Source organism: Mesoplodon bidens (assembly GCF_964165515.1).
Source record: "Mesoplodon bidens genome assembly, chromosome: 7".
Taxonomy (NCBI): Eukaryota; Metazoa; Chordata; class Mammalia; order Artiodactyla; family Ziphiidae; genus Mesoplodon; species Mesoplodon bidens.
In genome coordinates, this window is record NC_138164.1 from 61,902,236 (window position 1) to 62,042,647 (window position 140,412).

A 140,412-nucleotide genomic window follows, 5' to 3' on the forward strand; every position below is an offset into this window, starting at 1 on the left:
ATACAAAATTTTACTAAAACTAAAACAAAAGCAAAAGTCAACTCAGAGGAAGCCTAGAAGGCATTGCACCAAATATTAATGGTAGTTATCCTTAGGTGGTGAGATTATGGATGATTTTTTTTCTATTTCTCTGTTTTCTATGTTTTTGTTTTGGTTTTTTTTTTTGGCCACACCACGTGGCATGTGGGATCTCAGTTCCCTGACCAGGGATCAAACCCATGCCCCCTGCAGTGGAAGTGCAGAGTCTTAACCACTGGACTGCCAGGGAAGTCCCAAGTGTATTGTATTTTGGAATGGAGGAAAAGCATTTTAACTAGTCCCACCCTTGCCCTCACTTAATTTTTAAAATCTCTGAAACCCATATGGCACCAGCCCAAACATTTGGGTCCAGGCCTACTGTGTGACCTTTGGGTCATCTCTCTGAATTCATTTCCTTGCCTGAAACATGGGGATGACTCCTCAGTGCCTGGACGAGGACATGAAAGACCCAGCTCTGCGCCAGGCACACAGCAGGCCTCCACCGCCCACTCCCAGCCCACCTTGTTGGTGCTGACGCCGTCCCGCCCGGCGCCCCCCATCACGTAGAGCCGGCCGGCGCAGGGTGCCACGGCAGCTGAGCTCACTGCCTCTGGGAGCGGGGCCGCAGCAGCCCAGGTGTTGGAGAAGGGGTCATAGCGCTCCACGCTGCACAGGCGCCGCAGGCCGTCGAAGCCGCCCACCACGAACAGCTGTGGATGAGGGGGTCGCCAAGAGTCAGGGCTGCCTGCGTCTCGGCCCCACAGCCTCGGGCTGTGTGTGTAGAAACTATCCCACCAGGGGCGCATCCCAGCTCCTGGCTCCACGTCCTGACTCCCCATTACTGAACCTTCCTTAGCAGATTTTCCTGTACTAACGGGATGGTACTGGTTTGTAGGATGGGTGCTGAATACAGATTAGATCTGTAAAATAACTGGCACCAAGTTGATGCTTAATAAAAATACCTACTAATTTCTTAAAGGTTTACCACCTTACTTAAGTGATCCTAAGAAGCACTTTTATTTGCATTTCTGAATTAGGTATGTAGCTTGCAAAGATAATTGGCAGATTTTTTTTTCCTTTTTCTTTTTGGTCTTAAGTGGCAGAGTCAAGATTCAAACCGAGGCTCTTTGGCCCCAGAGCACACACCCCTGACCACCTGACTACTAGGCTGTACTATTACAGTAATTACTGTCATTATTAGCATTAGCATCATTATGCAACTTTGGGCAAGTCCTTTTTCTTTTGGGGGCCTCAGATCCCATCCCTTCTTACAGAGAGCGGATTGTAAAGGGCCTTCCCCCAGTCAGTCCACAGATCTCTACCTTGAGCCCAAGGCAGCAGCTGCCAGGTGTCCCTACCTGCCCCTGCACGACCACCATCTTGTGCCTCCACCTGCCCTTGTGCAGCGAGGCCACCTTGATCCAGGTGTGCAGATGGGAGCTAAACATCCACACATCACGGCTGTTGATGTGGCCTCCTAGGGAGAGAGAAGCAGCTGTTGTTCCCAGGCCCTCTTGCTATCCCCAGGGCACTCCAGGGGAGCAGGGACTGTGTTTTATTCTCTGAGTCTCTAGGGCTCGAATCTCAGGGAGGGCACCGTCCATTGGTATCAAACAGATCTTTGCCACTGTCAAGACAACGGGAAATTCTTCATTTCCCTATGAAATTGGGTTGTAATGGGAATTAAATAACTAATGTAAGCTGCTTAGCATAATGTACAGCACATGCTAGGCTACTTAAACAGAAGTGATCAATACTAATCTGAGTTGAAGTCAGCATTGCAAGGGTGGAGTCACACCAGTGATTGGCTCTGCAGAACCATCTCAGCCAGTAACTAGGTTATCAGGACCGATCTGCTCCTATAGCCTGGTTGGAGGGAAGAACAGAGGGCGGCGCACGGGAAGTGGTGAGCCAATCCTGTGAGACTCCTGCTATGGCTCCGCCCTCACCAGAGACGTAGATGTCATTGCGGAGAGTGCAGGTCGCGAACTCTGAGCGCGCGAAGCCGGGCACGCTGGGCAGTGGGGTCCAGCGCCGGCTGTCGGGATGGTAGGCGTCGGCGAACGGCAGCTTCAGGAGCCCCTTGCGATCGCAACCGCCGATGACCACGATCACTTCAGCTAGGTCCATGAATCTGGCGTGGGGACAAGGCCAATGCCGGTTAACCCACACACGTGTTTCAGCCCTCTTCACCCGCTCATGGACTGCACTGTATGGTCCTGCTGCCCTTCCGCGCGCTTCTGCTCCCCACCCTCCGCATGCTGGACTCTGCCACTTTCAGCCTCCCCTCTGGCTACTGAGGGGAAGAGGGGCACTACTCCTTACCCCATTCTACTGACCTCTAAGTTACAGGAAAAGAATCTTTACAGAGTCCTTACCCTTACCTAGAAAAATCACCTTGTTTAATCCTGACTTTGGCTTGCAAAAGTCATGTAGCTGTAGGAGACAGAGGTGGAATTCAAGCCCAAGTTGGTATGCCACTAACTCGTTCTCTTCACCCTTTTCTGACCTCCATCGTGGACTAATTTTGCTGTGTCCCTCCTCCTATAACCATCTCCTAAACTCATCCCCTAATCACTAAATCCATTGAACCAGGCTACACACCCTTTCAGCAAAGCATTCTCCCCTCCCACTGACCCCTCAGACTTCTGGCCCCACCAGAATTTCCAAACCCTTTAGCCAATTCCTACCTAATTCCTTTCACAAATATTGAACATCTTGTACCAGGCCCTGAGCTTACTGTTGGAGATACAGTGATGAATAAGACAGGGTCTCTCCCTTACTCCTGTGAGGGTGACAGGCCATCTTGACTACTCCACCCGAAGTCTTCTGGTCTGGTGTTCCAGGGGTGGGAATAAGCCTTTCTTTTTTCCCCCCAGGTCCTGCCTATTTATACCCCTTACTAGACTGTGCTCCCTGAGGGTAAAGGATGTTTCCAAATCACTCCTGAGTCCACACTGAGGCAGAATGTGCACGAGATGTGAGATCCTAAATCACTCCTGAGTCCACACTGAGGCAGAATGTGCATGAGATGTGAGATCCCTGCATTTCCCCCATTGGACTGTGTACTCTTTAAGGACCCAGCACCAAGCCTATGAAATGTCTGTTGTATGTCTGACTGAATCTCATTCAAGAGGCATGATCAAGTGATAGGATTAAAGGATGATGGCGGATTGAGCGAGCGGTTGAACAGGGGAATAACGTAGGAAATAACGCAGGGCAGGAGGCAAGGGGCGGCTGGGAGGGAGGGGACGGGGCGTACCTCCGCGGCCGAGCCCGCAGTGTGCCGGTCTCGCGGCCCAGGATGAAGCAGGCACGGGCCTCTAGCAGCAGCGGGCGGCACTCGCCACAGGCCTGCAACAACTCGTCAGCCTCTACCTTCTCCAGGAAATAGGCGGGCGCCAGCAAGGGCAGGCGCACGTGTTCCAGCAAGCGCCGCAGCTGTCCGCGGCGGGCTGGCGGGTCGTGACGCACCCAGCGCATGGCCGCTTCGAACACGGCCTCCTCGTGCGCCACGCCCAGCGCTGGGTCGGCCAGAAGCGCTGCCACCTCGTCGGGCGTCAGCTCCAAGAAGTCAGCGTGGCGCGCCACCTCGGCGAAGGCCTGGCGCAGCACGCGGCCGCAACGCTCGGCCAGAGAGGCGAGGGAGAAGGCAGCGGCCACGCGACGCAGCGCCAGGCTGTTAGCGGCGCGCAGGCGACCCTCGAGGAAGCGCGCGCAGGCCTCGCGCAGGCCTGCCACGCCCAGCCGCTCGGCCAGCGCCAGCACCGCAGCGGCCTCGTCCTCCGCGCGCAGCCGCACGCCCGCTCCATACACGTAGTCGAGCACCACGGCCAGCGCTGTCGCCACCGCTGTCCCGGCCGGGCCCGGCGCCTCGGGTACCACGGGCACCATGGCCAGGCCACGCTCTGGGTGCCCAGCCGCGAACAGGCTGCGGAAGTAGGTGCTGCCCGCGCTAAGCGCGGCGCGGTGGCATGGGAAGTCGCGGCCACCGGCACGCAGCACCACGTCGGTGAGGGTGCCGCTCCGCCGATACGCATTCAGGGTCTGCAGGATACGCTGTGCATGGCAGGACCCCGCGCACGGCGCCTCGGAGCCCCAATCCAGCTCTGGCTCCTCCGGCACCGGGCCTTCCAGCGTCCTGCCGGACAGAGAACACAGACCGTATCGTCGGCAAATCCACCTGGCTGGGGCCCGGTTAGAGGGCAGGAGGCCTCTCACCCACCATTCCTTACGTTGGTTCACTGGTTTACTCAGGCAGGCGCGCATTATCTTAACTAGTGTGCTTTCATTCACGCAACCACTCTTCCTTCCATCCACCCGTCGAGATTCCTAATGGCCTCAATGAGCTAGTCCCTGCCTACCTGAAGGTCTAGACCCTGTCTTAGCTGTACCACCTCCTCCTCCACTTACCCAGTCAGCCATACTGCTCTTTCTGTTCTTCAGACGTGCTAAGCTTTTTCCTGTCAGTATTGGCAGGAGACAGATGGCATGCTCTCAGATGGGGTAACTTAAGGAGATTCTAATAAAGGAAGGACTTACAAAAGCATAGACAGTGTTTGGGGACTCCCACAAGGGATAGAGCAGTGCCACATGGCTACCAACAGCAGGGAGACTTTACCTCCCCAGGGTCTAAAGGTGGAGGGCTGGGAGGTTATTGGAACCTGCGCAAAATATCTGTATACGGAGGGCCCTCTGACAGGAGCTGTAGCCTTTGGTCAAGGAATTCAGTCGACCCCACAGAGATCCAGTATGTGTGGGGGGTATAATTCTACCCCCATCTCCTCACCCTGTCCACTCTCCTTGGGATCTCCGGCAGGTGCTCCCTATTGACCACACCCTGATTATTCTATTTAATATCTGCCCCTCCCCAAGAGTACAGGATCTGGCCCATAGTAGGTGCTCAGTTAGTGCCTGTTCAAGGTCGAGTGAATACATTAAGTTAGTATTTATTGAGAGCTTTTTCTGTGCCAGTCAGTGAACAAGACATAGTCCCTGTCTTCCTGGAGCTCGCAGTGTGGCAGGGTCCCATGGGGAAGTACAGAGCATTAGGGGATCTCAGAAGGGGCACTGAACCCAGTTGGAAGGGAGCCAGGGAAGGCATCCCTGAGTGGAGACTGAGAATGATAAGTAGAATTAGCCAGGTGAAGGGAAGGGAGTGGAGGGAGGAAGTCTCCAGCTGAGAGAACAGCCTGTGCAGAGGCCCAGAGGGAAAGAGGACATGAAGTTAGAGCCCAGGCTGAGAGGGAAGTTGACCTTTTTCATAAGTTTTCTGTTCTCAGGGAAGCCCTATGGGGGAGTGGAAAGAGCTGGCTCTAAGGACTGATCCGGGTGCTAATCCTGCCTCTGCCCCTGACTCGCGGTGTGACCTGCTCAAGTTACTCCCCTTCAGGTTCCTCATCTAAAATGCGGTCATAATGCCTCTCTCACATGGTTGTTGTGACTTGGTGACTGTTAAATGGAATGTATGAAAAGTGCTAGGTATACAGTACAAACTCAACAAATGTTTCCTTACATGTTTTTTACCCAAGAGGAGGGGAGCACACCACATGTGTTAGTTGCTTTTATGTACATAATTTCATTTGATCCTCACAAACCTGAAGAGTTTTTTAGACTTCTTCCCCTCTTCTTTTTTAAGTTTGTCATGAGGAAACAATCACATAGATGGAACCTGCCCTTCAGAGGTTGCTGTGAGGATCAAAGGAGGGGTGTTTGTGAAAGCATTCTATAGCCTGAAGGGCTGTAACGGATTGGTTATGATGTGGCCATTATGAACATACAGCTTCTGCTTGCATAATTCCAGGGACACGGAGCACACACCTTTACGTAGCAACTTACTCTAGGGGAGCAGACCTCTGCTCTCTGCTCCTTGCTCCTCCCTCCATTCTCCTGAGCCCAGCTGCTCTGCCTCTCCTCAGACTGCTTTGCCCTGGAGGTCAGATCTTGTCCAGTAGTCAGTCTGGCTTTCACTGTTTATGCCTGGGCCATCCAGTGTGGTGGATCCCCTGTCTTAGCATCAAAGGAAATGAGCTTCCTGATGGGCAGGGCCCCAGGAAGTTAACTACTTTGCCCAAGTAGAGGGGCTGGGCCCTGAACCCACCTGGCTGTAGACTCTGCATGCCTAGCGGCTCAGCCACACTTGCCAAGGTTGGGGTGTATCCCAAGGAGCAGCGCAGGACCACTGGAAGGAGTTGATAGGGGTCATGGGAGCATGCTGCCTTCATTCTATTTTCCACTGGCTGAGAAGGCAGCCCACTCTGAGCTGAGATCCAAGAGGGCAGGTCTCATTAGCGTCAGGTGGGACTTCTCTCTGCAGAGATGTCCCGGCACAAGGGGCTGCCAGGGGAGAGGGAGGGAGTCCCCTCCTGGGAAGTGCACCAGTACTTTTTCACTCATTCTCCTGCTGTCTACTGCACTGGGCACTGTGGACACACTGGGACATCAGACCCAGTTTCCACCCTAGGGATTTCCAGTCTGGGGGCCGAAGGACCACCCATTGGAACATGAAAGGTAGGGATTTCCAGGCAGGGCTTGATCTAGTTTTCTCTTATCCCAGCTAAGAGTCTAGGCCCCTCAAGCCATGGGTGTTGACACAAACTGAGGTACCCAGCCCCTAGAAGTTGACATGCCACCCTGTTTCTTTTTCACAGTCACACCCACACCCACAAACACATACTCAGACTTGTAGACATGACACAGCCAGGGGAGTCCTGCATCCTAAGTCCCCAGATGTACCTGGAACTTACCTGGCCATGACCTCTCCCAGGCTCTCTGCAGCTGCTGCTCCTGCACTGACCACTCCTGTTTGTCCTGCCGCCCTGCACCCCTGGCAGCCTGGGCGCAATGTCCCTGCCGCTCTGCCTGGACTCCCTCTCAGGCTCAACTGCAGGAGGACAAAGGGGATGGACGCTGGCGGGGGGGGGGCGGGGGAGGAGAGTTAAGGGGGAAGGGGAGGAGGGGACACAGGGCTTTTGTTCTACTCTTGGATCAGCCCTGGGAGGGGGAGAAGGGAGGACCCGGGAGTAGGCATGGGATTGACTGTGTGTGCAACTCTGGGATCCGTGTGGCTGGATTGGGGGTGACCTGGTGCTGGTTGTGCCCCTGAGTGATACATGGATGTGAGGGGGTGTGTGTGCGTATGCAGGTGTTCCAGGGTACCTGTACGTGAGTGTGGGAGTGCATGGGGACGTGGTGACTGTGGCACTGGGGTGGGTGTGATTGAGTAGCTGTAGGTGTGCCTAAGAATGTAACTGCACAGCTTAGAGGTCTAGGTATCCCTCCTGCCTCTGACTCTGTGCTCTATCTGTGTTCCTGCTTGACAGCCGACATGTCATTGTGCGACTTGGTGTATCTGCTTATATGCATTGTGTTTCCCTGTCTTTGTGTCAGCATTTCTCTATAATCATTTCTGTGTCTGACAGGGGTCTGTCTGCGCACACTGTGGGGCTGTGTCGTGTGGCCTGTGTGTGTGGACAGCGTGTGGTCCTGGGTCTGTGGTATAGTATGGCTGAGGTGTTTTTCCCTCGACAGTGTACCCACCGTGGAGGGGGCACAGTGAAGTGGGCGTGGTGGTGCTGGGCCAGCCTGGTAGGCGTGGGGAGAGAATGAGGCAGCTCTGGGCTGGCCTGGAGCCAGAGGGAGGCAGCTCCATAGGCTGGTGTCTGTTCACTTGCTGCCTCTATGAAGGGCCATAGGGCCTGGTGTCTGTGGGACAGGTGAGGAAATTTGCTTTCACGGAAGAGGGCAGCAGTTTGGGAGGAGGGTGCCTTGATGAGAGCCCGGATGGGCACAGGGCACCTGGGAGGTGGTACTGGCACTGCTGGGATTCTCTGTGCCGCTCCAGGCAGATCACTAAGCACCCCTTAGCCCCAGCTCTTCATCTTGGCAGGAGCAATAGTCGAGTCATGGTTCCTGCTCTGCCTGTCTTACTGAGGTGCTGTGAACCCAAGAGGGGTTTGTAAGTGAAAGCCATCTGCCAGGTGGACTCGGTGAGGCTGGGATCCTGCAGGAACCGCCCCGTCCCCGCCCCCGGCAAGGCTTAGGCAGGCCGAGTTTGTGGAAGAAGTGATGGGAGGGGTCACTGTGATGACCGCCAAGCATGTGTCCTGAGGCCTGGGGGAGGGTCTGCTCTGGGGACTGTGTTCCAGGGAATGGTGTATCCTGCTTCTCCCTAAAAAGGGATTGTATATATTGCTGTATGTTAAAGGATGTGAGAGATTTGGGCACCTAAATACCTGGAACAGAGGGGCTGAGGGTTCAGGGAGGGCCCTGGCGAAGGTGGAGGGTGGGCTCAGCCTGGAGAGGTCTCACCCGCTAAGGTCCAAGGGAGGAAGCAAGGAGTGGGTCTGTGGAGATGGCAGTAAGGGAGAGGCCCTGTCTCCGGTTTCCCTGTTAAGGGCAGTCAGGCTGTCCTCAGTAGACAGGGAGAGGTCACGAGGAGGGCATTGGGAAGGTGGCCTTCTCAGTAACCCCTCAGGTCAAAGGACAGGAACCAGGCTTGACCACAGGCTGTGGGCTCAGCTGAGGGTGAAAGGCTCAGCTATCGACGTAGCTGGGGGATGGCCTCCATTCTCCTTCCATTGTTTGGGGTGAGGGGAGACCGCTGGACTGCCTCTGCACTGGGGAGTGGAGGGGTACAGTGTAGGGCCCTAGTGAGAGTGGGATGCCGACAGGCTGTTCCACTCAGAACTCCCAGCCCCTTCTCCCTGCTTCTGAAAGACCCTAGGATGACTCAAGTTGCCCAAGTGTGGCCAGCCAGGAGCCTGGGACATGCTAGCCAGTGGACCCAGGGGCACTGACTGGACAGGGAGGGGCTAACATGAAAGATTGGTTCTGTTTTCTTGGGCAGGCCTTGCAGACACTGGAGAGGTTACTGGGGCATTTGGGTAGGGCAGTGTGCCCCACTGCTGGCCCAGACAGTCCAGGTTTCACATATATTTCCTCATGCCCAGGCAGAGCCGGGAGCTGACCTCTGCCCCAGGAAGGGAGCACTTGGCAAATGTTTGAAAGGGGGAAAGGAGGGTGAGTCCCCTGATAGTTCCCAGAGGGGCAGTCCTAGAGGTTAATGTGGGGGGCCCAGTCTGGGTTCCAGCATTAGGAGGGGTTTCTTTTCCTTTCCTCCCTGAAGGCTCCAGACCCCAAGAATTCTATCCAGAAGGCCCGTTTGGAGAAGAGACACATCCCTTGGCTCCCAGGAAGCACCATGTTTATTTAATGTAGGATGAAACTGGGGTTTAGCCCCCTTCTTTCCCTTAGGACACACGCAAGACCATGCAGGCTTTTATGACAAAGATGGGATTTACAGACCCCTTCTCATGGAGGGCAGTGGGCAGAGGTCCAAGGACTGAAAGACAGGGGCATCTGTGGTCCCAGGGGCTGTATTTTGGCTTTCAGCCCAGGTGCCCCACTGTGCCAGGAATGGGAATGGGCGTCTTCAAAGCTGAACCTCCGCCATGGGGGAGAGGCATCTCCTGGCTGAGGGCCTGTCCCTCCATAGCAGGGATCTCAGCCTCCATGTGGCCACGAAGGGACCTGCTCGTCCCACTGCCCAGTCCTACGTCGGACCAGGGAGCCCTCCCCGTCTGCCTTACCATTCCCAGCTGGTTACGGAAGGCACACAGAGCCTGAGTGGGATTCTGGCTCTGCCACTTCTAAGCTGTGTGGCTCCGGATGGTCACTTTACCTCTCCAAGACTGTCTCCTCCACCACAATATGGGGACGCTTGCCCCCAAGCCCAGTGCTGTTAAGGAAGCCCCAGTGCCATGCGATGCAGGGGAGGGGCTCCACCACCCTGCCACTCTCCCATTCATCTCTGAGAATGGTTCTTCCTCAGTCATGGGACCCGAATCCCAAACCCAGCAAGCTCTGTCCCCACCCTCCCACTGACAATTCAGAGATGACACGTGTCAAGATGGCAGCTTTAATCATCTTGGCCAAGGCCCCTCAGGCTCCCTCCGCTGAAGGCCTCCTTGGCCATATACCCACCCCTGACCATGCCTGAACACTTTTCACAGGTGGCCCCTGCCCTTGGCCACTGATGTGGGAACCTGAGGTCATGTCAGTCTCTGGATCTCCTGGGTGTGGATCCAGCAGCCCCGAGCCTGCTCTTGCCACCTCCAGCTGCTCCTAGGGAATATGGCTTGGACCCTCTCCTGGGGCAGGGCCAGCGGCAGCAGGAGGTTGGCAGGGGAGGAATGTCTCCACCACTGTAGCAGGCGTTGCTCCTGGGCCAAGGTTCCTTGTGCTTTGAGACTGATGGAACGGCAGAGGCCTAGTGCAGGCCCTTGAGGCAGGAGAAACACAGAGAAGGTGGTTTCCTCACAGCACAGACAGGAGGACAGACACACGTGGGCGCACGCAGGCTCCACATCCTCCACTGCCGCAGGGGGCATGGCATAGCCCAGTGACCCTTCAAAGCTTCCAGGTCAGGATGCAAGGGAGGGCCTCAGGGAGTGGACCAGGCCCCGAGCCCCAAACTTCCCAGAAAAAGGAGCCCCAGGCCCGCAGGGGCATCTGAGAGGCTGGCGAGGGGAGCCCCCTCCAAGAGAGGCCATGGCTGACAAGGGGCTGGAGCCAACAAGGAGACTGTGGAGCCAGCTCCCAGAGCACGCTTCTGCCAGCTCTGTGGGCTTCGCCTGTCTCCACATGAGGTACAGGCTGGACAGACGGGTCTTCAGCTAACGCCCACTCCGGTCTGTGAGGGTCGTGGCGCGGCTGCCGCTCCCTTGGGGGCCCATAGGGCAGGTGGTGCTGTTGGCATATGTGTCATAACTGTTGTCTGAACATACAGAGAGCTCATCGGAGACCTCCATGCCATCGCTGATCTCTGTTGGGCCAGAGGGAGGCAGAATGTGAGTGCAGGAAGGAGAGGAGTGGACAGATGGCTGGCAGACGCGGTGGGAAGGGGTGGCCTGGAGCCACTCCTGGTCAGCCACTAGGAGGAATAAAACCTCGGGCTTCAGGTATGCTATCGAGCTTGACATTCAAGGCCCTTCTCAGTCTCTGCAAACACTCTGGTCGCACTTTAGTCTCCTCTCCCTGGAACTCCACCTTCCAGCCACAGAAAACTATCTGCACCCCCTTAAGCTTGGCACGCATGTGTTTACTCTCCTCAGTGCTTTGCACATATTGGCCTGTCTCCTGGGCATGACCTCCCGATAACACTTCCTTTTCTTAAAATCTGGCTAAATTCTTCTCATTTCTGTTTTTGCTCCCAGGCTGGGATGGGGCCTCCTCATGACCACCCTGTTCCCCCCTGTCCCACCTGTATTTTCACCATCTATGGCCCCCATCGGCTGCAGTACTTCAAGGACAGGGATGAGGTCTGGGCATCAGTGTCCCCAGTGGCTGGTACAGTCCTGGACACACAGCAGAGGCTTAGAAAAGGTCTGCTGAGGGGAGCTAAGCACACCCAAAGGGGACTCAGAGCACCTTGGTGGGGCTGAGGGTCCCTGGAGAAGACCTCTCAACCAGGAGTGGGCAGGGGGTGAGGCCTGCGGTGACTCTTCAGGGCCAGCGATGAGAAGGTGCTAGGTGAATGAATGGCCTTTGGCACTACAGAGAGGGCACGGGTCGGGGAGGTGCAGAACCTGACAGGCCGAAGTGCTGGCCTCCTGACTTCCCTGGGCCAGGCACAGTGCAGGAGCCTGGGGACTCCAGGTGCCCTGGACGGGCTCCTCCTTCCAGGAGCTCCCCAGTGTCACCAGAGGCAGTGGGAGGCCGGGGGAGGCCCTCCAACCCCGCTTTGGTGCTCAGGGAAGGCTCCCAGGAGGAGGGTTTTTGAGCGAGGGTAGGAAGAATTAAGTACCCCAAAGACAAGAATCTGTGTATCCTCAGCACCTAAAACAGGGCCTGGCATGTGTCTGTTGAAGGAAGGGATAAATAAAAGAGTGAATAAATGAGTGGATGTTCACACAGTCGCTGGAGCCAGCCCCACTAAACACATAGGCACCCCCCACTGGGCTCTGGTTCACTCGGGCAGCATTTACCAAGCACCCGTCTGGGCCAGGCGTGGCACTAACCCTCACAAGTACTCTGTGAGGGGGAGCTAGCCCATTTTACAGAGGAGGAGTCTGATGGTGAGGGAGGTTAGGTAATATGCTCTTGTTCACACAGCTCGGGGGATAAGCTGGGATTTGGATCCAGGTCCATCCGGCTTCTAAATATCTCTCAAATCTCTCCTCTCCTGTTTCCATGCCCACAATTCCCATCTGAATTATTGGTTTCCTTGCCTCTGGCTTCCCCTTCTAGCCCACCCTCCACACTCGTTAGAGAGACTGAATTATGGGGAATTCCCTGGCAGTTCAGTGGTTAGGACTCTGCACTTCCACTGCAGGGGGGCACGGGTTCGATCCCTGGTCAGGGAACTAAGATCCCACAAGCGTTATGGCGCCGACAAAAAAAGAAAAAAAAAAAAGAGAGATTGAATTGTGTTCCCTCCAAATTCGTATATTGATGTCCTAAACCCCAGCACTTCAGAATGTGACCCTCTTTGGAAATAAGGTCACTGCAGATGTAATTAGTTAATATGAGGTCATTAGAGTGGGCCCTAATCCAGAATGACTGGTGTCCTTGTAAAGAGGGGAACTTCGGACACAGAGGTGCGTCTACAGGGAAACGCGAGAGGCCAGGACCAGATCTTTCCCTCACAGCCCTGCTGACACCTCGATGATGGACTCTTAGTTTTCAGAGCTGTGAGACAATACATTTCTGTTTTTAAGCCACCCAGTTTGTGGTACTTTGTTACAGCCCCACTGAAACAAAGACAAATCTGTCTGTGACCCTCTTCTTTCAGAACAAAGCCCAAGCTCCTGACCACACACTTGAGGCTGAAGTGCCTCCCCAGTGCCATCTTGGGCTGAGTCAGCCAGAGGCTCTCCCTTCAAGCCACGTGGCATGATGTTTAGTTCTTGGTGCCCGACAAGGAGTGCTCCCTCACTACCTCTGAACACATGCTCTTCCTGCCTTGAATGCCCTTCCTTCCCTCTGCTCGCCCAGCCCTCACCTCAAACCCATCACCCTCCTACCCTTCCTTCCCATTTCAACTGCATCACCTCCTCACAGAGTGGGCCCCAAAACCTTCCTCACCGCCCCAGGGAACTCTGAACCCCTCTCTCCTCCTTGTACCCCACTCTGGCTCAGTATCCCCATCTATTAGAGCTCAGTGACACCTAATTTTCCATGTATTTGTTTATACAGCTGCCTCCTCCATCAATCTGGGAATGTCAACAGGCAGCAAGCAGGGGTGAAATCAACGTTTGTGGGGTCTGTGTATGAACCAGCATGGCAGGATGGGCCTCCAGCCCTCCCCCCACCCCTGCATGTCACCCTTGCCCACTACCCATGTGGCTGACACTGAGCCACAGGACCTGGAGTTGATGGCTGCATGTGGACGGGTGTGCATTTCTGTGTGTGTGTGTGTACGTGTGCCCCTGTACCAGTGTGAGCGTGAAGCTAGGTGGGTATATTTATGTCTGTACCGTGTCCCTAGCTATATGTGCTGTGTGTGAAATGTGTGCACACACACCCGTGTGCATGTGTGGGGTGCAGAGGACAGAGCCCAGAGCCTGACTCAACCTGTCTGCGGAGCTGCACACCTGAAAAGATGAGCTTCTCCTTCATGATGCTGACGTCCCGGCTGGTCCGGTGCACCGCGGCACTCAGCATGATCTGCTCGGGGTTGTAGCTCCGTATACCACCCAGGCGCCACCTGCAGAGATGGCCCCGTGGGCATCAGGTCCTTCCCCACCTTTCCTTGGAGAAGGGATCCTGCCCACTTCCACAGACTCTCTGGATTTGGCCTGAGAGACCAGCAGGACTCTTGTCCGACTGTACAGATGGGGAAACTGAGGCCCAGAGTAGGGCAGAGCTGGGGCCTGAATCAGAGTCTGCTGACTGTCAGCCAGGGCTCTCCAGCCCTCTTACCTCCAGACCCCTAGATCCGCTCCCCTTGCCCAGGAGGATGGTTAGGGGTTGGTTAGTTATGTGTCAGGTGCCCCCAGTTATACACCTGGACAAATTTGGGGGTGGGGGCTTAGCAGGCATGACTGATGACCCACCCTGGGGTACAAACCAATCTCAGGGGGTCCCAGCTGACGTCGCCTACAGCTCCACCATCAGGACCAGGCTGAGTGAAGCCAGTGAGGAACCCCAGAGAGGAAGTGAAGGAAAGCAGGGAGGGGAAGGGAGACAGCGGGGAGCTTGTCTTCATGGGGTCACAAGGCAAGGGTGCTGGAGTGACTTGGGGTGGGGCCTGCTGCTGCTCTGTTCCAACAGCCCTGGAAGAGTGGGGTGCATATTCCCTAGTGGAGAGGGACAGGCCAGAGCGTTACCCCTTTAATGGCTGGGGCAAGGTGGGAGCAAAACTGAATGGGCTGAGAGGTGGGGCAGCATAGGGCGTGCAGGGACCAGGCAGAGCAGGGAGGGCTTGGGTTCCTTCGTCCGGCCCAGGGCACAGTTTTTGCTGTTACAGTTCCTCTGAACTAGCCCCAAATCCCTGGCCTCTGAACTTAGATTCTTCCAACCCCACGCAGGGAAGTGGGGATCAGCTCGGAAACAAAAACCCAACCCCCCAGGGCCCAACGCCCTGCTGGAATGGGTGGAGGGAGCCCAGACTCCACGGGAAATCAGTTGTTTCCAGATGGGATCAGCACAGCAGAAATGGACAGACAGATGGACAGGCAGACAGGTAGATGAACAGAGCAGACAAGGGGAAAGCAGGAGGCAAAGGGGAAGGCAACCTCTGGCTGGGCTGGCCGCCCTACGCATCCTTGAGAACAGCAATAGGGTCTCTTATTTATCGTTGCGTGCCTGGCACCAACCCCAATGCCTGCTGTGTGGTGGGTGCTGTAAGTATTGTTGAGTGAATGAGTGGAAAAATGAGGACCACAGGGAAATGAACTTCTCCCCCAGGGTCCTCTCCTCCATCAGGCCTTGCCTGAGCCCCCAGGAAGACGATGATGCCGCCCTGGCTGTATCTTGAGTGGCCCAGCGTGTCGGTGGAGCACCCTGGGGAAGAAGGCCCAGCACAGCACCAGCCAGCACACGTGGACATCTGCCGACTGAGAGGATGGTGGAGGGACCAGGCAAATGGCCCTTTGCTGGGCTCAGTGCCACAGAGTTCTTCCTCCTAGAAGCTGGTCAGTGAAGGTGACTGACCTAGGAGGGCCCAAGGCACCTGACCAAAGGGAACCTGCACCCCCAAGACAAAGGTCTCATCTTGGAAATTAACGTTAAACCCAGGAGGAAAGCGTCAGGCCCGTGTCTCTGCAGCGAGGTACATCTGGGACAGGAAGCTCAACCACTGGGGGTATTTCCCAGGGGAAAGTGCGGGAGGCTGTGCTCATGGGGGGAGAGCAGTGGGGTGGGAGTCAGAGACAGAAACTGAAAGAGAGAAGGGAGGTGGAGAGAAAGATAAACAGTGAGCGAGGGGAAAGGCAAATGGAGTGGGAGGGCCACAGGTGGCAGGGAGAAACAGAACTTGGTAGGCTGTGCGCTGGGCACTGGGGAAGGCCTTGCCCAAAGTGCCAGGCTGTGGGGGATGGCCCAGGCAGAGCCCCTCTCCAGAGGGAGATGCTCTGGTGCTGAGAGAGGCCAGGTCAGCAACCTGCAAGGAAATGCTGGTTCCCTGTCTGCGGGAGGGAGAGAGAGCAGAGGGACACACACGGCAAGGTGGAGAGAGAGAAGGGAGGACTGCAGGGGAGAGGACGGGAGCAAGGATGAGAAGGAGGCTTCAGGCAGGGGAGGTGTCTGGGAGGGTGACCTGGGCCTAGGGCTCCTCAGGAGGCAGCCTTTCAGAGGGAAGTGGAGAGGGGGCGGCGAGGAGGAGGGAGAAAGAGGAACAGGAGGAGGACCACACCAGAATTACCTGATCAAGTGATAGCTGTGAGATGCCAGAGTGCAGCAGAGAGTGGGGAGGGGGGAGAGAGAGGAGGGACATGCGCCGGATCAGAGCAGTATGGGACAGAGAGAGAACGTCAGTCAAGAGTAAAACCGCAGCCTGCTGCTTCACGGCTGGGTTGGGGCCCCGCCTGGCCCTAAAACCTCCCCAGGACCAACCCACTCCCACTGCAACCACCCCCCCACAAGCTGTCGTCCTGAAGGGTGGGTGGGGAGGTCTGAGCCCGGCACAAGTGCTGTGGAAACCTGTGCCCTGGGTGACAGGCAGGGAGACAAGCCTAGAGAGGAGCCCCCCTGGAGCTAAAACTCACCAAAGAGTCTACACAGCAAATCCTGGCCCAGCTTGGCTCTGGGCTCCCGGTTGGGTGCTCATTCCAGAAGCCACTGGGCTCTGGCTGAGGGGGACGGGCTGGGGGCCATAGGGCGGCCTCCTTCTCCCCTGAACAGGGTGGTCTGGTCAGGACACCTCCCGGCCGAGGGCTCAGGAGGGCGTTCACCTGGCTGGGGGTGGGAGCTGGCCCATCTCGGGCAGGGAGGGCCGCGGAAGGTGGTCAGGGCCTACTCACTTCTGGAGCACGAAGATGCCAACGATCAGGATGAAGGAGATCAGGTCGGCGGTGACCCACATGAGACAGTACTCGTCCGGGGGCTGTGGACAGATGGCCCACCACCAGCTTCCAGTCACGGCTGGTCCAGACCAGGGCTCCAGACCAAGGGCCCATGGGCAGGAGCATTGCACGTCACCATCGGGGAGGGGCAGAGGAGGACCTGGAGGGGGCTTGGGGGCTTGGGATTATATTTCTCGCGCGCGCGCGCGTGTGTGTGTGTGTGTGTGTGTGTGTGTGTGTGTGTGTGTGTGTGTGAGAGAGAGAGAGAGAGAGAGAGAGAGAGAGAGAGAGAGAAAAGAGATCCATGCACTGTAGAGGTGGTGTGTTTTAAACCTAGAGGATTTATGTGCTTAAAGGGGCTTAATGCAAGAACCAAAATATGAAAGACAGATAGATGAATGAGAGGGTGTGACATGACAAGCAGGTGCGCAGGTGGGTACGTGAAGAGGTATGTGGCATCCATGTGCATGTAAGAGTACATGTCATTGTAGGGTGTGGAGCGTGCGAGCTTCCCCTCCAGGGGGCCATAGAGAAGGGCCCAGCAGGGCAAAGCCTGCCAGAGCAGCCAGGCCTCACACCCCCTTGATCTCAGGTAAACTGTGGAGGAGGGGCAGGGGTGGGCCAGAGGCACTTTTTGCTGTTGGTCAGTTCCTGTGGCCTGAAAATCAGAGTGTGCTCATAGCTACTGCTGCCGCAGTTATTTCATCTCATTCCGAGCTGGGCCTTCAGTGGTTTTAAAGGACAATGGGTGGGTGGATGGAGATAACTACCCCAAACCTAGATCTGATTCACTGACATGGCATCATCTTAGCCATAATGAGACCCTCCATCTGCCTTTCATGACCTCACGGAAGTGGCAGTGGGAGCACAGGAGGGAGGTCAAGGGCTCCCCAAGTCCCCTGGTTGGCAGAGCTGGGACTGGAACGCAGGCCTGTCTTCAGGTGCTCAGTCGGTCAACCAACTGAAAACTGGTTTTATTGGCTGTAATCTCTGAGAAGATTTTAATGTTCCCTATTTTTGCCCCGTTGCCCTCTTTTCCCAATGACTTCCCTTCCTTTAAAACAAAATATAATAATCTCCAAACCCCCCAAAACCCAACTAGTTGTTTATTTGTCTAGAGCCTTTGGTGTTTTTCCCCATGTGGCTAAGGCCAAGGTTCCTCCTACCCCCCAGACCTTGCTGCAGGCCCCAGAGGTCAGGAGAATCTTCTTCATGCCTCAAGCCTGTCCCCTCAGGTGCTCCCCCCACCCCGAGACCTCACCAGACAGAGCCTGGGTGTGGAGCCTGCCCCCCAGCCCTGGAAGCCATAGGCAGCTCTCTGGACCCCCAACAATCCCCAACTCACCATGATCCAGAGGGGGGAGGGCACCTGGGATAAGGTGTGGGAGTTGTCAGAGGTGACAGACGGGACCCCTGCACACCACAGCAGGGAGAAGAGCCACGGGGCATTGACTGTGTAGAGATTCACGCTCAGGTTCCAGGATGCATAGTCCCTGTGGGGCAGGGACAGAGGCTGGTCGGCCCTTTGGCCAGTGTGGGAAGCCTGTAAAGCATGGCCCTTCACAACCTCACGCCGTCCTCAAAACTGTCCCTGGAGGAAGGAAACTCCGCTCTCAGAGGGCCAAGCTCACATACAAACCCACGTCTGCCTGATGTTCTCAACCTCTCCTCTTTGAACCCTGAGCCTCTGTGTCCAGTCCTCTGGGTGAGCCTGGGCAGGATGGGGTGGGCACCTGAGCTCCTGGCGGGACACCTGAGTGTAGCGCAGGTTCAGCCGCTGGATGTGGCCTCTCCGCAGGCTGGCAGCTGCCTCCTTGGAGCCCGATGTCTGCTGGAAGCCAGGAGCCACCTTCTGCACGAAGGGCCTCTGCCTGTTAGGCAGCCACAGGACCTGCAGGCAGGAGAGGAGAAGCCTCTGATTTCCCTTCTGTACAGTGGGGTTAGGGTGTCTATCCCTCGTGGACCACCTGAAGGGGTTAAAAGAGGCGGGACCTGGCACCCAGTGAAAGCTTTCAGGTAGTAATCACCTCCGGGGGATGACTTGGTCCCAGCCATGGCTGGGAATTGCTTTGGCAACACCTCAGAAGTTCCCCCTCCAGACCCTAGTCAGGACAAGGCCGATAACGCCCCAAATGTCAACTACTGTGCACGTGGCCACCAGCGTCTAGTGTGCTGTCATAGTTGGTATCGTATTTTTCTGATCCGTAGGTAACACTTCATGGAAGTACCATGTTCCGAAGAATCTGGCCCTGCTCCTGCCCTTTTTACATTTTATTTATTTATTTATTTTTTGCGGTACGCGGGCCTCTCACTGTTGTGGCCTCTCCCGTTGCGGAGCACAGGCTCCGGACGCGCAGGCTCAGTGGCCATGGCTCACGGGCCTAGCTGCTCCGCGGCATGTGGGATCTTCCCGGACCGGGGCACGAACCCGTGTCCCCTGTATCGGCAGGCGGACTCTCAACCACTGCGCCACCAGGGAAGCCCTCCTTTGTACATTTTAAACGACTTTCTTATTTCCCTCTTGGCCCCATGATGACCCTGTCAGGGAGGCGTGCGTCATGCTACCCTCATTTTACAAATGTGGAACCCTGAGGTCTGGAGAGGGGACACGGTGAGTTTACTGCTTGAGCGGGACTCCAGGCAGGCCTGGTCTCCCTGCGGGTGGGGCAGGGCTGGGCGGAGCTCAGCTCCTTGGGTACAGAGCTGGGTGGGGCTGGGCTTCAGGGCCTCACCTGGTGCTGGGGGAAGCCCGAGTGCAGCAGAGCCTCCAACGTGACGTTGAGGAAGCTGCTGCGGTAGGGGTGCTCCCGCGGCGGGTCACGCAGGTTCAGCAGCAGCGTGGCATTGCCCTTGGCCAGCTCCAAGAGTTCCATTAGGCTGCAGATGGACTGGTTTTGGGCCTCCTTGTGGTCGGACGGTGACAGGGAACTGGCCGTCCAGAAGGGGTCCATCTGGCAGAGACAGGGACACACATGGTTGTCTCACCAGTCCTATGGGGCCTCCACATGCCTTCCTGGCTATGGAACTTGGAGACGACTGAGCTGCCAGTGTCGGCTGGTGTGTGCAAGTCAGGCACATTGAAGGCTGGGGCCCTGTGGGACCTCTAGGAGAACCCAACCATAACCTCTCTATCCCAGTCTGCTTGCCAAAAGAATGATTTGCTTGGAACATATCCTACACCCCAGTCCGTTTTTCTCTCAGTAGCACTTCAGACCAGAGAACCAACTTCCTCTAGAGTTTTACAGTGTTAACAATTTTAGCTATTAACTATTATATTCAAAACCAACTTTTTCTGGTAGGGGAGGCAGAACCAGAACAAGTAGTGACAACCATGATATCTGGGCTGCAGTGGCAGGAGCCTGAGGAGGCCGCCAACCAGCCTGGCTGTGAGTCAAGGAAGCTCGGCGTGTGAAGGTCACCTGAGCTGAGGGCTGCCCCTGGCCCTCTCCATGGAGTCCCTGACCATGCTTTCCATGCCTAGGACTGGGACAGGTGCTGCCAGACCTTCAGGAACCACTGGCCAGCATTGAGCCTCTGCAGCAGGGTCCAGTTGAACATGGAGGCGGGCCTGCGGGTGAGCTCCGGGAATTCCTCCTCCACGTTGGTGGTGCGGCGCAGGGTGGTGTCGTGCATGAGGAAGGGCACGCCGTCCAGGCTGTGGGAGGGTGGGGCCGCAGAGTCACTGCCCACCCAGGTCCCTCGCCCGCTCCTCCCCACCCACTTACGCCAGCCCACCTAGGGACCCAGGCCCGCTCTGCCCCTCTTTGGACCTCAGGTTCCCCGTCTGCACAGGGAAGTCAGTGGGCGGTAGGCGAATCCCTCGGCTCTCTCTGAGGGTCAGATGGGGGTGGGCACTGCTGAGGAGGGAGGGCTGAGCATATTCTCTCAGCAACCCTGGGAGGTAGAGGCTATCTCATTTGATAATGGGGAAACTGAGGCTGGAGACAGAAGTATCAAACACAAGGCCTACTAGCCAGTAAGTGGTGGAACCTGGCTTAGAACCCAGTCCATGTGATGCCATAATGAGAAGAGTGCAAATGCAGGCCCCTTTGACAAGTTCCACCCCGCTATCATCCCGGTCTACCCCACTGCTGGGGCTGCCAGTAGCCCCATAAGTTGCCTTAGCGTGAAACAGTAAAAGACACCTGTGCTCCCCCTCCTCAAGGCATTTTTTTACCATCTGCTAGGAAGTTTTGATAAATACACAATTCTATAGTGTCTACAATGGGAATGGTATCCTCACACCGTGGCACCCCTGTTCAGTACCCTGCCCCCCTCCCCTTCTCAGACATGATGTTATCAGATCGGTATGGACACTTCTTGCCCTTTATACAAACACATACTTATATATCTACGTGTAGAGATCTATACAGATCACTTTTATGTGGTCTTTAAAAGTATAATTGACATCGCCGTGAACGTATCACTCTGCACCTTGCTGATTTCACTCATCAGAGTGTATGTGCTCCATCTTGCTGAGCCGTATAGATCTAGTCTTTCCATTAAGTGGATCTGTGGCAGGACTCCAAGTCCCTACCTCCACCCTGCTTGAATCACGTGTCTGTTTTTTTCTCTATTTTATATCCTGGAGTATGGCACAAAATCTATTTGCATAAACATGGGGCCTGCCCTGCAGTGGATAATCCAAGCCTCCGCTCTCCCATCTCTAAGACTCTGGGACCAGACGTGTCTCCAGCAGAAACCCGGCTGTGGCTGCATCGAGGAGGAGAAGAGGTGCTGTCCTCCCAAGCCCCACGCTTACCTGATGGTGACGTCAGCCTGGAGTCCGTACAGCTTCTGCTCTAGGGCCTTCCTGAAGGACATCAGCGTGTGCTCTGGGGCCAGCTGGGGAGGAAGGTGGTGGTGAGGGAGAGCCAAGCTTTAGCTCAAGCACCGCTCCCCAACCCACAGAAAATCTTCCACGTTGGGAGGCTGGGGTAGACCTGGTTCTAATCCCACTCCTCTAAGCAGTAGCTGTGGAGCCCTGGGCATCCATGCAGCTTCTCTGAAGCTCAGTTTCCTCATCTGTTAAATCATGCCTACCTCATAGATTTTTTTGGTGGTGGGGAGAGGGAAGCAGGGATGGTTAGTGTTGATGTATATAAATGTCGGGGGTGGAGGGCTTTTTTACAGTCTTCTGCCTCTATGCAGTCTTGGGCTGGGCTGAATGCCAAGTTTCTTCCTGGTTATACCTTGAGTCCAGGTGGAGATCCCCAAGGGAGAGGACAGGGTAGACAGCATGGCAGAGTTTCAGTGGGGTGACTGGTTTCTTCATCTATACAGACATGACAAGACCATCTCCTAGACTGTTATAAGGATTAAAAGCCCCTAGCACGTTGCCTGATACACAGTAGGTGCTTAATAAATGACAACTGTTACCCTATAGCATATACATCAGAAAATCCTAGTTCTAGTCCTGACTCTGCCATTAACTAGGTTTGTGACTTTTGGTGCATCTCTTTATCCTATGGGCCTCAGTTTCCCCATCTGGTCTTTGGCGGTATATGTACACTGTTCTCTGAGTGTCCTTCCAGTTGGGGGAGTTGGGGTTCCGAGTCTCCCTAGTTGTTTGGTCTGATGATCCTGTCATACCCTTTGCTGCCACTAGGGGTCAACACCATACCAAGCATTGGGCTAGGACCATGTGCAGTGCAGGATGCAAGACAGGGAAGGCTTCTGGCAGTGAGGGATGGGTGGAAAGGGCTCCCATGGCTCATCCGATTCTCACCAAGACATGCTCATTCCCATCTTCTCTTCCTCCGGCCATGCCGTTCCCCAGCATGTAACACACTCCCCTCCTCTGGGAAGTGGCCTGGCATGGCAAGGGCTTTGAAGCTGAGAAGGAGCAATTCCCCTTCCCAGTCACCAACCTGGGCCATCACACCTCACCTTCTGGACCTCGGTTTCTTTAGCTATAAAATGGACTAATATTACCAAGCTCATAGCTGAGGTAACAGACGTCAGCAGTCTCTGAAATGTGAGTTCCTTTCTTCCCCTTTCTGCAGGGCAGAGCAGCCTTGGGGGATATGCTGCCTTGTCTCCCGGTCAAGTGGGCTGGGTGAGACCCCACAGAGGCATCCAGGTGTGGACTCGGTGGGGTTCCTGCTCAATCACCTCTAAATACCCTGTGGCCAGGCGTCCCACAAGTGACCACCAGAGAGGTACCAACACTCCCTCCCACGTGGCAGAGGGTAGACTGCGGGTAGACACAAAGAGCGTAGCAGGGGCTATGAAGACCCTTGGGGGAAGGAGGAAGTGCTTGGGAGGGGCAAAATCTCTTTTCTGGAGCCTTTTTAAACTCGGATCTCCTTGCGCTAGGTGCTGGCCTCCTTGAGAAAGAGGGTTGCCACTGCCTCAGGCCTAAAGGCAGATGGGGCTGTATTGTCAGAAGTGTGCACGTGTGGGCGTGGTTGTCACAGACTCGTGGTGGTGGACCACTGTGGTTAAGAGGCCCAACTTTGGAGTCAGTCTGACCAAATATTAAAGTATGCACACAGGCCACCCACATAGGAAGGACACCCCCGTCCAGGGCACACAGATACCGTCTCCAAGACAGGGATGAGCACTTGGGCTTACCACACACAGATGTGTGGACCCAGAGTCAAAACCTCCCACAGGCAGACATATACAGGTGTAGACACTGGTACTCATTCATTCACAGTGACACAGGGAGGACTTGTGTCAGACACCCACATCAGCCCCTCAAGGACCATCACCAGGATGCAATCAGCCAGATGCACAATGGGAGAAATTCTACAGGACAAATGACTCAGTTTCTTCAACAAATAAACAGCATATGGGGAAAAAAAGGGAGGGAGATTATTATAGAGTAAAAGATACTTAGAAGACATCCCAGCCAGCTGTACCACATGGACCCTGTTTGGATTCTGATTTTTCACAACTCAATTATAAAAAGATATTTTTGAGACAAAGTAAAGCTGAACACTGACTCAGTGTTAGATAGCAGTAAGGAATGATTATTAATTTGGTTAGGTGTAATAGTGGCAGTGTGGCGTGGTTCTGTTTTTAAGGTCTTTATGCATTAGAGATACATCCTGAAGTAAGCATGGATAAAATGATACAATACCTGGGATTTGCTTTCAAATATTAAAGCAGGGGGAAAGACAAAGCAGGGCGATAGATGAAACAAGAATGGCAAAATGTTGATAAATGGTGAAGGTGGTATCGGATTCATTATACTATTCATTCCCCTTCTGTGAATGTTTGAAATCTTTCTGCTAAAACAACAATCCACATGGGGCCACCCCACTCCTTCCCTTTGCCCCCGCTTCCTGCTTCAGCACACCCCACCCTCTTGTCCTGTGGCCTCCAGAGCAGGTGGGATGGGTAATACCGGTCATGGAAAGAAAAGCAGCTATAATCTGGGGCCCTGCCTCCTGGAAGGCTTCCTCCTAATTTATCCTCACAAAAGCCAGCAGCAGGGAGGCCTGGAGGGGACTAGCAACCCCCCAAACACACAGGCAGCATGTGGCAAAACTGGACCCCAAATCCAGATCCTCTGACTCCAAAACCATGGCCTTTCTAGCTGGCTGCCTCCAGGAGGTGGCGGGAACAGCATGGGGTGTGATGGGAGGGCACCAGGGTCCAGCTCAGGGGCGCAGGTCTCTGAGCCTTATCTAGGAAATGGGCACAATAATGGTGATTTGCAGCCCTGTCCGACGTGACGCCTCCTTTAAATGCTTACCTCGTGAGGCCCCCTAGACTACCCTGAAATTCAACGATACCATGGAACTCCCAATTACTGCCACAACCAAGAAAAAGCTCTCATAGAGCCCTCAAGTGCTCCCTGGTGGTGATGAGTGGTACTGCATCTGTTAAGAACCAAAGTTGAAGGCTTTCGTAGGTCAGGAAACCCAGTCTAGAGAAGCAGGAGGGCTTGCCCGAGGTAACAGGAAAGCATAACTCTTACTTTCTGTGAGCCAGACTCATATTTGGGCACATCACACATGCTAACTCTTGCTTCCTGTGGCCATACGGTGCAGACACTCCCATCATCCCAGGGGACAAGATGAGGAAACTAGGCACAGAGGAGACCGAATAGGCCCTGACTCCCACAGCTGCCACGGGGCCTGGAAGCCTGGCTCTGGAGCATACTCCCTCAAGGGGAGGGCCTACTGCGGGGTCACAGGGGTGGCAGAGAAGGAGCAGGTGCTGACTCTGACTCCTTCCACTCTCCGTCCCACCCGGTGCAAATGTTTTCCTTTAGCAGTGGGCTCGGAGCTGCACCCAGCTCTCTTGCCTGCACAGCCTGGAAGGTTTTTCTGCTGCTCTGTCCCAGGCCCCGGGCCCTGCTCCCCTCCCCACACCCAGCATCTCTCTCTTTCCTGGGCCTTCCTAACCTACAACCTGGCAGTATTTGGCCCTGGCCTAAAACCCTCCTGCATCTTTCCAGGGCCCTCAGGATGAAAGTGAAATCTTCAAGCAAGATGCCTTCAGGCTCTTCACGACTTAATCCCATTGAAACTCTCCAGCCTTTTCACCAACCCTTTCCATTAAACCCCTCCCATGCCCACCCCCCAGCACCACCACCACCAAAAAGGGCTAAAAATTGTGGCTATTATTACATTACATGTATTATATACATTCCCCTGCAAGCTCCTCCCTACAAGGAGATAGGTTTTAGGTTTTTTGCCTGTCTCCCCTCTGCAATGGCAGCTCCACCCCCCCACTCACCCCAGTCTTTAGGGCCCACAAGTGGCACTCACCATGGGGGCCCCGCGGTGGCCGATGAGGGCAGGTTTGGGGCCCAGGTCCTTTTTCTCCATGATGCAGGGAGAGGAGATGGTGAGAGGGGCCAGGTAGAGGGCAAACACCACGGTGAAGAAGGTACCGAGAATGGCCATCTGGGAGGCTGCAGACATGAGCCCAACCATGAGCCCCAGGCAGCTTGGCAGGGCGTGCTGGATCCCTCCTCCCTCCACTTGTCAGGACCCAGATGCTTTGAGGGGGACCCTGCACCAAGAGGATCCTCCATTCTTGCTAGGAAGGTGAACCTGGCCTCTAACTCACACACACATGTAGAGACACAGAGGAAGAAACACGCAAGGCCAAGGCTGCAACCTCTGTGGAACCTGCAGGCCACTCTGAACTGGGACTCCCCACACTGAGAACAAGGGCCGCACCATATCTCCAGGCTACCTAGGTAACGTCCAGGCGGGGGCAGGACAAGCTGGCCTTGGTACTTGGAGCGCACGGAGGGTAGGTCCTGCCCAGTCATACTTACAGGATCGCTCTGCGCGGGCAAACTGTCCTGCCACGATCCAGGAGAGCGCAGTGACGGCGACCAGGGCCCCCATGTGCAGGAACGGCGCTGTGCCCTTGTGTGCAGGAAGGGGCAAGAGAGACTGCTGGCTCCCAGCTGTGCCCAGACCCTCTGGTTACCAACGTCCTTACGGCCTGTCTCTATCCATGGGGCAGGCAAGTGTCTCCATTTTTCAGTGGAGGAAACTGGGAGTCCAGGTACCCCGGATTGTAGCACCCTCCCTGCCTCTGAGTTGCTATGTGATGTGGACCCCTCCCTACATCCTCTGGACCTTGATCTAGAGAAACGGGAGTGACCATAAGGCACTGTCTTGTTTTGAGGGTCCTGGGGAAGCAGCCACCCCGTCCCCACCCCCACTCACCTGCAGGGAGATCAGCAACACCTCCCACTCGTCCTCCCACAGCTGGGCCACAGCTGACATGGCCACCACCGTAGCCACCAGGATGACCACCAGCCCTATCTGGAAGGGGAAGAGCCACCAGAGGGTCAGGGCAGCGTCAGAGCCGCATCAGCCCAAGGGTCCCCAGTGTGTCTGAGAGGGAGAGCAGAGGGAGAGAGGCTGAGAGGCGGAAAGGGAGAGTAGAGAGTACAAGAGAGGCCGACAGAGCAGGGCAGAGGCAGGCACTGGAGGAAAGCCAGAGGCAGCCGTGCAGAGGACAGTGAGAAGAGCGGAGGCAGGAGAAGGCAGGTGGACCCAGTGAAGAAGGGACCACAGGAGAAATAGAAGGGAGGGTGGAGAGAAGACAGGTGGGCTGGAGCTGGGGTAAGGTGGGGCATGACCCCAGGGCTCAGGGGGTGAGGAGGGAACACACTCGGCAAATGGGGGGCCTCCCTGAGCCCAGCAGGTCCCGTCCCAGGCCTTGCCCAGCCACCTTTCATCCAGCGTGACAGGTGAGGAAACCAAGGCTCTCCAGAAGATGGGGCACAGGGGGACCTGCCCAGGTTGCAGGGCAGCAGGCTGAGGAGCCAGGCCCTCTGCAGGAGGCTGACACCCAGCGCGGCCTTCAGGCTGCAGCGAGCAGAGGTGAGGCAGGGGTCTGCCCCACACGCCCCGTTGCCAGGGCCTGCTCTCAGCCCTCCCAGAGGAAGTGAGGAGTACAGCTCTGACGGAACACCAGATGGAACCTTCATGGGACAGAAAGCTCTGGGGACAGATGGGATCTGAAATATGTCATGTAACACAAGACGCTCCCCCAAACTAAGTAATGCCTGGTTTCTGGTTACTCAGCCCCCCAGGGTCCCTGCCTTGGGCCCTGGATCTCACCCTGCCCAACCTCTCCACACCGCCAGGCCTGCCTCATAAAACTCAGCTCACACCTCTACCCCGAAGCCTTCCGCAGCCCCTCTCTCCATAGGCGCCTGCCAAGACCGCCACATCCGGCCCTCCTGACTTCCTACTGCCTGCCCCCAGCTGCTCTCTTTGCCAGCAGGGCTCTCGCCCTCTTTTTCTTCTGACAGTGCCTTTCCTGGAGGCAGCAGCATTGTGAGAGCTCTAACGACCCAACAAGCTCTAAATTGAGTTTCTAGCTCGTCAGGGCAGAGACAGAGGCTGATCCATCTTCGTTCCCTGCCAGGCAGGGAAGATTCATCCCCGTCTGGGATTAAGTTTGCCTTTGGAGGTTTGTCGTTCCAGCCCATCAGCCTGGAAACAAATGTTCCAATAAGAAGCAGTAACAAGGCTGAGATGGATAAGAGCCCTTACGGACTGTGACATGCCGGTCGAGAGGACACGGGAATGAGAGACATGAAGGTGTACGGAGGGCTCGAGTGTGCCTGGCTCTGCGGGAGGCACTCCGCTTGCTCATGTTTATCCTCATAAAATCCCAGCTGAGATGTTACCATCTTCATTTTACATGTAGGAAAATGGGGCTCAGAGAGCCTAAGGGTTTGCTTGGTCACGTAGCTTTGAAGGGGGGCAGATTCAGAAGCAAACCCCATTCTGCCCGTCTCGGAGGTCGTGCTCTTTCTGGGATGTCACACTGCAGTAGAGGGAGCCCACAAGTGTCCTAACCATCCCTGAGCATCCTCCCAACACCCCCACCCCAACACGCAGGCTCCCTGCCCCCTGCTGCCCTCCAGGCCATAGCAAGCATCTCTGAAGGGTCACCTCTGAGCATCTTATTACAGTATTTAACTGCTAGTGGAAATACTTGTAATAAAACTGATTTCCAAGAATCCTAATGCAATGAAAAATTTTATCCTCTGGTTCTGTAGCGGCTGTAGTGGCAACCTTATGCGCCACAGCGTTACTGCAGTGGTCAAGTTCTGCGGGATTTCCCCACACACGCCGTGTCCTTAAGCCACGATAACAGCGCTGACTCCCAACAACTCTACCACCCTTCCTCAGGTCTGACTGGAAAGGATACATCCCACCCAGAAGGCCCAGGGGAAGCCTCTGAGAAAGCGGTCTCTGGTTTTCTGTGCTGGAGGCACCGTGGTTTGTGACGACAGCGGGAGGGGTGGAGGACACAGGAGCTACGTCCGTTCACTCAGTGAGCCTCGCCTGGGTGCTGGGACACGGAGGAGTTGTAAACCAGCTCTGCCAACAGGTTGGCCTCTTGCGGGGGTAGCTGGAATCTGGGTTCTGTGGTCTAAGTGGCAGATTGGCCCAGGGTTCAGGGACCCACTTATGTCACATCCCTCGGTGACTGTGCCTAATGGGGGTGGTTAACTTCTCAAAGCATGTTTCCTGAGCTGTGAAATGGGGAGAGTGAGCGCCTACCTGAAAGGGATTTGGAAAGATAAATGAGAAAATGCAAGAGAAATGCTCAACACCATGGCTGGCACCAAAATAATAAGTGCTTACTAAATGTTAGTGGCATAATTTTTAAGTTTTAAAAGTGGACATAATATCAAATAAACAGGATTATTTCAAGGAGTAAATGAAATACAGTGTGGAAAGCGCCTCACATGTAACCCAATAAATGATGGCTGTGGCACCGTACCTGACACGCAGGATGAATGTGCCTTCCTAAACTGCAACTAGAGGGATAGAGGCTAGACACCAGGAAGAACTGTGGAGCCTGAGCCGGTTGTTTGGAAGGAAGTCTGGATTCACTGGGTGTGCTGATGGGGACGGCCTAGGGAGGTGGGAGCTGTGATCAAAGACCCTCACAGTGGTGGCACCTGAACTGATGCTGGGGTGGTAGGTGGGGTAGGAGGGGGGGTATCTCAGGGAGACCACCTCCTATTTACTTCAAAGCCCCCAAGTACCCTTCCACCTTCTTCTTCACGTCCTGGGCCCCTGGACTTTTCCTGGAGGCTCACCTGGGAGGGGTTTCTGGGAAATAGGAGCTTTGGGAGGACCGGGGAGGAGGGGGAAGGGCCCCAAGTGGACATCCAGATCCACTCACAGTACCCAGCCTGCCGCAAATAGCTCCCTCCCCGCACTGCCCAGAGGCCCTCTGTCCTCCATCCCTCCCCTCCTCAGGATTCGGGGGGAACTGGAGACTCTCAGAATAAAGATTGTGATGAAAACATAGCATAAAACTATATAGCATTAAGTATGGTACTGGTATAGGACCAGAGAGACAAATGAAAGTAAATAAAAAGCTTAGAAACAGATCTAAATACATAAAAATATTTAGTATATGATAAAAGTGGCATCTCAAATTAGAGTGGAAAGGATGGATTACTCAACAGAGAGCTGGGAACACTGAGAAGCCATCTAAAAAGCACAAAGTAAGATCACATTGCACCCTAAAATAACATCCAAAAGGACAACAAAGGTAATGTTAAAAAAAAGTAGAAACATAATTACCAAATGATACCACAGAGAAATTTTTTATAATCTTGGAGTGGGAAAGACTTTTCTGACACAACACCCAGGAGCCATAAAAGAGATGACCGAATCCCTAAGCATAGAAAAATCCTTAAGGATAAAAAAATTCCTGTGGCAAAAATATAACAAGCAAAGTCAAAAGATGAATGACAACTAGGAAGGATGATTTGCAGTTCATCAGCCAAAGGCCTCATTTTCCAAATCTATAAAGAGCTCCTGCAAATTAATAAGTGAAAAGCAAATCTCACAGCAAAAAGGGCAAATGATATGAGGAGACAGTTTATAGAAAAGGAAATGTCAATGACTTAATAAGCAGATGAAAGATGCTGAACTTAACTCATCATAGGGAAATGCAAATTAAAACTACACAGTATGGGCTTCCCTGGTGGCGCAGTGGTTGAGAGTCCGCCTGCCGATGCAGGGGATGCGGGTTCGTGCCCTGGTTCGGGAGGATCCCACGTGCCACGGAGCGGCTGGGCCCGTGGGCCATGGCCGCTGGGCCTGCGCGTCCGGAGCCTGTGCTCCGCAACGGGAGAGGCCACAGCAGTGAGAGGCCCGCGTAACACAAAAAACAAAACAAAACAAAACAAAACTACACAGTATGGAGGGACTTCCCTGGTGGTCCGGTGGTTAAGACTCTGCGCTCCCAATGCAGGGGGCCCAGATTTGATCCCTGGTCAGGGGACTAGATCCTGCATGCTGCAACTAAGACCTGGCGCAGCCAGATGAATGAATGAATGAATGAATGTTTGGGACTTCCCTGGTGGCGCAATGGTTAGGAATCTGCCTGCTGGTGCAGGGGACATGGGTTCGATCCCTGGTCCGGGAAGATCCCACATGCTGCAGAGCAACTAAGCCCGTGCACTACAACTACTGAGCCTGCACTCTAGAGCCTGTGAGCTACAACTACTGAGCCTGTGTGCTGCAACTACTGAAGCCCGTGTGCCTAGAGCCCATGTTCTGCAACAAGAGAAGCTACTGCAATGAGAAGCCCACACACCGCAACAGAGTAGCCCCTGCTCGCCACAACTAGAGAAAGCCTGTGTGCAGCAACAGAGACCCAACGCCAAAAAAAAAAAAAAAAAAACTACACAGTATGGACATCTCTTAAAAAACTAAAAATAGAGTCACCATATGATCCAGCAATCCCACTCCTGGGCATATATCCAGAGAAAACCATAATTTGAAAAGATACATGCACCCCAATGTTCATTGCAGCACTATTTACAATAGCCAAGACATGGAAGCAACCTAAATGCCCATTTATGGATTAATGGATAAAGAAGATGTGGTACATATATACAATGGAATATTACTCAGCCATTAAAAAGAATGAAATAATGCCATTTGCAGCGACATGGATGGACCTGGAGATTGTCACTCTGAGTGAAGTAAGTCAGAAAGAGAAAGCCAGACATATGATACCACTTATATGTGGAATCTAAAAAAATGGTGCAGATGAACTTATTTACAAAACAAAAATAGCATCACAGATGTAGAAAACAAACTTTGGTTACCAAGGGGGGAAGGCAGGGAGGGATAAATTGGGAGATTGGGATTGGCATATACACACTACCATATATGAAATAGATAACTAATAAGAACATACTGTACAGTACAGGGAACTCTACTCAATACTCTGTAATGGCCTATATGGGAGAAGAATCTAAAAGCGTGGGTATATGTATATGTATGACCGAATCACTCTGCTGTACGGCAGAAACTAACACAACACTGTAAATCAACTATACTCCAATAAAAATTAATTAAAAGAAAACACTACACTGAGGTACCACTTTCACCTATTGGGACTGGCAAAGTCAGGAAATCCCTGAACACTTTATGTGCAAGGGTGATTTTATAGGCACAATCATACATTACTGAGGGAGCATGCATTGGTGGCACCTGGCAAGGAGGCAGTTTGGCAGGAACTATCCAAATTACAAAAGTACACACTCTTTACCCAGCAATTCCCCACACAGGTCACTGCTACATTGTGCCGCCCGTGAACTGAAAGTTAACTGGGATGTTGATCAGGCCCATCACCAGGGGACTGGCTAGATACCTCGGGAACTAGGGATTAGATGGTGGGACAGGAGCAAGGGATGGACACCGATGGGAATGCTCTTATTGTACTGAAGGGGAGGGAGCTCCAAGAATTTTCTGTGGGGAGAGAGAGCAGGGAGGGGCATGATGAGGGTAGAGGATTAACTGTTATGTATAAAACTGTTATGTATAAAATAAGCTACGATGATATATTGTACAACACAGGGAATGTACCCAATATTTTATAGTAACTATAAATGGAGTATAACCTTCAAAAATTGTGAATCAGGGGCTTCCCTGGTGGCGCAGTGGTGAAGAATCCGCCTGCCAATGCAGGGGACACGTGTTCAAGCCCTGGTCCGGGAAGATCCCACATGCCGCGGGGCAACTAAGCCCGTGCGCCACAACTACTGAGCCTGCGCTCTACAGCCCGTGCTCCGCAACAAGTGAAGACACTGCAATGAGAAGCCCGCGCACTGCAACAAAGAGTAGCCCCCGCTCCCGGAAACTAGAGAAAGCCCGCACACAGCAATGAAGACCCAATGCAGCCAAAAATAAATATAAAAATAAAATAAATTAATTAAAAAAAATTGTGAATCACTATATTGTATACCTGTAACTTCTATAATATTGTACCTCAACTATACTTCAATAAAAAAAATACTACCCCAAATTTGTTTTCTTAAGGTGCAAATAGAGGGTATAATAGGCTACTACTTGTGTTTAAAGAAAAAGGAAATGTGTGTGTGTATATATATATATATATGTATATATATATATATATGCACACATACACACACATTTGTATGTACTTAAAATATCTCTGGAAAGATAATAGGGAGATTTACATTTTGTACTTCTTTGTACCTTTGTAATTTTGAACCATGTCAATGTATTAATGGTCAAAAGTTGGTTAAAACAAAACCAAAAAGAATAAGAATTCCTTAAGATCTTAGAATCGGGCTTCCCTGGTGGCGCAGTGGTTGGGAGTCCGCCTGCCGATGCAGGGGACACAGGTTCGTGCCCCGGTCCGGGAAGATCCCACATGCCGCAGAGCAGCTGGGCCCGTGAGCCATGGCCGCTGAGCCTGCGCATCCGGAGCCTGCGCTCCACAACGGGAGAGGCCACAACAGTGAGAGGCCCACGTACCACAAAAAAAAAAAAAAAAAATCTTAGAATCAAATGATAGAATCTTAGAAACAGAAGGGTAGAATTTCCAGCCCCTGTTTCAATCTGAGCCCCAGGGAACTCCTTCCCTCCAGGTACAGTGGGTCCAGCTATGGATCAGCTCCGCCAGGAAGGACCTTCCTCGTGCTGACATCTCTTGGGAGGGATCAGAGGGGAGAGGGAGGCAGGACTGGCACCCTGGGAGCTGGCACCAGTGCAGATGAAGCGACCTGAGCCCCCTTCCCCCAGGAGAAGATTCCCTGCACTGATCTGCTGCCCTGGCTAGCTCGGGCCTCCAGACGCCTCTCCACTAGGATCAAGCAGGTGCGCCCTGGCCTGCTGAGAGCCAGGCGTGCCTCAGAGGAGGTGGCTGCGGTGTGCGCCAGCCCCACCTGGGGTGCCAGCGGGTGCAGTTCTTTCAAAGTGTCAGCTTTGTAGCTGGGAGAAGAAAGTCCCTCACAGAGGGGACTTCAGAAGCCCAGAGGAGACATTAGGAAAGAGTGACAAGCAGGAGGAAGGTGGGAGGGGACCAGAGACGGCTCACTGCTTTTTTTTTTTTTGGCTGCATTGGGTCTTTGTTGCTGCGTGTGGGCTTTCTCTGGCGAGTGGGGGGCTACTCTTCGTTGCGGTGCGTGGGCTCTAGGCGCGTGGGCTTCAGTAGTTGTGGCTCGCGGGCTCAGGAGTTGTGGCTCACGGGCTCTAGAGCGCAGGCTCAGTAGCTGTGGCGCACGGGCTTAGTTGCTCCGTGGCATGTGGGATCTTCCCGGACCAGGGATCGAACATGTGTCGCCTGCGTTGGCAGGCGGATTCTTACCCACTGAGCCACCAGGGAAGTCCCGTGGCTCACTCCTTTTCATCCCTCCAAGATTTCAGTCCCCCGGGTCTAACTCCTCAGTTCCAGATCTCAGAGGCCCCCCTGGAGGCCCACAGGCACCTCCCGCTCCACGAAGCCCAACTGGAGCTCACCACGTCCCTCTTCCGGTTCCTGCTTCGTATCTTTCTAGCTGGAAGTGAGCGCCTCCCCTCAGAGTCACTCTGGACCCATCTCATGGGCTCGTGGTTATTTCTGGACATTTCTGCCCCTTCCTAAATGGCATGCTCACTCTGAGTCAGGCTCTAGGGAAAGAGGTGGCCCGTCCTTTCCTCCAGGGCCCAGGTGTTCCTGGGAGGGAGAGGCTCTCTCTTGGTCAGCTCTGTGCCACCCCTGCACCCGCTAGGCCCTCAGAAGGAGCAGGTATCAGCCACATGTATTCAGCACCATGCATGCCACGAAAAGTAAGCAAGAGAGTCAAGGCTCTGGAATGTATGAAGCCTCTTTGCTTTGGGCCCGGTCCTGCATGGGCACCAGGGACACGGAGATGGAAAGTCAGTTCTGGCCTGCATGGAGCTCCCAGACCAGGCAGGGCTGGGGTCAGGGAGCCAGACAGAAATGGACGATGAGATGTCAGGACTGTGGCAGGGGAGCCTGAGGGTGCTGGGGGAGCCTGAGAAGTCTTGTGTAGATGGGGAGGAGAACCAAGGAAGGGTCCAAAGGAGTCCAAAAGAGAGAGAAAGGGAGGAATGAAGGGGTAAAGCAGAGAAGAGGCAGACGTGCTGGGAGGGCCTGAGATGTCTCATGTGGCAGAAGCTGAGGGTGACAGTCCCATGAGAGCAGTTGGGAGACCTCAGCTGGGGCCAAGTCACGCAGAGCCTTAATGCCGGGTGGGGGAGTTTGGATCACCCTGGGAGCAATGGAAGTGGTGGGAAGGGCTTTAAATTGGGAGAAATATCACTGGATCAGAGTTTTAAAATGAGCTCACTGAAGAGGAGGAGAGGGTGAGACTGAAGGCAGAGCCAGCCAGAGGGCCGGAGCTGTGACCTGTGCTGGTTAAGCGCACGGCTACAGAGCTAAGATCCTGGACCCTCCACTTATTAAGTGGGAGACCTTGGGTGAGTTACTTAACCTCTTTGTACCTCAGTTTTCCCAACTGCAAAATGGGATCATAACAGTACCTAACGTCACAGGGCTGCTGTGAGGGTTAAATGAGTTAATAGTCTAGACCGCGAGAACAGTGCTGGGCACACAGTGAGTTCTCAGTGTTAGCTACTAGAACAATTATAATCACGATGCAGGAGAGGGAAGATGTGTCCGGGTTCTTCCTCTGCTGCTGCGGCCTCCGGCCTCCCCGCTCCTCCCTAAGCCCCCACGGAGGCAGCCCTTACCTTGTGCAGCCAGTGCAGGTTCATCTGCTGCCCCACGGCAATGTGACATAGTGCCAGGACCTGAACAGGGGGCCCACAGGGCTAGAGTCAGGCACAGGTGTGACCTGGAGGTTTCTGCCAGGTCCCCAGACACCCTGCTCCCCACTGCTCTCTGGGCCTGGCTCAGCCAGTCAGCAAACCTCCCTGAAGGCGATGGGAATGCCCAGCCCTGCCCAGCCCAGCCCAAGCCTGGCCTCCTCCCAGATTATTCCAGGCCTCCAGCCTCCTCCTCCTCTAGGATTTTTCCCTCAAGAGGTCACTGGGCCCTGCTTCACTTGGACTGCCTAATTAATGTTTTGGGAGCTCCAGGCTCCAGGATTCTGAAGCAGACTTCAGCCTTGTCCCCCAGGATGCCCCAGTCCAGCCTGGGGACTAACCTGAGTCTGAGGGAGTATTATATTGGGAGCAGGAACCAAAGCAGAAGTTCCTGGAAGAGGAAGTCTGCAGTGGGGCCTAACAGTGGGATGCTCCACGGGGTCGGGGGAAAACATGCCAGGATGGGGAAAAGCAAGAGGACCTCCCTCCTTGAGGGAACCAAGCCCCAGCAGCCAGGAGAAAAGCCAGCTGCCCTCCTCAGACCAGGGTGGGCCCCTCCGTCAGCCCAGCACAGGCCAGGTCTCCCTTCCCCTGGGCACAGGGCCACCTGCCCTCTGAGACAGCCCCACATACCTGGAGGCCTGCGACATAAGTGAAGGCGGCCGCTGTGGTCATGAGGATGGGCACGGACCAGTCGCTCCAGTAGCCCGTGCGGTTGTAGAGGTACCTGCCAGGAGGAGAAGGGGCAAGGGTCACACCTCCACCAGGGAGCCAGGACGCTCCCTCGGGCCGGCCAGCTCTCAGCTCTCACGTGGCCCGCTCAGTGACCTGGCCCTGCCCACTCAGTGAGGAGGTCATTGTCTCCCTGGTCATAGGTCAGCCTCTGGATGGCTCATGGGGGACACCTGGGCATGCCAAGAAGCATAAACAAGAAGACAATTCCCCTTAATTCTACTGCACAGAAGTAACCATCACCAAAACTTTGCTGACTCCTTCTGGTGGGTTCCCCCCTCTGCATATATATATATATTTTTTTTAAGAAGGCTGCTATTTTATAAATTTATTGTTTGTTTATTTATTATTTATTTATGGCCGCATTGGGTCTTCGTTGCTGCACGCAGGCTGTCTCTGGTTGTGGCGAGCAGGGGCTACTCTTCGTTGCGGTGTGCAGCTTCTCATTGAGGTGGCTTCTCTTGTTGCAGAGCATGGGCTCTAGGCACACGGGCTTCAGTAGCTGTGGCACGCGGGCTCAGTAGTTGTGCCTTGCGTGCTCTAGAGTGCAGGCTCAGTAGTTGTGGCGCACAGGCTTAGTTGCTCCGCGGCATGTGGGATCTTCCCGGACCAGGGCTTGAACCCGTGTCCCCTGCACTGGCAGGCGGATTCTTAACCACTGCGCCACCAGGGAACCCCTCCCCAACCCTGCTTATATATCTGTGTAAACAGCAAAGCCGGGACCCCGCTGCGTACAGCACAGCAGTCAGAGTTTAGGCGTTGGAGGGAGGCACACGCAGATTCAAATCCCCTGGCTTGCAGGACTCTGTGGAGGTGACAGGCTCCCCTGAATCTAAGATGCCACTGATTGTGACTTTCATCTGAATTTCAATGTTAACATGTGAAAAGATTAGGTCTTAGGATTGATAAAATGTAATACCTGAATTCCCTGAGCCTTAGTTTCCTAACCTACAGGATGGGGATAACAAAGTGCCCTTCATAGTGTTTCCTGAGGATGAAGTGAGGTGAGGAACATGGTAAGTACTCATTTCTCTGCTTTTTTTTTTTTTTTTTTGCGGTACGCGGGCCTCTCACTGTTGTGGCCTCTCCCGCTGCGGAGCACAGGCTCCGGACGCGCAGGCTCAGCGGCCATGGCTCACGGGCCCAGCCGCTCCGCGGCATGTGGGATCTTCCTGGACCGGGGCACGAACCCGTGTCCCCTGCATCGGCAGGCGGACTCTCAACCACTGCACCACCAGGGAAGCCCTCTGCTTCTTATTAACACAAGCATTTACTGAAGTCACTAAAATCCTGAGGAAATGTGATTTTTTTAATAGTCACGCGGTCTTCTATTGAATTAATGTACCATATGAAGCCAACATCCTCCTAACGACAATTAATAGTTTCCAATTAGGAGGGTGGGAAGGAGGGAGATGCATGAGGGAAGGGATGTGGGAACAGATGTATATGTATGACAGATTCACTTTGTTATAAAGCAGAAACTAATTTTAAAAAAATAGTTTCCAATTATTCACTATCATAAATTAACAGTTTTGGTTTTTTTGCACATACCTTTCTGTATTATTAATTATTTCCTCAGGATAGACTCCTACAAATAGGATTACAGGGCCAAAGGGAATGAACTTTTTAAGGCTCCTGATAGATGCTGCTTAGTTGCTCTCCAGGAAGACTGAACCACCCATATCCTCCCTGTACAATTGGGGAAACTGAGGCTCAGAGAAGGCAGCAACTTGCACACGTCGTCAGAGAAACTGAGCCGGCGCCAGGCAGCTTCAGGCCTGCTGCCATCTTGGGCCTGGGCAGGGGGCTGGGAGGGGACACCAGGAGGACACTATGGGGCATCAGCCCTCCCCTGGCCCTCACCCTCAGATCCCAGTGGAAAATCTGTTGGGGAAACTGAGGCCCAAAGAAGGGCAGGCCCCGGCCCTGGAGACTACTCCTGCAAAGTGTTCTGGCTCCACTTGTTGCTCCCTTTTGGCAGGGAGCCCCCGCTGGACGGCAACAGCCCGGATGGTCCCTTCCTGGCTTTCCCTGTCTAGCCCTGACCACTTCAGTCTCACTCACCTTCTCTTGCTTCATGCGCTATCCCCGGAGACTCTCTAGACCCTGAGGACCAGGCCAGGGGCTCCTGAATCCCAGCACCGACTCCAAGAAACTCAGGTGACAGGGTGAGGGAGCTGCAGGTCCTCAGGCCATCCCTAAGCCCCAGGCAGCCCTTCCCTCTGCAGCCTCTTCGACAGGGCAGGCATCCATCCTCTGCTTGAGCTGCCCAGTGACAGGGAGCTCACTCTCTGGGCAGAGTGGGGTAGCTCCGTGGACAGCATGATACAGTCAGGAAGGTTCAAGTCTCTGTCCCAGATCTGACTGCATCTTGCTGTGTGACTTTGGAAAGGCTATTTAACCTCTCTGAGCCTCAGTCTCCTCGACTGTCCCCAGTATGTGCATTTGGCACCAAATGGTTGTGTGGCCCTGGGTGAGTCCTACCCCTCTCTGGGCCTTAGCTTCTCCTTCTGTACATGTTGGGGGTAGACCATCACCTGGGCAGCAGACCTGCAGGTCAGCAGAAGTGTCCAGGGTCTATAGGCAAGGGCCAGCAGAGAATGTTCCCATTTGCCCACAGCAGTGCCTGTGCTTTGGATACCTGAAGGATGAATAATTGATTTATGGCATTTAATAAAGGCCAGGGGCCACCTCTGGGACTCGGCTGGGGCTCCGGCTCATCTTGCTGGGCTGCGGCGGGACGGCAGCCGGTCCTTTATTGAGCTCATTAATAACAGAAGCACAGCCTAGTGCCATGCAGAGGGGAGTGGATGCTCAGGCTCCATGAACCGAATCTTAGGGTCATCACAAAATCCTAGAACCACAGCCCATCAGAAGCCCAGAGTCCAGAAATCCTAAATTCTAACATAATGGCCACCAGTTGGAGATTCGGCCTCCCAGGAAGCAGCCCTCGGGTTTAGGTGAGCTTGGAGCCCTCTCACGTCCATCATCTTATTTCATCCTCAGGAAGACCTGATGAGGTCAGTTATTGAGGACTCACACTTATGTGCCCATGGTCACACTGAGCTGAACTTCTTCTTTTTTAATTAATTAATTTTAAATTTATTTATTTATTTATTTTTGGCTGCATTGGGTCTTCGTTGCTGCACGCGGGCTTTCTCTAGTTGTGGTAAGCGGGGGCTGTGCTTCATTGTGGTGCGCAGGCTTCTCATTGTGGTGGCTTCTCTTATTGCGGAGCACGGGCTCTAGGCGTGTGGGCTTCAGTAGTTGTGGGACGTGGGCTCAGTAGTCATGGCTCGCAGGTTCTAGAGCACAGGCTCAGTAGTGGTGGTGCACAGGCTTAGTTGCTCCGCGGCATGTGGGATCTTCCCGGACCAGGGCTCGAACCCGTGTCCCCTGCATTGGCAGGCGGATTCTTAACCACAGCTCCACCAGGGAAGTCCCTGAACTTCTAACCAAAAGGAAAAGGCAGCACTGGTTGGACAGGGAGCACTGGCTGCCAAGCCCCAACTCTGCCCCCCAACTGGTTGTGTGAACTTGGGCCTCAGTTTCCACACCTGTCAATGGGGGAGTTCCCACTAGAACCGAGGGAACGTCCACTCCTCTGTGCCTTTCACTGTTTAACAAAGGCAGACAATGGGGGAGCGGGGGTGGGGGTGAGGAAGAAACAGGTGCCTTTGTGCACCCGGGTACCAGCCTCACCTCTGCCCTTGGACCCGAGGCTGCTGTCCACAAAGGACCCTGAGCTTTCCTAGAACCACCTACCAGCCCTGCCCAAGGCCCTGCTCAGGGAGTTAGGAGGCCTGGGGTCTGGGGCCACCTTCTCTGCTGAGGCCTTGGTCTCTTTGGGCCTTGGAGTCCTTGTTTCCAAAGGGGTCCAGAGGTCCCAGCCCCCAGCTGAGCCCTGCCCCCATCTTACGTTCTGATTTTCATGAGAGCAGCGCGAGGAAGGAGTTCCCTGTTCTCCCCAGCTGGTCTCAGCTCCTTGCTAAGCCTCTGTTCTCTCCAGAGGACTGTGTCCCCCAAGGCTACACAGAGATTTGGTGGCCAGTGGTGGCAGAGCCCTGAGGACCAGCCTGGGAGAGAGACTCAAACCGAAGCCCCCACCCCCACCCCCATCTCAGCCGCCGGATGACCAGGCCCCAGGCCCCCGCCCCCTGATACCCACTCACCAGTTGAATTCATCGTAGTCGTTGTGGACTTCCCACCAGAAGTACAGCCAGGTGAGCGTGAGGCCGAAGGTCAAGGTGAGGAGCAGGAACCAGAGGCGCTCCCACTGGAGGGGCCAAATGAGGAAAGGGGTCAAGTGGGGGCAGGGATGGCCCCTCAGGCCACCTCCACCCAGAATGTTCCCACCCCTCCCCCTTTGTAGCCCCACTGCCAGGCAGGGATTACTGCCCTCTTCACACGGGTGGGGACCTGAGGCTCAGAGAGGGAAGTGACCTATCCAACATCACTGAGCCCGAAGTCACAAAACAGTGGGGAGCCAGAGCTGGGCCCTTTGTGCTGCAGCCCGAGGCCCTTCCAGTGGGCACCAGTCTCCAGGAGCAAAGGCCACACCTGCCTAAGCCTTCACACTGGGAGGGTGATCCGCAGTCTGAGGGGTCACATTCCTCACCTTCCCTCCTCACACACGCCTGCAAAGTAGGTGTTCTTCCTCACCTCTGCCCCCTGCTACACTGAGGCCCAGAGAGGTGAAGTGACTTGCCCCAGTCACACAGCAAGTTAGAAGAGGATTAAAGAGCAGTGCCCCAGCCTCTAGAGTTGAAGGAATGCGGTGTTCTACAACCCCCAGCAGGGGTGGCCTCTCTCTCCTGGCGGGGGGGTGGGGGGGGCGGTGCTGACGCCACCTCTGATGCTTCCCGAGAGGTCTGCAGGCACTTCCGCTGGGCCCTTGGGCTCATCCCTGCTTTCATCCGTCCCCTTATCTCAGAAGCACAACAAGCTTGGAACATCCTGCTCTCTGGGAAACTGCTGAGATCATCAGTACAAACAACAGCCCTTGAGGGGAAGTCAGTGCAGGAGACAACCAAGACCACCCTCCACCTTGAGGGCTGGAGGGCTTGGAGGAGCTCAGCATCTCTCACCCAGCCACTTCCCGGGCCCCTTGCCGGGCTCCCTGCAGCTTTCCAGGCTTCTTTGATCCTTCCTGCACCGGACAGCCAGCTTGGAGCTACGGTTCTAATCCCAGTTTAATCTCTTGATGGCTCCATCTAGAAAGCAACCCCACTCTGGTCCATAGGGCAACCCTCCCCCTCCCTGAGGCCTGCCCTGTCCCAGCAGGGTGAATCCCACCTCCTCAGAGCTTCCATAACTGTTGCACCCATGTCGGTTAAGGCACAGACCCTGCAGTTCTAGAACTGTCCTTCTATATGTCGGTCCCCCCTGCTACACTGTAAGCACCTTGAAGATCTGGGTGGTCTTCATATTCCCAGGGTAGGTGGCAACTTAGGAAAGATTCGATAGTGAGATGGCAGGTGAGTAAAGGTCCTCTCTCCTACTCTGGCATGAGTATGCCCACCCAGGAGAGATTTCACCAGGGGCTTACCACCCTACCCCCACAGAGGAGCCCTTGGTCTTTTGTGAACCCCGAGCCAGCAGCGGTGAGTGGCCATCTGTCCACAGAGATCGCTCTGCCTAAGCAGGTGCAAGGCCTCTGGCCAGAGGACAAGGTCCTAAGAAGGGCCCGGGTGAGGGGTAAGCCTCCGCCTATGATGGGTCCTGTCCCAGGCCAGCAGCATGGAGTCCCATGGGACCAGGGAAATAGCTGCAGGGACAGTGGCAGGTAGAGAACCCGCCACAGGTGCCGGGGGGTGGGGAATGTCCTATGGTGATGTGTGATGCAGGACTCGGGTAATTCTGACAGGTGGCCAGAAAGACCGCAGGTGTCAGGAGGGGGTCCTGTACACAGGGGTCCTGTGCACTAAGGGCCACGGTCCTCACTTGGCTGGATCCTGAGAGAGGGGCAGGGAGGACAGGGCAAGAATGAGGGGCTGCCGCCCCTCCCTACCCCTGGGAACCGCAACAAAGAACTAGGACCCCCATTATTGGAACCAGGCATGAATCGGGGCTGGGGGCCACCCAGGGATGAAAGTCCTGGGAGCTGAAAGCCAGAGGTCCCAAGGACACAGGGAGCCTGTACATGGGGATGAAGAGGCCCCATCCACAGTAGGGATGGAGGGGGCAGGTCACTCTAAGAACAATCAGAGGAAAAAACTGAATGGCAGGGGCTGGAAGAAAGGGGAGGGAAGGCCAGGAACTGGGGGAGGAAGTGGCCTGGGGAGCAGCAGCTCTACTGACAAAGAGCCTCCAAATGGCACTAATGGTCCTTGTCAGGGCGTGTTACAGGAGAGGGGCCTGAGCCAGCTCCGCCCCCCAACAAGCCAGCCTGGCCCTGCTCCAGAGATGCAGGCTGTGAGGCCACGGCCATGCTGGCAGGGATGGGGGAGCCACTGGCCCTCCATCACCTCCCACAGTCTGTACAATGCCTGGGTATTTATCCCCAACTCAGAGCAAACAAAGACACCAAGACTCAGAGAAGGGCCACCACATATGGCTGAGCACGCAGTGCCAACTCTAAGAAGTGCCACTCACATCATGGTCACCATTGATGTCCTTATTTGTCATGACAGTTTTCGAGCAGATAACAGTCAAGATCCCTGGGGAAGGGGCACTCTTTGCTAATTTGCACAGAGGCTCAATATGGATGAGTGGAGGTGAGTCAGAGATTGAGCAACGTATACAAGGTGACCAAGTCGGGGAGAAGTGGAGGTGGGGTTGAACGCAGGTGCCCCGGCAGGAGGCAATCCTCTGCCGCCCCCTTGAGAACCAGCCCTGCACAGCTCTCGCAATACCTGCCCTTGCCCTCTGGGACCCAGGCATGTTAATCCCAGACCCAGCTTGGCCCCCTGAGAGTCCTTTATCCTCTCTTGCTGGAGTCCACACCCTAGGCCAAGCCTTCTTCTCCTTCAGGAACCTCTCCCATCCCTCCTGCTCCCAAGACCTCCTTTTCTTTTTTCTTTTCTTTCTTTCTTTCTTTTTTTTTTTTTTGGCCATGCCGCGTGGAATGTGGGATCTCAGTTCCCCTACGAGGGATCAAACCCATGCCCCCTGCAGTGGAAGTACGGCGGGGAAGTGGAAGTCTTAACCACTGGACCACCAGGGAAGTCCCAGGACCTCCCTCTCTTAACTGCTTCTGTGCAGACTCTTGGTACCCATCAACTTGACTGTCAATCACATTCTGAATTGTGGAGGTGGAAAGAGCCCAGGCTCAAGAGGGAGACAGACCTGGCTCTGCCACTTGGGTGAGTTACTTAACCCCTCTGAGCCTCAGTTTCCTCACCTATAAAATGGGAATAACACCCCCTACTTGTGGAGGGTTGATGTTCAATGAGGTGATATACGTCAAGCGGCACACAGTAGGTGCACACAAAGGGACAGTTCACTGGGCTATGGACTCCTTCAGGGCAGGGATGGCTGAGGTGTCTCTGTGCACCCTGGGCCCACATCCCTCGGATCACAAGGCGGTGCTCAGACATGGTGTGAGGAACAGAAGAAGGTGTGGACGTGGCGGGGATGCAGGGAGGTCTCAGGGCCACCAGTGGACAAGGACATCATCCAACCCCAGATTTATCCTCAGGCGAAGCCTGGGGTCCTCAGGGAACCAAGGGAAGGAGCTCCCATTGTGACACCACAGCCCCTTCCTTCCAGTCTTGCAGCTGCCTGGGAGCAGGATGACGGTCAAGGCGCAAGGAAGAAGGGCTGAGAGCAGCTGGGGAAGGGGACGGGCCCTGGCTGTGGGTAGGGCAGGGGGCTCCATCCCTGTTACAGGGGTGACTGTGGCGGAGAATCCCAGAGGCCCGGCCCCATCCCGTCTCCTCCCACTCTCGCCCCCATCCTCCAGGAAGACGAGACCCTCCACCCCACACGGGCAACCGTATGCCAGTTTCTCCTGCTCACTTCCTGTTGGCTGTCACGTCTTCTCCTCACCCCTCTTGTCTCTGTCCCACCCCCAGCCTTCTGCATTTAGAGGAGAATGTGTGTGTGGAGAGAGAGCCTACTAGCAGCTGGGGCTCACGGGGTCACAGAGCGCTGCAGCCACAAAGCCCAGCCCCGCACAGGACGTGTGCTGCCCGCTGTGGGCCCCTGCCCACCCCAGACCGTGGCCCTGGGCCAGAACACACACAGACACTGCTCACACTGCTGGGGTCCCCCCGGGGTCTGGAGCACCTCCCCTGCGTCCCTCGAATTGACCCTGGAGACTGAAATCTGCGTCAGGACGGCCCCTGAGCGCGAGCCGCCTCCCTGCCCTTGGTGCCACCGTGACCTCAGGTTTACTGGCGGAGGCAGAGCTGTCTCGCTGGACCCCTGTTCCCTGCCTGTCCTCCGGGGCGGAGACCGCCTCTGCGGCCTCCAGGACAGGAGCTCGCCCTGCTTCTGCTCCCACAGCTCCAGAGATGGGCACTCTCCCTGTGGGTGCTGCTGGGCCCTCCTCTGGGCTGAAAATTCTTCCCTCTGAGACAGCAACCGGATAGAGGCAGGCTGTGTTTGGGAGTCCAGGAACGCTGGGTGTGACTGGCCACCTACTAAATGGGTGACCTTGGAGAAGACATTGCTTTATCCTCCCTGAGCGCCGGCTTCCTGCTCTGTAAAATGGGGACGGCAGTGTTGGACAGAAGTATCTGGCAGTGGCAGGGTGTCAGAAGTTGTTGTCCTTGCCTCCATCGCTGCCTGAGGTGCAGCTGATTTCTGCCTCCTCGGCTGCCACCCTGCAGCTGGTTCTCTGACACCACAGAGAACAAGTCCGGCAAAAGGGCAAGAACACTGGGGTCAAATGACCAGGGTGTGGGGGAACACAATCAAGAGCTGGATTTTCATTCCCCGCCCTCTACCACTAGCCGCATGGCTGTGGGCCAATCACTCAGGACCTCAAGCCTCAGCTTCCTCCTCTGTTCGTGAGGATGACATCACCTCTACCTCACAGGAGGACTGCCAGGCTCAAACGGGATTACAGATGTAAGCTGTTCGTTGCCAAATCCACGATCGTTCCTATAATTATCATTTCGTGTTTGACAGTCCTTTAATTATGTGAAGACAGTGATCAAGTCTTCCCCGCCCCCTGCTCTACATCACAGTTCCCCAACTGATGAAGACAGCCAAGCAGATCACCCCCTTCCAGCCCAGGGTCGGTGCCATGGTCAGGGGGATGCAGAGGTCAGGCCCAGCTCTGCAGGCTGCAGTCCTAGGAGCCAGCATGGCTGAAGGAAGAAGATCCCACATCGCTGGCCACGGAGGACAGAGCCCTATGTGAGCACTTCGCAGAGTTGGGGGTGGGGCAGTCCTAAGGGCCCTCTACCTGCTCCTTCGCATGTCGCCCTCTCCACAGCTCTGCAAGGCAGACGGAATAGTCGGAGGAACCAGGGCTCAGAGAGGGGAAGTGAGCTGCCCAAGGTCACAAAGGGCAAACATAATGATGGAGCCAGAATTCACACCCAGCTCTGGGTGCCTCCAGCTTCTTCAACTATCCCAAAGAAACAAGAAGCAGGACATGTAATTATCCTTGTCTGACCAAGGAGGAAACTGGCTCAGAGAGGCAAGGCCTTGCCCAAGGTCACACAGCAAGTCACAGGCAGTGCCAGGGTGGGCCCACTGGAATTTCAGAGTTAGAAAAGATTTCAGAGATCATCTTGCCTCATCCTCTAAAGGTCCAATTAAGATCTGGAGAAACTGAGACCCAAAGACAGGGAATGGCCTGGAAGGATGGACACAGGATTAATACCAGGTAAATTAGTACAGAAAGGATGGAGAATTCAACAGATGGTACTGGGACATCTGGACATCCATTTGGTAAAAAAATATATAATTAGACCCCTACTTCATACCCCACACCAAACTAAATTCCAGCATCTCCCCTCCACACCCGCGCCACCACTCTCTTCCAGTCGTTCTACACACGTGCTGAGCCCTGGACACTGGGAGACAGATCAGGCTTGGACTCTCCTCTGAGCAACCTGCACAGAAGACTGACCAGCCAGCAGGCAACGCCAGTCCTAGAAACGAGTGTGGCGAATGGGGCAAGCAAGGGCTGCCAAGGAGCACACTGCCAGTTATGGGGGAAGGGATGGTCTGGAGGGCTCTCTGGAGGAGGAGATGCTTGCAGTGAAGCTGAAAGGAATGGGCTTGCTGGAACGGGCTTACCTGACAAGGTAAGGGCAGAGGGAGGGAGTGGACGGTGCGAAGGCACAGAGCCTGGCCGCTTTTGTTTGGGACAACTGGCTTCTTAGGCGTTTATAAAAGCTTTCTCTATGTAAGAGTAGTAACTTTCATATAGATTGTCTATTTTTTCTTATTTTATCAGTTGACTTTAATTTTGTTTTTCATGCTTTTTGTTTAAAAAATTTAAATTTTTACACAGTCAAATCTACCCCTCTTTTCCTTTATGGGTTTTTGCCTTTGGTATCGTGTTTAAGGAAGGTGGCCCACGATTATATATTCAACTCATATTTTACACTGATAATTTCTCTTTGTTTACACTTGAATCTGTAATCCACCTATCTATCTATAGCTCCATATGTGTGTATACGTGTATGGAGAGAGGTTTTAAGGCCTTTCCTCTAAAGCATGAAGATTAGAATTTCTTTTACTTTACATCTTTCCGAGTTGTTTGAATTTTCTCAACAAATGTGTGCTTCCTAAACAGAAAAAAAGGAGCTTAAAAAAAGAAAAAAATACATTTTATCCATCTGGAATTTCTTTTGATTTGAGGTAAGAGAAGGGATCTAATTTTACTTTTACCAGATGGATACTTCAGCTGTCCCTGTACGGTTTGTGATATTTGCAATGATTTCCATGATTGTCTACCACACAGCACACTCTCAGATGTGTGTGGGTTGTTTCTAGGTTTTCTAGTCTGTCCCAAGGCAGCCCTTCCCCACGTGCTGGCTCCGCCTGGCACAGCTCCTTCCACGTGGCTGAGCTCAGCTCCCTGTGCCACTCCTGGGGTCCTGGCTCTGCTTTGAGGCCCCAGAGTCCAGCTGTGCCCTCAGCACCACACAGCCTTGCAGAGACTGGAGAGCGATTGAGGGGTGCCTCCTCGCCTAGACTGTCCACCTGCAGGCTGCACCTTGGGCGCACTGGCTCCTCTAATCATCCGCCTGTTTCATCCTCACCAAGTTCCTAACGGGGAGACTGGTGAATGTCAGCTGGGAACGCTGTGTGGAGCTCCCAGAAGAGAGAGCTGGGCAGCTCTGGCAGGATTACTCTGGCTCTGACCCAGGAGATTTGGGGGAGGGGGCAGCCTAGGGAGGTTTGAGATGGATCTCAGCATTAGGGCCGAGCAGGGAAAAGGATTAAAATCCCCAGCCCCCAGCCAGCTCCTGACAGCCTAAGAGGCTGGATTTATTTTTCTGGGCTACAGGGAGCTGGGCAATTAGACCTCTGTCTGCCCTTGCTTCTGCCAGGGTGCACTCAGAGTGGCTCATTAGGCAGGAGAATGAAGCCAGGCTCAGCCTGGAGCACCCCGTCCTTCCCCGACCATCCTGTGGCTTGCATCAGCCCTTGGGGAGACATGAGCAGAAGAGCTGGGGGCCCTTAGGAGGGATTATCCCAGCGCCCTGCAGGGGGCCCGGCCAAAGCCACAGGGCGGTGAGTGGCCACAGCCTCTTGCTGACGCCCATCACCTCCTGCCCCATACATGCTCCCTAAGCCGACACGCAAGGTGGTCACAGAGATCATGAACAAGAGTTTATTCATCTTCCCTGGAGCATGGCCTGACCACGCCCGGCCCCCTCAGTGCCGTTCAGAGAGGAGGAGGTGGGGTGCAGGGGTTCCCGAAAGCCAGCGACGGCCTGGCTTTATTACAGCAATAAATCCTTAGCTCCCTGTGCTGCAACAACTTTTGCCAGCCTCTCCTCTCTCTCATGGATGCAATAATATTATCTCCCATTTTCTTATCCTCATGGCAAACCTGCAAGGTTTATAGGATTAAATGGCTCTTATCATTGCCAGTCTAGAAGTGGGAGAATTGAAGCTCAGAGGGCTCCTCTCTGACCTGCTGGGTCCCTTTCCCCCAAAGCACCAGAGAAGGGAACAGCCATCCCTTTGAAAGTGTGTAGGGAGGACACCTTTTCCCCAAGTGGGAACAGTGGTCTGTCCTGTTCAGGATGTGAGACACGTTGGTATCTGTTATCTAACTGGACCCTTGGGGCGTGGGTTTGTACCTCCACCTCACCCACAGCAAGCTGAGGCCCAGAAAGGGTCTGGCCTTGTCTAAGGCCACACACTAAGTCACTGGAGGAGGCAGGGTAGAGTTCAGGCCGCAGCTCCCTTAGCCAGGAATGGCCAGGTGCATCTGGCTGACTCCAGTCACACCCTGGAGCCCATTCCAAAGGCTGCTTCCTCCAGGGAGCCCACCTTGATTCCTGAGTGAGATCCACTCTTCCCTGCCCCATAACCCTGCCACAGGCCCACGTGGTGTTGATAGGACAAGAACGTGGGGAGCCAGCTGGGAAACTCACCCCCCCTCCTCCCACAGGCAGAGCCTGACCCCACCTCCAAGGGTGGCCTGGGAGGTCCCTCGGCTGAGTCAGCACCCCTCCCTGTCAGCCACAGCCAGGGGCACTGGAATGCAGCATGCGCTCCTACTCTCCAGACCACCCAATGCTCCTTGGGGTGCTCACCTGGGAGCTCATCAGGGGTCCAGCCTCCCCACCCTCACTGGCTTCCTCACTTGCTCTTCAAGTCACCCGCTCAGTCATCCTCCCACTCCTTGCCTGAGGTCCTCCTCTGAGTCAGGCCCTGCCTTCGGCACGCTCACGGTCCAACGGGAGAAACAGGAAGTCACGACCCACATGGGCAGCCCAGGCCCGAGATGTTGCGGGAGCCCAGGGGAAGGCGAGAGGCAGGGAAGGAGGCCTGACTCTTGTTTGAAGGGGACACTTCTTAGAGGAATAGAGACCTGCGATGAGCCTTGAGAGGCAGAGACCAGAGAGAAGGCATTCCAGGCAGAGGGGACAGCGGAGCGAAGGGCAGTGCTGTGAGCGGGTGAGGTAGGTTCTCCCGGGATGGCTGTGTGGAGGGTGGAGGATGACGGAGTGCTGATGGATTTCCCAGCAGCAGGTGTCTTCCTGCCATGGGGGGAGGGGCTTCCATCGAAAGACGTAGGCAATCGTGGGGTGGAGGGGGCGGTATTTTGTCTGTGTTCCACCCGCCCCCACTGCGCTATTCCTGAACACTCCTGAGACGGCGCGGTCTCTCACACACCCCCTGGGCACAGCATGGTTTCCCGACTCCAGGAATGGCCTCATCCAGCCAGGTGGAAATCATGGGATGACGGGAGGCATCATCAAAATTCTCTTCCGCAGCCAGTCTGCTGAATGCACCATCTAGGTGTCTCTAGAATCCCTCCCTTTGCTACTTCTTGGCAGACCCCTCCCCCTAGTTGAGGCCTCAGCCTTTCTTGTCTAGCTCCCTGCCGTCCCCGCCTCCACTCAAGGCCCCTCAGCGCATTCTCCGTGATTGAACCAGAGCGGTCCTTGCACAGACCGAGTCCGACTGGGCTCCCACCTCCCAGGATGGAGTGCAGGCTCCCCAGCACAGCCTCTGGCTCAGGTCCCCTTGGCCACACGCTCTCCCTCCTAACACCAGAGCTGCACTGGGCCAAATCGCTTTCAGTTCCCAAACACAAGACACTCTTGTAACATGCAGCTCCCCTGCCTTCCCCACTCTGGCATGACATGATGGGCTAACTCTCTCTGACACCAGCTCAGGCAAGCTTTCCTGCCTGCGGTGTCCCTGGGCCCCGGGCAGTGATCACCCTGGGTGGTCTGGATGTCTGTTCTGATCTGCTCCCCACCCACTCAGGAGCCCCTCAAGGGAGGGAGGAACCAGGTTTGATATACCCTGGACTCAGGGCAGGTATCAGGACAGGTTTGTTGATTGAGTAAGTAACCAACGCATCCCAGACAAGACTGTTTGGTATGGAACGGGGGAGAGGGCACGGGACTGGGGGTGCAAGCAGGCGCAGTGCAAGCCGTGCCTTCAACTCCTCGGCTTGAATAAATCACTTCCTCTTCCTGGAGCCGCATCCATAAGACAGAGGGGGGTCAAAAGAAGCTTAAAACTCCCTTCAAAAGGCAAACATACTATAGAAGTGCAAGAGAGTTGACTGTCTCCTTCAACGTCTCGGGCTGGAAGTTCCTCCAGGCATCTGACCTATATTCCTCTTGCTAAAAAGAAGCTGGTTTTGATACTGTGCTGCGTCCCACAGATGCAGAGTCTTCAGGGGCCCCTGTGGGGCTGGCCTGAGAGCTGCCTTCTGTCCTACCCCATCCTTAATTGGCAATATTAGAGTAATGAGTCACAGACAACAACCCATTAATTACCCCCAGTTATAAAAAGCTTTTGCTTCCCCTTCCTGGCTGTCAAGTGAGCCAGCCTTCTGCTGCCAGGCTCCTCCACTCCCTCGGTGTTGCGGGGCAGGAGAGGACGTCATTTCATCTCTCTGGTCCTCAGTTTCCTGTTTCCTTATTTGTCAAGTGTGTGTCCTGGGGGGAGGGGACAGTGTGAGCAGAGGGTTGGAGGAGATGGGAATGTGAGGGGCGGCGAGGGGCAGGAAGGAAGGAGGCCAGCCTGGATGGAGAGTAGCGGGGCGGGGGCTCCTTCCCAGGCTCCCTGCACCCCCTTGCCTCCCCAGGATCCCCGTCCAGTACCGCGGGGCCAGCTCTTAACCAGGGAAGCACTGAGGGCACCTAGCCTGGCATTCAAGCCATTCCCCAACTTGTCCCAAATGCTCCTGGTCCCTGCTCTTTCTCTCTTTCAGGCAACTTCCCAAGTCCTCCTCCCCGTCCTGCCTTTCTTCTCCTTGTAAGCTCTCCTTTAAACACGCCCAGACTTGGGGCTTCCCTGGTGGTTCAGTGGTTAAGAATCCACCTGCCAATGCTGGGGACATGGGTTCGATACCTGGTCCAGGAAGATCTCACATGCCGCGGAGCAACTAAGCCCATGAGCCACAACTACTGAGCCCACGTGCCACAACTACGGAAGCCCGCACACCTAGAGCCCATGTTCCGCAACAAGAGAAGCCACCGCAACGAGAAGCCCGTGCACCGCAGCAATGACCCAATGCTGCCCCAAAAATTAATTAATTAATTCAAAATAAATAAATAAATAAATAAATAAATACACCCAGACTTAAAACCCACCTGTCTTCCCGGCAGCCTCCACCTCCAACTTCCTGACGCTCTTGCTGCAAATCTATCACGGATGGGGCTTCAAGCCTTGATTTCCCCATCCATAAACAGGGCATAACAATTAAATATGCCCCAACAGGGTGTCAGAACAATCAACAGGGCAATGCCTATAAGCCATAAGCTCCCTGCATACAATAGGTGCTCAATAAACATTAACTGTTACTCTCACACTTCATTCCCAGCCTGAGGATGAGTGCTTCTGTGACTCACCACCTGTGTGTCACCTCACTGCACAGAAGAGGCCCAGAGAGGTTCAGCTTCACTGAACAACTTGACCCTAGGCTCCCCTGAGTTGGGAGACACAAGAGGCTCACCCAAGAGGTCCTGAGGGGACGCAGTGCCTGGTGGGGGCATGGGGGGTGGTGGAGGGGTAAGGGGATGCCCAAAGGAGGAGGGGAAGGTGGGGATGAGGAAAGGCACAGGCCCAAAGCTGGGCCCGCTCCCCCTGGGCGAGGCCTCTCCTCCACCCTCCAGGCCCGAGGGGCTCTCCTTTCACTCCCCAACCTGCGCTCCCAGAGCTCACTCTGGGCCTCTATTAGTTCAGCAAAATTTACAGAGCAGCTTCTCTGCACCAGCCCTGACTTTGAGACACCAGATTGCTGTTGCCTTCACTGTGTCAGGCCAGGAGCCCAGCCCAACCCCCAGCATGGTTCTGGCCCAGCTGTCTGGGGAGGGACTGGGGAGAGAAAAGAGAAGAGAGGAGAGCCAGGGAGAGAAGCGTGAGCTCGAGGAGGCTGGAACCCAGGAAGTGGGAGGGGAAGCAGGAGGGGAGCTGAGTTAAGGGCCGGGGTGGGCCGCCCGCTCATCCTCAGCTGGGAGGTGCGGGTTGCCTGAGGTGAGCTCAGCCCTTTCTGCAGAGGCCCTGCCACCCAGAGTTGCTGCAGAACCCTCTCCCCCCTCCCAGCCTCTCCCAGGCTTGTGGCCTGCAGCCTCCGGCCACTGCCCCATACCTGGCACCTCAGGCCTTGGCATTTGCAGAGCCTATGCCGCTTGGGCCCCCAGTCAACTCAAAACTGGCCTCAGCCCACCACTTCCTCCAGCCTGGGCCCTGGGCGGGCCACAGCCAAGACCCATCACTTCCTGACTCCACAGCCTGGAACTGGCTGGCCCTGGGCCCACCAGGAGGTGTGAGGTGCCCTGGGAGAGAGCTGCCTTCCTCCAGTGTCTCTTCCGACGGCCAAGGGCTTCCTGCTTGGGAGCTCAGTCATCCTTCTCCTCCCTTCCTCAGCCTCAGCTGTCTTCCCATCCCACCCCCACCAAGAGCACTGGACACCATGCAGGGCCAGATCCGAGCTCTGCCCCTCTCTAGCTGCGTGACCTTGTCCTGGTCATGGATGTCCTTGGCTTCTGTTTCCGCACGTGAAGCGGTGGCGATGACATCTAGCTCAAGGGCTTGGGAGAAACAGGGGTGGCCGCGTGTCAGTGCTCAGCTCAGCGCCCAGCACACAGACAGACACCTGGGTGCCAGCGGACTGCGAGCTCCTGCCCTCCTGACACATGGAGGCCCTGCTGACTTCCTTCCACTGTCTCAGGGGAGAATGGAGCTCGGAGCACAGCACATAGGACGGACAGGCTGCCCTGGGCAGGCCCCTCCTCTCCCTTGCCTCAGTTGGGCATGTTGCCTCCTGTGTGCTAGAATGGGTACATGGCAATGAATCAGGCCAGGTACCCACAGGTGGTACCTGCTTCTTACCATTTGGGGGTCATGAGAACAGGCTCCCGACTCAGTCGAGTGCCCTGTCCCTCTGTCCCTACCAGCACAGGCAGAGAAGGAGGGCAGGGAGGTGGGCAAGCTTCCCCAACCTCCACATCCAGATAGTCTGGTGATGCTTGGCCTCTGACCTCCTCCACTGGCCACTCCAGCCTGTTTTGGGGCTGCCTGAATTTGGAGGCTGGCCTCTTTGTTCAGACAAGCAGGAGGGAGGAGAAAGTTGTTTTCCAGGCAGCAAAGCTTTTAGATAAATACTATTTGTCTCTCTCTCCATTCCCTCCTGAAGGAATTGGGTTCCTTCAGAGAAGAAACTAGATCCATTGGCTGATGGTGCCCCAGGGACGGAAGTGTGGCGTGGGGTTTGGCTTGGGGAGCCGGACACTAACGGAGGCTTTCTTTATCCAGCTGAACACCTGCTGCCAGCCCTGGCAGGCTTGTGGCTCAGGTGACTGGGCCCTGGTGCCAGGCCATGGCCCTGCCAGCTCCCAGGCTCCAGGATGGCCTGACCCAGCTCTTCACCTTCTCCTTGAAGAGCCACCTGTCTGCTTACCTGCCCGTCAGGATCTGCCAGGAAGCTGAGAACTTCTGCTCACCTTGGGGGACCCCACCCTCTTGGAATAGCCCTCCCTGCCCAGACCTCAAGAGCAGCCCACACCCCACACTGTCAGAGGGGAGTCAACAACTGGCTACACCCATGTTCCTTGCCCACCTAGTCAGGTAGATTCGGGAATTTCCATGGGCCCATTTTACAGAAGGGGAAACTGAAACCCAGAAAGGGCATTGGCCTGTCCAGAGCCACACAGCAGGGTGTCAGAGCTGAGACCCCTCCCCCAGGCCCTGGGGCTCCCTGGGTCCTTTGGCCCCATCCCAGCACAGCTCACCGGTGTGGTGTCATCGTGAGAGCGCTGGTAGCGCTTCCAGCGGCAGCCGTAGATGCCCGTGAGGCAGGAGAGGCAGAGCTGCGGCTCGTAGTACTGCAGGGGCTGGTGTCTCACCATGCTCGCGCCCGCGGCCCTGGCGCCCTGCCCTCAGGCGCCCATGGAGGCCCCCGGCTGGTCCTGGGGGAGGAAACAAAGTACTGTGAGGCAGGGGAGGGGTGGGAACTTGGCCCCAGCACAGCAGGTGCCACTGTAGTCTAGGTCAGGGAGGGTCAGCCTCTGCTCAGAGCCCTGCCGTGGGTCCTTGTCTCTCTCGGAGTCAGAGGCCCATCCTTGCAAGTCCCCTAGGACAGTCCCCTGCCACCCACCCATGACCTAATCATCCAACAAAAATCCCCATACCTATAAGCAGTCACTCCCCCACTCCCACCCCCCAGCCCCAAGCAACCTAATAATCTACTTTCTGTCTCCACGGATTTGCCCATTCTGGATATTTCACATAAATGGAATCATATGATATATGGTCTTGTGCGTCTTGCTTTTTTCACTCAATGTTTTCAAGGTTCATCCATGTTATAGCATGAATCAGTACTGCATTTCTTCTTATGACTGAATATTATTTGATTGCATAGATATACCATTTTATCCACTCATCAGTTGGTAGACACTTGGGTTGTTACCACTTTTTGGTTGTTATGAATAACTCTGCTATGAACAAGTTTTTGTGTGAATGTATATTTTCATTTCTCCTGAGTACATACTTTGGGATGGGATTGCTGGGTCATATGGTGACTCTATGTTTAACTTTTTGAAGAACTGCCAAAAGCTGTTTTCCAAAGCTGTTGTACAATTTTACTTTCTCCAAGTGTTATCATTATCGTCCCCATTTTACAGATGAGAATTCTGAAGCACAGAAATGTTTAGCCATTTGTCAAAGGTCACACAGCAGAGCCTGGCAGCCTGGCTCCTTGTTCTAACCCAGGGGTTGGCAAACTATAACTCATAGCCAAATCCAACCAGCCACATATTTTGTGTGTGTGTGTGTGCGTGTGTGTGTGTGTACACATTTAGTTTTATTGTAACAAAGCAACTTGTATAATTTTAAGGTTTAAAACTGAGCAACATCTTCCCTTTCCAGTGAAACAAAAAGAAAAATTTAAAAATAAACAGGAACAAAATTACAATAGAGAATGTCAATTGCAAATAAGATCCTACAGGTTCTGCTGTTTCTCCCATCGAGTGGCAGGGCTCAAGTCATCATTAGGAGAGAATTTTATTTTAAAAGTGTCATCTTAAACTGCAAGGATGTCCGTTAAACATCACAATTAAACATGCCAAAGGAGAAGCCATGTTGTCAAAATGCCCACTTAACCCACCCAAACGTCTCAAACCCACCCTCTGCTGACCTTCTATAACCTCATTTTTTTAAGTTTTTTTTTTCTTTTTTTAAACAAGAGAAAGTAAACAGATACATGTTGGTAAATGCTAACTGTCCATATTCACATAGAGACACAGTGTAATCTCTGAGCCCAATATACAGAGAAAGGAGGAAAAAAGCTAGAATTCTATGCACTACTACACAGGGGCCTAGCACCCTCCGGCTTGCAGCAGAGCTAAGGGAGCAGAAGGGTTTTCTCTCTTCCCCACAGAGCATGGTGGTGTTGATTCCGTAAAGTTTTTCTGAGACAGGAAGGGATAAAAATGAATTTGGAACAGAAAGGGGTAGAGCTTCTTTTCCCACTGAATTCTGCTCAAGGTATTTCTCCCCAAAATAAGTTGTGAGCCATGGTATAAAGGAGAAAAGAGACCTCAAAAACAGGGCGACTGAGCACAAGAGGAGGAGAAAAAAGAAAAAAAAAAAAAGGCTGCAACTTGCTCCCAGGGACTGGAGAAAATTAACAAAGGAAGGTTGGAATCCACCAGTGTTCCATTAGTCATCTCCCCCTTCATCTTCCTCTCCTTCCTCCCCCTCATCATCTTCATCTTCTTCACCTTCATCTTCATCCCCTTCTTCATCAATATCTTCCAATCCTTCTTCCTCTCATCATCATCGTCATCTTCTTCTCCTTCCCCTTCCTCATCATCCATGTCCGGAACCAAGTAGTACTGTAATGGATTCGGCCAAATCTCATCTTTGATGACCTCTCCTAACTCATCTGCACAGGCATCAGAATGATCAGTAAACCAGGTGGAGAAGCTTTCTGGTTCCTCAGACTGTCTCCTCCTGCTGGCTTTAGTCTACGTTTGACTTGAACGTTTTGTCAAATCCTTTCCGGATTTCCTTTTGATTTCAGTGGACTTTGAAGATGGACCACCACTCTCATTCAGATGAAATTCTTTGGAGAGAACTTTATTTTCGAAGGGTTTTCATCAAAATAAAAATCTATTCTGTAACCTGATTTAATATCTTCAAATTCTGTCACTTCGACTCTTGTCAAATAATGCAGCACCTCTTCATTCTCCTCCCCAAGGAGTACAGACACTCATGGATGGTTAACAAATGCCGTTACCCCAAAATTTGGGATTTTGGCAGTCAGTTCCGACCTCTACTGAAAAAATGGTTGGCGGAGTTTGTTATATTTCTGTTCTACTTTCAAAATCTCCTCACTGGCTTATTCGTTAAGTCTGTCTGTTTCCTTTTGTGCTTCATCAATATATTCAATTGCTTCTTGCTGTTCTTTTTCTTCCTTCGGCAAGTTCGGAGAAGCAGACGTTTCCTCTGGCCTGGAGGCAGGAGTCAGTCTCGGTTTCTTCGGTTTCTTTGCTTGGGGTGGAAGTGAAGACTGGTGTTTGGGGGCCATGCTGGGAGAAAAGCCAAGAATCCACCCAAGGGAAGAAGCTTGTACCAGGAGCTCTGAGAACTCCAGCCACGTGTTTTTATATAGCCCACAAGCTAAGAATGGTTTTTACATTTTTTAAGTAGTTGGGGGGAAAAACCAAAACAAAAATATGTTTTGATCCATGAAAATTATACGAGAGTCAAATTTCAGAGTCTGTAAATAAAGGTTTATTGGACGCAGGCCCACTCACTCATTTATGTATTGTCTATGGGCTGCTTTAAGTATAACTGCAGAGTTATGACAGAGACCATATGGCTCACAAAGCCTAAAATACTTACTGCCCAGCCCTTTATAGGGAAAGTCTGCTGACCCTGCAACCACGGGGCCACCATGGCTCCTGAACCGGTATTGTAAGTGCAGCATGTGGTTGAGAAGGGAAAGGGTGCTGTGGGCACTTAACAGGTACGGGGAGGGTCAGGGCATGCTTCCCAGAGGCTGTGCTGAGCTGAGGCCTGTAGGATGAGCTCCCGTCTCTAACGCCGCAGAGGCCACACCATAGGGGCACCGGGCTTCAGGCCCACCAACTACTTCCACGTCTGGGCCTTGCTCAGGGCCTCTGCCTAACACCCCCTATCTCCCCCCACTCTCCAAGTGCTAACCTCAGCACAGGGATTACAGACTCCTGTCCGAGTGCGGAGGCGCATTAGGAGCTTGCTGGGCACACTGACCAACCTGGAGCCTCCTAATTGCTGGGAATCGTCTGGTGCAGCCTCTGTGCCCGTGGCTCCCTGCGGAGGCATGTGGACATGGTGCAGCTGCTGGGGGCTCTCGGAGCCAAGCCGAGCCCAGGGCTTAGGGGGCGGTATAGGATGGGGATGCTGCTGCAGTCAGCTTAGCACCCATGGGGTTGGGGAGGTCGGGGGTGGGTTCAGCACGTAGGGGATCCTCTCAGCTTCACTCCTCTCTAGGAGGAGCGTGTGGGGAATTCCCTGGTGGTCCAGTGGTTAGGACTTGGCGCTTTCATGGCCAAGGGCCTGGGTTCGATCACTAAGCTGAGAACTAAGATCCCACAAGCTGAACAGTGTGGCCAAAAAAAAAAAAATTAAAATTAAAAAAAAGAAAACAATGGAAGGCGTGTGTGCTCACATATGTACTCCCACATTCACAGCCTTCCAGAGGAGGTAGAAGGCCAGAGTACACAGCCAGGGACCACGTCTCACCCTGTGCACCCCCGGATGAGGGTCTCTGCTGTCAGGTGGGCCACAACACCTGCCCCTACTACCCCCGGAAGGGAGGAAGCAGCTAATATGTAGAAAGGGCCCTCGATTCACCCTGCCTTGGCCAATGACTTGCCCTGTAGCCAGAGCCACTCAGGGCTCTTCCCTGAGCCTTGGTTTCAGCTTTTGTCTTGACTTCCAAAAAAGGTCAGATGACTGGGGGTTGGGGGAGGGGCAGCGGTGCCAGGAGGGCACATGGCTGCAGTGACTGAGGCACGGCAGGTGGGCATTCTGCAGGCAGGGGCCCTGCCCTCCCATTCCTTTCCCAGGACCCCCCGACCCTGGGGCTGATTCCCATGTGTCCTCTGCTCCCCCACCCCCCATGAATGAGCATTACAACCCACCCAGGAATGGAATTTCCATTTCAAATCTGGAAAAGAGGGAAGTAGAGCTGCCTGCACCAGGCCTCCGGCTGGGGACTCAGCTGACTGTGGCTCTTGGAACTATTCCCTTCCCCCCACATCCCCACCATGAATTTTCACACTATTCAGAACTGCAGGGGCATCTTTGAGAGCCAAACCTCTTTTCTTTCCTCTGCATGTTCTCCTGGGGCCATCAAGATAGCCAGCGGCTCCTCGCTGTCTCCAGGGGGGTCACCCAGACCCCGCATGGGCACAGTGACCTCCTCATCACCCCCAACCTGCCTCTAACATCCCTCAAGACCCTTTCCTCAGCACCTCCTTGGCCACTGCCAGGGCAGTGGCCCAGTCTCACCTCTCCCCTGGATGGGGAGTCCCTGCGGCGGGCCTTGCCCTGCCAATCCAAGGTCTCACCTGCAGTCAGAGTGAGTTTTCAGCAGACAAATGACCAGGCTCTGGCTCCTCTAGCCTCAGCACTCCAGAACCTGCTGTCCCTTCATCTGGCTAACACCTCCTGAGCCTTCGAGTCTCCGCTCAGATGTTACCTCCTCCAGGGAGCCTCCCCTGAGCCCCAGGTTTGGTTAGAGGGCTCCTGGCATCCCTCCTTCTTCCTGGGCAGCCTGTGGGAGCACCGCAGACATGGCTACTACCCCAGGGGACAGCCTGAGTTATTCCCACTTCCCCAGTGGCCAGAACCGGGTAGCAAGGGGAGGCAGCCCTGGGGGCATCCTGGACCACACTTCCGAGAAGGCCCAGAAGTTCCTGCTGCCCAGACCCTGAGCGGTCAGGACAAGCCCCCAGAGACCAGATTCTCCCCAGCCGCCCCCCTCTTGCCAGGGCTAATGGCATCACTTAGCATCAGTTGACTTCTCCAAGCCACCTCCCAGAGCTGCTGATATCAGCCAAGTTCCAAAGAAATCCCCAGCCTGAAGCCCCTGCTGGCTCTGGGACAAGAGAAAGCCCTCACCTCTTAGCCCGATGTTTGTGGGCCCTCCTCAGCCCAAAGTCTCATTTTCTGTCTGAAGTCCTGGTCCCCTCCCCGAACTTCCACAGCCTCCTGTTTGCACAGGGAATGGGCTTCAGGAGGGAGTCAGGAGGGAGACGGAGTGAGGGTCCGCTATGGAGTGGGCGAAGGATGCTGGGGGTGGGCATACACCTCCAGGGGCCTCGCCCATCCTTACATCCTGGGAACGCACCTCACCCACTTCCCGGCTCCTCGTCCCTCCCCTGACTGGCAGGTTGCCCGGCCCTCACTGCCCCCAGACCCCACTGCCTCAGGCTCCAGGCCTGCTCTCTTTCCTGAGAGTGGAAAGAGTCTCAGGCCAGGTGTCAGTGCCTGGATTGCATCCTGGTCTCCTTCAACTGACTTGCTGTGTGTGACCTTGGAGACTTATTTTACCTCTCTGAGGAATGGGCACTAGATGGAACGACACAAAAAGGACCCAAGGCTGCAATCAAAAGGAATAAAACACTGACACATGCTACAACGTGAATGACTCTTGAAAACATTATGCTAAGTGAAGGAAGCTAGTTACAGAAGGTGGTGTGGGAGCTTGTGGGGCAGCACGCTGAGCACTGCACCTGTGTCATCTCCTGATGACAGCTGTCCAAAGCAGAGTTTGACAGTCTTCTTTTACAGGTTAGAAATATGGGCCCCAGGTGGATGGAGGAACAAACTGGGGTCCATCCAGACAATGGAATATTACTCAGCAATAAGAAGAAATGAGCTATCAAGCCATAAAAGTACATGAAGGGACCTCAAAAGCATATTGCTAAGTGACAGAAGCCAATGGGAAAAGGCTGCATACTGTATGATTTCACCATATGACATTCTGGAAAAGGTAAAACCAAGAAGTGGTAAAAAGATCAGTGGTGGCCAGGGGTTGGAGGTGGGGAGCACAGGGGATTTTTAGGGCAGTGAAACTATTCTGTATGATACTGTAATGATGGATACATGTCATTATACATTTGTCAAACCCCACAGAATATATAACACAAAGAGTGAACCCTAATGTAGACTATGGACTTCAGCTAATAATACTGTAGCAACACTGGCTCATCAATTATAGCAAGCGTGGCCCCCTAAGATAAGACGTTAATAATAAGCAAAACCATGGGGTAGGGGAGGGAGAGTATGTAGAAACTCTGTATTTTCCGATCAATTTTTCTAAAACTGTCACCAAAAAAAATCATCTATTAATTAAATACATATGTATTTAATTTAAACAGCTATATCAATTGATCAATAGATAGCGGGATCAATAGATCTAGGCCTGAGAGATTACATGATTCACCCGAGGCCAGACAGCTAACCATGGAGAAGAGAGGATTTGAAACCAGGGCTGCCTCTAAAGCCTAGTCTTTCCATGGCACCAGCCCTAGATGGAGGGTCTGTCTGCCCACGTTTCTACCACCTTCCGTGTCCATGACAGCTTAGCATGTGCAACTGAAAACTGCACCTCAAAGGGCCAAGTTCAATATTTTGGCTGGCACCAGGGCAGCAGGGGCATGGAGTGCGACCGAGAACTCTGGGCAGGAAAAAGGACGGCCCCACATACAGTGGGTGCAGGGCTGGGGGAGACGGAGACCTAACCTCCTCCAGCAGCCTTCCCGGAGGGCAGGGCGCACATGTGGAGGTGGAACAACGCCCTCCCCCTTCCTCCCGCCCCGCCCTCCCACCCCCGGGCCCGCCCCGTCTCCTTGGCCATGGCCGCCCTCACTGGGCCTCAACCCCAGCCCAGACCCGGGGCTGGTGGGCTGAGGCTGAGCTCAGCCACCAGCAGGCTGGGTGACCTCCACAAGCCTCTGGTCTCAGCTTTCCCATCTGTATCATGGGACGGTGTGAACAACATCGGATGATCTCCAAGGGCCTTTTCGGCACTCAGCTTCTAAAAACCCTTTATCCACCTGCTCTCTCCCCACCCTCAGGAGATAAGCAGAGGTGGGGTAGCTCAAGGAGGATGGAAGGACAAATCCCACAGTCCTTTGCCTGGTCTGGCGGGGAAGAGCCCCCTCCATTCCCAGGACCAATGGCTGGAAGTCAGGAGCCCGCCGCCAACTGGAGCAGTCAAGACGAGGTTGAAAGCTGCAGGAAGGCCTGCAACGAGGTTAGAGGCCTGGTCATCCTGAACCCCAGGCCAGGGCTCCGCCCCTGTCCAGGTATCACTACCATCTTTGACAGGGACCAAGGTATAGGTAGTCACGGCCTGGATAACTCACAGTGATGACCCCAACCTTGACTTAGAGTGAAACCCAAGGAGTAAAAGGCACAGGGCTGTGGGGACTCCTTCCCACAGTGCTCAGGGAACATGGCCTTGGAGCAAGACCAGGGCCTCCCTGTGGTCCTTCCTCACTGCACGCCCATCCCCTGTTCCCAGTGCAGGTGTGCCTGTGAAACCACCTTAGCTCTGGGCTCCTCTGACCGCCTTGAGGCCTGGAAAACTCCTGCTCATCTCAGCGCAGCAGCTCCTCCTCGAGGAACTCAGCCCTGCCTGGGTCAGGGTCTCTTCTGGACCCATAACTCCTGTGCTTCCTCTAGCCGCACTGCAGGGCGGCTTCCTGGAGAGGGTGGATGTCAACAGAACTCAGAAATAAGGGAGGATTTGTAACACAAGGGGGAGAAAGAAGGGGGCTCTAGGTAAGGGGACAGCACAGGGAAAGTGAGGTGGCAGGGAGGGTGAGCAGGGCCTCTCCCACCGCTGAGGGCTCCAGCAGCAAGTTAAGCCCCGTGTGGCTTCCACCTGGTTGTGACGGGGGTGTCTACTCCAACAGTAGCCTCCCAGCCCTCTGGGGACCCAGGGGCAGCAGGGCACCCCCGGGGCAGCTTGCCAGCTGGGCTGTTTCTCCAAATAATTGACCAAACCCAAATCCACAAAACAAATCCCTGGCCCCAGAGCTGGGGCTGGAGATGCGGGGACAGAGCTGATTCTGGGACCTCCCACTCCCAGACCATCCGATCCCAGGCCCCACCCTACTGCTCTCCAGCACAGCCTCCTGTGCTTAGCTTTTGAGGAACGCTCAAAGAGTCACTACATTCCCCGCTCATCAGATGGCTTAAACTGAGAGATGTGGGCTGCTACATCTCACTGTGTGGCCCTGAGCAAGTCACTCCACTTCTCTGGGCCTCAGAGAAAGCTCTAGATTCTAATGAAATCAGCAGAGAAGACAGGCAGATGTAGGGAGGAAGGAAGTCTGTCACTGAGGCAGCTGCCGGTGGGGAGAGGCTGGGGGAGGAGGTGCCGGGAAGGAGGCCTGGTGGGCCAGTGGCCCCATCATGGCCGCTCATTCTTTGGGGGAAAAGCTACTCAGTGGCTTAGGCTGGGGCTTAACAGGAGCTGCCAAAGAATCAATCATGCCATAATTAGGGTCATTGTTAATCTCTTTCCACTGTGGTGCCAGGGCCTCCTGTTTACCCAACACTTCTGTCCCAGAAGACTTCTGATTGCTCTTCCTCTGGGGAAATTCCCAGCAGGCTTGCTTCACCCCAGTCGTGGGTCCCCTTCTGTCCCTCCGGGCTGCCCTCCTGTAGGGAGCACTTCCTGCTTCTCCTCCGGGAAGGGCTGGCTTCCTCGGAACCGTGGCCTCTGGTATTATCTGTTCCATACCCAATTTACTCACTCAGAGTATGTTTAAGAAGCCTCTGCTATGTGCCAGGCACTGCTGGGACCTGAGAGAGATTCACCGAGAATCCGATGTGGCCCTTCCTTTCAAGGAGACAGTCTCATCGCAGCAACAGCAGCTACAGTTATAACCACACTCACAGCGCTTTGCAGTGTACAGGAGCCTCCACACACATCGTCTCATTGAAGCATGACCCCAACTCCACGGGTAAGTACCGGATCCCCATTTTATGGATGAGGAGGTTGAGGCTGGTGGAGGGCAGGGCAGGTTTGCTGAGCTGCACCCTTGGTTAAGGCCCTTGGGGGACAGACCTGCATGTTTGGGGCCATAGGCTGAACGGGGATCAGGCTCAGGACCCTGCCCAGGGCCCTTGGGTCCTCTTGGCACAGAGAGGACCTCTCTTTGGATCTCTCTTTCCCCAGGTCAGGGCTATGAGCTTGGGCTGAGCATTCACCAGGAACAGCCTGCACACTCTCTAAACCAGAGTCTTAGAATCACCTCCCCCAGGGCTCTTACGATCATGGAATCCTGGCACAATCCAACAGGCATCTTAGAACTAACCCTGGATTTCAGAATATGAAAGTCATCGAGTGTCAGCACCAGTAAAGACCTGGAGCTATTCCATCCAGCCTCCCCTCCCTGCAGAAATCCTCTGCACAGCCTCTAGTGGTGGTTCCCCGGCAGAGTGGCCTGCATGGGCTTGCCTACGCCTCTTGACAGGCCCCTCCCTCCCTGGAGGGCCGAGTGGTTCCCTCTTTAAACAGGGACGGAAGGAAGGCCCTCCTAAGAGGAGTGGCCTGCCCCCAGCACCCCCTCCGCCCACCAGCACTGACAGGTTCTCCCTGGAGTGAGCAAAGGGCCAGGCCAGGGGCCTGGTCAGGGGAGAGACTTTCACCATCCTCTCACCCCTGGTGGACGCCCCAGCCCCTCCCAGGCACCCAGTGATTCAGTCACAGGAACCAGGCTGGCTTTTTCCGATGCCTCTCCCTGGGTCTCTGGAAGGAGGGGCCCCTGAAGAGGAGGAGGAGAGGAGGAAGCTGAGTCCGGCAGAGACATGCACTGAGCAAACTCCTCTCTGCCCAGTTTTTAGCCCCTGAGGGAACGGAGAGCAATGATTTATGTTATTTATTTATGTAAAATAGCAGAGTTATTATACAAACAGGCTTCCCAGGCAGGCCCTGGGGATGGGAGGAGAAGCAGGTCCTGCCATTTTAGGAATCTCTCTCTGCTTCCTTCCCCTCACACCTACCTGTCTAGCCTCACCTGCCCCTGTCCCTCCTCATGCGGCTGTGCTCCCAGCACACGGCACCTCCCAGCCTCCCCCCTCCCCCGTACCTTTGCTCATGCTGGGCCCTCTGCCACAAGGCCCTCTGCCACGACAACCCTCCCCCCACCCCCCTAATCCAAATCCCAACCATCTTAACAAATGCACCCTGGACAGAGCTTGGTCTGATCCCCCCGCAGAAGCCCACTGCTTCTTCCCTTTGTGCTCGAATCACCAGGCAGAGCTCTTGAGATATGATCATAGGCCTCTGTGCACAGTAATTATCTGCTTCCGTGGCTGCCTTGCCCACCAGGCTGAGAGCTTCCCCAGGCGGAGACTTCTGATCCATTTGGCCCAGCTTTTCTGAAGAGCCACAGTATCTGCGACCCTGCAGGTGATAGGGACACGCGATACCCCAGGCCCTGTCCCTGCTACAGGAATCACTGGACAGGGGACCTGTGTTCCTGCACTGGGCCAGCACCAAGGAGGCGCCCATTTATATGTCAGTCAGAAAAGCTGGTTAAATGTGCAAAGGAAGGAAAGAAAGAACAATCAGAGCCTCTTAAACCACCCAATTGCAGGGCCACGTCAGAGCCTGTTCCCAATTCTGCCTCTGAATAATTATTAGGCTTTTCCCTATTTACAGGAAAAATTAAGTTACTAAAAAAGCTCAAGTATTTTCTCCCACAATTTTTTGAAACCTCTGTTATCTGTTCCAGGTCTAGTACAAGATGACCTCAGATTTAGCACAGAATACTGACTTTCTCACTGCCACTTGCATCTCTCTTCATCACAGTGCTCTGTGATGAGCAACAGCCCTGCCACTCGGGCAAGTCTGAGAACCTGGGGCCTCTTTCAGATTTCCAGGTTTCCTTTCTAAAACCCGACCTTGCCTGAATGCTGAGGAAGAAAGTCCCAGGGGTTGGCTGGTCCAGTAAACCTTGAAGGTTCATGCTCACTCCATGATTCAAGGCCTCTAATTCCACCATTTACCATTCATTCCTTTGGCTGAAGCATCACTCACTCTGGGATTCTCTCTTAAAATACAAATCTCCCCTGGAAATGGGAGCCCATTAAACCTCCAAACTGAAGTTCAAGGAAACTTAGTTTAATGCCTGGCTCTAGAGAGGCAGTAAGTCACAGGGGTTAGGACTGTGCACCCAGAGCCAGCCTGCCAAGTTTGAAACCTAGTTCTACCACTTACTAACTGAGCAGGTTCCTTAGTGCCTCTAGACCTCAGTCTCCTTATCTATAAAGTGGGGATAATAATAGCACCAACCTCATGGGCTGTTGTGAGGATTGAATGAGCTAATTTGTGTGAGGTGCTTTAGATAAGTACCTAGTCCACTGGAGAGAGCAAGAGACAACTCGACTCAGAGTTTCCGTTTTTGTCTTTTCTTGCTTGTAAAATGGAAAAATAATCCTTGTTTCCTCTGCCTTTTCCCATGAACTGTAGAGTACAGCTCCGGTGAGAGAGCGAACATCATTCTAGAACCCAGTGGGCTGCTCTCTGCAGCTTCCCTCTAACTCCTTTCCCCCCACCTCCTTCCTTGCTTTTTCCTTTACCTGGAAGAAGGCACCAGTGGCTGTGAGCTGGGCTCCTGGGGGGTCCTGTCCACCGAGGTGGTGATGTCACTTCAGTGGGAGAGCTGAGGGGACAAACCCAGTCAGGTTACACATCAGTCCATCTTGCCTTCTCCCCTCCCACCCGGCCCTTAGTGAGCCCCGACCCTGTACCCACCCCACGCTTGGTATGGGGACCAGGGATGGGTCACATCTAGTCCCTGCCCTGGGGAAGCCGCCAAGCCGGTGGGAGAGCCAAGGAGACGTACGTGATCCAGTCGTGTGCTGTGAGACCCCACACAAGCACCTCCACACATGCTGCCCCCAAACCAGCCCCAAACCCAAACCCAGTACAACCTGCTGCCTGAACCACTCCTGCCCCACCAGGGCCCACAGAAACGTGATCCAAGGCCCAGCCACCCTGGGGTGAAACCTGGGGCTATGCCTGGCTCCTGGGAGGCAGAGGCCTGTTCCTGCTGCCCAGGGACCTGCTTCTTTGGAGGCAGACGCCAAACCAGCTGTTCTAAAGCAGCCGCTGAGGGAGGGCTGGGTGGGCTGGAGGAGGGATCTGGGGCACCGCAATTATGTGGCTGACTTCTGACTCATGCCCCGCCTCCCCCATCACCAGCTCCTACAGCTGGCAGGGCAGCCCTCCTGCCCAGGAACTGGGAGGAGAGATGGTACAGACAGGCCTTGGGGAGAAGGGGAGAGGGGGAGAGGGAAGGGGGTGCTGGGTCAGCACTGCAGGCTGCAGAGGATGTCGCCACATTGCCCACTAGGGGACACTGAGGCTGGCAGGGCCTATGTCACCCAGAGAGTCAGAGTCAGAGCCAGGGTGGGACCCAGGGCAGGGGTGGCTCAGGCCTGGTGTCCAGCCCAATCCCATTCCGACATGAGAACTTTCTCCAATCTGATCGGGCCCTGGAGCCACATACCAGCAAGAAATACAAACAAGACTCAGCCTTGGATGGGAGGGGGATAGAGGTGGACTCACAGAAGCGTGGAAATGACATCCAGCTACTGAGAGATGGACTCCTGGGGCACCCCCAGCCCTGCCCCCCTCCACTTCCAGTCCCCAGGTTTCTCGCAGAGCCCTGAATGCACTGCATTTTACAGTTTATAAAACACTCATTTTCTTCATCTCCCACAACGATCCTAAGGCCTAAGTGACAGAGGAAATATAAATAGAGCAGGGCTTCTCAAACAAATCACCTAGAGATCTTGTTAAAAGGCAGTCCAACTCAGTAGGTCTAGGCTGGGGTCTGAGATTCTACATTTTTTTACAAGCTCCTGGGTGATACCTTGCTGCAGGTCCAGGGACCACAGTTTGAGTAGCAAGAACATAGTTATTAATGGCATGGACACTGGGGTCAAACTGCCTAAGTTAGGATCTTGGCTCTTACTGTGTGACCTTGGGCAAGTTACTTAACCTCTCTGTGCCCCAATCTCCTTACGTATAAAACAATAATCATAATAATAAAACCTACCCCATAGGGTTGATGTGAGAATTAAATTATGTCAAATGCTTAAAGTGATGATGATTATTTCAAATTTTTTAATGGAGGCTCTGAGAGATGGACACACTCAGCACGGTGGCAGAGCCAGAATTCAAACACAAATCTCTTAATGGAAATCCTGCAAGAACAACTTGCCCCATGTCACAGCCAGCAAGCCCTCCGCCATTAGACAAACATGGATACTGAAGCCCGGAGAGCGGCTGGGAATAGACGAGGTCACCAGAAAGTTGGTGTCAGAAATTCAAGTCCATGACCCGCAGCCTACTGCTTTTTCCATCACACCTCACTGCCCTGCAAGGAAGAAAAAGCATCACAAGTTCCCCCTGAGGGGGACCCAGCTCTGCTGTCGGCCCCCACCTGGGCAGCAGCTACCCTGGAAACCAGATGTGTGTGGGAGTGGCTGGATGTGGACGCTGCCCTCATGCCCACCGCGGCCCCAATTCCCCTGCACTCTCAGAGCCCTGTCTGCCAGGCTGGGCAAGAACAGTCTAGCATCCTCCTTCCATGGCCCAGCTCCTACATCCAGTCTGTGGCACTGCTCCATCTCAGGGTCACCCAGCCTGGGTACCAGGCAGGGCGGGATGCAGCTGGGGCCCGTCTCCATCCCCACCTTGGCTTCCCAGCATGGGGCCAGTGGGAGACTATGAGTCACTTGAAGAAGTGCTTGGCCCCAAACAGGAAGTGGCTCTTCAGGCAGAACCCCTGACCCCCACCCCCAGGAGCTCCCCAGGGCAGATGCCTCAGTGACAGAGTCTGGTGAAGGAAGGGAAGCTGATTGGGACCTAGCGACACCTATTCAGATTTTACCTGAAACTCAAAAGCAACACCCATCATCTGCATTGTGAAACCCGGCTGGAGGGCTTCTCTGCTGTATGATCTTATGTACATCAATGCCCCTCTCTGAGCCTCAATTCCCTCATCTGTAGGATCACGGGGCTGCACTACAAGACTGCTATAACCTGGCATTCTACAATGAAATAAAGGATTGGAGGATGTGAATATAGGTTTTAAATAAATGAACAAAAGCACATGTGAAAGAGATGAATGAGTGTATGCCGATACCTAGATTTAAGCTCCAGCTCTAGCGTAAGCACCGTCATTTATCTCTCGTTAGCTGCAGGATAGACACCTATCTCATGGGCAAGAAGACATCCCCTGAATCACCCTTAGGTGCAGGAAAGAAGGGCTACTGCCCTGAGCCCCACACATCACAAACACACACTCACAAATAAATACATTACAGAACATACAGGAGCTTCTGTCACACAACATCCATGGGACTCACAAGCCTAATCCGCTCCCCTAACACTGCTCAGGCCTCTGAGAAACTCTTCATTTCTTGGGTTTGAAGAACAAAAGGTGATTGTGTCCAGATGAAGGTCTGAGGGTTGCACAGTGGCTGACAGGGGCGAGGGTGGGAAAGGGAGGGAAACAGGATGCTACTGGGTGGGGAGGGGAGGGATGGAGGAAGGGCACTAAGTGGCAAGAATGTTTTGCGGGGCAGACAAATTAAACTTGTCAAATCCTTTCAGAGAGCAACAACTTCTTACATAACAAAGTATCCGCTTCCCAGTAATGTTGAGCATCTTTTTTTTTTTTTTTTTTTTTGGCTTTTCTCCCTGTTCCAATTTGTGGTTCTAAAAGTACTCATGAATTAGTGTGGTATTCACAATAAATGCACATGGCAGCTGAGGAACATCTTACAGTATTTAACAATTCATATTACTTGGATTAATGTAACATGAAATGAGATACTAATTTTTTTTTAATTTTATTTATTTTTTGGCTACATTGGGTCTTAGTTGCTGTGCGTGGGCTTTCTCTAGTTGTGGCGACTGGGTCTACTCTTTGTTGCGGTGCCTGGGCTTCTCATTGCGGTGGCTTCTCTTGTTGTGGAGCACGGGCTCTAGGCGTGCGGGCTTCAGTAGTTGTGGCACGTGGGCTCAGTAGCTGTGGCTCGTGGGCTCTAGAGCACAGGCTCAGTAGTTACAGTACACGGGCTTAGTTGCTCTGTGGCATGTGGGATCTTCCCGGACCAGGGCTCGAACCCGTGTCCCCTGCATTGGCAGGCAGATTCTTAACCACTGCACCACCAGGGAAGTCCCATGAAATGTGGTACTAATTCTTTACACTGGCAACTAGATGGACATTAATCACAACTATAAATAGTTTAATTTTTATAAAATCTTCTAAAATTTGAATTACTATATCATGTCTTTTTAAATAATTGTATTTTAAAATTGGATATTCATTAATTACGATGTCTATAGTTTTAATTTCCTATATAATTTCAAGGAATAAAAACAACTTTTGAAAATATAATTTTTCCTTTCTTTACATTCAATTTACATTTTTTAAATTAATTAATTTATTTTTTATTTTTGGCTGTGTTGGGTCTTCGTTTCTGTGCAAGGGCTTTCTCTAGTTGCAGCAAGCGGGGGCCACTCTTCATCGCGGTGCGCAGGTCCCTCACTATTGCACCGGCCTCTCTTGTTGGGAGCACAGGCTCCAGACGCACAGGCTCAGTAGTTGTGGCTCATGGGCCTAGGGGATCTTCCCGGACCAGGGCTCGAAACTGTGTCCCCTGCATTGGCAGGCAGATTCTCAACCACTGCGCCACCAGGGAAGCCCCAATTTACATTTTTGATGGAAATATATTCAAATTCTATACACTCTAAATACAACTGCATTTTATTTTTGATCCTTTAGATTATTACCATCCATACACAATTTTCAAATGATGTGAAAAATCTTGATTATAACAATTATAGTGATCTTGCAAAAATGAAGACAATAAAATATATTTTATGAAATATGTCTTATTACTCATCCAAATGCCACCAGCCCACCAACAAAACACCCAGATGTGTAATAATAATTAAATTGTCTTCCTTGATATTTTGTCCCTTTCAGTTATATAAAACCATAACTTTACAAGGTGGGAAAATGAAACTATCTTATTTAGTAGTTTCTTGGTTTGTTTTGTAACCTTCTAACATCTGACAAACATATACTGCATGCCTCTGTTTGTATTTTTGTCCTGGGCCCTGCAAATTTTGGGCCATGCCTGTCTGCCGACTCCCTGCCCACCAGCTCCCTTTGGTGGGGCCCAGGCCACCTGCGCTGGTCGCCTCTCCTCACTGAGGATCAGCTGGGTGTCGAGCCAGCCCTGTCTTCCTGAGTCTGTCTTTTAGAAAGTGCTCCTCACATGAAAAGTCCTCATGCTTAGATGTGGGACTTATTTCCAGAGCTCATTCGAATACCCTTCAAGGACAGTGGCCATGACTTCACTGCCATCTCCCACAGATCTGGTGTTCCTTGAAGTCCCTTACATTCCAGCACCATCAGCAAAGGGACTCGGATGGGAGGGCCCAGCAGCCTCTGGTCCACCGGGCTGGTAGCCCCCATTGGCTCAGACTGAGCGAATGGTCCGTGGCCCCCACAACTGGGTTTCTCCTCCTCTGCACCCTCACTCCGTCCACCTCTACCCATGACCCCCTCCTGCCCCCTTACTCTGGGTCTACCGGTCACAGTGACCCCCTTTGGGCTAAAGCCACCAGAATGCACCCTCAGCCCCATGACATCTGGGCTGACAAATCTCCACATTCTGGACTTCCCTGGTGGCACAGTGGTTAAGAATCTGCCTGCCAGTGCAGGGGACACGGGCTTAAGCCCTGGTCCGGGAAGATCCCCCATGCCACGGAGCAACTAAGCCCGTGCGCCACTACTACAGAGCCTGCGCTCTAGAGCCCACGCGCTGTAACTGTTGAGTCCACGCGCTGCAACTACTGAAGCCCACACACAACAAAGAGTAGCCCCCACTCACCGCAACTAGAGAAAGCCCGCACACAGCAACGAAGACCAAAGCAGCCAAAAATAAACAAATAAATGTATATCTAAAAAAAAAAATCTCCACATTCCCTGCCTACCACCTTCCCAGCCTCTTTCACAAAGAGCTTCCAGAACCTGGGTTCTGGAAGGGGGCAGGGTAGAGGTGTTGGAGACTGAGAGCCGGGAGACCTGGGTTCTGGGTATGGCCTGGCCACTGAAAGGCAGGTCGGTGTCAACTCTAGGTTCAGGGTCTTCACTTGTCAGACGAGGACGCTGCAACCAGCCCAGAATGCCTCATGGGATGAACAGGATAACCCAGTGAGCAGGACCTGATGGGGCTTTGGAAACTGTAAAGTACTGAACCATGTGATGGAGGCTCACCTCATCTCTTGTGTTTCCTACTCGGCCTGGCCCATGTGGAGTCCATCTACTAAGACACTGTCCACTATTTAAGGAGGGCTGGCCACAGCCTTGTACGAGGCTGACATTCCCTGTCTGTCCTCTCACCCCTCTTAGCCTCCCACTACAGTACATTCTACAAATGCCAAAGCGGAGGCTCAAGGGAGTTTGGGTCCCATGCTCAAGGGCACAGCTAAGCAAGTGGCAGAGCCAGGATTCATACTTTGTCTGACTCCCAAGCCAGGCTAGACAACATAAATCCAATCACCAACACACATGTCCTGAGCTCTCCTGTGTGCCAGGGGAGGCCTGAGGCTGGGTGGACAGACCTGCTGGAGGAGCCCACAGTCTACGGTACAGACAGACGTGTGGAGAGGGCATGTGAACAAAGGAGGCATCCTGCCTGGGGAAGGGTGCAGGAGGGCCTTGGTGGTAGATCAAAGCCACCTCCCAGCCTAGCTCAGGCAGCAACAGATACCCAGGAGTGAGCAAACTTGTTTCCCCTGCACCCACCACCTGGCCAGCCCCTCATGCCTGCTCCTGGGTGGAGCGGGGCCCTAGACATTTCAGACCACCTCCTCCTCTGGGGCCCCTACCTCATGTCCACCTTCACCTCTAGGGTCTGCAGATTCCCCAGGCTTCAGGACAGGGTGCAGCCTTGCAGCAGACTAGACATTAAGCCTGGTGAAAGAAGGATCCTGCCCATCTGAGCATGCAACCCCTTACCCAGTAGGTGATCAGAGGAGCTAATGACTAAACAGCAGTGACTGACCACTCTGGTACCCGGCTCAGTTCATCCTGACTGCAGGGAGGTTAGCTCAGGTTCTGAATCAGACTGAGGCTGGTGGGGACCAGAGCAGAGCTGGTAAAGAGTAAGGCGCTCAGATAAGCAGTCACAGGGGGGTGGGGGTAATGGGTCCTGGCCCTCTCACCTCCACCCTTTCACTATGTGAACAGAAGCAAATCCCTCTACCTCTCTGGGTACGAGTCAAGCTGGGATTAACACCACATTGAAATCATCTGATTTTAGGTGGGCGCATATAAAACTTCGGTCAGAAACACGGGTTGCGGAGGCTCAGAGAGGGCAGGTGACTTGACCAAGGTTACACAACAGGTGACAGAGTCTGGACTAGAACCCAGGCCTGTCATGCTCTGCGGGGCTAGACTCCCAGAGGTCAGGGTGGAGAGGCCAGATTAGGGTGACATCCCTTGTGATAACACAGGTGCAGGAGAGGGGTTGGGACAAGTTCCATCAGAGCCAACCCAGGCTGACATCACCAGTTCAAGTCATCATAGTCAGAGTTGTGGAAGCACAACTTCTGTTTATTTGTTCCTGGGACACGTTGACCAACACGAGTTCCGTGAGCAATCCCTGAGCACTTTCTACGGAAGAAGCCCCGTAGAGCTGAGCTCGCACTCCACAACTACTGAAGCCCGTGTGCCTAGAGCCCGTACTCTGCAACAAGAGAAGCCACCGCAATGAGAAGCCCGCGCACCACAACGAAGAGAAGCCCCCGCTCGCCGCAACTAGAGAAAGCCCACACGCAGCAACGAAGACCCAACGCAGCCATAACTAACTAACTAACTAACTAACTAACTAACTAAATTAATTAATTAATTAAAAAAAAAAAAGAAAGAAAAAGTCCAGTAGACACAGTGGGGTGGGGTGGGCTGGGAAGCAAAGCCAAATTCAATTCAGATGGGGGATAGGTCCCTGGGCCTCAGTTTCCTCCGTGGCGCTCAGTGCTTCCATGGCCCTGTGCCACCTCCTGACCGTCACTAATCCCCACTAGGCGGTGCAGGCAGGGCTGGAGGTGGGGTGGCACAGAGGCAGACTTCTCTGGAAGGGGCTATATCAGGGCATCAGACCAGCTCTGGCACGGCTGGATCGACTGCCTGACGTCAAGTAGTCAGGAAGAACCCTGGGGGCTGGGGCCAGGTCCGCTGGCTGGGGAGCTCTGAGGGATTCTGCCTCTGGGAGCTGAGAGACAGTGACAGCACCTGGGGCTGGGGGAAACAATGGGGGCTCAGGGCAGCTCTCAGAAGGTCCTGTCTGCTGCTGATGACATGATCCTGGGGCACCCATTCTGCACCCCCTTTCTAACAGGTGGGCAGAGCTGACACTTAATCGGTGCTTCCTCTGAGCCAGGTTCCGCCTGGAGAGCTCTGCCTCTGTTGTCTCCACCCACGTCCCCTGGGACCCACGTCCCCTGGGACCCACGTCCCCTGGGACCCCCTCTCCATTCTGAGTCACTCCAGGTTGCCCTGTCGCTTCCAAAAGCCGAGAGCTGCAGGGGCGTGTGGGTGAGCTGCCGTCAGGCTGCCTGAATCCCTTCGCCTGTGGGCATGGCTGTTGCCCAGGGCCCCTTTACCAGGGACCCCCTGGGTGAGGTCTAAGTGCTGCAGCACCCTTGCCCCCGGCAGCAAGCTCTGGAGACTGAGCCAAGTATCCCCTCCAAGGGGCTTGGCTTGAAGTCACACTCTTGCTTCTCCTCTTTCTGGTTCTACTCTCCCTATCCCCTTAGCAGCTTTCTTCCCCCTGGAAAACTTCTTAGTAAGTCACTCTCACACGAATCCTTATTTCAGTGTCTGCTTCTAGATCCCCCAACCTCAGACAGTTATGAGGTTAAGTGCCATTAGTTTTCCCATTTCAGAGATGAGGAAACTGAGGCTCAGAGACTCAAAGTTGTCAAAGACCCCCACGTGGCAGGCATCAGAACACAGACTTGAATTGAGGTCAGCCCCATACAAAGCCTGAGCACTGACCCCGCCTGTCCACCGCCAGTATCATCTGAGCCTGTTTACATCTCAAATGCCATCTCCTCCTGGCCATCTGAGCTAATCTTTCTTTTTCTTTTCTTTTTTTTTTAATTGGAAGGAAAGCAGGAGAATCTGTAGATGATCCAAGGGGGATGACTAAGTCCTTAGATTCCTCTCATTGGCTCAGATCCTGTTTTGGTCAATCCTTGTGAATCAGGGTGGGTCTGACATTCTGGGAATGCAGGGAGACTTCAAACCAACTTCACGAAAACAAGTTGTAAAAATACTGGCCGCCACTCAAAGCGGCCTGCTGATGAGCTTGGCTCCATGGAGCAGGGTTGAACAAGTTCACCAGAAGGGAACACACAGCAGGAAAGACTTAGGCTAGACCCAGAGGAAGAACTTCCCAGTAACTGGGAGCTGGCCCAGGCATGGTCATGGCCTCTTTGGGAGCAGGTGAATTGATGTCCTGACCTTCCCAGGCCTTACTGGTTTGAAGCATCTATGAAGTCCCCTTGGTGAGCACTGAAGACAAAACCACAGGAGGCCAACTCCGCCAGCCCTGAGCTTCAACCACTGACCTGGAACCTGGTTTAGGAGGATGCTCTGAGTTTGTGGGGTTTCTGCCTCCTAGGAGGTTAAAAGTGGGGGCCCCCGATCCTCACACCCACACCCAGTGTGGATGGAGGCCCTGGAGCTGGCAGAACTCAGGGTGGCACCAAGGGCTGCCACCTGCCACCTCCTCCGCCCCTGCTCTCTGCAGCCAACCCTCCGGGGTACAGAGGACCACAGCAGATGTTCATAGGTGCACATCTCCCAGGTCATTCCCCTCCACCCCTTTCCAGCTAGCACTCCCTTCGCCCCTTCCTTCTCATCCAAATTTCTGAAAGACTTGTCGACACCCACGTCCCCACTTCCTCCCTCCCACCTGTTTCCAAAGCCACCGCCCTCTGCTCCCACCAAGTTCAACTATGCCCTCCACGTGAGGAAGCCGCCTGGACGGTTCAGTCCTCCCTGACACATTGGCCCTCGCCCTCCTTCTGGAAACGTCCTCCTTCCCTGGCTTCCAGGACACCAGTTGCTCCGGTTTCTCTCCTCCCCGTCTGGCTGCCCCCCTGTGCCTTAGTTGGCTTCCCTCTCTGCCCGTCCCAGCCCCTCCCTCCTGCCCCACCCTGCACACTCTTCTAGGGCGATACCACCACTCCCGTGGCTTCAGATACCCCGTCCCTGCCCGGAACAAGCGCAAGGCCCAAGTATCCAATGACCCTCTGATCGTCCCCCCCACAGGGACCTCACACCCACAGTGGCCAGACGGGAACTCGTCACATCCCCCTGAACCTGCTCCTCCCCCTTTCTCCCAACTCAAGGTGCCTCCATCCTCGCAGGCTTCCAGGCCTGGAAGACCAGACTTACCCTCCCTACCTCCCCCCTCCTCACACCCCCAAATCCCACCCGACACAAGCTCTGCTCTGCTCTCCCCACCCCCGTCCCCTCATCTCCCACCAAACATCCCTCACATCCCTCTGCTCAGGCTCCTCTTGCAGGAAGCCCTCCTTGACTCCCCCGGCGGACTCAAGCCGGCCTTCTTCTGTTTCCATGTGCCCTGTACAGCCCTAGTTCAGCAGCCACGTTGGTGTCTGGCTGCACATGTGATGGCCGCAGGCTGGCTCCAGAAGTGCAGGGCCAGGGCCTGGTCTGACTCTGGGTCCCAGCACCCAGGCCGAGCTCAGCACAGAGGGGCCCCAGGAGAGGTTTCCCAAGTCTGGGAATTGTCTTTCTGCTGAATTTGCCCCATCAGTGAGGTCTGGATCTCCCCACAGCCCACAGACCCCCTGGGGCAAGGGTTATCTCTTTGTTCTGCTAAAACACATGAGCACTTAGTCCCCTTTTAGAGGCATTCTAACCTGTCTGCCTTTACAAGATGTCGCACAGGGCCTGCAAATGCGTACACGTAGACATACAAAAATACACCAAGCACACATTCCCAGACAGACCCAGGGAAATACTCATGCTTATTCGGTGCAAGCACACGGGCTCATGGAGTACGTGCAGATGTTCAGACAGGCCCACACAGACACAGCTTCCTGGAAGTAGCATGCCTCCTTCGGGGCACCAGCCTCCCTGGGCATCACGGGCTCCAGGAGTCAAGGTTGGCTTGGCCGGGGCTGGATCTCATGGATGCAGTGCAAGGGTCTTGGGAATGCCAGACCCCGGAGGACCTCTATCTGCCTCAGCCCTTCCTTCCCTCTGTTTCCACAAACTCTTCCTCCAGGAAGCCCTCCCTCATTGCGCCCTTCCTCTCAGCACTAGGGGAGAAGGCTGCCCGCACGGGGGATGCTCCCTGGATCCCACCCCAATCTTTCCCTTGGACCCCTTCTCATATATTATACAAGGGAAGGGCTGCATCAGCCCAGTCACAGCTCAGAGCTTTTAGGATCAAGATCCCCTCTTTTCCCAACCCTAGTCCTGCCCTGCCTCCAAATCACAGCTCAGATGTCCCTTCCGAGTAACGCTTGGCAATTCCCTTTCCAGGTGCGGCACCAGCATCAGAGAACTAACAACTCAGCACTCGTGGGTTCATCTGATCCTCAGGACAACCCTGCTGGGGTTGGTGTTCTCATGCTCCATTTATAGATGAGAAAACTGTGGCTCAGAGAGACGAGGTGACTTGCCCAGGGCTACACAACTGCTAAGACTTTCTTTTCTTTCCTTGAAATCATATTCCCAGCCATGACCTCTCTCAGGAGGGAGCAGTGGCCTTAGAGGGGGGCTGGGAGGGGTGGGCGGAGGGCCTGGCGGGGAGGAGTCCTGAGCACCACCACACGTGGCTGCAGCCACATGAAGGGCCCGAGGTGGGCTCCTTAACTAACTTGCTGCAGGATGTGGAGCAAGTCACTGGGCCTCAGTTTCCCCACCTGTGATGTGAGAGGGACTGGATACCACAACCATTGGCGTCAGTTCCACCTGGACCTTGCAAGGTTGCAGAGGAGAAGGGCTGTTGGAAGGGGAGACCACGAGGGGTGCAGGGGCTGTTCTCCACAATGGGGTGGGGACAGAGGAGGTGGCCACTGGGTGTTCTCTGGCCCTGTCGGCTGCCCCAGGGTTGGCTGCCAAGGCAGTCAACCCCCAGAGGGTGGTAACCTTCTACCTCCCTCTGCAGGAGAGCTAATCAAAGCAGAGAAAAAATGGCAAAGTATCCGATATACTGGAAGGGGTGGGAAACCAAGCCAGGGGGATGCGCACAGCACATGCAAAGCTGAGGCAAACGCCCCAGACGAACACCTGGTATGAGCCCCATCATTCCTGTCCTCTCTCCCTACACTCCTGCCCCAGTCCTGCTGATTCCACCTCAAAAGTGGCTCCTCCAGTAGGGCACTCCAGCCCCTCATACTTCAGCCAAGGGCTCCCTGGGACCTATAGGAGCAAACATACCCCATACACAAAGCTTTTCTCAACTAGGCCTCAATTCACCTTCCTGGCCTCCCACACAGGGGAGCCCCAGCCAACCGGGGCTAAGTCCCTGCCCCAGGGACTCCACTCTCCAGCTCCAAACTTTTACACAGCTGGTTCCCTCTGTGTGGAATGTTGACCTCCTATAGATCCCTCAGTACCCAAATGGGAAATGCTGCTGGTTAATGAACTGACTTCTATAGTGGGAATCAGGTCCTAAAGTCAGCACACCACAAGTAAATTGCATACGGTCAAAATCACCCTTGACTATATATAGCTATCATTTATTTACAATGCCTAGGCATTGTTCTAGATATTTCCTGTGTTTTGACTCATCTAACTCTTACAACTCTGGCAGATTGTATTTCCAAAGACATCTGCAGCAATATCTCCCATCCCACACGCTCTCCTTATAACTCTGTCCTCTTGCCATGGAGAGGTGGGGTCTATGTTATCATCCCCCTGCACTTGCATCTGGGAGGGCTTGGGACTATTGGCTAAAGTGACACACGAGACTTCCAAGGCCAGGTCATCAAATGTGATGTATACTGTGGGGAAGCGCAGATGAGCTCGCAGAGAGAAACAAAGCCCTGAGACCATGTGAGCAACCATGAGCCAGAACTGCTCAGCTGAGCCCATCTTAGATCCTGACCTATAGAAACTGTGGGGTTACAGTGATTGTTCTTGCATAAAGGCACTAAGTTTCCGGGTGATTTGTTATGTAACAGCAGTAACCGGAACATCATTATCCCATCTTTAAAGAAGAAGAATCTGAGGCACAGAGAGGTTAAGCAACTAGCCCAAGGTCACACAGCTGGTAACCAGCAGAACCAGGATTTGAGCCAAGGCAGTTTAGCCCCATAGTCCACACTATTCACCGCCATGCCATACTAAATGCCTCCAAGGTCTGATTGGTCTCCAGGCCCACAGCAGGCCTCAGGGAGCGGTTGCTGAATAAATGACCAGGCAAGGGATAAACAAAGGAACAGCTGAATGAGTGTGAACAAAAGCAGAGTGAGCTCCCAGGTGCAAGGCAAGGACCTTAGATGAGCCCGAACAATGTCAATGAGTCTGACACGAGCCCCTTGTCACCTGGAGAAGGCGGTGATCAGAGAAGCCTGGCAGATGTCACCCACCTCTGCCTTTCACAGATAAGCCTGAGATGCTCGTCTCCCTGCTCCCTGCCTCCCTCAGCCCTGCATGCTGCAGAATTATCCCCTGGAGAGCCAGTCCCTCCTAAGAACAAGGCCTGCGGATCCTGGAGCCTACAGCGGGAAGGTTCCCAGGCTGGGAGGCTGGAGACCTCGGTCTCATCCCAGCATGGCCAAGGCCTGGCTGTGTGAACTTGGGTGGGTCCCCGACCCTCTCCGGTCCCAGGTGCTCTCCAGTGACACTGTTCTAAGACTCATCAGATGCTGAGCTGCCCTGATGGATGAGGGTCAAGGTGAGCTTCAGTATGTGGGTCCTATAAACCCCAAAAGGGATCTGACCCTAGGAGGAAAGTGGATAACAAGAACGAATCCCCCTACCACTCACCGGGAGCTCGCCGTGTGTGCAGGGCATCTTTCTGTGCATCCTTGCAGCAACCTCATTAGGCACAATAGCAAGTGACGAAGGACCCAGACCTGCCACTCAAGTGATGCTGGAAACCAGGATCTGACCCAGGCCCATTCAACTTCAAAACTTCCGCTCTTTCCACAATAGCAAGAGACAGAAACAACCTAAGTATCTATTGACGAACAAATGGATAAACAAAATGTGGTATATACATATGATGGAATGTTATTCGGCCTTGAAAAGGAAGGAAATCTTATCAGGCGGTACAAGACGATGAACCATGAGGACATGATGCCAAGTGAAATAAGCCAATCACAGAGACAAACACCGCATGACTCCACTTATAGGAAGTACTTAGAGGAGTCAAATTCATAGAAACAGAAAGTAGAGCGGCGGTTGCCAAGGTCTGGTGGGAGGATGGGGAGTTGTTGTTTAGAGGGCACACAGCTTCAGGTGTTTGAGATGAAAATGTTCTTGAGACCCTGTGGTGCAACAATGTGAATATAATCAAGACTATCAACTATACTCTTAAAAATGATTAAGGTGGTAAATTTTAACTTATGTGGCTTTTTTTTTTTTAAAAAAAAACACAGTTAAAAAAAGATTCCCACTCTTGGAGTAGAGAGGGAGATTAGGAGACGTTTTGTGGGGGAGAGTCTGGGCAGGCTTCACAGAAGAGGGGACATTTAAGTTGGGCAGGGTCGGCGCAAACATAGATGAGTCTGGGGCACTACAGACAGAGGCTCGGGCCTCTGGCCCTTGCCTCCCTGCCTGCCAGGATCCAGCTGACTCCATCCCCCGGCCCACCCCAGGCCCCCCAGATCTCCACACAGAAGCAGCACCCCACAGGGGAGCAAGCATCGGCCTGGATTGAAGAAGGGATTTGTTGAACACCTACTATGTGCTCTCAGGCCCACTTACTTCATGACCCTGTCCTTCGGGGGCCTCAGTCCTCCCGCCTGTACAATCAGAAGGTGAGCTGGAATTCCTTCCAATTCGCACACTGGGAATAATCTCTGAGGGGGAGGGGAGGTGGGAGGCACCAGTGACCTGCCGAGAGGGGGACCAGGACACTCCTGGTCAAAAGCCCAGGAATCAGAAGCTGCAGCCTCATGATCCCGCCCCAGGCAGCCTCTGCTCACTTCACAGAGTGGGAGTCTGAGACCCGAGGGATTTGGTTTCATTCCAACTCTACAAACAGGGGCCTGTACCTACTATGTTTGTGACAGGATCACAATCTAACCTCCCAATCCAGTACTGGAGCAACACAACTGCACTGAGAGACAGCGTCCTCCGTGCCCATGGCTCCCTCCAAGAATCCCACTCTCACCTCTCCTCTGATTCAGGAACGCTTTGTCCCCAGAAGGAACAAGGTAGGACAGTCCTTGGTTTCAATCCCAGCTCTGCCAAGCACAAGCTGGGCCTCAGTGTCCTCATCTGCATTTTGGGGATAAGGATACCTCCCCTGTGAGGGTTAGAGGAGGCAAGGGCACAAAATGCTGAGCCCAAGATCTGGCATGCAGTAGGTGCTTAATAAATGGCCACCATCATTGGCTCTCTCTTTGAAGACGAAGCCATTTTCATTGATCTGTTTGTTCTTCTCAGAGGCTAGTTTGTTTGTTTGAATTCTTCCCAGAAGAGACTTTCCCCAGCACTCCTGGGGAACGCTGAGTGATGCTCCCCAGCCAGCCCCAGGAAGGAGAAGGGAGGAGCAACGAGCTTTACTTGATGGAAAAAGTCAAATCATCATCATGTGGAAACAGGAGACAAGTCCTAGGGAAGCCCGGCGGCTGTCCCAGCACCCTTCATCCACCCTCTCCCTCTACCACCCAGGAGGACCCACGGTGACCCCAGGTCCTGCTTCATAAGCTCCCTGAGGCCTGGCTGGGAGGCCTGATATGATCAGGTTGCTACTTAAATGGCACAAAGCCTTCTATTCTTAGCTGAGCAGAGCCCTAGCTCCCTCCCAGCTGCCTGTCAGAGCTACCAGCCCCGGGGGTGTGGGCCTAGGGCTCAATTAGGTGGAGGGCGGCCTTGTGACCTGACTGAAGCCCGAGGCCAGCACGAGGGGGCTGCAGAGTAAGCCCCCGACCCTGGGGTGTCCAAGGGGTCTGCAGAGGGGCTATATAAGGCTGGTTGGAGATCTGGATCAGATGACTCCTAAGGTCACTTCTGACTCTCAAAGTCTTGATTTCAAAGGGCCAAGATTCTGAGGTTCCATAATCCAATGCTTCCAAGATTTGGGAAAGATTCTGTGGTTCTAAAGGATCAAGTTTCCAAGATGCCGAAGAAGACTGGAGGCTGGCTCTAGTGTGTGCACCTCCCCTTCCGTTTAAGAGGCAGAGGATCCTCAGCTCCATCCTCACCCTGGGGCGCCTGGCACGAGTGATACATACAGCCCTGGTGGACTCAGCACTGAGGTCAGCAATGCTCCCTGGCCACCCAGATCTGCTGGGGGCAAGAGTTCTTGGGGAACTTCTGGGTACTGCAGGAGAAACTGGGAAAGGAGGAGGGGACAGGCTGAAGCTGCCCTGAGGCCCACCATCACCAGACAGTGCTGGGCAGGGCATCCACTATCAGTGTCTGCCCTGTGCTAGCAGGGCCAGCATACCCCGTCAGACAGGCTTGGAGAGGCTGGGGGACCTGTCCAAGGTCGAGGCTGGGACATGAAGGGTGAGAACTCCAGGCCTGGCTGGTTTCAGAGATCATTCCTCACCTCACACTGCTTCATGTTAGCCCACAGCTTCCTGGGATCACCTCTCCCAACATCCTCTTTTAGATGCAAAACTGAGGCCCAGAGAGAGAAAGGTCAGGTGCTCAAGGTCACAGGGAATTGGTAGCAAGCCAGGCAGAATTGTTCCCACTGACTGTCCCCCATCCCCTGACCAGGTGCCTGTCACTGATCCATCTCTGGATCCTCCCTTTCTGCCCACCCAGATCCGGGCTCCTGGGGTAGAGCTGTCTCCTGCTCCTTCGGTCCCCAGCAGAGCAACTGCTCCACGGGGTCATCTGAGGGATGAGCTGAGAATCAGGGGATGGGATGGTGGGCCACAGCCTCATGCCCAAGGCTGGCCAGCCGAGCACAAGGGTGACAAGGTCTGGAGAGGGCTGACCCTGACACGTGTCGGGAAGTTCACAGCGGCACTTGTCAGGAATACTCAGAGGTTAATTAACAAGCTGTCCCATTAAGCAAAGCAAATGAGGCTCCACTGAGCTGGCTGTCACAGAGCCTGCTGGTCACCAGAATGGGGAACAAACACAGTCTTGGCTTCCTGAGCCACTGGCCTGCACCCCAGGCCACCCTCCCCCAAGCACCCACTATGTATCAGTAGTGCTTTTTGTTTTCCAATAGAGTTTACAGGTAATTTCTCATCCGAATCTCACAACCCTGAGGGTTAGGTGTCCTTTTATAGGAACAAGGAGACCAGGGACTTGCCCTAGGCCACTGGCGAGCACGCAGAATCCAGACTCACACCCAGGGCTGCTGGGCTGCCTGGTCCCAGAGACGAGTTCCTGAATGCCCCGGCGAACAAGAGCCTCCTGTGCTGGGCTCATGAGTGTGAGAATGTATCTAAGCTGCACTGACCACTTCATGGAGGCTTAAGTGAAATTTCCTCTTTCCTGCTTACAGAAATCACAGGTCAAGTATCTAAAAACCCAACTGCTTTGCTCTGGGCTGGAATTAAATCCTTTCTGCAAATAGGTGGCCTACGACATGCCCCGGCACCCTAGTAGTGTCCTACCCACTGGGTGTTTTTTTTTTTTTTTTTTTTTTTGTGGTACGCGGGCCTCTCACTGTTGTGGCCTCTCCCGTTGCGAGCACAGGCTCTGGATGCGCAGGCTCAGCGGCCATGGTTCACGGGCCCAGCCACACCGCAGCATGTGGGATCTTCCCGGACCGGGGCACAGACCCGTGTCCCCTGCATCAGCAGGCGGACTCTCAACCACTGCGCCACCAGGGAAGCCCCCACTGGGTGGTTTGATTTGACCTCACACCAACCTTGTGAACTTCAGCCTAGGCTGAATCTCAGACTGGTCATGTCACAAATCCAAGGTTGCACAGGCACGGGGTGGAGCTGGGACAGGAATCCAGGTGTGTCAGGGCTTTTTAAGGTCGGAGAGGGGGACAGATGTTTATGTTCACTGGGCTCTTCAATAAACTGTTTAAGTTTATGCTGCTACTCTACTAGTATCCTGCTCCTTGCCTGACGCCCCGCCCCCAACTCCATGCCAGCGGAAGCCAAGGGAGCATCCGTGATACCTCCGGGGCCAGCCGATCCCAGTCTGCCTCCAACCCCCAGCCCTGGTGGGGCCAGACACCATCTGGGAGACACTTAGGGACAAGGGCATTGAGACGGACCCTCAGAACTCTTGGGGAAAGGAGGCTGGATACAGCCCAGCCCTGCACCCCATCCTGGGCAGGGTGGCTTTGACCAAACACTCTGTGTGCCAGGCTGCGGGCCTCCCAGAGTGGGTATCCCAGGCCCTGCTGAAATAAAGCAGCATCCACACCAGAGAACTGAGTCGCTCCCACTGATGCCTCCTGGGAAGTGGCGGGATGGAGGGTGACAGTCTTGTTCTGCCCCCAGGGACATAGGTCAGAGTCCCCTGTATAAGACAAGCCCTGTTGGACCCAGCCTGTGAGCAGAACAGACAAGTTGGAGAGGGGTGGTTCCTGACATATGCCCCTCACCCTTCCCCAGAAGCCAGACCCAACACTCTGCAGGCCTCCGGGGTACAACTGGGGAGGGGTGGTGTCTGGTCCCAGGGCTCAGGAGACCGGAGGGGCAGCACCATTTCTCCTCCAGTTGGAAGGCACACAGACACAGGAGTGCAAACATGCAGACCTGGCCTGCATGTGCAACATGTACATAATTCATGGGCTCCTATCGCTTTGGCCTGGATAAAGTGTACCCAACAGAAGTGCGCATTGAGATGGCCACAAGGGAGCACTTCTGGGAAAGGTGTGAGTGGGCCAGAGGGCTAGAGGATTGTGTGTGTGTGTGTGGGGGGGGGTTGGTTTACTATATGCTTTCACAAATTTTATCTCATTGAATTGGCACAAAAGCCCAGTGTGGGAGTTAATATTGTTCCCATTTTACAGATGAGGAAACTGAGGCTCAGAATTCAAGTAACTTACCCATTTTCACACAGAAGGAAGCAGCAGAGCTTCCTACCCTACACCAAGCTGCTTCATACACACAACCCTCAACCCCAGCCTGGCTCAACTCCCCTCCCCCACCCAGTCTGGGGCCTTAGAAGAGCCATCAGTGAGGACATCAGGGCACTTCATCCTGAGCTCAGCAGGCTAACTGCTGAAAGAAAGAGAGAATGAGGAGCAAATTCCTCCAGCAGAGCTAGCCTGACCTCCGCCCCAGCAAATGTCTGACCCCCCAACCAGGGAGCCTCTGGCCCCTGCCCAGCTAGGGCAGCCCAGGAGACCTCGAGGCTGGGGAAGAAAGTCTGGTCCTCCCCTGCATACATGCCAAGAATTCCTGAGAGCCCTTCAGAGCTGGAAGGGACACGCTAGGTGACCTTGCCTGACTATGAGCATGAGGAACTCAAGGTCCAGAGCAGGGAAGGACTCGTCCAAGATCCCAGAGCGGAAGAGCCCAGTCAGTCCATAAACCTATCAGGCAGCAGCCAGGTGCTGGGGACACTAGGATGAATGGCCTGGCCCTCAAGGTGCTCCCAGTCATGCAGGCACCCACTCAGCTGGTGTTTGGACCCTCGTGAGCTGCCCCAGCCAGCTTCTCCAGCCCCATCTCCAATGTCCCCCCTTTCCTCCCTCTTGCCCCCATCACCCCAGGTTTCTCACAGTGCCCTGAAGGTGTGACCCACCTGTTGACACCTTTGTACCTTTGCTCCAGGCTGCTGCTTTCCCAAGAGTGTCCTCCCTGGCTGGCCAGAGCCTGCCCACCCCTCCAACCCCCAGGCAACCTGTGTTCTTCTGTGTAGAGCCTCACCCCAGCTCCCTCACCCCCCAGCTCAGGCTGATGGAGCCAGAAGTGCTCCCTCCCCCCGCTTCCCTCCCTCCCTCTTCTGAGCTTCCCCACACTTCTGACAATATCTGCACTCCCTGCCCAGGGTAACTGTTCCTGGTACAATCTCCCTTATACCCCTCAGGACCCGGGACTAAAGAGCCACTGAATCAAGTAACTGAATCACCCACCCACCTGCCACAAAGACCCAGAACAATGAAAAAAAAATCACTTCTTCCTTTTAAGGCTAGTATTTGTCTTTCTTTAAAAACCCTTAGTGTGCACGGGGAAATGAAATGGAAGGTTCTTAGTCAGACACGTCTTGGCATTTCCAAACGCTGGCTCTGTGCCTGGCACACAGTAGATGTCTGAGATATGCGCGTTTGGTGGGTGAAAGAATCAAAATATCTCCACTTTCCACTTCCCCTTGCTGCCTGAAACTCCACCATTATTACCAATTCTTTCCTGGGGCAAAATGGTGCTCCTTGGGATCCTCTCTCAAAAGGTAACTGCCCTGGGCAAGAAACAAGCTCTAGCTGGAGGCTTCTATGCAAAATGGGAAAGTGAGGGTTCGCTGATCAGCTCTGCCCAGTGTCTTCTCTAGGCTATCCTCCCCAGACCCTGCTCTGTGACAAAGGAGCTGCATGTTCAGACAAGCTTGGGAAAGGCTGGTGGCACCCGTGCCACCTGTCGGGGATCCTCATTCATATCAACACATTAAAGGGAGAAGTCCCATTCTGACTTACGTGACCTCGCATTTCCCAAATCTGTATGCGTCCTGGGACCCCTAACCATCCCAGGGGACTAGGGCTCCCAGAGCCCTAGTCCGGGCAGTGTGGACTAGATGGTGTGCCCACGTCCACCGCAGGACAAGTATGCGCACTGAAGGGTGTTTGAGGCAAGCCCATATTCCCCCGCGATGACCATTCCAGAGGCAGAAGATCCCACCCCAGCCACAAACAACACTCCTTTGTGACAGAAACAGTAAATGAACGGGGCATCACGTGGCTTGCAAACGGAGCCCAGAGGAGGGAAGAGGTAACAGGCCAGCCTGGAGACCTGAGTTCCCACTACAATTCTGTGTTCACTGCCGGCCACTAGGCAAGGGACTTTCTCCTGCTGAGCTCTGCTTTCATTGTCTGCAAAACAGGGATAATGCCGTTTTCAGGGCTGTTGTGAAAATGCAGTGTGGTACTGCAGGCAGAGGCAGATTATAAACTGTAAAGTCCTGTACTGGCATTTGCTATGTACATCATGATTTCCCTGCATGTGCTGCCAGGAGGGTGTGGTCACGTCTTGACTGATCGCAAGCCACTGCAGAGGTCCTCAATCAGGATGGATGGATGGATGGATGGATGGATTGATGGATGGATGGATGGATGGATAGATGGAATCCCTAGCAAGACCCAGGGTCAACAATGGCTGGTTGAATAGTTATGAATGAATGAATCAATGAACCAATTCTAATAAGCTCAACTGTCCCATTTCTCAGTCCCCAGCTGGTAGAAGCAGCAAATTAGGAAACACACACAAGAGCAAGAGGGGAGGAAAAAGAGGTGGCGGGCTGCTGGAGGCAGGTCTGTGGGCCGCAGAATGAAGGTGCAGGGGGAGAAGAGTCAGGAACCTACAAAGGCAGAAGCAGCTGCTGAACAGGCAAGCAGCCCAGGGCCACGGGGTGCAGGGACCAGCTGGTCTCGGCTCTCCCAGCAGCTCAGTCAGTGTTCACAGGGCCCATCCCGGGACTTTAACCATGTGGGCCTCATGCAGGGAAAGGAAGCGATCACTCCTTTTCACAAAGGTGTCCAACCAAAACTATTAAAGGGTTGTTTTTAAAGGGAACAGGGAGCAAGAGGAAGCCTCAGGGACACAAGCCGTAGCTGCCTGAAAAAATACTTCTTACATTTTTATACCAACTCATCAACATATTCAGGCACAGGATAACCATTTTTAAAGTGCCTACTGTGTGCCAGGCAAGTGCTGTTAGGCAGTGGGGGGAGGGGACACAAGGCCTCCTCAGTGTCACACATTAAAGACCTGGATAGATCAATGAGGTGTTGGGTCACTTGAGGACAGAGAAGGAGGTGTTGGAGAAAAAAGGCCACAGACAGGAAGTCTGGAGGATGAAGCTAAATCACCACGTGACCTCAGGCAAGTCACCTTCCTCCTCTGAGCTTCTACATTCCCATCCATAAAGTGGGGTGGATGACAAAAAAATAAAATAAAAAATCACAAAAATGACTACATTGCACCAGGCACTGGACCAGTGGTTACAGACCTTATCTAACGTGCACAACCAGCAAGACAGCTGTCGCTATTTGTTTCGGGGAACGATTGTTCCTTTCACAGATAAGCAAACTGAGGCTCAGCTGGTTACTCACCTGCCTGAAGGCAGAGTTGGTGGGAGCTGGAATTTAAACCCAGGTTTGTCTGACTCCAAAGCTCACCCTCTCCGGCCCTCCCAAACAAGTCCCACACTGCCTCTCACAGATTGCCAGGAGGATTCGGTGACATCACGAATATCAAAGTGCTTTATAAAAGGTAAACTATCATGTGTCCAGAGCCAACAAGAAATCAGTCTTGATCCTCCACAAAAGCAAACACTAAAGTTCACAGGGGCATTCAGAACTGGCCGCAGCCCAGAACTCCTGGGTTGCTGATCCCTGCACCTCCTTGGCCAACTTCTTCCCAGGGAAAGGGCAGTCCCAGGAGCCCCAGCTAATCCCCCGCAGCCCATGGGGCCCCCTCCTAGACCAGAAACGGCCTCACTCCTGACGACCTTGTGTTCCACCCTGCTGAGGACCCGGAGGGCACGGCTGGGCCCGGGGGCCCTGGGGGCTGTGCAGAATCAAGCCCCAGGCTCCTTGGCCCTGCTGACATGCGGGTTGCCTCATCTCTCTGAGCCTTGGGTTTCCCCCCACAAAGTGGGGGATTAAAGGAGACTTCACATGGGAAAGGGTCTACCCCGAGGAGGGACTCAACAAACATGACTGACCTTCGGTTGGATGAGTTTAACTGGGTGAGCCGGAGGAAATCCAGGCTCTCGAAATCCCTGGCTGAGGAGGCAGGCGCTACCCCACCCACCAGGAATCCCCCATCTATCTAACCTTAAACTCCCCACCTGCCCTTGGGAGCCCTGGTCCGAGAGGTGGACTCAGCTCCTACCACCGCCGGCACCAGCAGGACCCTAATCTGCTCGTTTCCCAGGGTGGCTGGGGCCCAGGTAAGTGAGAGGGAGGAAAAGGGGCTTCAGATGAACTGCACTCATCTTTACTGAAGACACCTGGGCCCCAGGGGACAGACATCCTCACAGGCCTACTGTGGCCCAGAGAGGTTGCTAACTGGCTTCAGGCCACACAGCAAGTCAGTAGTCAAGTGGGTGCTGGGACCCAGGCCTTCTAGGCCTAGCCCAGGGCTCTCTCCACTGCCCCAGAGTCCCAGTTTTGGAGCATGGATAACCCTCAGAGAGGAAGAACAGTGAAAACAGTCAAGATGAGGCACCCATCCCCACGGCATGCTGGTCAGGAGGCCTGGGCCATTGACAGCAGGGGCCCCAAGACACAAGGTGAAAACCAGCACCTAGTTGCTCTGTTGCTGCCTGCCTCGCTCACTGCAGGTACTGATGGTGCACATTCGTATAGAGAAAGGGCTCAGGCTGCTTCTGCAGGGTCCTCAACAAGGGGAAGGAGGTTCCAATTGCAGCATAATGGATTTAAATTAGACACAAGGAAGATCTTCCTTAGGCGGCGTTAGAATTGCACGGTGCACAGAGAAAGGGAGCAGGATGAGGGTGGTTATGGAGTCGCTTGTAGAATACAAGATGCTATATCTCATCCATTATGTCCTTGTAGCTTCAAAACAGACCTGGAAGGTAAGTGTGGCTGTCCTTATTTTCTAGGTGGGCAACTGAGGCTCAGAAAGTTTAAGTGACTCGCACAGTGTCCTCAAAGCTCTGCTCTAAAGAGGTAGAGCTGGGCTTTAAAGCCAGGACTGACTCGGAAGCCCACACGCCTCCCTTCTCAGGAAGGCCTTCGAGATCAAGGCGCTACCACACCCACCATGGGCATCTCACCGCTCCTCCTCAGACACCCAGGGCTGAGCTGTCAGAGGTGCCACGAGCATTCCCGCCAGGGAGAAGTGGGAGTGCTCAGTGGTGGCCAGCTATAAGGAAAGGGCTCTGCGTCCCAGGCCTGCCGTGCTGCCCCCAAGACGCCACGCCCCAGGGGCCTCACTGATGCTTCCCATGCGATGTGGCCTGACATCTGTCTGATTGTGTACCTGAGCTCACCTGACAACAGCCTCCCCGTAGCCTTTGCCCCACTCCGGAGGTAAGGCTATCCCCAGCAAGGCCACCCTGGAAGCTACCTGCACCTGATTTGGGGGAGGAGGCATGGGCCAAGGAGGGCCCCTGGGGTCCCTGCCTGCTCTGCAGCAACACGGTGGAGGGGAGGCCTGGCTCCTCCAGCCACACTCACCGCTTTGTGAGTCACTGTCCCAGCCCTGGAGGGCTTAGTCCTGTTCTACTGCTGGGGAAACGGAGGGTCAGAGCAGCCAAGCCACTTGACCACAGTCAAAGAATAAGAAATAATTCAATAAGAAACCGAGCCAGGATTCAAACCCACATCTGCCTGATTCCAGAATCCAAGTATTTCGCCAGCACATCACTGTACCTTTCAGTGCAGCTGCTGCTCGCTTGCCACGGCCCCTAGGGCCACACCTCCATGCTTTATACTCACCCTCCCCCCATCCTAGGATGCCTTTCCCATCCAATCTGAGCCAGTAGAGTTCCTAGCCTACCTTCAAGACTCATTTCAAATGCCCCCTTCTCCATGAAGCCCCCCCTGATTTCTCTCATTCTCATCTGACCTCCTTTGTTTTCATTTGTCTCCTGCTCGGAGCTGCCTGGCCTGCCCTGGGAGGAAGAGATCTGGCCTGTGCCCCAACCACTCCCTGCCCCCCTGGCCTCAGGGCTCCTCCGGGGCAGCGACACCCGAGTCCTCTTCCTCCCAGCTCCCGGCACAGACTGGGCAGCAGAACTTGGGGACATCTTGTCCAACTGCTTTCTTTCACAGATGGGGACACTGAGCTTGGCAGAATGAGAAGCCACTTCTCACAGGACATGGTTTGCGGGAGAGGACTGGGGGGAGGGGTGGATAGCTGACAGGTGAGTGTCCATAATGGGGCCAGGCTGTGGGGAACTGTCACAGTCTCATCACTGGGGCAGAGTCTAGACTGAAGGCGGTGACCGTCCCCATCCTCTCATTTAAGGTCTGGCCACACCGTGGGTTCTGGGCTCCCACTGTATTATTTGTGATCATGGTAAAGGCTGTCATTTACCGGGCACTTCCTGCTCGCCAGGCACCATCCGAAGCACTTTCCGCTCGTTCATTCATCAGTCTTCACAACACCCCTATGAGGTACTCTCTGTTATTCCCATTCCAAAGATGAGGAAACCCAGGCACAGAGAGATTAAGGGCCACATTGTTTAGTTCCCCAGCCATATTATGGCAGAATCAGGATTTCAGGAAAAATGTCTGGTTTCAGAGCCTGTGTTCTAACTGCTACTCCATGCTTCCAGACAAAGAGGAACAGAGACACAGGCTGGAAAAAACTCACAGCCAGGTCCTCTGAGGACCAGCGGCAGCAGAGCTGGGCCAAGGGGTGGGCGTGGTGGCCACGGGCCTGGGAACCAATCTCAAAGGGGTGCTAAGGCACCTCTGGTGAGGCAGAAACGGAAAGATGGGTGCCCCCAGAACTCCTCTCCCTGAGAGGATGTGGCAATTGGGATGCTTTGGTTCATCTCTGGGGTGGGGGCTGAGACCCCCTTCGCAAGGGAGAAGCTCAAGTACCAACAGATGAGCCTTAAACTGCGTCCCAAGGAGGGTGAGTCCAGTGGACCTCATGGCTTTTGACTGACAGAGTGAGGAAAGCCTTCCGTTTGCCTCTCTGGACCCAGTCCCCTCTACGTGGGGACCCAGAGGCTGATCTCAACGGACTGCCTTGGGTTAATGTGTCTGTCGTTGGCTTCCAGAAGGTTCACCCAGAGGGAAGCCCCAGTGGGAGACTGGAGAAAGGAGGAAAGAGAGTGGAGGTTTTATTCCCCTGCCAGGTCTCCTGGGTTAACAGGGGCCCTTGGCCACAGCCTCTGTCCATACAGCTGACACCTTCCTCCAGGGCAACTGCAGCCCTGGGGCGGTAACTGCCCCCATGTGCTGCACTCGCTTTGTTGGTTTGCTCCACCCCATCGGAGCAGCTCACCCTGGGCTGATATACCCTCTCTGGCGGGGCCAGAGCAGAGGAGACCAGGTACTATCGCCAGTGGCCCCTTTCTGCAGTCTTCTTCTCGCCCTCAGAGCCTCCTCTAAATGCGCATGGTACAAATGATTACAGAATCGAGGTTTGCAGGGGTGCCCCTTACTAAGCATGCAGGCCTCCACTGTCTCAGCCCGGCCTGACCCAGCAGGCCATGAAGGGAGGGGCAGGAGGCAGAGTTGAGTGAGGACAGCCACGGCCAGTGTGAGCGCTCACTGTATGGTAGGCACTGTGCACTACGCACCAAGCACTTCATTCACTTCTTAAAACCCCCCCAAGGAGGCCAAGGAGGTATGCCCTATTTGTGCATTTTACAGAAGAGGAAACGGGCGCTCAGAAAGCTGAAACGACTCTCCCAGGGTCATATTTCCAGTAAGTGGCAAAGCCAGGACTCAAACTCAACTTTCTCTGCCTCCAAAGCCCATCCTGGTAGCTACCTTGAAATAATTTTATTGGATTGGCTTTCAACAGAGACAGCTGACTTAAATGGGGTCAATTATTGGTGAGGGCCACACAGAGGCCTCCAGTGTCTCCCCAGTACCCTCCCCCGAGATGAAAAAAAAACCTCTGGCGTTCTTCAGTTCTCCCAGGTGGGACGGGGGCCCCAAGTGGGTGGCGCAATTGGGTGTCCGGGTTGGAAAAACAAGCAGATCCAGACAAGGCTTCATTGTTAAGGAGAGCCTGACTCTTTGGCCATTTAAACAAAACCAAGCAAGACAAAATGCTTGCTGCCTTATCTCTTAGAGAGAAGGGGGAGGGGAAGGGCCCCAAGACTGGGTGTTGATCCTTCCCCCGCCAGCCTCAGGTGGTTGGGGCACTAGAGAGAGCACTGCAGGGGGGTCCAGGGTCTGAGTCCAGCAGGCTCTGCCACTGTCTGTGACCTTCTACTGCACACTGCCGACGTGTCCGGCACTGCACCACCGGTGCTCTCTGCGCACGGCCTCGTTTGGTCTCTATGAGAGATTACTGTTATTCCTGTTTTCAGACAAGGACACCGAGGCTCAGAGAAGACACCCAAGCAGGGAGCAGAAGGGTGTTGGAACCCAGGTTTATCGGATTGCAAAGTCTTTCCACTTCCCTGTTTCTCCAGGGAGAGCAATACCGCAGAGGAGGGAGCAGCCTGGAAGCAATGAGCTCCCTGTCCTGGGGATGTGTAGGTATAGTCTGGGGATGCTGTAGGAGGTATGCTACAGGAGGTGGCCAGGTGGTTCTGAATCTTGGCTGTGCTTTGACATCACCTGCAAAGCTTTAAAAACTATTGATGCCTGGGTCTTGCCCGAATTTTTTTTTTTTTAATAAATTTATTTATTTATTTTTGGCTGCATTGGGTCTTCGTTGCTGCACACGGGCTTCTCATTGTGGCTTCTCCTGTTGCGCAGCACAGGCTCTAGGCATGCGGGCTTGCCCGAATTTTTAAAAGTTCCCTAGATGATTCTAATGTGTGCAGCAAATCTGAGAGCCGTGGGCCCAGATGCCCACTACAACCTCTCCCACCCCACACCTCTTGAAGGAAAGAAGGGCTTTGTTACTCTGCCCCATTTACGAGAGGGGCAAAAAGCAGGCAAAACGTAAGGGCCGAGGTCGTGTCCTCGGGGCCCCACCACCAGCCACCAGTGTAGGCCACATGAGGGTACCCTGACTTCAGAGGTGAACTCCTTTAAGATACTTGGGGGGTCCTGGCTCCCTTGTCAGTGGAAGAAAACTTTCCCTTTGAGCCTCCTGGGTGGGAGGGTGAGGCGAATTCTTCATGGCCTTTTTTTTTCTCTTTAGAAGAGTTCACTCATTCAAAAGCTAAACAGCTGTAGGATTAATGCTGGAAGACCACCTCCACCGCCAGTGGGCGTGTTTGGGAGCAAGAAGATAAAAGAACTCCGAGCGAGCCCTGTTTATTCTTTTCTGTAGGAGATTTGGTTCCAGGCCTGGGAAGAGCTGGGACTCTCAGACCTCGGCCCACACTTCCTCCCACCTGCCTTCCTTGTGCCCTCCAGCAGAATATCACAGATGGCAAGACAGCGCCGGGTGGTGGGAAGAGGGAGGCCTGTGGAGTCCAGCAGACGTGGGGTCTGCCCAGACGCTCCTCCTAGCCGGCCACCCTGGACAGGAACCACTCCTCTCTGACCTCATGTCTCATGCTGACCTCACAGCGGTGCCCGGGTGCATGTGCACACATGCGTGTTAAATGATACTTTCCAACTTAGCGCCAGGAGCACCACCTCCAGGAAGCCTTTCCTGACTCCCTCCCCGCCCAGCACTGGACAAACCCAGCCCCTGGCCTTCTCTGCCACATTCTGTCACATTCGGTGTCGTCACTGCTTCTGTGTTCTCCCCTCCTGATGAGGTCGCTCACTCATTCATTACACAGAGCAGCTGCCCTGTGCCTGGGATTCATTACATATGCCCTTCCCGAGCACCTGTTCTTTCAGACTCTGCTAGCAGATACAGGCAACAACAGCTAATATACATTGAGTGCTTATTATGCGCTGGGTATTTTTCTGAGTGTTTTACACGTATAATGTATTTAATCCTCACCACAACTATAACGGTCCCCATTTTACAGATGGGGAAACTGAGGCCCAGAGAGGTTAAATCACTTGCCCAAGTCACACGGCTAGTAAGTGTGCACTTGCACTGTGATCTGAGCATTGCCCTCTACCACCATCTACAGATGTCGATGGGACCGGCCGCCGCCTTGGGAGCTCACTCTTCACAATTTGGAAGTTTTGTATCTGTGTTTACTTGTTGAATGTCTATTTCCCCCGCAGACCAAAATCTCCCATCATGTTACGTTTTGTAATACGTAATCATGTGTGTATTCAGGGGGAGAGGGAGACCAAATGAACACTGCTTCCCTTGAAGGAATCTTCAATCAAATCGCAGCATCTGCTACCTGGACCCCAGACGGCTCCTCCCAACTGCGTCATTCCTGCCGCTAAGGCCTGAGAAGAACCAGGTCCCTGGACATCCCAGTCCTGCTCCCTGCCTTGAACTTGGCTTGGGGCCTGCTCACTGGGAAGGTGGTGGGAATGGCAGCTCTCCCAATCCCGTCTGACCGAGTCCTCCCCAGGCGGCGAAGTGTCCTCCTCTGGGAAGCCCTCCTTGCTGCCTGGCACATCCTCCCTCCCGGCCTCACTGGATGGGCTCTTCCATCAGCGTCTTACTGAGTCACTTGATCACGAAGCTACTGAAGGGATGGGCAAGGGGACTCACGCTGACAGAGTACCCGCCGGTGTGTCAGGCCTGGCACCTGCCGCCCGTTGTCTCATTTAACCCTCACAACACTGTGGTTGCCAGTGCCACTTTACAGAGAAGGCGACAGAGGTACAAAGGTTGAGCGACTTGCCCAAGGGGCAGCTCTCATTGCCTCTGCTGGGTAGGGGTGGGGGCAGCCACTCTGTGCCAGGCACCCTGCTAGGCACTCTGGGGGGCGGAGGGGAGAATTGGGGTGGCAGAGAATCTATTTCTGACTGGCTGGTAAAGGAAGCAGATCTACACAAGTCCAACCCACAGACCACAGTAGGCAAGTGAGGGCTGTGGATCTGTAGCGGAGGAGTCCTAGAAGCTTCTGGAAGGAGGCATTTTCAGGCCTGGCTCGATTCCTCACTGCTGCACTCCCATGACTGCCACGGGAAGAAGGGCAAGCCTTGGTCTACAAAGCTCTGGTGCCCCGCGGGTACTGCCCTGGAGGCTGCAAAGGGAGGAGAAGCAGCTGCCCAGCCAGCTGCCCTGCCAATGACCCCACCGTGGCCAGGGCCAGCCTGCCTCCAGCCCTGCCAACCTGGCCTGGCCCAGCCGGCTCCCAATCACAGGATCTTCTCTGCCCAGCTAATGACCATGCTGCCAGCAGCCCTGGCCGCCACCCTTCTTCGGGGGAGGCAGCAGCTAACTACAGAGCCTGCTGGCCCAGACAGTGGCCGGGCCAAAAATCACAGCCGCCCATCACACCACATCCTCTGGCCCTGAGGCTGTGGTCTCCTCCCCTACCTTCCAGGGTCACGAAGGACGCTGCAGAAGGCTGGAGCTCTGGAAGCTCAGACACTATCTCCCTCACCACAGACCCGGGGAAACAGGACCACAGCATGGGTCTGATTCACCCCAAGTCACACAGTCAGCCAGTGCAGAGCCCAAGGTCCCCTGCTCAACCCAGCACTGCCCTTCCCTAGCCCTGAGAAGAAGGCTCATTTCCAGGCTTTTTACCTGCGTAGTACGCTCTTTTTACCTGCGTAGTATGCTCTTTTTACCTGCGTAGTATGCTCTAGACACTCCCCACTGTCTAGCTGTGTGACCTTGGGCAAGACAATGTACCTTTCTGAGCCCTGTCTTCCAGGGTGTAACAGTAGCTACCACCCAGAGATGTGAATGAGAGGATCTGTAAAACACTTAACACAGTGTCTGGCTCAGAATAAGTTCTCAAGAGCATTAGCAATTGCTCATATCGTCATCACAATATTATTAAATGAGTATGTAGATGCATTTTACAAACTGTAAAATGTGATGCAATGGTAGGTATTGTTTATTACCAGTACTGTGAAGTGTTAAAGATTCAGAGGGGGTGTGACCAGAGGGTTGGGTAGTCCAGGAATGTTTCTGGGGGGAGTTATGACCTGAATTAGGCCTTGACTGATGTGGAAGTGTGGAAGTGAGCAGAGCGGAGGATGGTATGGATGACCGGAGGAACCCCATAAACAAAGGGGCCACACATGATGTGTTTAGGAGACAGTGGTGAACAACGACCAGGGGTCCATGCAGTGGCTGCAGTGGGCAAGGCCTTGAATGCACAACAAAGAGGCCTAGTCTCCATCCTACTGGTAAGAAGGAGTCACAGAGGGTTCTCAATGGGGGCCCCATGATGCTTTCTGCACTATGAATTCTGTCTGGCATTCAAGGCCCTCCACCGTCTGGTCACTCACCCACCCCTCTTCTCCACACCCCTCTCTGAGCCCACAGATCCACCATCATCACCCCAGAGTTCTCCCCACCTCCCTGCTTATTACACCATCCCATCTTCCCCACCACTAGCCCACCTCACGGTTCTCGTTCACAGTGAAACACCCTTTCATTAAGTACCTTTCGTGCCATCTGCTTTACATATATGAACTCACAGTCACCCGTAACTACCCTCATTTTACAGAGGAGGGAGCAGAGGCCTGGCTGGGTCAGGTATCCTGCTCACAGTCTCACAGCGAGTGAGTGGCACAGCCAGAATTCAACCTTGAACTGATGTCGGGACCCCTACTCTCTAAGGCAAGTTGCCTCTAGCCTTAGCCCAGACCCCTTTCTCCTTGATAAAGCCTTCTGGGTTACTCCAGTCCCCAAGAGCCTCTCCCTGCCAACCCTCCTGACCCATTTGGAATCGGAGCCTGGTTCATCTACAGCTTGGTTTCCACTGTTTCCTGCAGGTCCACCTTGCCCCCCAGTAAGATAGCTGGGGTTGATATTAGGTCACTTTCTTCCTGTCGCCCCTTTCCACCGTATCTGAGACTTTGTCTAGCACTGACGGGAACCACCTGCCTCCTCTGGTGGGGTTCAGAAGCTCAGCTGAGCACACACAGCAATCAATTTCCCTGAGCCCGCCTCGCAGCGAGGGGAGCCATTAATTATTCACCGCACCTTTGTGCCTAGGGAGGCCAGAGGGAAGGAACACCCGCTCCCCACAATCCCAAAGAAAGCCAGCAGCCCTGGGATGAGGGGTCAGAACCCAGAGCCCCTTGCCAGGGTCTCCAAACAGATTCCTGAGGGCTGTGGGCCCAGGGAGGTAGCATAGGGTAGCCTGACCCATACAGCTGAGCAAACCCAGGTCTGTGAATCTGCAACAGTAGCCTCCATTCCAATCCAAGACAAGTCTGAGAATTTCTCTGGTCAAAATCCAAGCTTCCTTTTCTTATAGGGAAGGAAATAAATTATCTGGCCACGTGTTGTATATTTATATCTCATTTAAAGCTCATAACAACCTTCTAAAGGAGGAATTCTAATTTACAGAGAAGCAGCTGGGGCTCAAAGGAGTGAAGTGACTTGCCCAACACCACATGGCCGGTGGGAGGAATCAGCAGATTCACGCTGCCTGGTCTGTCTGACTCACTGCCGTATGCCCGTGCCGCTTGGCCCTCCCCATTGGGAGCTAGTCACCACAACGCCTTTTCCATCTGGGTAGCTTCCAGGGCACCTGGTACGCAGTCAGCACTCAGTTCCTGAAGCAAACTCCAAGGCCCCGTGCAGGAGGTTTCACCTCTCTGCCCCTCAGCTTCCCGCACAAGGTAGCCATTAGGAACAAGCCCAGTCTTGGCAAACAGCAAAAATTCTTTAGCACTTGACAGTGTGCCGGATGTGATGGCTCCATTATCTGAGCAGGTAACAAACAGCTTGCCTTGACCCCATTTTACAGGTGAGGCTTGGAGCCCTGGATGCATCCAAAAGGTCCCAGGTGGCTCCCCAGACCCGTTCTGCCTCACTCCAAGTTCCAGCTCCTTTCCACCCCACCGTGAACTGAGATCACAGGTGTGAAATTATCTCATCAAAGAGCAGCTTGTTTAGATGCAGGGATTATTATGAGAATCTGAATCCCCACGGATGGTGGGGGTGAGGCTGGAGAATCCCAAGCCCCTCAGTCACTTTCTCTTCCAGTTCCCCCCAAACACTCCACCCCCAGGGACTGAGCTTCCAGCCTCCAGCCGACCTCTCCACCTTCCCCCACCTCCCAGGGGCTTTCCAAGGTGGTTTCCGCTCGACTCCAGGAAGCTGGGCACAGCAGGGGTTAATCAGTCCCGGCCAAGGCCACCGGGGTTCCTACCTAGGCCACATCCCCTCCCCCTCCCCACCCAGAACAAGAGCTCACAGGGTCCATACCAAGCACTCTTTCACAACGTGCCTCTCCCTGCACAGCCCCGGGGGGGGCAGCAGAAGGAGCCCCTCCCTGGGAATCCAGACCCTCCGACTGTGCCCCCAGCCCTGGCAGCCCCAGCTCTGAGACCCTGTGCAACCCGCTCCCCTCCTGGACCAGAGGTGTCTTGCAGGTTCCCTTGCCCAGGAGAGGCTGAGGTCAGACCTGAGGTTGGGGCCAAAGGCTATGGGGCTGCTGGTCTGTCTCAGGCCCCAGAACCTTGCACACAGATTCTCACAAGAGCCTGATACAGGGTCACCCAGACCTCACATCAGGGGTGGGAAAACCCCAGCCAGCCACCCAGAAGATGCTAACTTGGGAGGGGGAGTGGACACCTTGAAGGATGTTTGGGAAGGTTTTCTCAGGTGTACTTCTGGCTCAACTACTCACTTGCTTTAGGACCTCAGCAATTGGCACCCCCTGTCCCCAGGCCTCAGTGTCCCCCTTACTAATGTGAAGGATGTGAGCTGGGTGAGTGCTGAGGGGCCGCATCTCCTGCAGTTCTGATGGGCTGTGACTTAGGGACCTCTACAGTGTGTTCTCCCATCAGATAAAGCGTGTCAGGGCCTCCGGAGCGTCTTAGAGACACTGGAGTCTGGCACACAGGGTACAGGGGCAGCTGCTCTGTCAGGGAGGGAAGCTGTGGGACTGGGAAGCTTCCCACTTCTGCCCTCAACTCTGGGTCACCTTTCCTGGGAGGTGACATGACAATGGAGTGGGAGGGAAAGAGGCCAGGAGAAGCCACGTCCCAGCCTCAGGATCAGCTCTCCGATGCCCCAGTGGCCCCCACCTCGAACCCCCCCCCGCCCCACCTCCTGCCATGCGGCTCTGCGCTTCCTTTCTTTTTCTCTCCATTCTCTGCTCCTTTCCCTCTCCAGCATAACACTCCTCCCCAGTCTCAGCACCAGAGTAAAAAGAGCAGGGTCAATCAACCCCGTTGAACCTCAGTTTCCCCATGTGTAAGCGCTCTTAACAGCACACAACACCTTCTATCACACGGAGTAGTGAGCCATTTGCGCAAGGGTGGGGCGCGGAACGGCACACAATGGGCGCTCAATAAGTGCCCGTTTTCTCCCTCTTCCTCCTCCCTTTCCCGCGCCCCCTCCTAGCCAGTTCCAGCCGCAGCTAGTACCCAGTGCACACCCGCAGGTGGCCCCAGCGCTGCCGGAATGGGGTCGGAGGCCGCCCGGCATCCGGGGCTCTCTCACCTGCACTTCTCGGCTCTCTCTTGTGTTCTCTTGGGGGCAAGCAATCAGCCCCTCGCCTGGGGCGGCAGGAAGGTGGCAGCTTCGACTCGAAGCACCAGCCCGGTCTGGTTCAGTCCGACTATCCAGCCCGCCCTGGACCCCTCACGGGGCGCTGAACCCGGGCCGGGGTTTCCTGGATGTTCGCACGGTCCCAAGTCCGAAGCACCGGATCAGAGGCAGCTGAAGGTTCGGGTTTCGGGGAACCAGAGTCTGGAGGCGTCCGGGCTGCTTTGCACTCAGTCACAGGGCCAGGGGCACCCCGCCTTAACCGCGGTCGGAGGGCTGGGGGCCCCAACACACACTACAGAAAGGCTGGGAACGAGCCCTTAACCCTAGAGCCGTATGGTGGGCCAGGAGCGTCCCTCGCCGGTGCACTGGATCAGGGTCGGGGGCTCGGGGCGTCCTGGCCACACGCCCCGGACCGCGGGGCAGGGAGCGTCCGGGCGGAACCCGGGTCTGGGACGGGCGGGGCAGGGCAGGGCGCCGGCGAGGAGGCGCAGAGCCCGGCGGGGAAGTCTTCTTAGGTTCGGATTCGGCTCGCTCTGCAAAATGGGGCGGTCCTCGGCGCGGCAGCTGACTCCAGAGCTCCGGGCCGCAGCTATACTTCCTCCTCTTCTCCCGGCTCGCTAGCCGCTCGCTCAGTCCCGCGCCGCAGCCGCTGCCACCCGCGCCGCTGTCATCCCCACCGCCCACCCCCACAGGAGCTGCAGTCGAGCCGGAGCCGAGAACAGCCTAGGTAGCGCCGCTCAGCGCTGGAGCGCCTGCCAGCGCGGCCCCGCCCGAGTGGGGGCGGGGTCAGCCTGAGGCCCCGCCCCACCCCGGCCACCGGCAAGGGGCGGGGCGAGCTCCAGATCCCCTCCTCACGGTCCCGCGCCGTCGGGCAGCGGGAGCCAATCGGAGAGTGGGAAAAGAGCGGAGGTCTGCGAACGTGGACTCTACCTCGGAGAGGGCGGGGCAGAAGTGGAGAAGTGCCGCCCGAGAGAGGACAATGGAGGGGGAGGATGGATTAAAGAGCTGAGCGAGAGGAGAGGGTAACCTGGGGACCCGGATGGAGGGAGAGGTGGGGAGGGCTGGTTTGTCTGGGACCTGGGGTGGGGGAGTCATGGGGTAGGAACAGGGGTCGGGGTGGGAAAAGGATTAAGATGTAGGCTAGGTGAGTTATCCGGGGTAGTGGAGTCCCCAGGGATAGTGGAGCCCTCGGGACTGGTGGGACACACCCTCACAGTACCCTTCTCCTTCCCAGCTAATAGGGCTCAGCGCGAGGAGGCGAGCTTGGAGGCAGTGAAATATTCAGTTTTCAGGAAGCAGTGAAAAACAAGTTTCTAAAGATAAGGAGCAGATCTTCCTTCAACATTTCGCCTTTTCCAGCGCCCATCCGCAGGGAGGTGCATCGCTGTCAGTTTTAAAAATAAGAAGTTAAGAGCAGAGGTGTGTGAGGAACACACACACACACACACACACACACACACACCCTCAAGAGTACTGAGTTCTGCCCCGAGCTCCTGCCTCTCCCCTCCCCCTTCCCTCCCTCCCCCCACCCAGCCTTGGGGCTGGAGCTGTGTCTGATTTATCTCAGAGTCCCAAGCACCCAGCACAGGGTGGGGCATAGAGCTGGTCTTGGAGGGTTTTGATGTATGAATGAATGAGTGTTGAATGTCCTGCAGGGGCCATGTGAAAGCCACTAATTGGCCTGGGGAGCGAAAGAATGGAAGCCGCAGAGGACAGGTTATCTGTAAGCCTCACCACCAACCTTATGCAGTAGGTACTCCATTTCACTGATGAGGCCACCAAAGCAGAGAGACGCCAAATGATGTTCCCAAGACCATATAGCTGGCAGAGGATTCCATCTACTCATCACTATCACTATCTATAGGTCAGGGGACTTCCCTGGCGGTCCAGTGTTTAAGACTCCATGCTTCTGGGAGCTTCCCTGGTGGTGCAGTGGTTAAGAATCTGCCTGCCAGGGCTTCCCTGGTGGCCCAATAGTTGAGAGTCCACCTGCCGATGCAGGGGACGCGGGTTCGTGCCGCGGGAAGCTCCCACATGCAGCAGAGCGGCTGGGCCCGTGAGCCATGGCTGCTGAGCCTGCACGTCCGGAGCCTGTGCTCCGCAAGGGGAGAGGCCACAACAGTGAGAGGCCCGCGTACCAAAAAAAAAAAAAAAAAAGAATCTGCCTGCCAATGCAGGGGACACAGGTTCAAGCCCTAGTCCGGGAAGACCTCACATGCCGCAGAGCAACTAGGCCTGTGTGCCACAACTAAGCCTGCACTCTAGAGCCCGCGAGCCACAACTACTGAGCCCGTGTGCCACAACTACTGAAGCCCACGCGCCTAGAGCCCATGCTCCACAACAAGAGAAGTCACCGCCATGAGAAACCAGCGCACTGCAACGAGGAGTAATCCCCGCTCGCCGCAACTAGAGAAAGCCCGCACGCAGCAACGAAGACCCAACACAGCCAAAACCAAATTAATTAATTAATTAATTAATTAATTAAAAAAGACTCCGTGCTTCCACTGCAGGGGGTGCAGGTTCCATCCCTGGTCGGGGAACTAAGATCCTACATGACGCGCAGCGTGGCCAACAAAACAACCACTAACATTCTAGGGCAAAGCTATGTGGCTTTGAACAGGTTACTCAACCCCTCTGAGCCTCTGGTTCCTCATCTGTAAAAGGGAAATAAAGATGTTGCGACTTGGCAAGAACTGGGCAGGCACCAGGCTTCAGAGGATGGAGGGAAGGGTCTTCCTGGCAGAGGAAATAGCATGTGCAAAAGCATGGAGTCTGAAAAAACACCTCTGGGGACCCCTGACCTATTCCGGGGGGATTAGGAGAGTCTTCCCTCAGGGCAGACTTGTGCCAGAAGTAGGGGTTAGTTAGCTTAGGAGGGAACCTCAGGGAATGGACAGTGCTCTGTCTGGGCAAAGGCCAGCCTGGGCAAAACCCTGGAGGTGGGGGAGAACACTGCTCTGTTGAAGAATCCCTGACAAGTTCAGGGTAGCTGGAGCTCCCAGAGAAGGGACAGCAGAACAGATGGGAAGAGGCAGGCAGAGCCAAACAGGAGAGAGTTCAGACTTTTTTCTAAAGGCCAAGAACTCTATTGGGGTCTTGCTCATGACCCTGAACCCAGTAGGGTTTTGCTGAGGCCCCAGCCTGGAAGCCCCTGAGTCTTGACTCACTGGTTATCAGAGAGGCGCCCTGGGAAGTTTTTAAGCTAGGCATTGATATGGGAAAGATAGCACTTTGTAGGGAAACCAGGTAGCATGAAAACATTCAAAGCCCACAAGAGGCAAATAGTGTGGGGCAAATGGTGTGAAGGGTTGGAGTCCTCCATGAGCCCTGGACCCAGAGCTCTGCCCATCCCCTCTTTATTTTTTTTAATTTTTAAAATAAATTTATTTATTTATTTATTTTTGGCTGCATTGGGTCTTTGTTGCTGCGCGCAGACTTTCTCTAGTTGTGGCGAGCGGGGGCTACTCTCCGTTGCAGTGCACGGGCTTCTCATTGCGGTGGCTTCTCTTGTTGCAGAGCACTGGCTCTAGGTGCATGAGCTTCAGTAGTTGTGGCACATGGGCTCAGTAATTGTGGCTCGTGGGCTCTAGAGCGCAGGCTCAGTAGTCGTAGCGCATGGGCTTAGTTGCTCCACGGCATGTGGGATCTTCCCAGACCAGGGCTCAAACCCGTGTCCCCTGCATTGGCAGGCGGATTCTTAACCACTGCGCCACCAGGGAAGTCCCCCCACCCCCTCTTTAGAGTGCACCAGCCTTAGAGTCTGGTTGGGAGAACAAAGAAGAGGGTGAGCTGGAGGCTGAAGTCCAAGCTGGGTGGGGGGAGGGGAGGGATGCCCTCTCCTGGCCAAGCCCAGGGGTGGGGGTGAGGAGGTTGGCCCCAGGAAGCTTGCACTGGTGGCTGTGCAAGCTGGAGGGCTTGAAGCTATTTTGCTAAGAAACCTTGTGACTTCTTCCTCTGCTCAGAACCTTCTGTGGCTCCCAGTTGCCAGCGTGATCAAGTCCTAGGTCCCTAGCCTGGTATTCCAGCCCCTCCATTGCTGCTCTCTGCCAACCCCACGCTCTTCATCTCCCAATCGCTTCCCTCTCCCCTCACATCAAAATTCTCTCAACTCCACCCATAAGCAGGATACAGTCTCTCCCCTTCATGTGGTTGCTCTAGCTTGTCTGGGGGACCATGTTCCCCTTTTCTCCTGAGTTAATTCCTATTTCCCTGCTGACCTGAACGGAAGAAACTTTGGGGCAAATGCCCATCTGTCCTCCTCTTTGCTGTATCCTCAGAGCCTAGCACAGTCTGGCACATAGTAGGTGCCCAGTAAATAATTGTTGAATGAATGCTCCATCTCTCAAATCAAGTGTCTCCTTCTCTGAGAAGCCTTCCCGGACTCCCCCAGAAAGTCTGTCTTTGGTCTGGCATCTCTCGGCTTGAAGTTTCTGTAATCAGGTATTTCGTGTTTAGTTGGACCCACTGGGCCAGGAACACCTCCGTGGCTATGCACCCCCCACCCATCACCAGCAGAGAGCCTGGCGCCCTTGTGAGACCTCAGCACTGGGAGATGAATGAGGCTCTCACAGAGCCCCCAAAGCGGGTCAGATGAGCAGAATGCCTGCATGAAAAGAAGGCTTTCAGAACAGACCCTCCGTGACCCTTGAGGCCCTGGAGAGAGGTGCCCAAGGTCACCAGGAGGTGACCAGCACACAGTTCTCAGACGCCCACATTTGCCCTCTGACTACCCTTCTGGGGGAGAAAGTCTCCTGACGCTGGAGAATCAGGCCTTTTTGTGGCCAGAGAGGCTCACAAAGTGTGACAGAGGCATGGTCACGGTAGCTTGTCTGAGGGTGACTGAGGGCTCAGAGGCCGGCTCTGAACCTGGGCCTCGGGGGCTTACAGGAAATGCTAGCCTTGTCAGCCTGGTGCTGGGCTCCAAGAACCTTCACCCTCCTGACATTCTTCTGACCTTACTTTCTTCTGCAGCTTCAGCTCTGTTGCAAGCTCCTTCCCAATCTCAGTACAAATGAACATTCACTTTCATGCCTACATTCACATTAAAAATTTCACATTTTTTTTTCTTAAATAGGGCCACCGAACTGCGTAAGGCTTCACACCCTGTGCAATCCGCTTCCAACAAATCATTACAGTGCACCCACTACGTGCAGGCTCTGGGCTTGGTGCAGGCAGACGCGGCCCTCCTGCAGCTCACTGAGTGGTGTGGGGTTGATAGGCTCAGCTGAACTTGTTGGCCCTCACAATACATCCTGCTTTCCTGCCTCTGCCTCTGCCAGCCCAGATTCCTTTCCCCAGCTCTCCTGCCTGCATGCGCCCCACTCGGCCATTGGACTTCTCTCCATGCTCAAGGCCCAATACACAACTTGACCTCTCTGAGAAGCCTGCCTGACTCCCCCAGTGGGGAGCACGGCATCGTCCCACGGAGCTGGTGACGCGGCTCTCTGTGCCTCTCTTAGGGCTCTGATCTGCTTAGATGTTGGGCTCTTTCTGGGTTGGTTTTCCCACTGGAGTGTGAGCTTCTAGAGAGCAAGGAATGCAGTCTTGTTTCTCTCTGTCCCCATCCCAGCCCCGCCCATCCCACATTTACCAAGAATTCTTAGGCTGGATGAAGTCCCAGACCAAATATTGGGCATCCAGGGATGGGACAATCAGGGAGAAGCTGCCCTTGACATCAAGGAGCCCCGGTCCCAGGGCTCTCTGCAGTGGCGGTGTACACAGAATGCGCCACGAACACAGAGGAGGCTGCCTGATTCGGCAGGGGGAGGGTGGGGCAGGGTCGAGCCGGCTTCACTGGGAAGGTGACACTTGAGGCAGAGGGAACGCTGAGCACAAAGGCAGGAAAGTGGGAACTGGCAGGTGATGGGTAGGAAGTTCGGTGTGTTTGGGGGAATGGGAATGACACAGGAAGGAAGAAACGGAGGTCACGCTGGGAGCAGTTAGAGCACAGACTCTGGGCCCACATGGCCTGGGCTTGAATCCCGGCTCTGCCATCACTAACTCTGTCATTGCTCTGTGCCTCGGTCTCCCCATCTGTAAAGTGAGGATAATACTAGTACCTACTTTGTAGTCTATTTATAAGGATAAAATGAGTTAATTTCTATAAAAGCTTAGGGCAGTGTTGGTACATGGTAAGCCCCACTGTGAGTGTCTGATAAACAGGATGGAGCTGGAGGGGGCTGCACAGGCCATGTTAGGTGGGGCTTTGAGTTTGGCCTTTATATCCGGAGGGTACCAGAGCGTCAACAAAAGGGGTGGGGTGAAGGGGAGGAGGCGGCTTGGCTTAGATCCAGCCTTGCTCCTCCCAGCTCGTGGACACCCAGAGGGCCTCCTGCTGGCCCCCAGCCCTGCCCACCTCTCCCCTTCCTTGGCCTTCCGGTGCCCCCAGTAGCCCTGTGGCATCAATTGATGTATAGTGGGACTGTAGGGGCTGGGGCCACCCCTACACCGGAACACCCAGGGAAACTTTATGGCCCGATTAATTGCCAAAGGAGGTCAAGCAGGGGCCCCGAGGAGGACCAAGGCACATGGGCAGGGCCTAGCATCCAGGCCCTGGCTGGGCTGAAAGGATGGTGGGATTGGATCCAAGTGTGTGTTCAGTGGGGAATGGATGGGGGGTGGGGGGAGAAAGTCAACTGCCAGGACTGAAGGTGAAGTTGGATATCGGACACTTGGGGCCTGATGCAGAGGGCTCGGGAGCCAGACGGGCATCCTGGCCCAGGCACCTCCCTTCTCTGCCTCGGCCTCTCCTTGAGTAAAATGGAGATGAGAAGCGTGGCCCCTTGAAGGTGGTGGGGACGGAAGGAGAGGCAGTGCTCCGTCACCAGGCCTGAGGTAGCATGGTGCGTGTGCCAACACCAAACTCAATTCCACAGCACCGAGGCAGAAAGGCCAGGAGCATCCGTGGCTGGAGAGGTGGCAGGGGGGCGTGTCACATGTCTTTGTCATTGAGTTTGGCTTCTTTGCTGAGGGCAGAGGGGACCCCTGGGAGGGTCGAAGCAGCGGTAACAAGGTCAGGTTTGCTCTTCAGAGCTCAGCCTGATCACCTCCTGGAGAAGAGACTGAGGCACGGAGGCCGGCTGGCACCTGTTTTAAGAGTCCAGGTGACAAGGAGAGATAAGGGTCTGAACTGGGCCCTGGCTGTGGGGCAGGGGTGGGAGGTCAGGAACATTTCGGAGTGGGGGGAGAGGCAGGCCGCTGATGGTGTCTCTGTGGGATAAGGGGGAGAGAGAGTGAGCTGGGTCTGGAGATCAGGAGAGGGACCAGGCCCGAGGCCACGGCCTGAGACAGGCTTTGGGATGAGAGGGTCAGCGACCCCAGGGAGGGAGTGGGAAATCCACAGGGAGAGGGGTGGGCAGGGGATGGGGCCCAGAAAGAGCCAGAGAAGGACTGGTCAGAGAAGGCGGAGAGAGGGGGGAATCAGACACTGAGCGAAGAGTGAGCAGCAAGGAGAGGTGAGCAGGGCCGGGACGGAAGCGTCCTGGGGTCAGTGGCTGGGACTGAGGGTGGCCCGGGGGAGGTGGAGGCAGGAGGAAGGGTGCACTTGGTGCTGGTGTGGGTGCCCTCCCCAGGGTAGCTGCAAAGGGTGCATGCTTGGGTGGCAGCTGGAGGACGAGGCAGAGGTAGAGGCTTTTAGAGAGGACTTAAAACCGTGAGCAAGGACGAGATAACGGGTAAGGCTAGAGAAGCAGCACCTCCACTTCAGGGGCTGGGGGGACCCTAGTGGGGGTGGGGCAGGTGAGGAAGATCAGGCCTGGGGTCTCAGCAAAGCAGGAGGCCAGGGGAGGGCCAGGTGGAGCCGCCGGGGCAGAGGCCTGAAGCTGGGAGCCTTGCTGTGGAAAGTGAAAGGGGAGGGAAATAGTCCGACTGAGATGGGAATCTGTGGCAGCTCCTTTTGCCTGGTGGAGGGGTGGTTGGGGGCGGCTTTGGGGAATGCCTGTGTCAATGATACTGGGCCCCCCTTCCCATTCTCCTGGATCCCTGCTCAGGCTCCAGTCTTGAAAGGGCGGGGAGCTTCAGGGCTTCTCGGACCCCAAAGTCTGTGGGCTTCCTCCCTCCCACCAGGCCTTGCCACCAGCAGATGGGAATTTTCGTGATCCCAGTAATGCCAAGCTTACCTTTACCAGCACCTCCTGATGCTCACGAGAGGGTACTGTGTCTCCAGTACAGGGTATGAGGGATACCCAACAGGCAGGCGCCCAGTACCTTTCCCTAAAGAAAGGCAAAGGGGATGCCTCTGCTGCCCCCTGCTGTATGATCCTGATTGGTGCAGAATAATAATCCTAATCGCTAACACTAGAGCACTGGTTCTCAAACTCTTTGGTCTCAGGACTGTTTTTCACACCCTAAAAATTATTGAGGACCCCAGAGAACTTCTATTTATATGGCTTGTATCGGTATTTACAGTATTATAAATTTAAACTGAGACATTTAAAATATTTAAGTAATTAATTTAAAATAGTTATAACAATCTTAGTAAATGTTAACATATCTTAATGAAAAACACCTACATTTTCCAAAACAAAAAATTAGAGGTGGGCTTCCCTGGTGGCGTAGTGGTTAAGAATCCGCCTGCCAGTGCAGGGCACATGGGTTTGAGCCCTGGTCCGGGAAGATCCCACATGGTGTGGAGCAACTAAGCCCATGCGATACAACTACTGAGCCTGCGCGCCTAGAGCCCGTGCACCACAGCTACTGAGCCTGCGCTCTGGAGCCCGCGAGCCACAACTACTGAGCCTGTGTGCCATAACTACTGAAGCCTCTGAGCCTAGAGCCCGTGCTCTGCAACAAGAGAAGCCACTGCAATGAGAAGCCCACACACCACAACGAAGAGTAGCCCCCGCTCACTGCAAGTAGAGAAAGCCTGCGTGCAGCAATGAAGACCCAAGCAGCCAAAATTAATTAATTAATTAAGAAAAAAATAAAGCATTTAAAAAAAATAGAGACATTTTTTTATATGTTTACAAAAATGTTAATGGCTGGCCTAATAAAAGTCAGTTGGATTCTCATACCTGCTTATGAATTCAGTCAGATGCAATATATTGTTTTGGTTAAAGTTTACAAAGAAAATACAGGCTTACACTGATATGAGTTAGAAAAGGGAGGAGTATTTTATTGGCCTTTTCAAATAATTGTGGTTATTATCTGATACTAACTTAATCTTGAAATATTTCTTGAAGCTTAGTTACTATTAAAATCTGAAACCATGGGACTTCCCCGGTGGTGCAGTGGATAAGACTCTGCGCTCCCAATGCAGGGGGCCCGGGTTCGATCGCTGGTCAGGAAACTAGATCCCACGTCAGGAAACTAGATCCCACAGGCATGCCGCAACTAAGAGTTCGCATGCCATAACTAAGGAGCCCACGTGCTGCAACTAAGGAGTCCACCTGCTGCAAATAAGACCCAGCGCAACCAAAAAAAAAAAAAAATCAAACCATATCAATGAAATTTTCTTACTCAGTTACATTAAAATCCATTGGTCTCTTTTGCGCTTTGTATCTTTTACCATGGATGATTTTGTAAAAGCATACATTGGCCATTTGGGAGAAAAAGTGGTTCACCGAGTCATGCAGATCTTTCAAATATTGATAAATTTCAGTATATAATATTAAAAATCAAATTTTTTTGATTGGCAAGGTGTGGCTTCAGACAGGGCTCAGGTGTCACCACCTCATGGAAGTGCCTCTGGGCTCCCACAGGCCCCTGGGCTTCCCTCCGTCCTCTTATTTACCAGCCGCTTCTGTGAATGTCAGCTTAGGTGTCTGCTTCCACCAGGCCACACCTGGCAGCTGGCACAGGGCCGGGTACATCGCGACACAATGGTGGTCATCATCGCCCCTGCTTTACTGCCCTCTCTGGGCAGCCCGACCCTCCTGGGCAGGGAGAGCAATTCCTTCACTTATTCATTGCTCCATCCCTTTCTTCACTCTTTAAATACATTTATATTGAGTGTTTACTTTGTGCTCAGCATGGTTGTAACATTCTAACACAGCAGCAAAAATCTCTGCCTTCGTGAAATTTACTTTCTGGTAGAGGAAGGTAGACAATAAGAAAAAAAAGAGAGAGAGAATGGTATATATTAGATAGGACACGCACTTTGGACAAAAGAAAGAACAGCATAGACAGAGGAAAGTCAGGAGTATCGGTGAGGGGGTTACCATTTTAAACAGAGTAGTCAGGGAAGGTGACATTTAAGTAAAAACCTGAAGCAGACGACAGGTGCAAAGGCCCTGAGGTGGGATGTGCCTGGTCTGTTCATGCCAGGAGGCCAACATGGCTGGAGTGGAGGGAGTGACAGGGTGGAAGGACGTAAAGGATGGTGTACAAGGTCACTGAGATCAGATCACGAAGGGCTTAGAGCCCATGGTGAGGAATATGACTTTTACTCCAATTGAAATGGAAAGACACTGCAGACTTCTAAGTCATTTGCCTTATGAGTCAGACCAAGGGGGAGAGGGTAGAAGCAGGGGAGCAGAATGAGGCATCAGATGAGAGGTGATGGCGGCTCAGATCAGGGCAACAGCAGGCATGGTGAAGTAATCAGGTGCTGGGGTGTCCTTGGGAGGTAGAACCACAGGATTTTCTGATGAACTGAACGTAGGTTGTGAGAGAAAGAAAGGAGTCAAGTATGGCCCCAAGTTTTTGGCCTGAATACCTAGAAGGATGGTGCTGCCATGATCTGCCATTGAGGAAGGTGACAGCAGGAGCAGATCTGGGACACAGAGCAGAATTCGAGTTTGGACGTGCTAATTCTCAGGTGTCTCTTAGACATCCAAGTGGACATGTTAGGCATACAGTTGGGTTTAGAAGTCTGGAGGCTGGGAGAAATCCAGAAACTCAAGAGCTGTTGCTTGTTCCTTCTCTTCTCCTGTTGTGCGAGCCCTGGAGCTCAGTCTTTGGGCTTCTCTTCTCCAGCAGAACCATTTGCTTGTCAGGCTCATCCAATTGCAAGGCTTTAAATACCTCCTCTGTGCCTACAGCTCCCGTAGATGTGATGGTTGGGGCTCTAGCCACCATCTTGGTCTTTGAAGACATAGGTCATGCCCTAGGGTTGGAGGAGCCATGAGCTGGAAGGAGCCTGAACACCCGAGGACTTAACAAAGTAGAGCCTCCATACCACCCCTGAACCATCTATTTCCAGACTTTTATGTGAGAGAGAAACAAACTCTCTTGTTGAAGCCAGAATGATTCTGTTATTTGCAGTTGAGTTTAATCCTGCAATGATACCTCCTGTTCGCTGCGTTATCTCATGTTCATCCTGACAATGGCCCTGTCGAGTGGACGTTACCCACCTCATTTTAGAGAAGAGGAGAAGGGGCTCAGGGATTTCGGCAAGTGGCCAGTGCAAGGCTGAAGTGGGCTCAAGCCCTGGGCACTCCAACTCCTGGCCCTGCTCTCTCCACCAGCCCCTGGGGCCACACCCAGGCTGACCTCCCTGTGTGCACTAATGCCTTCTGGGTTTCCCAGTGTTCTTTATCCAGGGCCCAGAATCCTCTAATGAGCAGGAGGAACTGTCTTGGGGTCAGAGATGTTGCAGGGTGACAACTGCCCCGGTTTGCCCTGGATGGTCCCTCTTTTAGCACTAGGAGTCCTACATCCCTCGGTCATGGGCAAACCTGGACAGGTGATCACCCTAGAGCTCTGGTCCAGCCAGGACCCATTGCTGGCCCTGTGGATACCCAGACCCTGAGCCATTACAACCTACCCACTTCCAGGCATTTATTCCCTCCCCAACCCTGAGCCCTGGGAGCTTCCTGAGCTGGGGCCTTAGGTGGGAGGCCCTGAGGTCTGGTGAGGGGCTGGGGCTGGGGTTAAGGCAGCAGTCCCCGACCTTTTTGGTACCAGGGACCGGTTTCATGGAAGACAATTTTTTCCAAGGAAGAGGGGAAGGTTTCAGGATGATCAGGCATTAGATTCTCATAAGGAACACGCAACCTAGGTCCCTCGCATGCGCAGTTCACAGTAGGGTTCCTGCTCCTATGAGAATCTAATGCCACTGCTGATCTGACAGGAGGCGGGGCTCAGGCCATAATGCGAGTGTTGGGGAGCGGCTGTAAATACAGATGAAGCTTTGCTCCCTTGCCTGCCATTCACCTTCTGCTCACGGACCGGTACCTACCGGTCCATGGCCCGGGGATTGGGACCCCTTGGTTAAGGGATTAAGAAGATGGGGCTCATCCGTACTGGCAGGAAGTAACAGTGCAAATTCCATCTTGACTTGACCTTGCACTGGTCTTAGAAGTCAGCAGCCCCCATACCTGTCTTGACCTTTTTTTTAATCCCCTGACTCTCTGCATATCCTGTAAACCACTGCCCCTCCTGCCCACCTCCCACCAAGAAAGCACAGAGTCCCAGCCTGCTGTGGTCTGAGGCAATCAGGCTGACCTGAGGGTGCCCACTCACTCCTGTCTCCCCCAGGCACCCATCAAGCGTGGCTGGGCCCTGACTCAGAATAGCACAAGGGGCTCTGCACTCAGAAGGACTCCTGTCAAATTCTGGCTCTCCTACCTTCCCCCGAAGTGAACTTGGCCAGTGATTTCACCTGTTGAGCCTCGGTTTTCTCATCTGTAAAACAGAGATAATAGTACCTACCACATTAGGCTGGGGCAGGGTTTAATGAGATAATGCCCCACGAAGCTTGACACAGGTCTTGGCACACGGCTAACAGCCTTAAAGCTCATCATCATCGCTGTTGTTGTGTCACCACTCCTCTGGGCCAGGGAGCCTTTGTGCTGGATGCCAGGGCCCCAGTGATAAGCCAGAAGACATCCAGGGACTCCCCAGGGAAATCACAATCTGAGAAGGACACAGGACACAAGACAGTTATCAAAAATAAAATAACTGTTCTAATGGAGGACTGAACAAGGCGTGGTGGGAGCACCAGGGAGGAGGAGAGTCTCATGGGGCCCACGGGGAGCTGAGGAAGTCCCTCCTGGAGGCGGCAGAGCGTGAGTGGAGCCTTGCAGAGCAGCAGATTTGTGCCAGGCAGATCCAGGCGATGAAGGAGCCTCTTGCGACTCACTGTGTCTAGGGTTCTCTTGTCCTGTAATAAGGGTGGGGTGGGAAGCAGGCTCGTGCTGCTGGCTGGCGTCTCTGCAGAGGCTCCAGAAGCTTCAGACAAGAGGGCCCCAGCACCCCTCCCCCACCCCATCCTAAATGGAGGGTCAGGCCCTCCTGTAGGACCAGACCATCCTGTAGGACCAGCTGGAGGTGTGTTCCCAGACCTGTCCTGCCGGCCTCTGCCCATCACCCATCCGTGTTAAATCCGTTTTTTTAAGAGAGAATTGTCACTCTGTTCTGCTTCCCCTCCCTCCTGTAAGTGAAGAGGACTTCCAGAGAAATGTTGGGAGAGCATGATATGTGCACCTAGACTCTGGGGGACACGGGGACCGCAACTCCTCTCACACACTGCAGAGTCTAACAGCACGGTTTGTGTGGGGAGGCGGAATGGGGTGGGGGAGGCCAGGGCTACCCTGGGAAGGGCTCGCTGCCGGCTAGACCACACAAAGGATGCCTGACTTGCCTGTTGGCCAGATGAGGGCCTGCCTGCCTAAGGCCATGTCCAGCTGCCTGAGGACCCCTTTGGGGGAGGTGAGGAGATCTCATGAGTTAAAGATCAACTTTGGACATCAACCATGTCCAGAGGGTCCCCAGCCAGATTACAACTGTGTCAGCCAAGGAAGGCTTTTTCTGCCCTCTCTCCCACTCTGCACTCCACCCTGAAGTGGCTGCAAGTAGTAGCCAGAGATGGTCATAGAGAGAGAGAAGGAACTTGTCGGCACGCTCTCCAGGTTTCTGGTTTCTGAGGTAAGCCCAGCCTGAAAGAAGGGTCTCATTCTAGACTGGAGAGATTTTGGAAGTTTGATATTACTTTGAACTGTATTTTTAAAAAAGAAATGTGTGGATGATTTCAAACATATATGAAATTAGAGAGATTAGTATAATGAATCTCCTATGTATCCATCCTTCAGCTTCGACAATAGCCAGATCAGGTCAATCTTGTTCAACCTGTGTCCTCGGCCCACTCCCTCTAATGTAATTTTGAATCAAATCTGCGAGAAAGAATAAAACAACTTCCTGCTTGCCTTTGAAAAATTAAAAATAAAAAAAGTCAGCATCCTCCGCTGTTTGATTAGGGCACTAGTCTAGGGCATAAACCTGAGATCAACGTGGGCAGGACCCACTAAGTCATTCCACTGAAGGCAGGGTTTATACCTGCTTCTTGCATCATGTGTTCCCACCACTCAGAACTGTGCTGGGCACATAGTAGGTGCTTAATAAATCATTCTGGAGCCTCTCCTCCTCCTTCTCCTCTGTTGCATCCCAGACAGAAGCTCTTCTTTGGGCATCAGCTGGAGCTGATACTCAGCCCTCCATCCAAGGCTGCAGGCAGGTCCTGCTCATAGCACCCCACCCTGGGGCATATGCCAGAGGCAGGATTACTGCGCAGAACACAGGAGCTGATGAAATCAAGAGCCTAACTCAGTGCTCCAGATGGCAGATGGCTGTTATCATAAAAGCAGTGGTAAGGAGACACCCAGAGGAAAGTTTTGAGTGGAGGGTGACAAGGGCAGACATTTTGGGGACTTCATTTCACTCTGCGGAAGGTGGGACAGAAGGGGTGAGAACGAAGCAGCAAGACAGTGAGGAGACAGGTAACGGAGTCTGGGGAGAAGGGATGAAGGTTTGACTCCTTCTGGGAAGGAAACAATGGGGGATGTGAAAGATGGGGGAGCTGGAAAACTTAGAGGCACAGCTCAGCTGCTGTGCCCCGACCCCTCCCACTTTTAAGCTCCGAGTCCTTCCTACTACCTGTGCGAAGTGAAAACTACCGTGCTCCATGTCCAAAAATTATTAAGAATTTCAAGATAAAAATTGCAAATATTGTACCAGATTTATTGATACTAAAAAATTATTAGTTGTTCATCCGAAATTCAGCTTTAACTGGGAATCCTGTACGTTATCTGGCAACTCTACTAGGTGCATCCTGGTGTCTCCTCCATTACCTGGGGCTTCTAGGAGAAGGACCCTCAAACTTCAGCCTGCATCAGAACAACCTGGAGGGCTTGTTAAAACAGATTGCTGGGCTCCATCCCCAGAGTTCCTGACTCATAGGTCTGTGTGGAGTCCAAGAATTTCATTTCTAACAAGTTCCAAAGTGATGCTGATGCTTTTGGTCCTGGGGCCACATTCTGGGAACCAAGGTTCAAGAGTCCATTACCATAGTGAAGCCCATGAATAGGATCCAGAAAGGTGCAGTGACCGAAAATGACCACCAGAGGGCAGAGGCGCCCACTAGTCAGGCCTCACGGAGAGCCCACTGTCTTGGGGCTGGGCTTACACCTAGGCTGAGCAATTGCTCCGTGCCTGACCAAGTCCAGGGCCCTGGCTGTGATGAAAACATGGGTCAGACTCAGTGCCTGCTCTTGAGGAGCTCAGGGTCTGGTTAGGGAGACACAGGTGTTAACTGGCAATTATAATTGGTGCTGAGGTGCTGGGAAGCACAGAGTAGAGTGGGTGGGGATTCTGTGGGAACCCAGAGAAGGCTGGGGGTAGTCAGGCAGGCTTCCTGGAGGAGCCTGTGGCCTGAACCATGAGTAGGAGTCACCCAGGTGGGGAGAAGAGGTGGAAGGGCATTATGCACAAGTACAAGAGCATGCAGGCTGGGAAATGTCAGGTGTTACCAAGGGCTAGCACAGAGGCAGGGGGGAGAATTGGTGGACGAATACCTGGCGAGGCTGGTGGGGGCTTGATTGGATCCTAAAGGTCTCAGGGAGCCCCAGGAGGGTTTTAATTGATGGTGTGTTAGAATGATCCCCAGGCAACGGTGTGGAGGAGGAAAGACCAGAGACAGGGAAGCTAGAGAGGAGGCTGGTACAGTGGTCCAGGGAAGGGGTGACCAGACAAAGCAAGAATGGCAACAGTCTCATTCATTCATTCATTCATCCACTCATTACACACATTTATGGAGCAACTTCTCTGATCTAAGCCCTGGGCTGGATGCTGGGATTTGGTGGTCTTCTCAGAGAGCTTACAATCTAACAGGAAAGGCCACCAACCAACAGCCCATGGCACAGTTAGCCAGCCAGTGATATCTGTGGTCCCTGAGGGATCAATACAAGGGATGCTAAGGAAGCCAAATGGCAGGGTCTGGGTGAGGTGGGGGGTGGGAGGCATCTCCCAGGAGAGCCCCTGACCTGAGCATCCTGACCTAGCAAGCACAGATGCCTCATTCAACCAGACCTTGGCGCCCTCCCCACTGCAGCCCAGAGCTAACAATATGGCCATTGAAGTTTGTTGCCACTGCTCAAGGTCCTGCCTTTCCTGCTCCCATCCTCCCTCAGCCACACAATCCTGGCCTTCAGCAGGGAAGAAAGAGCAGGATTATATGCTGGTACCAGGGACTGGGCCCACTCCTCGACCACAGTCAGTCTGGCCCCCAGCTCAAGGTGGGCACCTGGGCTGGCACCTTCCTCAAACATGCAGGGCTCTCGTTCTAAGCATGTGAAGGGTTGGCCAGCTAGAAGCAGGGGGAGAGAGGAGATGACCTTATGTGCCAAGAGAATGCTCTCTAAGGGCTGTCCTGGCTGCTCAGGGTTCCTGGAACACACCACATTCATCTACAGGGGTGAGATTGGCCCCATGGATGAAGTGAATTAAAATCAAATTAACTGGGCTTCCCTGGTGGTGCAGTGGTTGAGAGTCTGCCTGCCGATGCAGGGGACACGGGTTCGTGCCCCAGTCTGGGAAGATCCCACATGCCGCGGAGCGGCTGGGCCCGTGAGCCATGGCTGCTTAGCCTGTGCGTCCGGAGCCTGTGCTCCGCAACGGGAGAGGCCACAACAGTGAGAGGCCCGCGTACAGAACAACAACAACAACAAATCAAATTAACTGGAGCACTACTCTTTAGAAGGGTGGCCTTTTGCTATTCTGAGAACATGCCTAGTTTTTTCTAGCCTTGGGGCCCTTGCATATATAGTTCCCTCTGTTTGGGTTGCTCTCCTCCACTCTAAAGTTTTCAGGGGGTTGGCTTCGTTGGTAGGCAGAAGAGTGGCTCCCAAAGACAACCAGGTCCTGATCCCTGCATATGTTAACTTACATGGTAAAGGGGACTTTGCAGATGTGATGAAATATTTATCTATTTATTTATTTGGCTGTGCCGGGTCTTAGTCGCAGCACACGGGGTCTTCATTGCCGTGTGCAGGATCTTTAGCTGTGGTGTGTAGGATCCTTTTTTTTTTTCAGTTGCGGCATGAGGGATCTTTAGTTGCGGCATGTGAACTCTTAGTCATGGCATGTGGGATCTAGTTCCCTGACGAGGGATCGAACCTGGGCCCCCTGCATTGGGAGTGCAGAGTCTTAGCCATTGGACCACCAGGGAAGTCTCCTACAGATGTGATTAAATTATGGATCTCGAGATAGAGATATTATCTGGTGGCCCTATGTAACCACAAGGTTCCTTATATGAGGGAGGAGGGGAGGGGGGTCAGAGAAAGATATATGATGACAGAAGCAGAGGTCAGAGAGATGGGCAGCTATGAAGATGCTACACTGCTGGCACTGAGGATGGAGGAAGGGGTCATGAGTCAAGGAGTGCAGGCAACCCCCTAGAACCGGGAAAGGGCAAGGAAACAGACTTGCCCCCGAGCTTCCAGAGGAACGCAGCCCTGCTGACCCATTCTGGTCTTCTGACATCCAGAACTATAAGAGGATAAACTTTTATTGTTTTAAGCCACTAAGTTTATGGTAAGTTGTTGTAGCAGCAATAGGAAAACAATACAGCCTCTCATCATTCAGTTCTCAGGTTATACCCCCTGTAAAGTACTCATCCCCCCACCTCCAATCACCGTCTTTTGTTTCTTTGTAGCGCTTACCATTACCTGGAATTATCATATCTGTTTCTTAGTGTATAGCCTGTCTCCTCCAGACGCATGTGAGGCTCCTTGAGAGCGAAGGCCCTGTTTGTCCCTCCTGTGTTCTTTGCACCCAGAATAGCGCCTGGTACGTAGTGAGTCCTTGATGAATGTTGGTTGCATGAAAGAAGGAATAAATAAAATAAATAAAGAGCTTAGGGCTTCCCTGGTGGCTCAGTGTTTGAGAGTCCGCCTGCCAATGCAGGGGACACGGGTTCGTGCCCCGGTCCGGGAAGATCCCACATGCTGTGGAGCGGCTGGGCCCGTGAGCCATGGCAGCTGAGCCTGTGTGTCCGGAGCCTGTGCTCCGCAACGAGAGAGGCCACAACAGTGAGAGGCCTGCGTACAGCAAAAAACAGTGAGAGGCCCGCGTACAGCAAAAAAAAAAAAGGGCTTAGTATGATCTCTCCCTCCTGTGCTCACTGAAGGCAAGTGAAGGGAGAAGCTGTGGCTGGCTGGGGGAGCCTCCCAGGCTATGAGAAGGCAGAAGGGGTCTTCGGAGCTTGGAGGTCAGAAGGAGAGAGGCATGGAGGGTGGAGGAGCCGATCTCTGCATGCCTGTGGGAGTTACAGTGGCACCTAACACAGAACTGGTGCACAGACTTCCTAGCGTACAGGTCTCTCTGGTTTCAAACTCAGCACCTTTTATTTTTCTTTTGTCTCTCAACCTGGAAGACAGGCTGTTGAAAGGAACCATTGTTCTCACTTTGCAGATGGGGCACTGAGGCACTCAGTGACTTGAGAGTGGGAAGATATCCAGGTGCATCTCTGGCAAGGGCGCATGGGATCTGGGAAGTGCCTGAGGCTGCCCTGTCCCCCGAGCCTTCCCCAGGCCCCGCAGGCTTCCAGCTGCTGGACAGCCCTTCTCTCCATCTGCCTGGGATGCCCTTCCACACCTCGCCTTCTCTCTGGGCTGGGACTAGGGTGAGGAGAGTGAGACATTCACCCTGGGTGCAAATTACAAGGGGCACCCCAAACCTCAGGAATCAAAAGAAATAAACTTTCCATGCAATATTTTTTAAAAATCAAAGTTAATGCCAAAAAAATCCACGATGAACAAAATATCAAAATTTTAAATAAACACTTTTTTTTCTCATTTGGCTCAGGCTCCAATATGGCTTGACACAGTACTATTTTATTGTCCTTGTCCAGGACTGGCTATGTGATGTGTGAGGCCCCTCCTTCAAAAATTATTCCAAATTTCAAGATGGCAACAGCAGAATATGCAACCAAGTGTGGCATCCTGTCAGACTACACAGGTTGCATACCCAGGAACTTGGCCCTGATTCTATCTTTATTTAAAACATTGATATTTTGTTCATCATCTTTTTTTTTTAGCATGGATTTTCAGTTTTTAAAATATTGCATGAAAATATTACTTATCTTCATTACTGTGGGTTTTGGTGTTCCCATTGATTGTGCACCCGAGGAGGCCACCTCTCTTTTCTCACGCTCCCCGAGCCTTCTCTGCTTGAGGTGAGCTCCTTCTCCACCCCAGGCAGCCTCCTCCAGGAAGTCTTCCCGGCTCCCATCCCTGCATGGGCTCTGGCAGCCCTCTGCCTTCTCCCCTCTGTCACAGTCTTGAGCACCCTGTGTGAGCTCCATTGTTTAAGGACAGGGAGCGGATCTGGTTTGTTTATGTGTTCCCAGGACAGGGCCTGGCTCAAAACAGTTGCTCAGGAAAAGTTGGTTTCGAGTGAAAATGAGTGGCCTGCCAGCGTCTGGAATTCTATGTCAACATGATGCCTTTGTCAAGTCCTTCTGTCTTGAGAAGGACCTTGGTAAAACCCCCTAGAAATGCCCAGTGGTGGCAGAGCCAGCTCTGTGGGCACTGGGCCTGCTTGTCCCCCACACCCCTCCCCCAGGACACTGTGGGAGACCCAGTCCCACTGCAGGGGGCAGGACAGACCTCCAGCAGGACGCAGGGACGGGCCAGTGCTGTGGGTGTGGATGAAGGCAGAGAGGGCCCCCTGTCAGGACTTTGGTATCAAGGCAGCCTCAGCTCTGTGCTGTGCTACCCCCCGCCCCCGTGGCCTGTTACTGGCCCATCGCTCACTGTACAAGCCGCACTGAGCTGCTGGGTGGCTCCTAGCCTCAGGGACTCACAGTCTTGCTCCCATGACTGGGCTTCCTGTCTTGGTCCTGGGACCAGGCTTGTCTAGATCTGCAGTTGAGACCCTTTCTGACACTCAGCCCCACTCCTGCCAGTCTTTCAGGGCTGGGTCCCTGTGTCAGGGAGCTTGAGGGAGTGCCCGCAGGTCCCTGAGCTTCAGCCTACACTGATCCCTTGAGATCTCCCCCTTTAGATCCTGGGGCTCTGTCAGACCTGGCCACCACTTGTCCAGATCCCCTTTCTTTGTGGCCCTGACACTGGGGCCTGGGCAGGGTTAACGAAGAAGAGACTTATAGGCAGTGCCCAAGATTTGGACAACTCTGAGTCCTGGGCATCAGGGATGCTCGTGTGAAACTCCCCAGTTGGCTGCAGTGGACAGAAGCCCAGACCCCAAGCAGGGAAACCTGGCTTCAAATCTAGGCTCTATCATTCTTGGGCTTTCTGAGGCTCAGTTTCTTGATCTGCAAATTGGGAATGAAAATGCCTGCCTCACAGCAGGGATATGGGAGTTAACAGAGAATGAAAGCGCTCCCTGTACAAAGCAGGCATCAATAAATGCTCGTTCCCTTTCTCCTGTGTCTACTTTGGGTGCCCAGACTGGTCAGCTGTGCCCCTGGTAACCCCCTTCCCCCTCCAGCTCCCACGCCTTGAGTTCTTTTTCACAACTCTCTGTCGTCCTAGCGAAAGAGATGGAGAAACAGGCTCAGAGGGATCAGGGACTTGCCCGAAGTCACATACAGAGTCAGAGGCTGAGCACAGGCTGGCACCCAGGACCTGACTCTCACCCTGGGCTCTGCAGGTACCAGGCTCCTCCGCTGCCATCTCCCCATCTGGCCTTGAGAATGCCGAGCCTGAGGAGGACAGCTGTGCAGCAGCATCTGCTGAGGCCCCTCCCCCGCCTCACGCACATGCACACAGCCGAGGGCTCTGGGTGCTTCCATGAAAGGCGTGTTTCCCTCCTGAGTCAGAGCACACCCAGAGCAGACAGCTCCAGCCTGCCCTAAGAGCCGGTCCCCCCTCCCCACTGGAACCTCTGGGCAGCGGCCAGCACAGCTGCATCCCCTCAGCAGGGCCTGCAACGATAGGCCCACGTTGCATCAGCTCGGCCTGTCCCTGCGCCGGCTCCTGCCCACCAGCCAATGGGGCCCGGCCGAGTGTACAGATCCTGGCTCTGACCCACCCCACCAGCCACGGAATCACCACGCGGCAGCCTGGTCCTCCCTCAGCATTCTCAGCGAGGGAGGAGGGGACAGAGGGCATCGTGGCTCCATCGCATCCAGCATGGCCTTCCTCCCTCTGCCCGCCCGCCCTACAAGCGGCCCGGCCAGCTCCTCCTTGATTCTCCCTCCTGGAGGTGGCAGAGGATATTCCCCGCTCTGCCTGGCATGGGCCTGTTTCTCCCCAGCCTCTGTTCTTCTCAGCCTCTGTGCCTGCTCTCACCCACACCGACCATCCCATGGCATCCATTACTCTCCTGTGCCACAATCCCAAATCCCAGCCTGGCCTCTCCTGAGTGCCAGACTCACGGATGCTACAGCCTCTTGGATGCCTCCTATCTACAGACAACGGAGCTCACTACCTTCCCCCTAGAGTCTCCATCTCAGAGAGGGGACCGTTTGCCACTTGTTTACCCAGGCCAGACCCCCGAGAGTCCTCCTTCCTGGCCCTCCAAGCCCCAGTCCACTGCTGGACCCTCTTAGCCCCATGGCCCCTGCCTGGGTTCAGGCACCAGCATCCTGCTCTGGGTTATTGTGACATTCTCCTCTCTGGCCTCCCTCTGTCACTCTCCACTCAGCAGACACAGAACTCCTTTAAAACCTCCAACGAGACCTTGTCATTTCCCTGCTAAACTGCCTTCAGGAGGGGCTCCCAAGCTCCTACTAGACCAAGACTGGCCTGGCCATCTTCTGCAGCTCTGCCCACACATACTCCTGTCCCCTCACATGGTGACCTTTAGCAGGACTCTTCTGTTCCCGCTGGCTGCTGCCCATGAAATCCTGCCACAATCAAGCTCATTTTAGCCTGAGGCCATGGGGGTGGAAAATGCCGGGTCTGGCCAGACGGGCTCCAGCTCCAGCCTTCCAGGCTCCCCAGAGCTGCAGTGAGGGGCCCCGAGCCCCAGGCCCCATCACAGCCCGTGCTTCCCCAGCACCTACTCAGACATGGCCTTCAAGCCTGGCTTGATCTCCCACTGGATGTTGCTTTTCTATTTACTTTATTGATTGTCAAAAAGTGATTATAAAAGTAATATGTGCTATTGAAAAAATTCAGAGAAGCAGAGAGTTGAAAATAGAGATAATGTGTATGTCCATCTTCAAAGATAGTATTAAACCATTTAAGAGTATTTCCTTCTGGTCTTTTTCTACGAATATTATGCAGATCTGTATATTTTTGAATACACATTCATTGAGAAAAAAAAGCTCGAAATAGTAGAAATGGTTTAAAAATTAGGTGGAGGGACTTCCCTGGTGGCTCAGTGGTTGAGAATCCGCCTGCCAATGCAGGGGACACGGGTTCGATCCCTGGTCCGGGAAGATCCCACATGCCGCGGAGCAACTAAGCCCGTGCGCCACAACTACTGAAGCCCGCACGCCTAGAGCCTGTGCTCCGCAACAAGAGAAGCCACTGCAATGAGAAGCCTGCGCACTGCAATGGAGAGTAGTCTCCACTCGACGTAACTAGAGAAAGCCTGTGCAGAGCAACGAAGACCCAACACAGCCAAAAATAAATTAAAAAAATTTTTTTAATTTTATTATTTTTTTCAACATCTTTATTGGAGTATAATTGCTTTACAATGGTGTGTTAGTTTCTGCTGTATAACAAAGTGAATCAGCTATACATATACATATGTCCCCATATCCCCTCCCTCTTGCGTCTCCCTCCCACCCTCCCTCTCCCATCCCTCTAGGTGGTCACAAAGCACCCAGCTGATCTCCCTGTGCTATGGGGCTGCTTCCCACCAGCTATCTGTTTTACATTTGGTAGTGTATATAAGTCCATGTCACTCTCTTACTTCATGCCAGCTTACCCTTCCCCCTCCCCGTGTCCTCAAGTCCATTCTCTAAGTCTGCGTCTTTATTCTTGTCCTGCCCCTAGTTTCTTCAGAACCATTAAAACATTTTTTTAAAAAGAACAAATAACTTAAAAATTTTAAAATGTGTGAATAGGTAATGCATTCATATAGCCTCCAAATTCATACGGGATGAAAGATAGGTCTCACTCCTCCCCCTCTCCCTCTCACATCCAGTCCTTTCCCTGCCAGCAAGGAATGTTACCAGTTTCTACCCACCTGCTGGGACAGTCTGTGCAGATCTAAGTAACACCCTCCTTTACTTCAGCTCTGAGATCGAATCAATATCAAGGCATAAAGAACTTCCTCGCTTTTTGTTTTTCCCAACTTCCTGGCATTCCCACCTCCCCTACTGATGGACAGTTTAGTTGTTTCCAGGTTTTGCAATTACAAACAATGTTGCAGGGAAATATTCAGTACAATCTTTAAAGCTCCCAGTGCAAACTGCCTTCTAGAAAGGGTTTGTCCATTTCTTCTCTTGCCAACAGTGGGGGCGAAACTAAACTTTCCCGTTTAAAATGAAATCCCTCAGATTCTTCCAGATCCTCCTCATTTCTCCACGTTACAGATGAGGAAACGGAGGCCCAGAGAGGTGCAGTGACTTTCCAAGGTCACTCGCTGAATGGTGGCTCCCAGCCTTCCTGACTCCTGGGCTGGATTCTCTTCGCTTTGCCAGGATGCCACCCTTGGCCTGTGCCTCTTCTGAAGGGCCTCACTCCAGCCCTTTGCTACCTCATGTGTATGTGCAAGGCCAGGTGTGAGTGGAACTGACAGGATGGTGATCAGAGGACAGAGCAGGAATGGTCAGAAGAGGCTTCTTTGGGTTAGGAAGGATTTGACCAGGTGATGGAGAGGTGAGCAGTGCACAGCAGAGAGCCTAATGTCATGCAGAGTTCTCAGAGTGCTCTCCAGCCCATTGTTCCATCTGTGCTTCTCAGCGTCCTCTAGATCATCATTCCTATTTGACAGAGGTGGGGAGCTAGACCAGCTAAAACACAGCAGAGCTGGGCCAGGATCCCAGGTCTCCTGACCCCTATGCCAGGGCTTCTTGTATCCCATAACACTGGGGTGGCTGCACTGGGCTGAAGCGGATTAGGGCTGGGAGTGGGGTGGTCAGAGCTCAGGGGCCCATTTCTGGGTGTCAGAGACCCTAAGACAGGGAGGGCAGCCCTGCGGCTGACCTGGGCATCACTATTATTACAGCTGTCAGCGTCACCTGGGGGAGAAAAGAAGAGCTGGGTGCTGGGTAAGGGGGTGGGTAGAGAGGCAACAGGGGAAGGGAAAAGGCAAGTGGTACTTAAAAGCCATCTGACCACCCCAAGGGCTCTCCAGGCAGCTGGAGCTATTTCCATGAGTTGCCAAAGGAGGCCTGGGAGAGGGAAACTAGCGGAAGGAAGGGAGCTCCCAGTCCCAAATCTGAGCTTTCTTAAGAGCCTCCTCCCTTGCTGTGGCCCTAAGAAGGCAGAGAGTCTCTGCCCAGGAGCACCGAGGACCTGTACTTGCAAACTGGTTTGTTGCAAAGGGCCACCAAGGGGCTTGGACTTTCTCAAGGGGCTGTTGGGAGCCACAGAAGGGTTTGGAGCTGGTGCAATGCACTGAGGCCTGGGCTGGGGTCAGGATCCCTGTCCCTGTGTTCTGCACCTGGCTCATTCCCCACACGTGGTAGATGCTCAAGAAATGTCTGCAGGTTTTGCAGGTGAAGGCAGGGGAGAATGTCAACTGGCAGGGAGCGGGGTGGCAAGGAGGAGTCACACCCTCTCACTTTACAACTGGAAACTGAAGGCCAGAGAGGGGAATGACTTCCCCAAGGCTTCACAGCTGATAATGGGTGAAGAGAGTGGAATCCCGACTGCGGGCTGTCCTCCCTGCCTCCCCTTGAGCCTGAGCCTATGTACAGGTACCTATTAGACATGTGTGCCACATGTGGTGCATTTGTACTGCTAGAGAGTTATGCAGACATGTGTATATGTGGATTGCATGAAGGGGCCACAGTGGGTGGGTGGACACGTGTGTCTGCAGTGTCATGTGTCAGTGGACGTGTGTCTCTGGGGTGTCCTGTCAGGGCGTCAGGCGTGTGGGTGAAGGCCCTGGAGTTGCCTCAGCACCAGGAGGATGGCAGGAGGTTGGGGCTTTCTCTGGGAGGAGGAGGGAGGAGTCATGCGTCCGCCCACCCCTCACCAGCCTCCCACCCTCCAACGTGGCAGCTCACAGGACAGCCCTTTGGGTCAGAAGGCCCCAAACTCCACGAGAGAGAATCAGAGACTGCAGAAGTTGCGTTTCCCTGACTCATGCCTGGGGCTGCGAGCACATTCTTGGCTCCGGACAGCATCTCAGAGAAAAACTGCCAGTGGCAGCCCTGGTTTCCCAGGGAGACGACCCACCATGGGCTGGCTAGCCAAGCCTTTCTTGGCCACAGTTTTATCCTCTGTTAAAAGAAGAAAGGGATGACACTTCCTTCCAATTAACGTCCAATAATTAAAAGTGAGATATTGTTTAGGGCACCTGGCCACAGCAAAGGGACCCATGAATGTCACTTCCTTGTCCTCTCCCTGTCCCAACTCCCCATCTTCCACAGACAAACAGTTCACATCCCAGTTCTGACTGCAATTTGCTGTAAGGTCTTGAACTTAGCCTCCCTGAACCTCAGTTTCCTTGTTTAAAATGGAGACATTCTTACTTAACCTGAGAGTATTAAATATGATAATATGAACGTGCTGGGCACTTAACATGTTAGTTTTTGTCCTAGGATTCTGTTAGGGTGAGATCTGCCTGAATCTAGCCACTGGGGCTAGAGAGCCGTTTCTGCAATATCTGGCAGAACTGGGCCTGCCTACCTGGAAGGCCCAGTTAAAAGATGGTGTGGGAGAAAGAGGGCTGGAGCCCAGGGCGTGGGCTCTGGTCCAGCTCCACCTCTGACTTGCTGTGTGACCTTGGGCAAGTTCCTGCCCCTCTCTGGGCCTCAGTTTTCCTCTCTGTACGGTGTGATGCAATTGGATTCCACAGTTTTCTATTTCCTGCTGCCCACACCTCTTGGGACCTGGGATTTCCAGGTGAGCCCCTGTCCGGGGTGGGGGTGTGCAGGAACCACTCCTGCTGGGAGCAGAGGCACTGGAGGAACCCAGACCTGAAATGCTGGAGAGTTTCTCTGCATTTCAGACTCTTTCCTCCCTCCAAAAACAGTGCTTTTTCCAAAAAGTGCAGCCTGGGAGTGTGGAGGAAGGGCTGCAGTCAGCAGGGCCTGGGCTGGGCTCAGAGCTAAGAATAATGTGGCAAAGGCTCTCAAAACTTTTTTTTGCTGATCTTGGAAATTTAAAGGAGCCGTTGCCTTTCTTTCTTCAGGGAGGTTGCAGGGAGGCTGTGCTTGGAGTCCAGTAGACTCAGGCAGACACTTCCCATCACTCACTCACTGGCCACGCTCACCATGTGCCTTTTCTGGGCATGCCGTGTGCTAGGTATCGGAGACTCAGAGTGAGAAGAAATCTCTGCCCATCCAAAATCTCCAGTGACATTCAGTGACCTTACAGGGTGATGACACAGAGATAACACAGCACAATGCCACAGAGGAGGCTTCTGACCCAGTCTGAGCTACAGTATCGGTCTAGTGAGGTTGGTAGAGGGTCTCCAGACCCAGCCCCCTCCCTAGGCCTCAGCTTCCCTATCGGTATATGGTGGGCATTGGTCCTTTCTACTCTGACCTTCTAGGATTCTGGGTTTATCTAACAGCGTGAGCCTCAGTTTACCCTTCCCCCTCAGGGCTGTCACTGAGAGTTGTAGCACTCAGCTTTCCCCTAAACTTCTGGTGAGGCTTCGGAGAGCTAAGAGGTGAAAGGGTGTGGAGGAAAGGAAATCTGTGCGGGATTTTGACATCTGGACCTGCTGGAAATCAAGGCAAACCTCTCCTTCATTACACCAGCTTTGATGGACCCTTAGCTGACTGGCCAATTACCACCTGAGGGCCAAGCTGGGGGTGGGTTAGAGGGTGGAGTTGGGCCTGGGACCCAGGCGATATTCTCAGTTTCCTTGAATAGCAAGGACTTATTCTTAAAAGCAATACACAGATGAGGCATAGGGAAGTACATGAAAACCAGGACAGCTGCACCAAAGGGATGGACACCGCCCTGAGGCTAAGAGATTTTGTCAATGATCAGACCTGTCCTAAGAAAAGGATACTGGGCTGCCTCCGAGGGAGGTGAGCTCCCTGTTCTTGGAGGAACCTGGGTGCTTGCCTTTTTCGGGTACTGCAGAGAGGACTTCCGCCAGGGGCTACAGAGAGGAATCCATGACCTCTGAGATGCCTTGCAGCCCAGAGTCCTCAATACTTTTATTCTAAGATTCTTTGACTTGGAGAGTTAACATTCTAAGATTCCTTGTATGAATTCAAAGATTTCATGGGGATATCATACTCTGTGATGACTACCTTAAAGTTCAAGTGATCTCTGATTCTTTGACCCTGATTCGAAGAGTTTGAAGCTCTTGCGATCTAAGATTTCCCACAATCCTTGTAATCAGACTTTGAACATCAGCAGCCTAAGCCAGACTGAGAAGTTAGTCACTACCACCAGGCTGGGGTGGCCAGAAAGTGCCCTCCCCTCACCTCTGCTGCCAGGGACCTGGATGATTCATCTTTTGGGTGCTGGGCTTCATTTGCTCCCCAAGATCCAGAGATGCACCTGGAAGCAAGAAGATATTCAGCACATGGGACTTCCCTGGTGGCTCAGTGGTTAAGAACCTGCCTGCCAATGCAGGGGATATGGGTTTGATCCCTGGCCCAGGAAGATCCCACATGCCATGGGGCAACTAAGCCCATGCACCGCAACTACTGAGCCCACGTGCCACAACAGCTGAAGCCCGCGTGCCTAGAGCCCGTGCTCCACAACAAGAGAAGCCACCGCAATGAGAAGCCCCTGTGCACCGTGATGAAGAGTAGCCCCCGCTCGCCGCAACTAGAGAAAGCCCGTGTGAAACAACGAAGACCCAGTGCAGCCATAAATAAATAAATAAATTTAAAAGGAAAAAAGAAGATATTCAGCCAGTTTGTTGATTGAATGAATGAATGAATGAGTGAGTGAAGTGTCTGCCCCTTCCTCTCCATACTGGGGCCCATGGGTTATCTATGATTTCCCTATTAAAGGTTTGGGGGAGGGAGGGGGATATCCTAAATAACCTTCTACCTTCTCAAGTTGCCTACTAAGATGTGTGTACCCCCCTCAGAATGTTCATCCTAAGGGCAGGGACTTTGTCCTGTTTTTGGCTGTGTCTTCCGCACCTGGAACGGAAATGAATACCCCAGCTTAGCTCAGAGCTCAAGAGGCTATCAACTGGGGAAGGGTGGGGCAAGAGGAGTTGATAGTGAGACCTGTGGGAGAGGACCCAGACAGGGAGGGGGCAGGGACGACCAAGGACAGAGAGACAGAGACAGGCAGAGACAGACAAGGAAAGGAAGCAAGGAATGACATTTCACAAAGGAACTGAGGCCCAGAAAGGAAAGTAACTTCTTTAGGGTCACACAGCATATTACTTAGTGGACAGCCAGGGTTTTCTTCCTGTGCACCCCTCCAGGCCCAGGCAGACCACGTGGTGTTTCCCAGGTGTCTCCAATACTTTCCTGGGTGAGGGTCAGGTACTGGGACTGGCCTGACCACTCTTCCTGTCGGGGTGGCCACTGAGGTTGAGCTCCAAGGTGTTCAGGATAAACTGCACATGGAGAAGGGCACTGCCTCCCAACCTCTGACCACCTCCCCTGAGAGGAAGGAGAGGGGCCCTGACTGAGGAGGGGGCGTGTAGGGGAACTCAATGAAGTTTCAGCTCAAAAATGGGGGAATGGATCCACTTGGAGGCAGAGCTGCTGCAGGGAAAGGGGTGCTGGAAGGAATGTGCAATCAGGGGTAGCTGGCTTGTGCAAAGAGCCTTGGGGTGTTAGGGGGCTCCTCTCCGGGGAGTTGGACCCTGGAGACCCATGTCCCCTCCAGCTAAGCGTTCCGAGCTCCCTCTAGGGTGCAGAGTCTCAGCTGAATCGAAGGATGCCCGCTCGCTCTGCAGTCGTGCGGCCCCGGGAGCCCAGTCTCAAGGCAGGGGCTCTCCGGGTGCCGCGACCCCGTCCCATGAGGGGGGCAGTAGGACCCAGGGGCCGGGTGACTGCCCGCAGAGGGAGAGGCGGGAGCCAGGGCGGTTTGGGGGAGGTCTTTGGCTTTTTTTGGCGGAGCCGGGGCGCCCTCCGGAAGCTTTTCTAACTTTCCAGAAGTTTCTCGGGACGGGCGGGAGGTGGGGTGGGGGAACGCCATATATAGATCTGGAGAGCGGGGGCACGGCGGAGAGTGGAATCCGTTCGCGGCTCGAGTGCGGCACTGTGACTGCGGTCCCGGCGCCAGCCCAGCCCGGCCAGGTGAGGGGCGGGGGCGGCCCGGGTTGGGCGGGAGCGGCGGGAGCTTTGGGGGTGCTCAAGAAAACTAGAGGAGAGAGCGGCCCGCGGGAGGGTTTAGGGGCCACTCCAGAGCCCGCAAACTGGAGTCCCTGGCACTTTGGGGACAGCTGGAGGGTTCGGCATGGAGAACCCGGGGCTGGGGGGTGATGGCGGAGCGAGCCCGAGGGCCAGAGCAGAGATCAGAGCCGGGATGGGGAGTCGGGGCGCTCAGAGGGCCCGGAAAAAGTGCAGGGTTCCGCAGAAGTGTGGGGCAGGGGTGCTGGTGGCAGAGAGGAAACAGTGGGGCTGGGAGCCGGGATGCTGAGGCTCGTCCCTCTGCAGGATCAAGGAGGGAGGAGATGGGGTCTGGAACGCCTTCCAGCAGGGACAGGGAAGCCAGGCTGGCTTTGCATGTCGGGGTGCCTCCAGTTGTGGGGTTGAGGCCCAAGGGCCAGTGGACCACCCTTCTCACAGGCTTGCTGGGGGGCATCTGAGCCTCCTGACGTAGGGTGGTAGGAAAAGGAGGTGAAATAGTCTTGACTTTTACTTGGCTCTTGGGGTCCCCATGGTTTGGGAGGAGTCCCCCACCGCGGCTCCATTTCTGATCAGCAGCCTGCACGTGTAGGTTATGGCAGCCAGCACCAGTCTCCCCACTTCCCTCCAAAAAGGGGCGAGGAGGTGACCAGGTCTGCATCCCCCCACAGAAGGGAGAACGGGGAGCTTCCTAGAAAGCTTTGAGTCACCCACTCTAATTCTGTCCACCGCCACCTGGTTCCTGGAGTAACTGCAGGGTTAAGGCTACTTAAGAGGCTGGGGTTCCCTGCCCCCAGCTTAGGGACATTCCTGAGGCGGCTGGAGTGGTGGAAGAAGAATGAAACCGCTTCCAGCAAGGCCAGAAGGCCTGGCCCCTCCTCTTCCCGGGCTTCCGGCTGGTCCCGCTGGTCTGCAGGGCCCGGATGGAGGCCGGATGGAGGCCGTAGGAAAATCAGGGGGCTTTGGTTCCCTGGAAGTCTCTGGCTGGGACCACACCCTCCTGTCCTCAGGCAGTTCATCGGCCCATCCCCCCTTCCTGAGGCCTCCGGGTCCCCTCCTTTTGTCTCTGGTCACCGGGATTCCCAGCAGAAATGTTTTTTCACGGGCTGTGTAACAGGACACCACATCCAGCCCTCCGGAGGGGCTCTGTGGGTGCTTCTGGGAGGAAGGAGCCCTGTGCTAGGAAGCCTGACCCCCCACTGATCCTTGGTGGACTGGAGGTGGCTCCCTGCCCCCTCTCTGGCCTCAGTTTCTCCCACTGTTTGGTGACCTCCAACATCCTTGTAGATCTGGGACTGGTTACGTCTTCCTTCTGCCAGGGGCAGTGTAGACAGGGTTCCGTATGGGGGCTGGGCCTACCAGGCCCCCTCCTCACCACCACGCCAGCTCTGCCCTATCCCATCCTCCTCACTCTTCTGTTTTCTTTCAGAATGAAAAAGGCAGGCATTGACCTCCCCCTGAGGCAGTTTCAAGGTACTTTAGCCCTCCTCAAGTGTCCGAGAGCCCTTCTGGTGGTCCCCCCGCTAGCAAATGCTTCCCTTCCCTCTACTTACAAAAATCTGGAACCCAGTCTCAACTTGGCCTGGCTAGCTGTGGGCACAGCCCTTGGTTCTGGGATCGTGTGTTTTTCTTTGTGGGAGTATAAATCTTCTAACCTTGGCCTAAGGGCTAGGATTTCTCTGTGGCAACAGGGGCTGGGCTGTGGGAGGCTGGCTTGCTTGCAGTGACTTGCCTTCCTCCGTTCCTGCTGCTGGGTTAACAGGGCAGCCCTTCTCCATAGCTGCACATCTCCCTGCAGAGAGTGACGTTGAGGGCTCGAAGCTGCGCCCAGGGAGGCTCCGTGGCACCCCCTGGGACCTGAACCCAGGCCTCCCGCTTCCCGGGTTGGAAGCCCCCCTCTGCAGGCGGGTGCAGATAATTCAATTTCCAGCCTGCCACGTCACCCGGCGCAGGAGCAGGAGCAGGAGCAGGAACAGGAGCGCAGCTGTGTGGCTGCTGAGGAATCCCAAACTAGTCATTTGGAGCTTTCTTAAAAAGCCCCTCCCAGCCCTTTAAGGTTCTGGTTGGCTGGGGGTGGGGCTGTCAAGATAGTGCCTGCCACGTGGCAAGGCTGTGAACTAGACTCTGGGACTGTCTCTCAAGGGGATGCTGGTGGCCTCTGCAGAGATCCCAGCTCTGGCATCAGCTGTCTCGACTAAAGGCGGCCTTTGAATAGGATGACCATATGCCTGTTGTCCTGGCCTAACAATTAGTAGTGTCTCATTTTACTCTCTTAAGTGTCCTTGTTTGTACAATAATTATATGGCCTCTCTGCCTTTGAGGCTCCAGGCCTGGTGGGGAAGTAGCTAGGGCTGGGAGGAAGGTGGCCTGGGCCCTGAGATATTCCCTTACTAATCCGTTCTTTAGGGTGAAACTCTGTCTTACCTCTGCAATCCATACTCTAGGCTACAGATCTCTTTGATACCTTCCCCCAGGCAGCTGTGGGGCTCAGTGGCCTTCTCTCCTCCCACCACCTCTCCCCATGTACCCTTTGCTTCTCCTCTGCACTGCACCTCCAAGGAGGTGGCAGCCCAGGGAGGGGGGACTTGGCTTGGTTCACAGGATGGCTGCAGCAGTAGAGTCTTCGCAGAAAGCCAGTGCTCCCCAGGCAGGCTCAAGGCCTGAGGGTTGTCCACCAGGATTCTGAGTTTTCCATCTTCTTGAGGACCATGAGATGGGATCTGCCAGAGCTGTGGGATCACCGCGGTTCCTTCCAAACCTTCCCTTTGCCATGTCATCTCCTCTTCCGTTGTGCTGCCTGGAGAAGCGGAAATGACCTCAAAGTGGAGGAGTGTGGAAATAAGTCCATGTGGAGAGACTGTCCTGATGGGAGGCCCCAGAGAGGGGAGGGGGCTTGTCCTAGGGGCCACTGCTACTGCTGTGGTTTGAGGAGGGGACCTGAGGGCAATCTTGAAGCCACAGAATAGATGGGCATGTGTGGTGATGACTGTCAGATGGGAGGGCAGAATAGAATCTGAGGTGGCCCAGCTTCCTGGGAGAATGAACACACATCTGGCCACCAGCCTCTGGTGAAGGGGTGTCGGTGTCATTGTTCCTTTGAGCTGTGACTTACCCTCTCCCTTAGTATCCTTCCTCTCAGGAAACCTCCCCCCAACCGGCTCCCCCAGTTTTTGTCCTGGGGATTTCACATCCGCTCCAGGGGCTGTGGGCAGACGGGCAGGCAAATCCCTGCCGAGACAGAAGCCTGGGCATGGAGACCTAGACCCGTACAACTTGGAAAATGGAGCCTGAGGCTCAGAGAGGGGTGGGCACACACACATGCACACATGCGAACTCAACGTCACCCTTGGGGCAGCAGAGTAGAGCATCTGGACTCTCATTTAATGAGTGAACCAACTAGTGACTCATTAACAGCCCAGGGCAGAAGGAAGGGCATTCGGGGAGGAGCAGGCCTACACCTCCGCCCCACATGACATCCTTTGTCCAGGCCCCTGAGTTTCATGCAGACCCTGAGCCCATCTACCACTTTTTTTTTTCCCCCACTGGAAAAGGGCCCCAGGGTTGTATGAGATCAGAGCGAATAACTAAAGACCCCAGGTTTGGGCAAGTGGCCCTGGTTTCTGTTCGTTCAGGAACAGCTGAGGCCTGTTGTGTGCCAGGCACTGGGCATATAGAGGGAAACCAGACTGGCTAGGTTTCCTACCCTCCTGGAGGTCACAGACTAATTAGGGATGGAAACAGTACATAACAAACATAAGTCTAAATGTTAAGTTCAGTGCAAGAAATCAATAGGGCTGAGGTGGGGACTTGCCTGCTTTGGCTAGGGAGTCAAAGAAGGCCTCTGAGAGAGTGGGCAGACGGAGACCCCCAATCTGGGCAACCCGGAGTTAGGTCCGGGCTCCCTAGAGCTCTGGGCCATCTTGCTCCCATCTCCAGGGGACTTGGTGACAGCCAGGAGGCTAGGGATGGTTGTTGGGGAGGAACGACTGGGGCTTCAGGGCCGCCCTCTCTCTGCCACCCTCACAGGTCCTCCGTGGTGCTCACAACCCGCCTCCCAGCCATGCGTGCCCTCCTGCTCATCAGCACCTTCTGCCTACTGGGTAGGGCCCTGGCCGCCGAGGTGAAGAAACCCGCGGCCGCAGCAGCTCCCAGCCCGGCTGAGAAGCTGAGCCCCAAGGCGGCCACGTTTGCTGAGCGCAGCGCCGGCCTGGCCTTCAGCCTGTACCAGGCCATGGCCAAGGACCAGGCGGTGGAGAACATCCTGCTGTCGCCTGTGGTGGTGGCCTCGTCCCTGGGGCTAGTGTCGCTGGGCGGCAAGGCGGCCACGGCGTCGCAGGCCAAGGCGGTGCTGAGCGCCGAGCAGCTGCGCGACGAGGAGGTGCACGCGGGCCTGGGCGAGCTGCTGCGCTCGCTCAGCAACAGCACGGCGCGCAACGTGACCTGGAAGCTGGGCAGCCGCCTGTATGGGCCCAGCTCGGTGAGCTTCGCAGAGGACTTCGTGCGCAGCAGCAAGCAGCACTACAATTGCGAGCACTCCAAGATCAACTTCCGCGACAAGCGCAGCGCCCTGCAGTCCATCAACGAGTGGGCGGCGCAGACCACCGACGGCAAGCTGCCCGAGGTCACCAAGGACGTGGAGCACACCGATGGCGCGCTGCTGGTCAATGCCATGTTCTTCAAGCGTGAGTCCGGAGGGGCGGGGCAGGGCGCGGTGGGGCGGGGCCTCCTCTCCCCGGAGCCCCGCCCCTGGCAAATCAGGTCAGTGTTCCCCTGCTGAGCACCACGGCTGGGGCTCCTTCAGTCCTCATTAACAACCGGTGGACCCAGAGGGAGGCACTGTTATTGAACTCTTGTTACATACGAGACACTAGATTCAGAGAGGTGTAGTGTTCTGTCTAAAGGAACGGGATAGAGATGCAAGCCCCACCGAAGGACTCCATAAGATGTGCTCCTACCGTGTTTCATCACATCAGAGTGTTGTTGCTTGTTTTGGAATCAAATTTAGTAATCAATTCTATCTCAGTAATGAGCTGGAGAAAGGCTCCACATCTGTGATCATTACTAACCCTCAAAGCAGCTTTGGGGGCAGGTGGTATTACCTCCATTTCACAGGTAAGGAAATTGAGGCTCAGCTAGGAGGAGAGAGCCCGGACTCAGGTCCAGGTGCATCTTGAATTGAAGATTCGATTTGGGCTTAATGTGTATTTTTGAGTACCTATATGGATAGCACTGTTCCTCTCACGGCATGCTGTGAGGATGAGGTGACCCCTCTTTTACAAATGAAGGGACCAAGATAGGGGTGAAAGGTCTTGCAGCCAGTTGGTGACTGAGACTGAATTTGAATACAGGTCTGTATGTGACATAGGGCAGGGCTCATGCCACTGTCACGTATTCATGGTTTTTGGGGTCATTTTGGGGGACACAGAGACAGGGCTTGCAGATAAGAATTAAGGGTGGTCTTGGGGCATCCCCTGCCCGGGCACAGACCTCAGTTAGCAGGTGGGGTGGGAAGTCTAGCTCAGCGCATGTTGTGCAAACGCCTGACAGTTGTCAGGGCAGAGGTGTACATGGTGGTAGCTGAGCTGAGGGTCCTCCTTCTGAAGGCACCCCCTGTCATGTGGAAACAGGTAGGCCCTAAATATAGAGAGCCATATCTTCAGGCAGCATGTCCTGGGACCAAGACCCACACCCCCAAAGCAGGGAACATGTACTCTGTGGGCTGGGTGATCGGGGGGAGGTGGGCTGCAGTTGAGACCTGAAAACTTGAACAAAGGCCTTGAGCAGGGAAAAATCCAGGGTATGCAGTTGAGGGGAGTGTCTTGACAAGATGGGGGCATCTATTTCTGACCTTGTGTTCTACTTCCCACTACAGCACACTGGGATGAGAGATTCCACCACAAGATGGTGGACAGCCGAGGCTTCATGGTGACCCGTTCCTATACCGTGGGTGTCACCATGATGCACCGGACAGGTACGTGCCTTGCAGGGCGGGGTTGGGGGGGCAAAGTGGGGGCATGAGCGGGTGCTTGGGGCCTGGCCCGCCCCTGCCCCACAGTGTGCCCAGCGCTGTTTCTGCTCTTCTCCCAGGTCTCTACAACTACTATGATGACGAGAAGGAGAAGCTGCAAATTGTGGAGATGCCCCTGGCGCACAAGCTCTCCAGCCTCATCATCATCATGCCCCACCACGTGGAGCCCCTTGAGCGCCTTGAGAAGCTGCTGACCAAAGAGCAGCTGAAGATCTGGATGGGGAAGATGCAGAAGAAGGCTGTTGCCATCTCCCTGCCCAAGGGTGTGGTGGAGGTGACCCACGACCTGCAGGTGAGGGATGGCCCAACTCAAGGGCCTGCAGGGCTTGGAGGGGGGCATGGCGCATGGGGCATCCATTCACCAGCTCAGCAGGTCTGTCCTGAACCCCTCTGGCTGTTCAGGCAATACTGGGCTGTGCTGGGTGAGGAGGCATGGTCCCTGCCCTTGGGAAGATGGTGATAACATCAATAGCTAAATATTGGGTTGGCCACAAAGTTCGTTCAGGTTTTTCTGTAACATCGTACGAAAGACCCAAATGAACTTTTTGGCCAACCCAATATAATTGAGCACGTGCTGTATGCTAGGTACTCTTCCTAAGCACTTTGTATGTATTAAACTCTTAATTCTCAAAACAACTTTATTAGGTAGGACTATCAACCTTATCTTACAGATGAGGAATGTGAGGCTCAGAAAAGTTAAATAACTTCTCCAAATTCACATAGTCAACAACTCAGACATTATTGCAGGCATGCCTCGTTTTATTGTGCTTCGCTTTACTGCGTTTTTTTTACAAACTGAAGACTTATGGCAATCCTGTGTCAAACAAGTCTATTGGCTCCACTTTTCCAACAGCATTTGCTCGCTTCGTGTCTGTGTCACATTTCAGTAATTCTCGCAATATTTCAAACCCTCAACCAGCAAAAAGATTGAGTCCCTGAAGGCTCAGATGATGGTTAGCATTTTTTAGCAATGAAGTATTTTTAATTAAGGTATGTACATTGATTTTTTTTTTTTGCGGTATGCGGGCCTCTCACTGTTGTGGCCTCTCCCGTTGCGGAGCACAGGCTCCGGACGTGCAGGCCCAGTGGCCATGGCTCACGGGCCCAGCCGCTCCGCGGCATGTGGGATCCTCCTGGACCGGGGCACGAACCCACGTCCCCTGCATCGGCAGGCGGACTCCCAACCACTGCGCCACCAGGGAAGCCCAAACGTAACTTTTATATGCACCAGGAAACCAAAAAATTCGTGTGACTCACTTTATTGCAATATTCACTTTATTGTGCTGGTCTGGAACCGAACCCGCAATATCTCTGGGGTATGCATGTATAGACTCTTCAAGCTGGAGGATTGTCCCCCATGCAGTAATAAGATTAATAATGGCTTTCAGCTCTGGGTCACTTGGCTGGAAACTTAACCAGACCCGCTCAACACCATTTCTCCTTCATGACCACTCTGGGTGGTGGGCACCAGCTCAGAGAGAAGCAGTGACTCGCTAAGGTCACCCTAGCTAGTAAGCACTGGAGCTGCAGTTAGTTCTCAAGGTGAAAACTCAGGGTGGCCTTTTTGTCAATCAGGAGAGAAAGATTTTTTCCTCTACTCAAAAGGGAAGACTTTCATCTCATTCCTTCCTTGGATTCCAGAAATGATTCCTTGGCAGGTCCCTCACCTACAAAATTGTTTCAGACTTGTTGCTGAGAGAGCATGGAGAGAGAAAGCTTGAGATGAGATGGGGCTTAGGCTCCAAAGTGGAGACTAGTGGAGCTTGTGTGGTCTGTACTGTAGACAACACTGAGGGTTTCCAGAGAGGAGCCACCCGTCTCCCTTTTGCGCTTGTCCCGACTCTACCCCAGCCCCTTCTCCTGCAGTCGCTGTCATCTGACTCTCCTTCTTTCTCCTGTGTTTTCCTGGCACCCTGGTTGGACACACTACCCGCTACCCTGCAATAGATTGAGTTGGGAAATTCCAAGAGGGTGATTTGTGCAAAGTCATGGGGACTGGAATAGCTGGGCCTAGAATGCCTGTCTCAGGACACCCTGACTCTCAGATCCCTAGGTCTCGTGCCCGTTTGGCCATGCTGGGGAAGTGCACTGTCCCGCAGAAGCCTGGGCCCTGAAGGCTGCTGTTCACTCAGCCGACAGTCCTTTACTGCCACCTGTTCTGCACTGAGAGCCAGGGAGAGCCCTGACTACGGGCCCTGCCTTGAGGGAGTTCTGAGCCAGGCAGGAGAGACAGACAGGACCACTCACTGATAGACAGAGGGAGGCCAGGGGTGCTGAGGCCCAGAGAGGTGCGGCTCCAGTCTTGTGGGATAGGGAAGCCTTCCCAGAAGACATGGAGTCTAAAGGGCCCTACAGAGACAGGGTAGCCACTGAGATGCCATCGAGGATGCAGTTTCAGGGAGGCTGTTGAGTGGAGAGCAGAGTGGGACATGCTGAGGGTTAAGGCTGCAATGCAAGCACAGTTCACAGGGAAGAGCTTGTTCTTGGCTTCCAGGGGTTGTGCAGAGCCTTGGAAGAGGGCGTGTGTGTGTGTGTGTGTGTGTGTGTGTGTGTGTGTGCGTTTTAACTTTTTACTATGGAAATGTATAAAAATATATTAAAAATAGAGAGATTAGTATCAGGAACCCTCATGTATCCATCACCCAACATCAACCATCGTCAACTCATGACCAATAAGGATTCATTTATACACACCCATTCCTCGCCCATCAGATTATTTTGAAGCAAATCCCAGACATCATATCACTCTGGAAAGGTTTTAAGCCCCAGAGTGATGTGGTCATAGCTGTCCTTAGGCCAGTCTTTCTCAAACTTGAGTGTGTCAAGAACTACCTGGAGAGTTGGTTCAAAAAGGTTCCCAGCCCACCCCCCGAGATTGTGATTCAGTGGCTCTGGGCTGGAGTCAGGGAATGTGCACTTCATGTAAGCCCCTGGGGCATGCTGATGCTGGCAGTCCACCACCCACAGTTTGAGAAGCACAGGTCAAGATGGCTCGGCGGGGCCAGGCATAAATTCTGCCTTTTCCCCCTGAGCCTTAGTTTCCTCATCTGTGAAGTGGTGATTGGAAGCTCTTGCAGGGTTTTCATGAGAATTAGGAAAGCAGTGCTTGGCAGTGCCCACGCCATGTCTGGCACACAGAAGGTGGCAGGGAGTGCTAATCTCTGCCCTGAGGAAGAGATGGGAGGAGACAGCAGGCGGTGTGGGTGGAGGGTGAGGGTCTAGGAACCTTACCCACCGTGGCCTCACCGGCCCTCACCTGGTCCTGCAGAAACACCTGGCTGGGCTGGGTCTGACTGAGGCCATCGACAAGAACAAGGCAGACCTGTCTCGCATGTCCGGCAAGAAGGACCTGTACCTGGCCAGTGTGTTCCACGCCACCGCCTTCGAGTGGGACACGGACGGCAACCCCTTCGACCAGGACATCTATGGGCGTGAGGAGCTGCGCAGCCCCAAGCTCTTCTACGCCGACCACCCCTTCATCTTCCTGGTTCGAGACACCCAGAGCAGCTCCCTGCTGTTCATTGGGCGCCTGGTCCGGCCCAAGGGTGACAAGATGCGAGACGAGTTGTAGGGCCCCAGGGTGGGTATGGGATGGCAGGGGGCAGCGGGAGGCTCCTGAGACACATGGGTGCTATGGGGGTGGGGAGCTGAGGTACTGACCTTGGATAGTCCACGGGGTGGGGGTGGGAAAACAGGGGGGCTGGCTGTGTCTGAGCAGACCTTCCCAGCCAGGATTCACTCTGCCTGGACACGGGCCCCCAGTTGTCAGGATGCTGAGCCCAGAGACCCCACATCCTGTGGGAGCTGGGCAGCAGTCGTGGAGCCCTGCCCTCAGCCCTGGGATCCAGGCTGCCTCGGTCCGTGTTCATATTTATAGCTGTGTGCTTTATCATCTGTGAGACGGAATCGAGCTGGGGGTTCAGCCAAGCCCTCATGGAATGGGGGCCTTCTTCCTGATACCACCACCACCTCAGCCCCTCCCCGGCTCCCTCCCAATCTTCTAACTTCCCTCAACTATAAAACTAGGTGCTGCAGCCCCTGGGACATGTACCCCCCCACCCATGGGTCTGACCCCAGTGAGGGGGTCGGGTATAGCTTATGCAGGGGCAGGGGGAACTCTTGGGCAGACTCCGGTCAGGCATCATGGGGATGAACATTTTTTTTTCCTTTTATAGATTTTCAAAGATGGGGAGGAAAGGGGGGAAATGAGCCTTTGTTGCTGTCAAACAAAGATCTTATTTGTACAATTGTTTTTTTCAATAAAATTTTCCAGTGAAATTTTGTCAGAGCATGGAAGGGGATTGGATCAGAGATTCCCATCTCATTCTTCCCCGGGGATAAGGGCTCCTTCTGTTAAGCCACGTTTGCTACTGATAGCCCTTGTCAGGCCCTGAAATCCTGGCAGATAACTCCACGTGGCAGGCCCACTATGTGCTGAATTGGAGATTGTTTTGGCTCTGGCTGCCCTGGAGAGATGGTGGCTGCAGGGACGGAATGACAGCGCTGGACCTGGAGCCCAGAGCTTCGCTGTCCTGCTGTAACTCCAGGGTCCCAGTCTTCAGCCCCCTAGGCTTTCACTTAAAGCTGACTTCATCCACATCCAGGGCCAGAGGGCACAAGCTCAGGCTGCCCAGCTGGGCAGGACTTTGTGAAGAAGGAGCTTGTGGGAACCTTGCTCTGTGTTTGGATTTGCAGCAGGAGACGAGGGACCTGATACAGTCCTCACATTGGTTACCTTTCATGGTCCTTGGGGCTCCTGACATCACAGCTCAAGGAGGGAGAGGGCAAGTGGGATGCATGGGACAGAAGACCAGTGGCCAGGGAGGCAGAGGAACAGAAGAAACTGGATTCATGACCCATCTCTGCTGTTTGCTGGCTGTGTGACTTTGGGCAGGTCACTACCTCTCTCTGGGCACCTCTCCAGCTTCTGTTTGCCAACAACTCTGCCCTGGGGGTTGTTGGTCTGAGGAGGGAGTCCCTGCCTGGCTGGGCAACCTAGTTGGAGTCCTCCAAGATGTGAATGGGGCTGCAGAAGGGCCAGCTGATTCACTCCCATTATTACCATAATGCAACACAACTGTTTAGAACTCCAGGTCTGTTCTGTGCTGAGAACCCAATAAATTAGATCTCTGCCCTCAAGAGGCTTCATCTAGAAGTGGAGACGTAGGGACAGTGACAAGTATGCTCAGTACACACTGTGTTCCAGTCCCCTGGATCATTCAGTTCCCAGACATGCCACACTTACTCTCCTGCCTCAGGGCCTTTGCACTAGCTGTTCTTTCTGGCAAGTGGTTCTTCTAGATCTTTGCAAGACTGCTTTTTTGTCATCCAGAACTCGGCCTAAATGTCATCTACTCCACAGGCCTTCCCTAACCACCCAGTATAAGCAGCTCCTCCACAACATCAATTTCTTT

At 54.2% G+C, this 140,412-nt stretch overlaps 3 protein-coding genes and 1 pseudogene across 9 annotated transcripts in view; 1 reads left to right on the top strand and 3 right to left on the bottom strand.

Moving 5' to 3' along the window:
* The window catches only part of KLHL35 (kelch like family member 35), a 7,897-nt gene extending 2,176 nt beyond the window's left edge, over nt 1-5,721 (bottom strand). The window contains exons 1-5 of the mRNA XM_081240771.1: nt 5,612-5,721; nt 3,281-4,159; nt 1,968-2,152; nt 1,377-1,495; nt 540-728 (exon numbers count right to left, since the gene is read on the bottom strand). Coding sequence (XP_081096897.1) covers nt 540-728; nt 1,377-1,495; nt 1,968-2,152; nt 3,281-4,159; nt 5,612-5,664 — 1,425 coding nt within the window. The 5' untranslated portion in view covers nt 5,665-5,721. The remainder of the gene's footprint in view (nt 1-539; nt 729-1,376; nt 1,496-1,967; nt 2,153-3,280; nt 4,160-5,611) is intronic.
* A 4,202-nt stretch (nt 5,722-9,923) lies between these two features.
* GDPD5 (glycerophosphodiester phosphodiesterase domain containing 5) lies at nt 9,924-100,170 on the bottom strand. 6 transcript variants are annotated; one of them, XM_081241462.1, is made up of 17 exons: nt 99,396-100,170; nt 65,513-65,595; nt 53,650-53,826; nt 39,982-40,085; nt 35,711-35,804; nt 35,003-35,062; nt 26,168-26,266; nt 25,768-25,861; nt 25,250-25,395; nt 21,286-21,368; nt 20,028-20,178; nt 19,256-19,474; nt 18,257-18,414; nt 17,869-18,016; nt 16,482-16,564; nt 13,614-13,726; nt 9,924-10,843 (listed from the first exon to the last, which is right to left on the bottom strand). In XM_081241462.1, exons 3-17 carry the CDS (start codon nt 53,764-53,766, stop codon nt 10,695-10,697), a joined length of 1,818 nt encoding a protein of 605 aa, XP_081097588.1. In that variant the 5' UTR covers nt 53,767-53,826; nt 65,513-65,595; nt 99,396-100,170; the 3' UTR covers nt 9,924-10,694. The 6 variants fall into 6 exon arrangements, with proteins under 6 accessions (XP_081097588.1, XP_081097586.1, XP_081097587.1 ...); XM_081241460.1 differs by having other exon boundaries at nt 35,003-35,083; XM_081241461.1 differs by lacking the exon at nt 65,513-65,595 and having other exon boundaries at nt 35,003-35,083.
* LOC308620552 (protein SET-like) lies at nt 55,328-56,447 on the bottom strand (annotated as a pseudogene). Its single transcript has one exon. The product of its transcript is annotated as a protein SET-like (transcript).
* A 28,617-nt stretch (nt 100,171-128,787) lies between the features above and the next one.
* Nucleotides 128,788-139,276, top strand: SERPINH1 (serpin family H member 1). The gene is made up of 5 exons (XM_081239489.1): nt 128,788-128,919; nt 132,997-133,652; nt 134,843-134,941; nt 135,058-135,290; nt 138,267-139,276. The coding sequence occupies exons 2-5, from the start codon at nt 133,031-133,033 to the stop codon at nt 138,567-138,569; spliced, it is 1,257 nt and encodes a 418-aa protein (XP_081095615.1). The 5' UTR covers nt 128,788-128,919; nt 132,997-133,030; the 3' UTR covers nt 138,570-139,276.
* The last annotated feature ends 1,136 nt before the right edge of the window (nt 139,277-140,412 follow it).

Excerpts from the sequence above, each read along its gene's own strand:
- GDPD5 (XM_081241461.1), bottom strand. The coding sequence starts at position 53,766 with ATGGTGAGACACCAGCCCCTGCAGTACTACGAGCCGCAGCTCTGCCTC. Across the intron at positions 35,084-35,710 it reads CTTATGTCGCAGGCCTCCAG|CCCTGTGGGCCCCCTGTTCA; the intron begins GTATGTGGGGCT and ends GCCTGACTCTAG. Across the intron at positions 20,179-21,285 it reads CAGGCTGACGTCACCATCAG|CCTGGACGGCGTGCCCTTCC; the intron begins GTAAGCGTGGGG and ends ACCCTCCCACAG.
- SERPINH1 (XM_081239489.1), top strand. The coding sequence starts at position 133,031 with ATGCGTGCCCTCCTGCTCATCAGCACCTTCTGCCTACTGGGTAGGGCC. Across the intron at positions 134,942-135,057 it reads CACCATGATGCACCGGACAG|GTCTCTACAACTACTATGAT; the intron begins GTACGTGCCTTG and ends CTCTTCTCCCAG. Across the intron at positions 135,291-138,266 it reads AGGTGACCCACGACCTGCAG|AAACACCTGGCTGGGCTGGG; the intron begins GTGAGGGATGGC and ends CTGGTCCTGCAG.